The sequence below is a fragment of the Genypterus blacodes genome, unplaced genomic scaffold, assembly GCF_046128005.1.
Source record: "Genypterus blacodes isolate CSIRO-AG114 ecotype Tasmania unplaced genomic scaffold, CSIRO-AGI_Gbla_v1 ptg000010l_1, whole genome shotgun sequence".
NCBI classification, from domain to species: Eukaryota; Metazoa; Chordata; class Actinopteri; order Ophidiiformes; family Ophidiidae; genus Genypterus; species Genypterus blacodes.
Genome location: NW_027466824.1, coordinates 73,007 through 217,185, shown reverse-complemented (window position 1 = coordinate 217,185; position 144,179 = coordinate 73,007). Strand labels below are relative to the sequence as shown.

The 144,179-nt window shown below is 46.5% G+C and overlaps 1 protein-coding gene across 1 annotated transcript; it reads left to right on the top strand.

The window, feature by feature from the left end:
• Positions 1-54,607: 54,607 nt before the first annotated feature.
• On the top strand, positions 54,608-119,835 carry LOC143007662 (glutamate receptor ionotropic, delta-1-like). Its single transcript, XM_076159083.1, has 14 exons — positions 54,608-54,881; positions 62,614-62,918; positions 85,298-85,351; positions 93,152-93,325; positions 96,255-96,416; positions 97,266-97,385; positions 105,258-105,359; positions 106,548-106,745; positions 107,908-108,238; positions 110,357-110,495; positions 113,090-113,285; positions 114,522-114,688; positions 116,666-116,906; positions 118,934-119,835. The coding sequence occupies exons 1-14, from the start codon at positions 54,608-54,610 to the stop codon at positions 119,363-119,365; spliced, it is 2,895 nt and encodes a 964-aa protein (XP_076015198.1). The 3' UTR covers positions 119,366-119,835.
• The last annotated feature ends 24,344 nt before the right edge of the window (positions 119,836-144,179 follow it).

Sequence of the window (144,179 nt, the reverse complement as noted above, 5' to 3'; positions counted from 1 at the left end):
TGGTGAAACATGGATGCTCTTTGTAGCCGTGGTCTCTGCAGGGGACTGATGGGGATCGCTTGGCCTTTGTCAGCGTGTTCGTCCAATTTTCTATTCTCCCATACGAGAGATCTTTGAAATCCGTCCCTTCCATCTTTGCTCTCTGAACCTCCAAAGCTCCACAGCGACAGAGAAAAAGGTAGACGACTCCAAACTGCAGACTCCAGTGATCAGAAACACATTTTCCCTTCTCCCTAAGCAGCTCTGGATCTCTCTCTCCCCTGCACACTGCCCTGCTCCTTCCAAATGGAGAGCAGGCACGTGGCCGTCTAGTCGCAGGCTTACGATTGGCTGACCCCTGCTGGCTCGCTCGCCAGTAGAGTTGAATGCCAAGCCCCACTCAGTTGTTCAGCCAGCTACATCAAAGAAGCCCTCACAAATTAAACTGTCACGGGTTAAACTATTGAAGCGCCCTGCACAGCACTTTAGCAGATCAACTTGTTTGGTAAATTAATTTTCCGGTTTTTCTCTGGCAGAGTGGAGCCGTAGAGCTGCAGGCCTCTCACGGCCGCCGCAGCCTTCTTTTGTAAAGCTTCAGCCTTGGTGGCGTTTGAGGCTTTCTTGCTTGTTATTCAAGTGTAATGATGCCCAATGCCAGATGTAAAGCTGCATATTTATGTTTTGGAGTTGAAGGATCATTCCAGTAAACAGTGTCACAAACAGCACAGTTTGCTTCTTCTTTCATTAAATTACCTCCTTGTTTTTACTTGAGCAAGCAATTAAGATAACTGTTAAGCATAAGGCGTAAAGACTTTTAAGCACACTAAAGGAAAAATCTAACAAGCAAAGCAAAAGTGGAAACTGCAGGGGGGGGGGTTCTTCTCTGTTTTCTTTGTGGTCGCCGCCTCAGACCAGATAAAAAAATCTTGCAGTATCTTTTAAAACAACAATCTGGAGTCATTTCTTTGTTTGCTGGTGGAATCCTCTTATCCTCTTTGGCTCCGGCTCTCCAAGTGGCTTTATTGAAGACGCCTTCAGCAGCTCATATTGACTTTACTATGAGACTCTCCAAACGTGGAGTTAGAGTTGACATGTAGATGATGTTGCCTCATAAACCGTCCATGCTGGGCTTCATGGCAGTGGAAGCAAAACAGAAATCTTTACTCAGGGAGAACTTTTTTTTTATCACCGAACAAACTTTAGACAATCAGCACGAGCTTTAGAAACCGAGTCTGGGATGTGAAAACAGACAGATGTGCGGGGAACCATTTGTTCCACAGAGATCCATTTGCGCTCTCCTCTCTGAACATAAACATATGCAGGAGGCAGAGGAAGGTTCTCTTAAACGCCCTGACTGCTCCACAGCAGCAGCAGTGCTTCTCAGCATACATATGCCGCTTATTTTATTCCATTTTCTCAAATTAAACAAGTTGAAGGGTGAGAATAAAGTGAATTAACCCTTAAACTCCTCGCCACCATTCAGAAATCATGAAAATTGATGTTTTACATTTCGCTCTGACAAGGAAATTGAACTTATCAAAAGGTTTCTGTTAATTGGCAGTGATTATAAAAACAGGGTCGCTGCTGTAACAGTCTAACAGAAGTCAAGTTTAATTTGATCGGATTAATGTCAAAGATCTGTAAAGACTCATTACCACAAAAGCAGCAGATACTCGGTCAGGAAGATCACATCAGCTGTAATGCTCACTTCTGATATGCTCTCATAACAAACTGCTTATCTGAGTTTAATAAGTGTATAATCTGCATTCTGAATAAACCCTTTAACCTGAGATGGATAGCAATCATGTGTTGTTATCCAAATGTGTGTGCAGCCAACATGGACGTGCAGATTGATTGCTAAGAAGATTTCATGGTTCCTGATTCTACAAAATGACGATCAATGCGAGCTGAATGAGACGGGAAACAACCTGGGAGTGTGTGTGTGTGTGTCCAAGCTGTGTGTTTACGGACATTTACTGGAGGCATTGCTCATGTCTGTATTTATGTGGGCGTGCATATGCATTTTTATGCATCCGTGCAGGTGGCTGCATGTGTCTGCTTGAGATTAATCTGACGGTGGGAACTTCAATCAGAGCCTGCTGTTGATTCCACCCTGTGCAGATCCATCAGCAGAGCGGGGGGACATTTACACAGCAGCAGTGAGGGGAGGTTTTTTTCTGCTTTCTGTTTAATAGCACCAGACAAAGGGGAGGGGGAACACGCGGCCCACTCTGGACTCATTACCCCAAGCCTCCATTTGTGCAGGCGTGGTGCTGTGAGCGGAAAAACGACAAAGTTAACCAAAAAGGGTGAAAGTCGGCGCAGATCCGTGTGAAATAATGCATGTCATTTATTCATAGCGTTCCCCCGGCTTTAGTCATACTTTGGTCATGGCAAATTAAATAGGCCTCCCTCTCACCGTCATGTGGCATTTTCCCTCTCTCCACGCTGCTTCCTCCTGATTTTCTCTCCTCTCTTTGGGAGATGGATTGTCCCAAGGAAGGGAGGTTTAAGTCTAAAGTGCAAGCTGACGTCTTCATAATGTTCACTTTATGGTTTAAAGAAAAAAATAGAACTCGTACAAACTGAACCTGTCTGCTTTCTATCAACCCAAAGTGGTATTTATACCACCAGGGGACAGAAAGTGAGGACAGATATGAGGACAACAGGTTTAAATTGAGCACAATGATGTAAAAGGTCTAGGGAGCAAAAATGTAATGTCCACATACGAGGACACAGGGTCTCGTGAGGGAAAGTAGTAAAATGTGTCCTCATTTGTCACATTGATTATTTTTCATTTTGCCTTTGTGTACAATTCTAAGCCATGGCTAAATTGCGCTGCTGTGTCACCTTGGAATATTTGTGAAGCACTTACAACAAATAAGGTTGAATGCTCTTGACTCACTAGAAATACCGGCTAACTTACATATGATTGTTTACCTCAGCAGCAAGTGTGCTTAAGGATTAGAGCACTTAGTGTGAGGCATCATGCAGTGTGAGATGGAAATGAGTGACGGCGCCTGCATGCTGATCCATACTTCCTCTCTAAAGGTCTCTGGTCGGGCACCTGGCGTGCGAGCGGTAGCGCCATACGCCGCAACATTAGGTCTGTTTCTATTTCCATTCGTTTTTGATAATGGAGACCCGCCGTAAATGCCCCGCTCTCGTGATGGAGTGCACTTTCTTTTTATAGGCGCATGTTTAAAATGTGCTTGACATTGGAGTGGGAGCTACTAAAAGCAACTGCAGAACACACAGTGGGAGAAAAGGTCTTCTGTCACTGTTTGCGTTCTGTTTGATGTAGTGTTTGCCTTTCTACTCACGTTTTACACTCTCGGATCATTTGATTGTGTAAACAAGAATAAGGCTGAATTGTGTGTGTGTGTGTGTGTGTGTCTTTATGTGTGTGAATGTGGCAGCAGAGCCATCAGTGTAACCGTTACTCGTTCATCACAGTAGTAAGGACATATTTATACCAAACTGTGCTCCAAAACTTCAGTACACCAAATGCCACTTTAGTCATTACCATCCATCACCCTGCTTCACATACCTCATCTGCTTCTTAAGGCGCTCGCCACTCTCTTTCACTTCCCCTTCCTCTTCATTTCTGGGAGACTTTACTGTACAAGAGGCGGAACAGCGTGGAGCAATCGGGTGATCTTTGGTCGTGTCCCAGCCAGAGATAATTAGCCTGCCTGTCAAGCGGGTGCGAGTAGATGAACAAGCGACCCTCTCCAAATGAAATGGAAGTGTAGCCATGGATAGAGTTCTATGAAATTAACGTCGCGGCCAATCAGTCAGCCCTGCTTCCATGGCGCCGCCGCCTGGCTGAGGGATGGCCTGCCAGGGGGCACGCCGGCCCAAATACAAGAGGCACAATTAAATGTGCGTGTCCCTGCTATGAACGATGCTCCTCCATCCATCTGCAGCACGCATGGAAAGAGTAAACAAACCATTTTGGAAGTACATTGATTTCTGCATCAAAACTTGGCCTGATCTTCATCCCTCTGGTCTGCCCAAACAAATGGCGCCCAAACCATTTGCCCTAACCCTGCTTCTCCTAACTTCATGATAATCCTTCACAGATGGAAACAAACATGACAACCTTGTAGCTCCATGGTAGAACATTCTGCTCAGGCCGTTCATCTTTACTGCAGGCATGAGAAGCCCTCGTCAGGTCAAACATCTGCTTCTCTAACGTCAAGGCCTGGACACACAAAACACAAACTCCTTCTTTCCTTCTTTTTAAAGCATTTTTGTTGGTTTAAATCAGTTGAACCACATTTTATGAGCATTATCTCAATTGTGTAAATCTAAATATTGACCATTTTAATCTCTGGAGATGTTTTGGATTTGCTTGGAGGAGGCTTTGAGTTGGCTGATATGCCGAATGCAGGGTGCATGAAAGTCAAGCGCCCTGCTAAAGAAGCTATTCTCAAACTAATATCCCTTTGGGTTCATTTATTCCCTCCAGAGTGCTGTGATTTCCTTGCCAGTTTATGCGATCAATCCAAATGCACAGATGCAGCCAAAGCATCCGGAGTCACGAGCGCAATCCAGCTCGTGTTTATGTAAATGCAGCCTCCTCCAAAAGATTATGTAAATGAGGTGGTTTAAATCTGCACTACTTCTGTGGACACTATTGTTCAACTGGAGGAGGAAAGTAATTAAATTATAAAGTGTGTGTGGAATCGTGAAGCCATGGAGAATCATTCCAGTGTGTTGGTGTGTGGGAATGGTGCCCAAGTGAGTCGGTGGTTAGGAGGTGGAGATGGAAGACTCAAACACCTTCGCTCTCATGACCTTTCACTCTGCTGTGCGTTGGATCTGAGGGTTTTAAGGGAACAGAGTGAGAAGTTTCATCTGTAAATCTTTGAAAAGGAATTGAGCTTCCAGTATATTCTTGAATTCTATGATGTCTGAAATCTCCTACCCCAATTACTTTGCCCCCCTCTGTTGGCCAAGCATGAAAGCGTAGCTGTGTTGTTCTGAGACATGTTTCTGTGAGTTTTACTGGAAGGACTGAGCAGCACAGTCACACCGAGCTGGACGGCTCACAAAGACACTCCGTCTCTGGAGGGGAACCGTCCCCATATCCTCCTGGGTGAGACGCAGGGCAGCGAGCAGCAGGCCCGGCTTTAATTAAGGAATCAGTTTGATGGAGGAATGGTGGCATTGGCGATAGAAGGAGTGGGGGAGGTGGGGGTTCCACTCCAGTCTCTCTCCAGGCATTTGTGTTGTGACTGAAATAACCAATCATGTCCTTATTTCAGAGACATATTGGATGTTTTATCTCAGTACAGTAATCATCTTGTCAAGAGAAGAGTTTAAAAAGTTTTAATAAGCTTCCAATATCTCCCTCATTGATCTTCCCTAATTCCAGGTGGCCTTTTAATTCCGCTGACCTTAAGAGTGCAGCTGGTGGCAGCGTTAATGGACTAACTCACTGGAAACTTTTCTTTGTTATGCTCCATTGCTCTTTTGCTTAAGCATCAGGTTGTAGTTGGCAGCAGTGCGTCAACTCAGTCCATCAAATCCAGTGCAAAATTTAAGATATTGTATTGTTGTTGTCTGTATTTGTAGTAGGCGAGACACAGGACCTGCAGTACTGGAGATCTCCAGCAGGGGTTTTTAAATCACTGTTCTCTCTGCTGAGTCCTCCTGAGTGAAACCATGAGACTGAACATGAAGCTCGGTCTGAACTTAGTTTGTGCTGTTTATTAGCTGCTCTTATGTATGAAGTTTTGGGTCATTTTCTCTGTTCTTGTCTCTGTTTTAGAAACTGTACAAGAGAACATTCTTATCTCTCTCTAGCCCAAAGGTCAGCAAAGATCAGGGAAGCTTAAAGTAAGTTCATATTGAGCCCAGGCCTCTCTGCCTTCTCTCCTCAAGAATAAAGCAGAGTGTGATTGCTGTCCAGTGAGAGGCCTGTAGACCGTGTGTGTGCCAAAATCTGCTCACTTGAGTGTGTGTGGGCACTTAAAGGTCAGTCTGATTCCCACATCTGCAAGGGTCAATCTACAGTTGAGGTCCCTTTTTTAGATAACCCTATCAGAGTGGGTGGCATCTCTCACACACAGGATCAGAAGCCTCGGCTCCGACTGTCCTTATGCTAAACCTCCTGCAGAGGATTCAGCCCTACTTTCTGAATGTATGCAGCTTTTAATCAAATCAGTGGAGGTCTGAAGCTGAAGCCAGGTGAAGCTCATGTTTTGCAATTGCGAGAACACGATTTGAATGTGCAAGCAGAGAGCTGAGTTATGCTGTGACTGCTCCTGCTTCCTTAGCTTTAGCCTGTGAACGTCTTCATCCATCCAGAACACAACAGATAAAGCCACACAAAAACTGTGCACTGATTCTGGAGGACTCTGAAGTAGAAGCTGTAGTAACACAGTTGTGGGTTATCTCCCTGGGAGCAGAGGGGATTGTTAGCTGCTGTTAGTCTGTCAACAGCTGGCCAGGAGAGCCGTGTCACCGGTGTGAGAACCACAAACACGTCCGCCTGACAGCTCCTGTCAAACTCACAGCAGACAGGTACAGCTCCTCCTCCACCTGCTCACACTGTGCACCTCCTGTAATACGTGTCATCCAGGAGATCAGATCTCAGGCATGTTACCACTGGCTGAGGACTTGTTGGGAGCTGTCATCTTCCGAAATTGTCGGCTATCTTAGCATCACAGCATCAGAGTCCCGACTCCAGAGCTCCCTTCTCCACAGTGAAGTGTCGACCCACAGCGCCTCACGTCTGACTTAAAGCTGTCGCCGTTCCTGTTTTAGTAGCAGACTGCAGAGTTATAAAAGAAAATGGGGCCGTGAAGTATTGTTGCAAATCACAATCCTATTCATTAGATTTATCCACTCAACACAGCAGTACGGAGGCAGAGCACGTATCACTCTTGATTTGTTACCAGCTGCGTCTCAACGGGATTGCAGGTTTTTTTTTTTTTTGAATCGTCTGTCGCAGCCTGGCAGCAGCTCAGGAGTGTGTTCTTCCATCCCTCTCACTCATTTCGCGTCCGAGCCCTTTCCCCCTCTGTTCTGGACTCATCTAGCCTGACAGAGTGGATCTAACTTTACACAAACCTGACAGCCATTTTGCTAATGACCTCTGCTCAGTCACTGCCATGCTGTATGATGATGAAGATGTGTGTAGGCATCATCGCGTGGATGCGAGCGAGACGGGGAGAGACCTTCATGAGGAGCAACAGCTGGGAGACGGACGGCTTTCAACTCTGTCTCTCATCTTTCATTCCACGTTTACGTCAGTCACGCTAACCTACAGTGGATGTACAGGATTCCCAATCTGTCCAGCATGATGCGTCCTTTTTACTTCTACGCCTGACGAATCCATTATTGAGAATGACATTGAGGCAGTAGAATAAATGCACATTTAAAGAGTAAATGTGGTATTCAGCCTTTGCAGGGTTATCCTCTCTCCTTTGGCTGTCGATCTTCAAACGATTGCAGGGTTTTTTTTGTTTGTTTCTTTCCTGGCACACAGCTCTCCCTCCTTCCACAGGGGCTTGAGTAGGTGGATTACCAGCACAGAAAAACAAACCCTCCCTGTCACACCACACACACACACACTCACACACACACACGCACACACACACACACACACACTGGTGCTCCCACTGTTCAGGAGGCATTTATAAAGTCAACCTCTCGTGGCTCTGCAGTGAAACGTTGAGATACTGTATAATATATAAACAAGGTGTTAAAGGAGCTGTTTATAGAAGAACCCTCAAAGGAATAATCATAATAATTTACTGGATACAGCAGCTGAGAAGCTTCCCCTTATACTCTGGCAACTGTTTAGGTGATAGTTTGACTCTAATGAAGGAGGGAAGCCATGTTTAGCATCGGTCTGACATCACTAATTACTGGTAGACACTATTTTTTACCAAGATTGCAATGCAGGAACCAGCGTGTGACACAACAGCTGCTTGATCAAAATGTTTTATGTCTCCCAAGAATGTCCAACTTGCCAACAGGAAACTATAAAATAAGCTGGTGATCAATCGTCCAATCAGCTAATTAAGAGTCTCATTACGGGGATGAGACCCACCGGACATGAGATCCTGCTCATTATACAGTATGAGCTTAGCATCTGTATAATGAAGTGGTAGGCAGAGAGAAGGAGTAACCTGTGAAGAGGAGATACGGTGAGAGGAGCTGCATCACTTTCTCTCCTCCGTCAGAAACCACAAGAGCTGCAAAACAAATCCTCCTCTCTTTGTCCGTGAATGTTTGCTTGCTGGAATTTTGTTTTCTGTGTCTTTTGTCCACAAATAGCAAACACATTGGCAGAACACAAAGAATTTCTGTGTAGAGCTGGGAGTGTGTATGTCAGTGTGTCAGTGTGTGTGTACACGACAGCTCAGATTGATTTAAACTTGAGTTTAAAACTTACCAGGAAGTTGTTGCAGTGAAGAGGAGCAGGTTTCTATCTTGGTGTGAATGTGGCAAATACAAAACCCGGGAAGGATTGACAGAGGAGCAGTGAATGTTGATGATGATGACGATGAAGAATTTTCATTTTCTCAATTTAGATAATGGGCTGTTTGTATAGAACATTTAACCTTGGAAAAAGAAAAGCCTTGCATTTTAGAATATTCTTACCAATATTCTCTAGACGCCACCTTTGTAATGTATGAAAGGGTAGTTAGAGGTGTGAGCGACGCTTTCACCATTTCCTCCCTCTCGTGACCGCTGAGGTTTTTTTTCCTTTTTGATAAAGAGAGGCCGAAAGAAAGTGAGGGGAGGTAATGCAGCCGCACCATCAAGACACTGAAGTGCATTGGAGAACCTCTCAGGCGTGTGTGTGTGTGTGTGTGTGTGTGTGTGTGTGTGCGTGTGTGTGTGTGTGTGTGTGTGTGTGCCCACTGTATCTATGGGTTTATGCCTTTTGAAATGAAGCATTTTACGATTAGAGGTAATTGATGGAAGTGTAAACTGGTGGAAGAATTTGCTTGTAAATTCCAGCGTGTCTCCACAGCAGAGTGTAAGAATCCATGTTTCATTTGAACACGTTCTGCCATGCGTTGCGTGCCAGAGTTATGTGTGAGGCATAAGTGCAATTAAGGCGTGATTAAGGCGGCGAAGCAAGGAGTGCAAGAGCCCACACAGCCACCACAGTCTGATAGGGATAATGTGATTAAGATTTAAATTGAAGTTAACATAATGGCAGTAATACAGAGGCTAGTTTGAATTGGATCACATTTAAAGATAATGCTGAAGATGTGTTTGGATCTTAATGGCATGTTTACAGTTAAGTGTTGCATTCTGTCCGGCTCTCTGATCGCCTTTCTATTGATCACTGCAGAATTACATAAGACTCGTCCAGTGTTGCTCCTTAAACACTTTGTACAATCAAAACCATGCTCTCTTATTAGAGTAGGCACACAACGATGGCTGCTTTTGCCCCTTTAGTAACTTTACAAAGCATCCAGTCTACAGCAGAGCAGTCGGCAGTGAGCCTGCAGGAGCCCAGGTGCTAATATGAGGCCCATGCATGTGGACACAGTGGAACATATTCATAAAGGTTGATGGTAAATACGTTGAGCCGCTCCGTCTCAGCCACGGTAATCTCACCTCATTCATAAAGTCTGCATGCTTTTGATTAGCGCACCGGAATCCCATTAGCGCCGCGTTATCTGCGGCCGCGTCGCAGGTGACAGCCAATTACAAAGAGCGTTTAACGAGGTAATGCATGTTCAAGCCTTAACTAAAGCGTGGAATGCCTCGTAGTTTCATGGTGTGGAATAACGCAGCAACGGGAAAACAAAGAGAAGGGCTTTGGGAAGCAGCAGCAGAAGGAGAACGTGAACCTTCACAGAGGCACTGGACGCTGTAGCTCACAACCGCCGCTGTGTTGTAAAGATCTCTATCTATCTTGTATCTTTTTTTGACAGATAAAGCACTGGTTTACTTGCAGCAGTTGTTTCCTAGGGCTTTTTTAGTATTGCCTGAAGCGCTGCTGTTTGTCATTGTAATAGGTATGTGGCGGTGAAGCTCACAGACGTGGCTGTAGGCTAATGGTTTAATTCAAATGCACTCTGCTATTGTGACATGAAGGCATTGCCTTCACTGCAATGTCACACTTTGACAATTTCCGTGTGGAGAATGGAGACACAAACACGTTCGGTCTAGCAAACATGGCTGTTGTGCAGCGTTGCCAGCAGATGCAATCAGGTAAATTGCTTTATGAGACCAAATGGCAGAGGTGATGGCGGTGATTGTTGTGTATATGTAAACATGAGCTTTGTAGAGGGCCCTGTTAATTTGCAGTAGTAAATTTTATGGGCAACCTAAGACTATAAGTAATAAGTAATTGAGTAGATCTGGTTTTAATGCTTCTCCAGGGTCCAGTTGGCTCCCTGATTTAACTTTCACTTGGATTCATATGAGCCAAGGCAGAGTTCAGAGCCTATAGTCATTAATGCAACATTATTTTGGCCATCCTGTGTCGTTAGAACACATTTCACATCCAGATAAATTAATCACAGTTTGGCAGAAAGTGATCCGACTCCTCCAGGTTTATTAGATTAAAGTCTGTTCCATCAGAAATCTGTCACTCTGGCCTCTCTGTTCACACCGAGCTGCTCTGCGCTACATTCTGTGATGAACACGTCTGTGAGCTGTTGCCCGGTCATGTCAGGATGTTTTCCAGTGTGACGGTTTGGTGTCGGTCCCTCAGCGACTGCAGGGTAACCCTGCATTTGACATTTGTAAAGGAGTAAAGCTAAGTCCCTTAACTCACTTCACTTCAAAACATTCATTGGTTTGCGTGATGGAGAGCAGCAGAGCCTTCGGAGACGGATATTCCTTCTTGTCTGCGGTTGCCATTTACACAATTTTAGATAGATTTGATGAGATTTGCTTTGACATTTAAGCCGTCCCATAGCAGATTTAAGTTAATGAGTACACACACACATTCTGTCACACACTCCTGCAGACTCCTGGCTAAATGGCACTGTTATATGTTTCTGAATGTCACTGAATCATGTCGTTTACAATGGATTTACTAATGGAAAAATGCTTTACTACTTTACTGGTGCAGCCGCTTTGTTCTGCTGAGACGTTTCTCTGCTTTTATTTATATTGAAACATTTTTGAAGGTTGACATTTTGCCAGTTTTGGGTTTCATTTATCTGGTGTGTGTGTGTGTGTGTGTGTGTGTGTGTGTGTGTGTGTGTGTTTTGGAGGGCAATGACGAGGCCAAAACTTTCACACTTTAAGTTTTACTTTTTTCACTCTCTTTACTTTTTCAAGGTAAATGACAGAACTTCTCTCACTTTTGTGAATACGTCACAATAAGACTGTGTTGTCTTGAGTAAAGCAGACAGTTGCTAGATGCTTCTTTCCTACACAAAGCCCACAGGGAGCCTTTAATACCTTTGATACTGGTCATGATGAACACATCGAGGCATCTCTGGCTAGTCGAGTCCCAACACCTACTCCATCTCTCCCTCGTGTATTAAAGTTATGACCGTTATGTTTGCGGCTACAATTAGTAAAGCTCTGGGTTAGGGATTCTCTTCTGTTGGCAAATGAAGAAAGCCAGAGATGGTTTCTCACCGGCTGACTGCAGAGAATAGAATCAAGAGTCAGACTTTGTTTATGATCTCGAAACCAAATAGCATCAGGAAGACAATAGAGAAGTGGAGTCCCAGGAGGGCGACATCAAGAAGGCAACATGAAGGGAGTGGAGATGAGAAGAGGGAAGACGGATCAGCCAGAGCAGCAGGCGGGCTGGGAGGGTGAGGGAGAGAATGAGGGGCTGGGAAAGGGAACTGAAGTGATGCTGATGGAGGAAACGATGCTGATGAAGGGACAGAAATGAATATATTGATCAGGTCATAGTGGATCTAGTCGACCATAACCAACCTCCCAATAATCTGACAGAGATAAAGAGCCTGCAGTCCTTCTGGTTGCATTTATTACATCATAGACCCAGCATTGCTCTAGTTTCACATGAATACATCACAATTAGACTAACTTCATGTGTTTTTTGTTAACATAGGCGAGAGCTTAGCGAGATCGATGGCGAAGACGTGAGCTCAAACTCCACGGGGGACCTTTCATACTGGTCTGAGTAAACACATCTCTCCTGCCTCCCCCACCTCCCCCACTGCTATCACCACCCACTCCATTTCTATCTTGTCTACCGTAAAGTATGAGCATCGTGTTGTGGCTGCAATTAGTGAACCTCTGGGTTGTGGATTTGCTTCTGCCGGCAAATGAAGAAAGAGAGAAACGATTCCTCCCTGCACAAACGGAATCAAACTGCCAGAATTAGTTTATGATCTCTTTAACTGTTTCATTCAAACCCAGGATTCATTTGTTTTCCTCCGTGTTGTCACTCGGGCCTCGTTTCTTCATTAGTTTGACTCTACCTGGCCTAAATGAGGCTTAAAGTGTTTTGTGGATCAAAGGCTGTAGACAGACGACGGTGCTCATGTGTCAGGAGGTTGAAGGTCACACACGAGTGATCGCAGAGAGGGTATCAAAGGTTGGCAGCCTGTATGGAGCACTTGCAGCCTCAAACCCACTCTAATCGCCGTACCCAGAGCGGAGCAACACACACTCCTGCACACAGGTGTTCACACATTACTAACACTTAATTGTGATGAATTAATGGGGCGAGCTTTTCGAAACACACGCACGTACACCGGGATGTGTTTGCGTGTATATCTAAGGACAGCGGCTCGTCAGGCTAGACGGGTAGCAATGGAAGGTCACAGTCAAGGTGATCGGAAGCGCCTGAAGCAAAAGGCTAAAAAGGGGGCCTGATCGGAGTCCCACTGGGCCTAATTGAGCGCTGAGATGACAGGGCGGCGAATAACGAAGGGAGCAAAGTGTATTTACTCTGTGGCTGCTCCATTTTAGAAAGGGCTGTGATCAGACGGGCTGATAAGAGCAAACAGAATAGTCTGGGTCCAAATTGGCAGAGCATCTTATCAGCCAGAGAGGGAGAGAGAGGGGGAAGAATTCAGCTCAACTCATCTTTTATTATCCAGCCAGGGGAAATTTGGCCCCGGCCCGTGTTTACCACAGGAGCACAACTGAAACACACGGCGCATCTATTCATACAGCGTACGAGTGCAAATAGACCTCATAGATCTTCTTTATCATACAGGGGAGTCAAAACAAAAACGCAGGCGGGTGAGTTAGCATGGTCTTAGGTGTGTAAGAGAGCATTTAGATTGCTTCTTTACTGGCGTTTGTTTGAGTTCAGTCACTGTGATGCAGCAAACCTCCAGGCTCGGCCATTTGCATTTAATTTCAGATGCGTCCTTTGCCTGCGCCGCCGCCGCCGCCGCGTTGAGTCAACGTGTGCCATGGAGAGAAGACAGATTTTCAATGTTCTTTTTACTTAGGGGTCATTTTGAGACCTGTGGTGTTTAAATGCAGGGGGAAAAAGAGAGAGAGATAAAGATCAACTCCTGTCCCCTGCTGCAGCTTAGGTGTGTGTAGGCAGCGTCTCATCAAAGTGTCCTGCCAGTGAATATCAAACTTCAAACTAACCTCACCTTCCTGTTTGACCACACACACACACACACACACACACACACACACACACACACACACACACACACACACACACACACACACACACATACACACACATACACATACACACACGTCCCCTGCATGTAATTCACTCAAACTCCAAAAGAGCTTCTGTTTGTCCTCAAACTTCGCGATAGCTTGCTCTTGATAACTACTGCGAATTTAAGATCAATCAATCATTCACTGTCATCCGTCAAGCTCTTGACTGACAGGCCTTAATCTCAACTTGTCGCCTTTGATCAATACAATTAACAGACGAGGGCCTTGAAAGAAAGAGCCGTTAGCTTGTGATTCGTCTGTGATGGTCTCGTCCTCTTCTCCTTCCCGCTAACTCATTCTGTAGATTCCTCTGTAATTACTGCAGGGTCGGTGTAGAGGGTTGGAGAATGTGTAAACACTGCGGCTGTGTTTCCAGTGAACTGTGGCTCTTAAGCTCTCCTGCACCCACACAGCACAGAGCACCTATAGAGGCTCTGCCCGGCTCCTGAGTGCATTATTAGCTACGGGCGTAAATAAATCACAGGCTAATTATGCACAGATTGCAACCACAGATGCAATTAAAGGTGTAACACAAAATTGCACTATGCCTCCATATATTACGGTGGGTAACCAGGGCGGTTAAAGCGCCGTTCACAGAGGTACGGGTTGTCCACCTGGTTGACCTTCTCCCACTCCCTGCTGCTGTTAATGCTGCGGCTCAGGCGGCCACACCAGGCAGCAGCAGCAGGATAGGTCAGAGAGATCCACGGCCACCACACTGACACAAAGTTTCATTTCTCTCCTCTGAGACTATCTCATGCGTTAACCCTTTGCCTTCAAAGCATCAACTATCTCCCACTCTCCAGCTTTTCCAGCCTTTTAGGAAACAGACTCTCATTCTGTTGGAGTATTTTCAGTTTTTGCTGTATTAAAGTAAACAAACATTATTCAAAGGACCCTTAAGTCTCCTAACTCTTTGTTTCTAATGGATGTTTATGAGGAAGGAGAAGTTCAACAAAGTCTTGGTTGAATTTGCAGTCGATCATTTAAATCCATCTGTACTGCATGCCCTTATAGAATGTATTCAGACTGTGTGTGTGTTTGTGTGCGACACCACTTAGTCAACATGAATATGCATCATACCGCACAGATTGCATCGCATTATTATGCTGAAATATTCATCTGGACATTCTGCACCGGCGATGCCAGGGACACTGGAACTCTACGGCACCCGGCTGGACTGACTGAACCACCGAAAGGCTCACATATCCGTGGAGATTGACAATCACTCCTGAGCTACTTAAAGGAAAATGAACGGTTATACTTCGGCTAAAAAGGCCCCGACAATGAGGTCATAGAAGTGTTTTCATCCAAGTTGCCTGGCAGCGTGAGATTACTCTGGGGTTTCATCCAGGTAGTCCATGCCAATTACAATCAAGGTTTATGACGAGCATGTGCCATTATGGCCCGCACGGCTCTCAACGCTGTGATTAATGGCTGCTCACATGCGGACATGGGAGCGGTGACATTGATAGATGTCACTGTGCCACTGAGGCTTTTAATTCAGGGCCTGGATGGATTTGGTTGTGTTGCATGACTAACGCTGCGTCCTTGTTTTCTCTCCCTTTCCTCTCTCCACTCCATCCTTCACCGTTCCTCTCTGTTGCGGCCTCCTGGATATCGTCTACACCAGGTAAGACACGTTTTCATATCAAACTACCCTCTAACGTTTGGTTTATAAGACAGAGCTTCTGCAGAAAATATGTCTCTCCAAACACAACCACCCACCAGACGCCACTGCTGTCTTCTCTGCTGATGCGCCTTTGAAAACTGAAAACCCCACAATAAACCATGACACTCTGGGGCTGGGAGGCTCTGCCAGTGTGTGCACGTAATCACATATTTTTCAAGGCCTAAAAGGCGATATTGGGTGTTTTCTCTGTTTACAATTAGATGCCTCAGCCTGGGGAACAGGAGGGATTTGGAAAACAGATGCGTGTGTATATTACAGAGGTTAGAGAAATGCCTGTATGAGTGAGGAGCGTACCCCTGGTGATACAGCCGGCAGCGCCTCAGACAGCTCCGACGCGGAAATCGAAGTGATTTAGTTCTGAGGCTTGGCTCACTGTGGCTTCGGGGGCCGTGCGGGGAGCGCCAACATAATTGCTGGAAGCTGTGATCCAACCACAAATAGCTGAGGATGCTTGTGTAAAAGATTCAGGGGCCGCAGCCTGATCTGACCCTTTGTTGGCGCGTTATGATATATTTAATGAATGGACGTAGCTGGATGCTTAGCCACTGGTTTGAGAAGAAGTTGATGGTCTGTCACTTAAGTGCACAGCAGCAGCAGCAGCGGCCGGCGCCACTGGGGCTACAACTTAAGCCCATATTAAAAGGAACATGTTCAGTGGGTCATGTTGCTCCTCACCATGGATTACAAGCTCACTGACTGAGACACAGACACTTAATTGACAAAGCTTGAGGGACTCCTAAGTCCTGCTTAAGCTAACAAGCATTTAGAGAGAGTAGGGAATGAAGGAAATGAGGTGGATGAAGGAGACGGGCTGTCAGACGTGGAAGAATCGGCGGATTACATGAAGTGGCATTTAGCACAGAGAAATATTGACTGGGAAGTGAAACGTTAGGAGAGGATTCTGAGGGAGAATGAATGAAATCAAGAAGTGATAGAGGGAGGCCGGAGGAGGACGGGACGGATCAGAGCGAGGCGGGAGACGGAGGTGGAGAGAGGGGCAGATAGAGCGATAGAAGCTAGTGGAGTGTGAAGACTGTGGATTTCTCCATCAGTATTCTGTCTGAGTGACTGAGCTTCGGGGCCTTTGAGCCTCCATGTTCTCCAGTCTGCTCGCCGTCTCTTTAACATAGACGTGTGCAGACGACACACGGGCGCCCGCAAATACGCCCGCCAAAGGGTCCCCAGAAACTCACTCCCACCCACACATACACACACACACACACACACACACACACACACACACTAAATGAACACGTTCTTCATCTCCTTGTTTTTCCTCTTTTAAAGCTCAAAAGTAAAAGTCAGGGGAAATGTTAAGACATAAAGTGAAAACTTCCAAAGAAAGTTGGAGTTTGTGTTTAGGATTAAGCCAAGCCAGGCTGCTGGCTACACTGATAGATGAATGCACAGAGCAAACATGGATTATATGGAAATATGGAAATAGTGTTTTGATTTAAATGTGTGTATTCATGGGAGAAAGGCTTCAGTGTTTGGCTTCACAATATGAAACTCCTCAGAGCGCTTAGGAGAGCAGAAATGGAGGTTTTAGAATTCAGGAGTTCAGTTTCAAGCGTTGGTAGGAGAAGTCCAGAGATTACAGGCGGCCTTGAGCTGCATGCTGACTAAACACAAGTGAACACACACAAGTGATTCTCACAGCAGAGGGCAAAGTGATTGAATCTAATAAAACTCTATCGATTAGAAATGATCCATTCTTCCCTTTGAAGGAAACTAAAGTTGAAGTTTGGGTTTTTATATTTGGCCACATTCTCTTGCCTCTGCTTTGCCTCGACTATGAAACACAGAGAACCCTTCAAGCTGAGTCCGCTCATCAATCTCTCCAGCTGTAAATTCATCCATTCATTGATTTACGGCGGTGAGGTCGCCTCTCTGCCCTGTGTGTGTGTGTGTGTGTGTGTGTGTGTGTGTGTGTGTGTGTGAGGGCTGCAGGTCTGCTTCAGCCCCACACATATCGCCTGCATGTATTATATGCAGTAGAAGAAGAGAGGAGATGCACACCAGAGCCGTTTTTAAGCCGTTCTCCTCACAGACCAGAGCAGTTTGTATTTGGCATTGAGCAAGTTTACACGCGTGTCAGACTGAGACTAAGGGGAGAAGCAGAGGAACGCCATCCAACTCTACTTAGCAAATACACTATTTATTAATAGGAACTTAGTTGCTAAGGGGACGGGGCGGATGGGACACACACACACACACACTATTGGTGCACTATTTTGCAGGGAGTTCTATCATCTGCGCCATATGTTGTTAATTCCAGACAGACGGCCTAGAGGAGCACTTGAGTCTAGCTTCAAATAACTCCTAATGATGACGCTGCAGGGGAGCAAAGGAGACGAAACACTGCTGAGGCGCCCCCACGAAGGCTTCACACACCGCAAACCGCCTGACCCAGACCCCAACTCGCGTCTTTCTTGAGTAAATCCACACCTACCCTGTGGTGACCTATGAAAGAAAACACTGCTGAGGCGCCGTCACGAGTGCTTCACACACCACAAACCACCTGACCCAGACCCCAGCACAGAGACCACCAGCTCACGCCCCTTCCTGAGTAAATCCACGCCTACCCCGTGGTAACCTATGAAAGAAAACACTCTACCACTCTGTTTTAATGTTGCCTATAAGTAAGGCACGATAAAAGAGGGAAAGTTAAATCAGCTAAAGGTTCCTGGCCTTTATCACTAATTAAAGATCTGCTCCTCTGTAGGATTACTTCATTCTGCTGACTCACCGACTCACCTTTGACCTCAATGCTACCTGTGCCTGACCTCTTTCTCACTTCTTAAGGGCTGATTTGGCTCCCGGCTCTTTTCTCTTATCTGCACGCCTGTCGCTTCAACATTTGTGTTAATAAAACCAAGGTCTGAGCCACACACACACACACACACACACAAACAGAGACAGATGGCAAAAATGGAAAATGTGAATTCAGGTGTTTCCAAATGTGAAAAGAAATGAAGAAACTCTGCCACTGTGTGTGTGTGTGTGTGTGTGTGTGTGTGTGTGTGTGTGTTTATCCTCCAGAGCTCCTGTAATGTGAATTAGCTGCAGATGACACTGGGATATGTCCCACTCTCTCTCTCTCTCTCTCTCTCTCTCTCTCTCTCTCCCTCTCCTTTTGTTTTTCATTTGTATTCTGCGCTGCCAAAGCATAAACAAGTGTGTCTGTTCAATATTATTCCCATTACACACTCCAGTGCGGCAGAGATTAGATTCCCACTCCGTACGTCCTAATTTGATTTCTAATATTCCGCCAATCGTGAGAAGACAACACAATGTTTCCCCGTTTGTCACTTTGCATTATGGGAGCAGTAACGTTCTGATCCTCCGGCCCGTCTGCAGCTCCGTGGGTCCGTACAGTTATCAGGTTTGGGCCCGAGTCTGAGCAGACTAGATACCCGCGGAAGATCCGTCTAATGGATTCCTGCTTTGTCATCAAACCGGCTCTTTATGGACGCCGCAAATGGAATGAGAGAGCGTAATGGATGAGATAAGGAGGCCGTATCTCCATGGGTTACCTGGTTCAGTTAGTTTGCCGTTAAATCAGCCAGTGTGTACTTTTCATACATCTTCCTCTGTGCCGTCTCCATATTTCCCAGTGAGGACGCGGTGTTCCTGTTTTACATAAAGCTGTCGTTTACAGCGCGCGCTCTTTTGTGCATTAAGGTCGATTTTCGATCGTCCAGTACAAAGCAGCAGGAGAAGAAGAAGCAGCAGCAGCAGCAGCAGCAGAATTTCACTTCCTTTAACCATTAAGCTCTCACATTACTTCCCCCTCTTCCTGCGGCCGCCGTACGTAAATATTCATGTTGCTTATTCTGCCGGTGACACCGACCTGTGCGGTTAAATGAGGCGTGAAGACGGGGGCGCCGCTCGCTCGCTGGCTGCCACCGCGCCATCAGGGATGAGTTGACTTCAAGGTGCGTTGATGGCGACATTGGTTTAATGCCGTGTGTGTGTGTGTGTGTCTGTGTGTTCGCATGTGTTTTCTTGTTTACCCAAGCCTCTGAGTGGTTCAGGGTGGCTTTTTTATTTATTTATTTATTTATTTATTAATGTTTCTATGCACCACTGTCCTCTCCGCCTCATTTGCGGCGAGTCCTGCTCTCATTTAAGAGGCAGGGCGGCTCCATTAGCTCAGTGTGATGGAGCACCGTCACTACCAGGATGAGCCGGACGCACACTGCTGCCAGAGACGCACAGACGCCAGTGTGTGTGTGTGTGTGTGTGTGTGTGTGTGTGTGTGTGCGAAGTGGAGAGCATGTTTGACAGTTTCCCCAGTGTCCCGGTGAGTTTGTGTCCATTCACACATGTTCTGCTCCCTGCCGCAGGTGTAACCTTCCTGCTCGGCTGGCTAGCTTTTTAATGGTGCCACAAACTCACACACAGACACACACAGTATGCTTATAATGGCTAGAGCTCACCGCTGCGTGCCACAGGGACTCGGTGGACTGTGTGTGTGTGTGTGTGTGTCTGTGTGTGTGTGTGTCGTGGCCTCGGCTGTAAAGATGTTAGTTTTCAGGGACTTTTTGCTGTTTTTTCCTTTTATCACCTTGCCAGTATTTCACAGGGAGCAGCAGGGTCAGGAGTGCAGACGGGCTTTGGTTCAAGCAGAAGCAGACAAGCTAGGAATGACTGCAGATCAAAGTTGTGACCTTCTGTGCTCCCTTCTCTGTGCAGACTCCTCATTTCACTGTCAGATGTTCGACTCGTCTTCTCCCTCATGCCCTGTCTGTCTCTTCCCGTGTTGATTGTGTCTCCTAAACACGCATACAGTTCCGTGTTCAAAGACGCTGCTCCGGTAGTAGAACCTCTGACTGCACCTGTTACTGCGCACGGATGACTTTTTAGACTTCAAAGCCTCGAGTGCTTCAGCAAAACGGCAAATGAAGAAAAGAGGAAATGAAGCTTAATACGTCCAAAGAAAGAGAGGAAAGAGTCTGAGCTCTGTTCGCACATCTGCTGTGTAACATCACAGACAAAGAGACGTCAGGCAGAATGTGCTGAGCTCGTCTTTGTCGCCATTGTTACGGAAAAGCTCAAGTGTAAGAAGGAGGAAGGAAGTGGCATCCGTGCCACAGAAAGTCCAATCAAAGAGCTGCATTCTGTGAAAATCTGTTTTTGTTTTTTGCCGCTTTGACGCATTGAAACGCAGCGGTGGCTATTTTGATTTCTCTGCACTTCTCTGCTGACACTTCACTTTGACGCAAGCCTCCCTCATCCTCCACACACACACACACACACAGGCTTTGATTTTCCTGGAGCCTCACAATCTGACTGGGCCCTCCTCAGATGCAGCCATGGTGCCTCAGATGTGTGTGTGTGTGTGTTATGTGCCTGACGTATCGATCGGGACGACTCCACCTCTCTGCACGCCGCTCTGTGCCCATCTTGATCTTATATATTTCTGCAGGCATTCTTCAGCAGCTCAGTTTGGATCAGATGAGCTTGTTTGCAGTGGTTGGTTGATCTTTATTGGTTCTTTTCTGCCTTAGCCGCACACAGACGCTCACTTTTTCCTGACCTTTTTCCTCCAGACTCATTTGGGATTGGTTAAATTGTGTTCTCAGCGTCTTCGGAGAGCATTTCTGTTGTGTGTAATGAGAAGCGTGAGCAGCTAATGTATGGAAGCGCTGGCGGGAGAATCCATCACCTGGACCAGCATCGCTCACAAAACAGAGATCCAGCGATGGCGTCTGCGTCGTGCAAAGATTACATTTCCTTAAATGTAATTACTCATCATTGTAGTGTTTAATGAGCACAGCCTAATTCATTTGTGTTTGCACGTAGCAGAGATAAGTGTGAGTGAAGCCGTGTCCTCCTTTATAACAAAGAGAAACACACACACACACACACACTCCTCCAACTCAACTCTTGATTATCTTCTTTGTTGGTTTATTAAACGCGTCGACGCATAATGATTGCCTTGTTGTTCATTAGCCCTGAGGACTGTGAAGTGAAGTGAAGTGAAGTGAAGTGAAGTGAAGTGAAGTGTCCCTGTAAAGGTCCTATAGGATACAACACCGGTTTGCCTTGCACTCCTGCACAAAGGTGACTCATCCCTGTCTGGAACAACACAGAAAGAGCATAATGATAAAAGTTCAGGGACCCTTCAGGCCCCTCCCCTCACTTTTCCCGAGTCATTATCTTAAACACGGCGCGGGCGTTGGACGGGGGCGGCCGAACTCACCGAGCTGTAGCTGCTACATTTTTAATGGCGACGCTCCCAAAGACGAGGCTGAACGAGACGGCTCCTCAATCAGTGTCACTGTGTGTGAGCGGAGCACGGAGTATAAACAAGTGTAACAGCAGAACAGTCATCGTCTTTGATCAATCATTCATCGCAGCACGCCTCTACTCGCTGCTCATCTGCTCGTCTGTGTTTGTTTTGGAATCGTCGTCTTCTTTGATACGGTTACCTGCTTCCCTAAGTGTGTGAGCTCCCTGCCGTCTTTAGAGAGACGGAGTGTGTGTGGATCCTCACTAACTGGAGCCGTGCCGGGTGGAAAATGAGGTCGCAGAGCCCGGCCTGACCATCCGGGGCCGCCGGGCGCTGAAGCTATTTGTCACATCCAGAGGCTTTAGCTGTACTGGGCTTCTTTCAACTGACCTCTGACCCCAGCGCCGCCGCAGGCTCAGAGGGGGCGTGTCCACTCATCTAAGTGCCTTGTGTGTGTGTGTGTGTGTGTGTGTGTGTGTGTGTGTGTGTGTGTGTGTTTGTGTCTGTGTGTGTGTGTGTTTCCAATGCAAGGTTCCACGTCTGCTCTCCGTCCGGTGACGACGACCTCGTAACTCCACATCTCGCGCACAAACATTGTCTCTGAATCATTTCTCTCTGAGCCGAGCGACGGGCCGATCCAGACAGACAAACGCTCGTCTCGTCTTGTACAAAGTGTTTCTGTTCCCGTCCAGGTTCTCAGGGCCGTCAGCATTCTGTGTGAGGTCCCTAAACCGTTCATAGCCTTCTGTCATGGCGAGGCTTTGCTGAGGATCGTACACAAAGACACAAAGACACCAGAGACGCACACACAGAGAAAGTTTTCTACCATTCTTTTTGATTTGAGCTGCTCCGCTGGGGGAGGAGATGATTTACTGACGTGCAGGCAGCAGAAGCTTTCCTCTGAGCTCTTCTTTTTTGGGGGGGGGGGGTGAATTGAGTTGTTGTGCTGTCCTTAAGTGGAGTGTTGCCGTGTAACACAGTGCAGTTAAGGTCAGTGTGAACAGTGATTCCACTCTGCTGCCACTTGGGTGTTAAAAGCTCTCGTTATTTCTGACTGCAGTTTGATTCAGCAGCTGCTCCTCTGCGCTGCCGCTGGAGTCTGGATTATTAATTATTATGCTTAAAGTGGTGTTGTGGAGAAACGTCTGGCTCTGTGTAGAGAGGAAGAGGAAGAGATCAGATAACGACTGGAGCTGCTGGGTGGAGATGGACAGACTCATTGATTGATCGATCGGAGTTGACAACCAGCATCTTTAATTAGACTTGTTTGGGGTTTTTGTGAACCTAATAAAACCAAGAAGATGTTGCAGTGGATTCTGTTACCTGGGCAACGTTGGCAACAACATCTTCATGTACTTCATGAACTTGAATTTAAGTTAAGTTTGCTCCAGGACCCGTGTGAGTGTGGTTGAGCAGCAAGATGCTGCAGATTCACTCTCCTCCTCCTCCTCCTCCGCCTCCTCCTGCTCCTGCTTCTGCTCCTGCTCCTGGCGGGCAGCTTTCCACGCACAAACAAGGCCGACGCCACGCTATTCATCTTTGCTAATTAAGTCGGACAACACGTTAGTCACAGCTCTGCCTGACTATCAATCATCTGGAGGGAGTGTGAAACTGCGGGGCGGATGGGAAACCACATGATGAACGATCCGTCCCGGGTGTCTTCTGGTTGGCCATATTTGTTGGCGCCTTTTATCTCCCTCTCTCTCTCTCTCTCTCTCGCCTACGTGGCACAGAGATGAACGCTCTCTGTTCCACGTTTACAAACTCTGCATCCTAAATCGCTGTAAAGAGTCTCTTCGACTGAGACGGAGATGCTGAAGTTTCTATTCTTCTCATATGAATATGCATGGACACGCACGCTCCCTCCTTCCTCACACACTCCTTTTCCACACGCATATTTTTAATAACCTAAATGCTTGAATGCCGCAGCCGAAGCGCCGTGGGACTCTGAATGAAATGGTTAAAGGTTACTTATTTGAGGCTTCACTGGATAAAAATTAGGATGGGGCGGGGGAAAAAAAAGCTCCCTTCGCCTTGACGTAAAGTGAATTTATTCCTACTCTGCATTTTTCTCTGTGCGCCTCTGCTCCGCCACCACAGCACTGCAGCTGGGACGCAAGAACAAATGAGAGCCATACTCTTATCTTAAGACCACGACGGGGGAACTGTAGCTCCTGGAGATCTGTGGTCTCTGTGGGACACCCCTGTCCCCCCTCTTCTCTCCACTGGGGGCTCCTGCATCCTCCCTTTCTGAGCCTCAGAGCCCTTCTCTTCTGTATTTACATTCTTTTTAAACCCACAAGCAAGACTCATTTTTCTTTCTCCCCACTTTGGTTCTTTGCTCTTCACACCGATTCCTGTTTGGATTTTCCATTCCGGCTTTTCTGTTCAACCCTTTTCCATTTTGTGCTTGAACATTTCCCTACCGTTTTTTTATTTGTTTGTTCCCAAAGCTTTTTTAATTTCACATTGTCCATTTGTCAACATCAGGTCTGCTTTCAAATTTCCTGTTTCTTTGAAAAAATAAAATAAAAGAATAATTGAAACTTAAATCCCCTTCCCATGTCTTTATCTCTGAGTGGAGAGAGAGAGAGAGAGAGAGAGAGAGAGAGAGAGAGAGAGCGATGCATTTATCTCTTTGTGCAAAACTTGTGAAGAGCTTACGATCCCATTTTTATAATAAAGCCGTAAAGCATTTAAAAATGGCTGCACCTTACTGAGGGGGGAGATAAAAACATCCTCTTTATTTGTTGTTCACACGGCTCCTGTTTGCTGTGAGAAACACTTGTTCTTTCACTGCAGTTAGAGCCGTAATGGAGCCTTTTAGCTTCTCAGCCATGTGCAATACAAATGTATCTCCTCGTAAAAAGCCGCCTCCCTCGGGCCGGCCGCTCCGCGTGGCCCCCGACACGCCCGCTGTCAGGAGCTCAACCCTTTGATATCTGTGTGTAACCTGTAGTCTTCTACCTTTTGATTCCAGCAGCTCTAAGGCATCTTTCACAGTAAATCAAGGAACGCTGTGTACCGGAATTTAAGGCAAACACTTAAATTCCTCCGCACTCTTTCCTTTGCAACGCTGTGCTACTGGCATTAGCATTGATGGCTGCTGCTGAATCTGCCGCCATGCAGAATAGATGAGCGGAGTTCACAGGAGACGGAGCCTGCAGATATCTGGTGCTGATTAAACCCTGACACTTACTTTGGCATGTAGAAGCAGCGTGTTTGATTCCATTAAAGAGCACAATACATCATTAATGGCTCCCACATCTTAAAGTGCTGCTGGAACACGAGCGCTGATGGGAAGGCACTGAAGTTTCTTCTTTTTAGAGAACATTACAGAGAGGCCTTAAGTGTGTGTGTGTGTGTATTCTCTCTCTCTCTCTCAACTTCTGCACATTCTCTCATCGCAACTTGAAACTCATCTGACAGTGAGCGAGAGAGCGAAAGCCCGCTGAGCCGCTGATGCTTCCTTTGAGTCCAGGATGGTGTGATTGCTCAGTATTGATTGCTTTTGACCAACTGTGGCCACGTGGACACACACACACACACACACACACACACACACACACACAACAGAGTAGACAATGGAAGCTGATGTCTGTTTGTGTTGTGATTCAATCGTATTCATGGAAGGAATGGACAGATTAATAGAATTCATTAGTTTGCAGCATAGACTTGACTCATAACTTGAATCAGCCAATCAAAGGAAAGGACAACATTGATTTAGGTGGATTTTGCTTTATTATGTAAAAGGTTAGATTTCTTAAATGGAGTAGTCTTTCTTTACATCGTCTTCCTCAGACATCATACAGAAACATGTGAGGATCATGTGACACATCTGACATGTAGACATATGGTGAATGGCGTTGGAGTTATTTGATGATTATAGTTATGTTCTAAACATTGATCACATTCAGCTAAATGAAGATCCTCTCTCACATGTTTGTTGAGGCTTCTCGCCGCATTGCAGCAGGAGTGTTGATGTATAACAGTGTGTGTGTGTGTGTCTGAGGGTATCAGTGTCCATCAGAACCTCTGCTGAGGTACTGAGGGGAAGATGTAGATTAAATTTTAAAGCCTGCTGCCAGGATCTGACGATGTCATTTAGGGGGAGAAGCTGGAAAATAAACCCAAACAGCACTTTGAGGGCTGGAGCCTCCCCGGGTTTAGATCACATCAGTGTATCAAAGAGTTCACACTGTACTTAAGATGAAGGTGAGGTAAACCATGCCGACTGCCCGGCGGCCTGCAGGGAGACGTCAGCACAGCCGCACACGGAGGTCAGACTAAACGTCATGCGTCTCTCTGCTTTCATGTTCCTCGTGTCTCCCCTTTGTGACCCTCCGCTTCCGTCAGAACAACAATCTTCTCCCGCTCCCGGCTGCAAGGTCAGCTCGGTCATCTGGGAGCTGCTAGCAAACAAGGGGAAGGGGAGACGGGGCAGTGAGGGAGGTGGGACAGGGAGGGAGACAGGACAGAGAGGGAGACAGGACAGGGAGGGAGACAGGACAGCAATAGGAGAGACGGAGCTGCGGTGAAACGACGCGGTGACATTGGTCGCCGTCTGATGTCATTTATTCTCCTTCGGTGCCTTTAAAATGTGATCAGCATGATTCGCTACATGGACCAAGGAGTAGGGAGGAGACCCTTGATGATGTGGCGTCATTGCTCAATCCAGCCCCTCCCACCGCACCGTCAGGCGGAGGGCACATCATAAAGGGACGGACCGGTCACTTCCATCCATCATAACTAAAAGGACTCTTAATATTTTCCTAATTAGGCTTCCTGAGTGCCGCCGCCATCATTCACGCCCGCTAAAGTGGGCAGGGGTTCAACAGGAAGTGTTAAGTGACATTGATTGCCCGACTGTAGTGAAGTTTCTATAATGGCCTTCAGCAGGTTTGCCCTTCTTCATGCCTGTCCTGCTGCGCTTGATGGAGAGGAGCATTAGTCTCCTACTTAATATGGAGTGGAGGTATTAGGTTTCAATCCCCTCCTCGTTTGATTCTGACCTTTGACCTCCTGGCGGTGACGTTGTGGATGGAAAGCGTCGGTTAAAGCAGAATTCCTGTATCCTTTGAGTTTTTGGGGATTTTTAATTGCTCTTCTTCCTTCCTTGGTTGATAAACTAAGAGCTTTTTGATGCTCAGAGCAGAAACGTGATCGCCCCTTAAAGCACCGAGACGCCGTGACTTTGTTATTGTTTCAGTCACTCAGGCTCTTTCACATGTTCACACGCAAATCCTCATCTGGCTGTCTCTTAGCCTTGACACAGAAAAAACACAAAAGCAGAGCAATTCCAAGATAATTCCATCTGGTCCCTAAGGTAAAGCGGCGGCGGCGGCAGTCGGAATGGAAACCGGCGTGACTGTGCCGTTAGGAGTGATTAGAAATTCATTGCATTTGGGATTGAAAGCGAGACAAATAAATAATCAAAAAACTCCCCGTCTACACGTCTGATTCCTCACTTTAACGACGCCGCTCTGTGTCGTTTCCACCGGCCTCTTCCTCTTCCTCTTCCTCTTCCTCTCCTCATCCCATTAAACTGCATTTTACCTCTAAATTTACAGTTTTCCCCCACATGACTCACTAATTTTTCTATGCAGCTGGTTATAAAATTCAAGGGTAAATGTGTTGAAAGAAATAAAAAAACGTTCCATTTCCATAAAAAAAACTGCTCAAGCTGTTCAGCATTTGTCTCTAAACCGGCCCATTTGTAACGTGGATGTAAGAATAAGTGTATTTCTATTTGGGCTTTAACAGATATGGCAGCTTGTGGCTCTGTTTCAGTCTGAAGTGAAGCCTGACAGCAGATTTGTGCCATTTTAGGAGAAAATAAAGGGAGGAGCAGACAATTGTTACAGTTTGACAAAGAGAAGGGGCCTGTGAATACATTTTTGAACGGCGCATCACTCCTCAACAACTGGAGTCTAATTAAAAGCGAGTCATTGGAGAGAGCTACTGTCTGCCGTAATTGGGAGACCTCTGATTCTGCTCTAATTATTGTGTCTTTGTAATTGGAATTACAGATAACCACTGGGCTCCTGTTGTCTTATTGGCCTGGATGAAAGGGAGTGGAAGGTAGAGAGAGAAGAATGGAGGGGGGGGAGAGGAGGTGGAGGAGGGGGGGTGGGGGGGGGGGGTGGAGATTAAAGATGGCGGGGGAGGGAGGGAGGAAGGAGGGAGATTAATCGCCTGTTGTCTTTAAGATTGGCTCTCTCAGCTCACAGATTCTGCTCGCACATTTCCCACGAGGCAGGAGAGTCACACTGATGAAATTAGGGCTCCAACTATAAGAAAGTAGGGAGGGGAGGAGGGGGGGGGGTGGCAGCGATATGGTGAGGGGCGAGATAGAGGCGCAAGAAAGTGAGGAAGAGCCGAAACAAAGCCGGAGCGCCGGAAATGAAAAGGATCAGAGCCTGGACAGGGTGAGAGGGAGGGAGGGAGGGAGGGAGTTTGTATCTCAGCTCGGTCCCTACTTGACCCTGATCAGTGAGGAAGACAAAAACAAAGACTTTGTGATCATACTATGAGCTGTGGTGTCGGTGCAGTTTGTAAACCCTTTGCCTCTAATCCCTTTAACTCTCCCTTAAAGTCGCGTAAATGCAAATCCCCACGTTTTCCTGGTTAAATCACTGTACTTCTGCGAGTGAAGAGGCATCCTGGGATCATAAAACCTCTCTCCAACACGCTGCAGAGTAAAATGGGCTGATTACACAACCACGCCTCTCTTTAAGCGTTAAGTACTTCCTAAACAAGTTCTCCCTCCCGTTTCCAGGCGACGTCATGGCCATTCTGTGGCCCGTACAAAGCTTCACACGCCGACCTCTCAGGAGGAAATCAGATCAGATTAAATCACTTTGTGCTCCTTGATGGTGGCATTCATCTGTTTTACCTGTGAGTTGACAACACAAAGACAGATTTACAACGACCCCTGAAGGCGACGCACATCAGCTCATTGGACCTTCTTCAATGCTGCCGCCGCCGCCGCTATCTCTCCTCAAGGGCGCTAAACAAATGAAACCAGCCTGGCAAATGCAGTTTCCGTTCAACAGTGTTAGCATGCATGGCTGCCCGCATCTGTGTGTGTGTGTGTGTTTGTGTGTGGAGTTTGGGGGCATCTAATCAGAACGCGGCTGTCATTCAAGCTTTGAATGGCGCCAACAGCAGCGTTAAGAATACCCAGAGGTGTGAGGGCTTCCCGTCCATTATGCTGAAAAATACGCCGGGTATTCAATTATGGCGGCGCACGCGGGTGTGAAGGGATTTGGGGGTGAAGCGCTCTCCAGGTGTTTAAACGGCGGCGGTAAGCTTTACGTTCCAGAGGTGAGGGGATGGAAATATTTAACGATAAGAGAATTAGAGATCAATGGCACGCATTCTTCCAACTTAACCTCCAGATTTCTTATTCATCCATTCAATGCTCGCCTCCTTCATCGCTCCACTGTAATCTGCTCTGATGTGAGACTGTGGAAGCCTCTCCCAGGATTCTGAGGGTTAGTTTCCCCCCACAAAAGTTCCTACTGGTTTTAGTGTGATAGTGTGTGGATGAAAGGCTCCCTGGGTGTCCTTTCATGTCCCGTCCTGCTCATTGATTGGAGAAAGGGGAGGGGCACTTCCCTCTCCGCTAATAGCCTGCGCTGATGTGTCTAAACGGGGGCCGGCCGACCTTTTCAAAGACACCCTTCCTCCTTCCCCTGCCACACACACACACACATCAGTCAAAGCAAACGGTGTGTCTCCAGGTTGTATGCGCTCACGATGCTATATGTTGCGTTATTCCGCCTCAAAGTCGTTCTTGTTGGGCCAAAGTGTCACTTTGTTAGCCGTAGCATCAGCTGGGAGCCGTGAGGTGGAGATGAGTTGGTTGATCACCTCTGATCACCTTTGCTAGGGGATGTTATGTATGCAGTTGTGTTTGTTTGTGTATTGGCTGGGTGTCAAAAAAAGTTATTGACAGATTTCAGCGAAACCTGCGGGCGCCTGGTTGGACGAGATCCAGTCAGGAAACAAGTTAACTCTGTCTCTGTTCAACCTGAAGGTGGCGCTTTAATAGCCAACTTTTTTGTACATTTGCATCCAACTCAATTGAATTTCTTGCAAGTGATTTTCTTGATGTTCTCCTACATTTTTACCTCAGTCGCCTCCTCAGCCTTCTCGTTGTTTGTTCTTATCTCATAAATGTAAAAATCCAACATTTGCTACGCTGGAGGCTCAGACTGTTCTTTGTTTGTGAGAGGTACACATGCCTTCCATTTGAGCTGATTAAATATGGTTCACATATCATAGAGCAGCAGGAATAATATGTACTGAGAGCCAACACAGTGTGCACGCATACTTACACAACACCACACCAACTACACTTCAGCTTTGTGCAGAGAAAACCCAAGAACGCACGCTAAGCCTCAGCTAACATGACATTTTCCTTGATTTAGGATAATAATAATAATCTCTCTACACCCTTTTCTTTCCTCACACCAGCATGAGACTGAAGCGTGTGTGTGTGTGTGTGCGGGCGTGAGGCAACATTAACAAAGCCAACATTGTTTACATTATTATTCTTTGATGCTCAGTGGCATTATTAGCTGTGTGTGTGTGTGCGTGTGTGTGTGTGTGTGTGTCTGTGTGTGTGTGTGTGTGTCGGTGTCTGTGTGTGTGTGTGTGTGTGTCAACATTAACAAAGCCAACATTGTTTACATTATTATCCTTTGATGCTCAGTGCCGTTATTAGCCGTCGCTGTGTGTGTGTGTGTGTGTGTGTGTGTGTGTGTGTGTGTGTGTGTGTGTGTGTGTGTGTGACACTGAGGCGCTCTCGTCTCTTTCATCTGACAAATAAAAGCTTTTATATGTTTAGCGACTCATAGGGTTAATGTTGAGGTTAACAATGTCCCAAAAACATGGAACCCTTCTCATTAAAGCATTTAAATAAGCAACAATATTGGGAATCGTAAATAAAGATGTTAAAACTTTTTAGCATTGGGTTTTGTTGTCTCATTGTGCTTCAGAGTGAAAGGATGAATGTTCATATCTGAGCTGGAGGAGTTGCAGAGCAGCGGGCAGAGATTCAGCCCTGGACTCGTCTGCCGGCTCGTTATCCTGTCAGTCGCTGCTGTGATTGGCCGTTTTTGAAGTCAACTCCACAACTCCATCTGCTGATACTCATCTCTCCTGCAAATGTGGCCGTCCCCCTTTTCTCGGTTTGAATCACATTCGGAATTGCACTTGTGACCAAAATGAGGTGGACAGACATCAGAGGGAGATTGAGGAAGATTCTGGAAACGTCCACACTATTCTACTGACACACACACACACACACACACACACACACACACACACACACACACACAGCAGAGACAGTATAGAAGAAATACATGAACTTTATATAGAAGCAGAAAAAAGTTTAGAAATCCATTTTTTCCTCTTTGACTTCATCAGTTCTTCATCATTTAAACGTCTCTTGCAGATCATCTGAATTTGTGTGCCGGCTGTAATTGTGTAGAAATGAAATGGCCTCACTTCATTTTCTCACAGAGCAGAGAGGATTCATGACTCCTTTCTTCCATCAGGAGAGAGTGAAACACTTTACATAAAGGCAAAGTCCAGCTCGCCATGGTAACAGTTAATGCATTAACTAACTGGGCTTGTTACCAGGACCCAGAGTGTTAGTTGAAGCGTGTTTGACATGTTCACATCAGGCTGAGGTGAACATGCTGTAGGGTGTGTGTTCTGTGTGAGTGAGTGTGTTTGACACAAGTTGGAGTGGATTCATGTAAAGTCTTAAACTGCTCAACACAAGAAAAACAAAGATCGCAGCCAACGTTGGATGAGGTGTCGGGATTGATCTATTTGATTCCTGTGTGTGTGTGTGTGTGTGTGTGTGTGTGTGTCCTACATAAATGTTCTGGCAAGCTAGTGAGTTAATAGCATCCAGTCTTTTTGGATTTTTGTGTTCTTTTGGATTTGATTTCTGCACTTTGCTTCTCAAAGTGTCCCTCTCCATTCCCACACACACACACACTTACACACTCCCGTTTTTTGGACCTGCTCTCCTGCCTTGCCTGAATGCCGGTGTAATTGAGTTCTGAGGGTTGCATCCTGGCTCTTCCTCCTCATGTGCAGCCTCCGCTCATTACAGAAGCCTAATTGGGATTAGCACAGCGTTATGTTTTGGCATCGCTAAACCAGGCCCGTGGCCGGTGCCAATATCTGGCTGCTTCGTCTCCCTCAACTGGAGAACAAGGGGCATTTTGTGCCCTCGCATGTCGACGAGGAGTATGTATTCCTCTGTGTGTGTATGTGTGTGTGTGTGTTACAGTAGTCTGCACCAATTTCACTTTCATTTCACTCCCACATGGGCGACTAATGAGGTAGGCGGGGTTGGGTGGTTTTCCGTGGAAGTGATTGCCCCCCTCTGTGCTGGTCAGCTTCATGAGAGGCCATCTTACAGGCGTTCCGTCTCATGCAGAGCAGGTTCACACACTTCAGCTGCAGGCAGTTCAGCGTGAGTGAAATGTCACAGAGGTGATTTTCTTCCACATAAGCCCGCACATGTTACTTATTCAGGAAATATTGAAATGGATGAGCAGCGTTTCCCCGGCTTGTGTTCTCCGGTGGTCTGGTCCTCCACCTTCACACACTCCAGAGCGGCGGGGCCTCAGCTGCTCTGGAGTGCTTTTATGAATGACAGCAACTCAAGTCAAAGCTCAGACCATCATTTGTGCTTGTTTTTGTTTTTTGTGTTACCTCACTTCAGATTTTCCCTTTGAACTGTGAAATCTATAATAGATAGATTTTTCAAAATGTAGGTTTTTCCTCTGCTTGGTCTTTTAATCATGTTGATGTTTGTGCAGCTTGAAGCCGGTTGAAATCCTGCGTCGCTCCATAACTATTGAAGGGAAACATTAAGATATCGGAGCGTGCCAGTCAACAGCTCCTTCAGTCGTTTATCAATTACAACCTTGGCTGGCAAAGCGTCAGGCTTTGGGGTTTAACGGAGATGAGGATCTTCTCGGCTGGATCGTTGCCCCTCAGCAATACGCTGCTGTGTAGGGATCAATTCTGTGCCGCTCAAGGGTTCTGATGGGGATCAATTTGCAATAATTAAAAAAAGCGGATCAGGCAGGCGCTTTTATTCAAACCTGACATCCTCTTCTTCTTCGACAATAGCAGGAGACAGATTATCGGCGTTGTGTGAATTTCTAAATTGTACTGTCTTTTCATGAGGCTCTGTGTTTGGGAGTTATCACTTCACGCTATTACAGTTTTAATCCTCACCAAAGGAGACGGGGATTCTATTCCATCTGTCTCCTTTTAAGTGTGTGTGTGTGTGTGTGTGTGTCTGTGTGTGAGAGCTCACCTTGCTGCGATGCTCCATGTCAGCGTGAACCAAATGAGGTTCTTAAAGCTCGCCGATGAGAGAGAGGAGAGAAGAAGAAGAAGAAGAAATAAGTCAAACCTCCTCATTACAGACGAACCTTGGCAGCCCGGGTCGACTTCAAAGACAGTTCCTAAATTGACCGGTTAATACCTTCTGAATCAAACGGCAGCGGGGCTCTCCGCTTGGCCTCGCTCCCCCGTAGTTTACACACACATAAAGTGCACAGGAATCTGAACCTCAACACCAAAACTTGATGTATTTCCTCTAAGTGATCATTGACATATTTGACTTCTGCCTTTTGAAAGAGCAAAAATGCTAATCCATGTTTTGCAAATACAATATTTTGGCAGTTATATATATTATAATGATTGGCTCCAGAATGCATTGTGAGTCAAATTGAAGCGCTGTCGTTTGTCTTCCTGTGCCACCTATAAATATCCATCTTCTCTTGTTAGCGACGCAGAGTTGTAATAACGGCACCTTATTGATCCTCTTTGCCTTTTTGTCGCCCCGATGAGATTTCTACAGATTTGTCACCGTACGACCTGCGTCTCTTCTTCTGTTGTCTTTTCTTACCGTGCATGCGGAGGTTCAGGATCTGTTTGTAGAACTCTAGGGCAGAATCCCCTTAAATCCTGTGCAGAATAAGTATTTCTTTACACACCTTAGTGAGAATGGAACCTGTCTTCAGCTGTTCCAAACCCATTCCTCGCACCGCTGCTGTTTGAGTTCTTCCATCCCTAAACTTGTCAGCAAGGAAGGTTTGGATCTCTGTTGTCCAGCTGTGTAAAGTGAGAGTGAAAATGCGAGAAGCTTAACTCGAGCGTGTGTCTTACAGCACTTAGTCCCGTCTCAAATCTGCTGCACGTACCTTAACTTGTTTGATGTGTTGACATGAAGGATCAAGGTTTGAGAGGAGATTCACCTGAGGATCACAAAGGCACCCTCACATATTTGGCAATGTTTACATGGCAATCAACAATCACTGCAAGGGAGAGGAGGTGAAATGAGGAGAGAGGATTTTCCAGATGGTTACAGGACCGTTTCTATCAAATCAGATCTGCTGCTGAGGAATCATTGCTCATTTTAAGCAGAGAGGAATAAGAAAATTCCTGTCCGTGTAAAGTGAGACATTAATCTGAGGCCTTTTGCATAAGTGATGGATGTCTGTGGAATACGGATAGAAAGCATGAATTAAAGCAGTTGGTTCTCTTTGGGGTCACTTGGGTTGAGTTCCTCAGCACCCTGCTTGAAAGGCATGAACAGAATTGTCTACATGTGGGATCCATGCTTGTTTATGTTGCACCTCTATCCGATGTTGAAGCCCAATGTGAACGCCTGCGTGCTTACAAACGACTATACGCATATTTTGTCTCCCGTGCTGGAGGGAAAGTTTGCCTGTTGGCAGGATTTGCAGCCGTTGGCGTTGGGATTCCTGCAGTTTAGTACACAACAACACCTCATCACACCGCTCTCACCGTGCGCTCATTACTGTGCTGTGCTCGCCGTCTACGGCCTCAGAATATAAGCAGCGCTCCTCTATCACAGCTTCTGCTACACATTTGTATGTCTAAGTTGTTGTCAGGGTGTTGTAGTGAATGCATTATGCTGCACTGTACGCTTGTTCTCTGTCCTGCCTATGCACACTGCAAAGCTATGGAATTTGTCAATATCCAATTATGGCAAACTTGCAAACAGTGGCTGAAAACAACTGACATTAAACTGTAACAATGGGAATATAACATACCCAAGGTCTGACAGCAGGCTGTGTAGTGTGTGTGTGTGTGTGTGTGTGCATGTGTATGTGTCCTATTCTCTGCATTGCCCACAAATATCACTATGGATATACTTAAGAATTATATGTACAAGTACTCTGTTTGAATTAGATTTAGTTGTTTTGTTAAATGAGTGTGTTTATGAAAAACCAAATAGAGAAAGACGGAGCATTTAAAGAGAACAAACAGAGGAAGAGGAGCAACATTTTCCTCTGGTAAAGTCCCTCTACTTCAAATTAATACGGGCCAGGTTTCACACATCTGACCCGGTTAATGCTGCTCGCTCCATCATAGGCAGGCCTGCAGTAATTAAACAGTCCATTCAGTGTTTTAGTTCATTAAAGTTTTTGGCTCATTACAAAGCCATGGCCATATGCAGCTGCAGTAGATTGATGTGCTGTGAACGGGTGTCGGGCTTCCCTCGCCTAGCGCCGTTCTCCAGAGCCCATTAGGTGTTGGCGGCCCAGCGGCAGAGAGCCTCGGCACGTTTGTTTTGACCCGGCAAATTAAAAAGTCTGCTTCTATCAGCGCCCTTGAGGGTGGAAGCAAGGGAGAAGTCGCAGTCCGTCCTCCGAGGCGCCCGTCTGTTTCCATCTCTCCAGGAACAAACAAACCAAAGCACTCTGCCCTCAGTGTGTGTGTGTGTGTGTGTGTGTGTGTGTGTGAGTGAGTGACTGAAACTGAGAGGACAGTGTTTACAACAGATTTGTTTTTCTTTGCCGATAGCAGCATCACAGTTTGTCCTTCATAAAATCCACAATTTTCTGTCCCCATCCACACGAAGAGGAGAAAGGACTAAACAGGCCTCTTCTCTTCTCTTCAGAGTGTCACAGGATTCACTCAGTCACCTTTGGGTGCGAGCTGAAACTCCAGCTCTGCACCAATTAGCGCTCTAAATTGAGAAACCAACCAAGATTAAGTGATTCGTAAATCGATTCACTCAAGCGCCTAAACTATCCATTACGCTATTATAAAAAGTGAATACTTCAGCCTGTGGGGGTGACTGTTGTCGCCAGGCCGGTGTCCTAATTACTCTTTATTCCAGAGAGAGTGTTGAACATGGGTGCCCCCCCATGAGGGAGAGCCTAGGACGCAGGGGACAGGGTAGAAGGAGAGCGCGCTTACCTCCAAGCAGACCTGACAGGCGGGTATGGAGGTATCAGGCCGTGATGGCGTCTGGACTTGATGCAGAATGGGGAAGCAGACGTGTCCATGGTTACCGGGGTTGTCCACTTAAACCAACGTATTCAGCCAATTATGGAACCCTATTAAGTTCATGTAGATGTGTGTGTATCCTCTGTATACCTCTGCATGTAAACATTGCCAGGCCTCTGGACTTTGTCTTTGTTTTCCTGTCCTGAGATTTGTCTCCGGTCAGAGCTGAACCAGGATCTGAAGCGGTGACTATTTTAGTTTGACCACACTCTGGCTGACACTGTGTTATTTTAAGCTCTATTCCTGTTGTTTGCTGGCAGCAGAGACGCATGCAAGCAGGCAAACCGGTTGATATTGCACAAGTGAGCCGTCCTCTTGTTCTTGTGTTCTGTATGTGGCTCTGCTGATGTATGTGCGGGGCAGCAGCAGGGTCTCTAATGAGGATGTATGGCCCGCGGTGATGACTGTCAACCTGCAGCACCACTGCAGAATCACACTAGTGGTTCTCTCTCTCTCTCTCTCTCTCGCTCTCTCTCTCTCTCCGTCTCTACCCCTCTCTCCATCTGCCACTCCCTCTGCTGGGTTTCTACCTCTCTCTCTCTTCTCTTTTAACCCTCCATGTCTGTCTTCTGTCCATTTGTCCCTCCTGACTCTGTTGCCTCTTCTCTTCTCTACATTATCTTTGAATCATGTAGAGGACATGTAGATTGGTAAATGTTTTCCCTGGTTGGTTAGCAGTCATTATGCATGTCAGCTGCCAGTGTTAGCGTCTCTGCGCAGGAAAAACAACTCATCTCTCTCCCGTCTGTTCATTCTGCTCATTTGGAGTCTTTTTAAAAACACCCATGTGTTCTTTCCACCTACTGACCACCTGTGGTGCAAGGCCATCTCCTCCTCTCCTCACACTTCATTCCACTGCCCATCATCTTCCTTTACATGCTGTCTCTGTGTGTCCAAACACGTCAGCTTGGCTCCCGAGCATTGTCGTCTAGCTAGCGCCTTGTTGGTGCGGTATTATCCTACTTGCCTTCTTTCCTTCTTTCTTTTTTTTCTCCGGGGATCGATTGTAACAAAATGCAGAGCTGGGCTTTTACCCCAGGGGGGGCGGCCATTTGACACATCCACTTCCTGTCAGCCCGGGCTGAACACAATAGGGCAGGGATGAAGGTAGATAGTCACTGACAGCTAACAAATAGGCCCAGGGGACTTGGCAGAATAAGATAAGTTCTACTCACATTTAGTACCTGATCTCCTCACCGATAGCAGATGAACCAAAGTGGCGATGAATGAAACAGATACGGGCCGGATAGAGGCGGTTGACGCACACCATTAAATGGAGAACAGCTTTTTGGCTTTTTACAGCCAAACTCTGAATATTTTTTCGTTTCAGGCATTATTGCGTTATTGTATCACACCAGCACTCGACGGAGAGTCTCATGAAAACCTGCAGCCATGAATGTTAACGTCAGGTAGGAGTTAAGAAAATGTCAAATAGAGCCTGAGGCCACAGACGAGACAAAGGCTGCAATACTTGTAATGTCGTCTCAGCAGTCGTCCACATGAGCAGAAACACATGCAGAAAGAATGCTTTTGGTCCACACTTCAGTAGATTTGAATGGATTGTGGACAATTGTGAAATCACTGTGGCTGTCAATGAGCAAATGCATGGTTTTGAATAAATATCTCCACCATAGAGTTTATTAATTCAGATATTTAAATGTTCTGTCTGTAGCCGCTGGGGAAACGCATTCAGCAACAATTAAGCCCACTGTTTTTTACCTTAATCAGTTGAGAAGATGAGGGGCAGGGGGGCTGCTGCATGTGGGAGATAAAGGCTAAGAGTCACATGTGAAGCTACTGACGTTTGCTGTTCCAGGAAAAAGTAAACAAACGACACAGGCAGGGCTGCAGGAGCGCCCTCATTTATTTAAGGTAACTTTGAGCCTCATTTTGTCAGACTACACGCCAGACTATAAAAACATCAGCTGTTTAAGCCGGCTTAGGCGCTTTATCCCTCTCAGAAAGGTTTGTGTGCACAGCTGGAAGCCGTCCCTCCTGCAAAGGCTGCTGGAATGTTCACTTATCAATCACAACTGAGAGGCGCATCTCCCGCCACTCAGCAAGAAAAGGAGCGAGATGGTAATTGAGATCTGGGCAATCTGGCTGAGGTCTCTGACAGGCAGCGGTCCAGTCAATCACTCTGCCAGCCATTAATGCTGCAGACAGAGTCCAGATCTTGCTTAGTATGACATCAGCACCTCACTGTTCCCCCTCTGCTACTGTTGCATCAAGACCTGCTACATTCTTTTATACTCTTTCAAATGAAGCAGACCTGGAAGCTGAGGCCCGTTCGTCCCTTAGCTGAGCTGTGTATCTGTTCCAATTTATTACCCTTAAGGTTGTTTTGAGAAATAGCGGAATGCTCTGTCAGCTGACTCTTCTCAACTCTGCTATTATGTAGAGTCGCGATGGCATCAAATGCTTTAACAGTTGAACTACTGGCACTGTCCTCGTACTGCATCCCCCCCGGGAGGCTTTGAGACCCTCTTTGTGGAGAAGACGGTGCTCAGTTTCATCATCAAAGGGTTAACAAGGCTCGGTGCCATCCACGTCAAGCCGCCGACACTCTGTGCGGGAGTTTCAGAGCAGAACTGGAGTGTGTGTGTGTGTGTGTGTGTGTGATCAGCCAATTAGTGACACAGGGCCCATATAAGAACAGAGCTGCAGGGTTGTAAATTAAATAAAGTGAACAGAGAAGAAGGTGAAGGAGAACGAGCGGGAGGTCATCTTTGATGGGGACGGCAGAAGAACCAACTTCTTTATGGTTATGATCCTGATCATCATTACAACTTGTTACCGTCTGAATTCCTCCGGAGAAGCGTCTCAGCAGCCGGCCCACCTGAGGCTAGACGCCCGGCCTTACATTATAATTTCCTTCTTTAATAAAACACACGTGCTATTCAGCCATACAGTGCGCCATGGCAACGAGAGCAGTAAGGATGAAATAAATGATACAAAGGCTTTATACATAAATGAAAGCAATTTTTCCATGGACGTCTACATATGAGGCATGAAATGTTAAAGACCTTTACTAGTTATGGATATTAATACTATATTATTAAACTGTATTTGCACATTACCACTGGATAAGTCGATAAGGAACTATAATATGGACTAACATGGATAATCGTCTCCCCTGATGGACGATTGAATGCAGTCGATTCCTGGTTCACGCTGTTCTCCAGTTCCTGCATCGACCGAATTAGATTCTTAAGGGAACATGGAAGGGCCAGTGGGTGGACGGCATGTTGGAGATTGCTCGACTAGCAGAGGGAAAGAGAATGAGGGATGAATACTTCAAGATTGAGTATAAGGAAGGACATAAAGGAGAATGACAGGCTGACGACATCAGCTGTCCAACCCACATACGAGATCTAGGAAACGTAGCGGTGGATAACGTCAAGCCGTGAAAGGTTTAGCTATTTTTCCAGGACGATGGTGTTTGCAGAGCTAATGAGAGATGATTTATCTGCTACAGTGCATTGTGGGTAGAGACGATTAAGCACTGTAAATGCGTGCCGCTGCCCAGAGATCAAATTGTAAGCGAGATAAATGAGGAAAAGCTTGCACACCGAGGAGGAGGAGGAGGAGGAGGAGGAGGAGGAGGATGGACGCCAAAGGGGATGGCAGGGTGGAGGAAGATCACAGGAGGAAAGTTTTCAGGATGTGAGGTGACACGGCGGCACTTCTGAAGCAGGTGGCAGCTCAGGTCTGCTGGGTCATCGGATACGTGCTCTGGAGAGAGCGGCACAAAGGACAGTGATTCAACAGAAAGCCACCTGTGTGTGTGTGTGTGTGTGTGTGTGTGTGTGTGTGTCAGTGTGTGTGTCACGGCCAGAAGAGGGAACAAAGTGAAGGAAATACATGCCTGAGAAAGACCAGACAATGGAAAATCGCTTGAAGGCAAACCATTGATTCAGGTTTGTGTCAACATACAGTACGAGGCTAGTTGCTTGTCTGTTTTCACTCAGTGTGCCCAGTGGGGTTGCAGCAGGAGAGATTGGAAGTGGATCATTGGATTTCTTTGGACATTAAGGTTACTAATAGGCCCCGACATGAAGTCGGACAGAGATCTGCCCGTGTTCCCTTAAACGCCGGACACAAATACAGGCCTACATACTCAAAAATGGAATTGTGAATGGAAAACATGATGACCACGGCGGCTGTGTGTGGATGTAGTAGTGTCAACATGATGGAGCTTCAGTGGGCGAGTGTGCACACGGACACACATGCTGTCCTCCCTTATGGTCACTGGAGTGCCAACAATACTGGAAGCACTGGCACTGTAGTATTCCAAAAGTCCTCAATCAAAACCAATCAACAGGACAAACCCCCAGGTCAACGTTTACAAGTTTGTCATTTGAATAATTCTACTTCTATCCTTTCAGCAGAGATCCTGCCTCCAGTAGAGCTTAATGGAAAACGTTTCATCCATGAAAAGCGACACAATCAATCAAATGTCATTGGATACTTCAAATGGCGGCGGAAAAACCTTCACTTTCTTCCCCTCAAAGGTCACCAGACGCAGAACGCAAAATCCAATTAGCAACAAAAGCTCTCCTCACAATGGAGCGTTTAGCTGCTTGGTCTGCTGCATCGTTGCGATACTCCAGCCGCTACGCCGCCCTCATGAACGCCAGCAGCACAGCTTCCTGACTGACTGACAACATAGGGAGAAGTCAGGAATGACTCGTAGAACTTTATAATTCCATCATTAAGTCTATACCGCAAAGCAATCACGCCGCGCTACCAATCGCTCTTTCAAAGCCTTTATTTGATTTTTTTTTTCTTTCCTCGCTTAAATCCACAAACTTTCAAGGACTTATAAAGGCCTTTTGGAGCCTTGATCACATCTGGCTGGAACAGAAAGAAAAGCACCATGGGTTCACACACTCAGGGGCTTAGTTCAGTCTGACAGATGAGTGAGACATGGCTCATCACACTCCACTTCTCATGAGCACCCAGAGCTGGGATCTGACCTCAAACCAGTCTAGATATTCTGACGCGTGTAGTTTCCACCGGCCCGTAGATCACAAACCACCACGGACGGGCAAACACAAAGGAGGAGGCGTGTTAAATGAATGGCGTGTGGAAGAATGGAAGGCTTGTGATTTTAATCAAAGTGAAACCGGCGCGGCTGAGGAGAGGAGACGCCTCGTGGGACCTGGTGCATTAGCTCACCCTGGACTGACACTCCAAATTGATGCTATCAACATGGTAATGGACCTGTTTTCGCCAGCTCCCCTCATGCATTATGGCCCGTGACAGCTTACTAAGGGACTACATAAACTAAATCATATTTCCACTCGATCCTCTGCCTGCTTACATTTACCCACCAGCATCCGCAGAGCAGATGGCCGGGCCACCGCACCGCACCAACCCAGCCCAACCATTCTATTATTGCCAGATAAAATATTGCGTCTCGTCGAGCAATATCTGCTAAAAATCCCACATTGGAATTTTATTGATCCCCTTGGGGCGGATTGCTTCATTGCGAGGGCAAAGTAACTGAATTTAACGCTGGCTTAGACTGAGTATAAGGCTGAGTATTAGGCTGAGTGTAAGACGGAGTATAAGGCTGAGTATAAGACTGAGTATAAGGAAGAGTATAAGGAAGAGTATAAGGCAGAGTATAAGGCTGAGTATAAGGAAGAGTATAAGGCTGAGTATAAGACTGAGTATAAGGCTAAGTATAAGGCTGAGTATAAGACTGAGTATAAGGCTGAGTATAAGACTGAGTATAAGGTTGAGTATAAGGCTGAGTATAAGGCTGAGTATAAGGCTGAGTATAAGCACTCTGGCAGACATCAGATGAGGCAATAAGACAATAAGCATCACAGATATTATTGAATTACACTTCCATTGTAAATATCCAGTGTCAAGTGAGTGTTAATGCATACTTAATGAGTAGTATGAAGAGATTTGTATAAGTAATACCAAGGTTATCATTACTGGCAGAATTTGAGATATTAATACACAATCAGAGCAATGGAATCCTGCATGATGTTCTCCTCTAAAGGAGATCACCAGCCTTTTATCTTCTGTATGTCCATGCTGTTCCACCGCAGGAAACAGGGCTCGTTCTTTTATTTATTTTTGATTTCCTCTCTTATGTAGAGAGCATAAATAAAGAGAGCACAAGGGTTAGATCAATACTGTGGAGCATCAAGAATGTATGATGGAGATTTTGAAACTGCTCGCAAAGGGACGGATGAGGAATGAAGCGCAGCCTTGGACTTTTGAATTAGGACCGAGCAAAGAACACACACACACACACACACACACACACACACAGGTTTTTTGGAACCTGGTTGTGTGATCTTTGCAGTTTGTCCTCATCGGTTGCTTTTGTCCACTAGATTTCAGTTTATCGCAAAAAATGTGAAAGAATGTGAATAGTCCGTTTCAAGTCACGTCTCTGCTCTCTATTATGTTCTGCATGTGGTGGTAAAGGTTTTTACACATATACAGAATACCTCAAATTCACACACACGCTTATCTTAAATGTCACGGTTGCCAGGGAAACGGCCGGAAGTTGTTGCCAGGGAGCGAGCACATGGTATAGACTGAGAGCTGAAGAGAGTATGAGAGGGTCTGTCTATATAGCGGAAGCTCATCAAACCCGCATGAGGCTGCAGAGGCTGCATGCGTGTTTGGAGAACGTGTCGGCTCGTGCAGGAGGGCCGAGCTAGTTTTCATTTCATGCATGAGGGCTCGCTCTGCCTCAATTTGTTTTCTTCCCTTTTCTTCCGTAGCTTTTTGTGGCAGTCAACTAGTTTTCATACTTCAACCTACAGACACTATTCAAACAATATTGGTGTTCATGCCTTTCATCTTCTGTTCTGTTGCACCTGCTGTTTATAAACAATCGGCAGCTTCAGATGATGTGAGCTTTAGCTGTCACTCAAACTGCTTGAAACTTCTTGATTGATTCAGGTACAAAAACCATGTAGACATTTTTCAGGCATTCAGGCTTCAATCTTTCAGCGATTGCAATCACAGCGCATTTGTCTACAGGAAATGCATCTGTAGTTTGTTTATTTTGCTTCCCAACGGAGGAAGTGGATTAAAGCTAGATTACAGAACCCAAAGGAACAATTGGATGGACTGACTGAAATTGGATTATAATTGATGCAATGGTTGGTGAATATAGAGATGAAACTGTCCCAGAATGACTGAAATGACCGGTGTGTGTGTGTGTGTGTGTGTGTGTGTGTGTGTGTGTGTGTGTGTGTGTGTGTGTGTGTGTGTGTTAGATTCGCCCCCGTACTCCTTGGCTCTCATTCAGCACATCACCTATTATAAGAGACATTACGTGAGAACATCATCTGGTTCACATATGAAGTGTGTGAGAGGGTGAAGAGGTTTGTCTGAATATGGCGGGACGCTGAGAGGACACGTGACTCACTGCGTGTGTGTGTGTCCTTGTGTAAGACTGACTCCAGCAGCAGTGACGCCTCACAGGCTCCAGTAGGAAGTGAGATTTATGGGATGTGATCAGCACACGATCCCTGCTTTCATGACACCGCTGAACTCTTAATTGTTAATTAAACGTCACCGGGGAGACGTCATTACGCCGCTAACATATGGCGCCTATATTTTCCAGCCGTTAATAAAGTCCCACATCACAAGCGTTCTTTGGACGCCTGAAACTAACTGGGACAGACGTTTTTTCTGCGTATATCTCCAGTGTGTTTGTTGTTGACAGCAGGATGAACGCTGCTCTGTCACCTTGGCATTTATCCGCTGAGGCTCAGACCAAACATTCAGATCCCGCCGCTCGCCGGGTGTTTTCTCCATCGGGGGAAGGACGTGCCGCCTTAATGGACTTGATAATGGGGATCTGTCGTGTGACGGCCATTACCGCCTGAGTTAAATGTGCACTCTCAAGGTAGCGTGTTGACATTTCCAGCGTGACACATCCAAAGGCTCAGCTCGTCACGTGTGCCGCTCCTGCATGCCCCCCCCCATCCCCCCTCAAGGATAATGAGCTCATTTGTTTTTCTACAGGACAGAGGTGACGTTAAGAAGCAGTGTATGGCGGTGTGTGTGTGTGTGTGTGTGTGTGAGGGGGGGGTCGGATGCTTTTCCCACTGCAAACAAAGAGAACCCTCACCTCACCTTAACGTAACACCTAATTGTTTGAAATGCCGCTGCTTTGTGTTGAACTTCAAGGACATTTGTGTTTAGTTAATAAGGCCTCAGCACTCTGTGTGATCTTTGGGAAGCATTAGCTCATCATGTGGTAGAACACAGTAATGTGAGAGAGCACACACACACAGCTTATTATATCACATACAAAGGCTCCGACCGAGGACCAAAGCAGCATTTACATCTGCAGCAGTTCTCCCATCAGCTTACATCCCCGTGCTCCATCATTACAGGAGAAGCTGGGGAAAGATATTGTGTTTTTAAATATAAAACCCACCCTGTGGTTGACGGGTTAAAGGTAGAAGTTCTTAATCAGGTTGTCCACTTGGCAAAGCAGGCAGATGAGGGAGCAGAGATGCTTGTTGATTGCTCGTCTAACCTCATTTGGAGAGAGTTGTTTTTTGGAGTGAAACCCGATGTAGTGTTTGTATAATTCAGCCAAGGACGATTCTGCCGCTTTAAAACGCTGCTGACGACAGGAAATGAATACAAATGATCTTTCCATGGACGGGAGGTGCCAGAGAGGGGAAGTCTGGCATCATTTGTATCAATAAATTGGTCGATTTACTTAAAGCATTCAGAATATGCCCAAACTCCCTGTTGAGTCTGGCCCGACTAAAATGGGAAACCAATTTAAATGAATAAACTGATGTGCGGCTCAGTGCTGCTTGTTTACGTCTGCCACGCCATTACCCAAACCTTCTCAAGTGCTTACTCTCCTTAATTGCAAATTCATTCATGTTCGTCCCCTTTAAAAAATGGTCGCCGCCGCTCGACCCGTCCGACTCGGCCAATCGGTCTCCATCTCTGTTGTTCCAGCGCCCTGATGCGTGTATTGAACTCGTCTGATCACTTTATTGGGAACACCTGCACACCTGATGCAATTATCCAATCAGCCAAACACGTGGCAGCAGCTCCGTGCAGAGAAACCTGACTTTAACGTAGCTTTGGGCGCCAGATGGGCTCGTCTGAGTGTTTAAAAGTTGCCGATCTCCTGGGACGTTCACACACTACAAGTTCAGAAGGCGACTGTTATCCAGACAAGTGTTTCTTTTACACAGGCGGTGAGCAGAAAAGCATCTCAGAACGTTAAAATGTGGGCTGGTCTTGATGACCCCTGGTTTCTGTTGCCACATGCAGATGGTTTGGTCAGAGTTTGGCTTCAACAACGTGAATCTCTGGACCCAACCTGCTCTGTGACGACGGCTCAGGCTGCTGGTGGTGATGATGTAATGGTGTGGACTGTGATATCGATCGAGCGTGGTTTGAGTGCCACAGCCTGTCCTTGTACACACAGCGTGTTGTGTACATGTTATTGTATTCATGAGTAGTTCAGGGTTGGACAGGAAGGATTGTCAGGTTGTAGACAAGCAAGAACACCGAGTTCAAGTTGAACATAAGGAAAATGTTTCTGTTATGGATTTGTTTTTCCAGTTCTTCACTCTGTTATTGTTTTTGAGGCTCTACTTGATTTTCTCTCCTTCTTGTGCCTTTAGCTACATTACGCCAATACAATTGTCTTCCACTCGCCTGTTGACATTTGATACTTAGCTTAAGCCATCAAGAGGATTAAGCTCTTAAGTAGTAGGTTATTTCTTTTTATAAGTCTGGTCTCATCTGTGGATACGAGGTTTACAAATCTGTGAATCCACGTCTGTGAACACAAATCTGCCATTGAGCTTCTATGTGAACACATGTCGGACTTTGTTCAAGCTGTGGGAACAGGTGGCTGTGATCTTTGGTGCCAGAATGAGGCTCAGTTAAGCTGGTCGGTGTTTGAAAACTGGAGCCTGCTTGGGCCATAAAGCCAGAGAGACCAGCGCCCCACAAAGCATCCCATCCCCACAATCCAGCTCCATGGACCACAGTGAGGCTTAGTTACTGGAGATCATTCCTCTAGAGTGGAGCAGAAATACTCTACTCACAATAAGCCACACCTGTCAATCAAAATCCTGTTAGTTATGTGCATTTCTCTACATTTATTTCCAAGAATAGCTAAAGGTTACCAATGCTAATCTGCACATCATATCTTATAAAGGAGTCAATGAAGCAGAAAGTGCAGCTTGATGTGTTGCTCTCTCAAGGGGAACCTGTCTCCCCTCACAGAGCGCAGAGCGACATGTAGATGATGAAAGGACAGACGCTCTGACTTGAAGCCTCCGTGTTTTCAAAGTGTCACATCTGCAGGTTTTCTTGTGAGGGTGCAGTCGTTTGTCGACACGTCTGATCTTATCCAAACACTCCATACAGAGTTTAACATTATGTTTGCATGCCGGTTCTACAGTCTACATTTCTAGTACGGGTTAGGTTGTCACTTCCCATTCTGCTCCTGGCCATCTTCCAGTGGTCCAGTGCTGTCCGCCCCAGCATGCCTTGCCCTCCTGACGCCTCCTCTGTGTCCTGGCCAGATAACAGTGGGAGTTTGCTTGCCTCAGTCCTTCTCCTGGGAGATGCTTTGGCAACCCAGAGACATTTTTTGTTGTGCTTCTAGTTTGATGTCAAAGCGTTTTCACTCACCTCAGCAGGAGCATTTTTCCAGCCCTGCTGCATTTAAGGAACAGGTGCATACAAATAAATCCATAGGTTAGTTCGTTTGCTTGTCTTCTTTGTGTGGCACAAAGTGGTGAACAGACATTCCTTGGTAATTACATTCCGTCATCATGTCTCTCATCTACCCAATGATTGTTCCCGTTGTATCTCCCTCCCTTACTCCTCCTCCTCCATCTTCCCCTCAAAGCTCCATCAGAAAATGTCCTCAACCAGCGCCGCCATTTCTCCACTCAATTACACGTCTCCCCTAACAAAGCACTGATGTATAAACGCATTCTGTCACTCATTCCGCTGATGAGTCAAATAAAACACGAGCGTCTTTTGAACCGACAACCAGATGGCGTTCTGATATTGGTGTCTCCTTTCTGACAACCCGGGACCTTGGACTTGTCTGCAGCTACATCTGAGCAGCTGTTAATGGCGGCACTATACTGCTGAGAAGGAGAGGGAGGGTAGGAATTAGCTGCTGCAGACAGATTGAGGTGAATTAAGGTTTACCTAAAGAATGTGAGATGTCTGGGGAAAAGTTTGAAGTCACTCAGGCTCTCACACTCCTGCTCCTTTTACTGCTTCTCTACACTATTATCGCCTCAACCACATGTTTGCCCTGCCAGCGAAGTGGGAGGAACGGAGGAGGTTTTTACCCAATACAAAGTAAAAGCGATGCCACACTTTAGCACTTTAGCGGCACAGACTTGCACGCTGACACATTTCAGTCTCATTATTAAACGTGAGAAAGAGACGGCAGATGTTTGGGTGAGATGTGTGTCGCGTCAGGGAGGCAAATGTTTTAATAAGGCTCGGCTGAAAGAACGATATCTTCAGTGTAAGATAACGGAATGTGTGTGTGTGTGTGTGTGTGTGTGTGTTTGAGCTTAAAGAAATGTATTTATCTGGTGTGGTTGAGCTATTAATTCTACCATCAATCAAGGGAGAGACGTGTAGGTAGAAGCAAAGGCGACAACTGATGGGAGGAGTGATGAGATGAGACGGAAACGTATGAAGATATGGAGAGAGAGAGAGAGAGAGAGAGAGAGAGAGAGAGAGAGAGAGAGAGAGAGAGAGAGAGAGAGAGAGAGAGAGAGAGAGAGAGAGAGAGAGAGAGAGAGAGAGAGAGAGAGAGAGAGAGAGAGAGAGAGAACACAGCGTTATCAGAAGAGAAGAGAGCGGTGATATCGGAGCAAATGCCACATTACACAGACGGACGTGAGATGTTTTCTAATTCCAGCAGTGCCGCCTCCCAATGCAGGAATGAGTCACGCTGCCTGTCTGAAGAAGCTTCCCCGGCTTTTGCCCAGGAACGCCATCCAAATAAGTCGTCCCAATAAACCCCAAACAGGTGTCCCGCCATGTCAAAGTGAGGCTCCGTCTCAAAGCCCAGCCGAGGGACGCCAGAGTTGTGCCTCGGCTCAACAAGCGCCGCTGCCGCCGCATGTTAATTGCCAGACAGCTAATCAGCCACGTACAAGGAGTCGTTGCGAATGCAGAGGACGAAGCCGGGCTCCAATGGATTGACCATATTAGGCTTGAAAAGGAGCCCTGGAACAAATGGCGTCGCTGTGAATCGATGAGAGAGAGCGAGGCTGCCAAATGGAGAGATGGAAGCTGGAGTCTGAGAAAGGAAGAGAACGTGAAAGAAGAGGAACTCTGGATGGTGCAGTTGGTCAGAGTGTGACACTGATGGGAGCTGCGTCACAGATTGGGGTTGTTGTTGTTGTTGTTGTCTCAGCAGCAGGAGTGACTCAGCGTTTCCTCAGGCACTCGTGTGCTCTGGGAGTCTCTCCTATCAAACCGTTCCCTTTTCCTTATCTTCTGACACTATAACCTTGCTTACTCGAAGTTATGAACTGGAGTGGATTGTGCTGCGTTAGGTCATAGCCGTCTCCAGGCCCGCAGAGATTTAGACCGCAGGCGCGTCTGTCGGCGAGACGGCAGTCGACAAATATCCGAGAGCATAAATTTCATTGAGAACGTCGACTATCTCCCTTTGTCAGCCACTATGTCAGAAATAATGAGAAGCGGGCCTCAATAGCATATTTAACATGAGAGCGAAGGCGAGGAGATATGAACGCCTCTCTGAACGAGCTGGATCTCCCTGTCAGTCCACAAACCATTTTGATGTTCAATAAACTCCCCGCGCTTTGATTGATTGTGGCTTCTGCGGAAATGAACAAACAGCAGCAGCCTTAAATTAAAGCTTTAGACAAAGAGAGAAACCCCCAGTGCACTCTTTGTACCGTACTGTACCCGGGCTTCTGTAGGAAGAGAGAATCCATTTACTCGCTAGATACCGGCTCAGCCCGCACGGAGCAAAGCAGCGGCCGCAGCCTTTGAGCTCAGCTTCACAGACTGCTGAGGCCAGTGTGCATGGCTCAGGTCAGATAACAATTATAAATGTCCCAGTGAGCAAAGAATGGTTCCTTTTATATGCATGCTGTGAAAATGTCTGAGTTATTGTATAGTGTAGTATGAGATAACGGCCCAAACTCTCTCTCTCTTTGGAAATTGCTGGTGAATGCGATGCCTGCTGCTCCATCACACTATTAACTGGGCCGGTGAGAGGAACGGGAGGAAGTGAAGCGTGGTTTCAGACAAAGACAAAGACACAAGCCCGTACGTCGCACATTCGCACTGCGACGGAATTAATCACAAGGCGAGCCGAGACGGTTTGGCCATTAGAAATTTATAAAGCACTTAAGTCAACAATAAGTAGCTTTGCCTTCCAAGTCAAGAGCCATTAACCTGAGCCACCGGCCTCGCAGAGAAGACGCTTTGTGTTTGGAAGGCAGAGCGGTGAATGGACCATATTGTAATTCTATGTAGCATATAGTTACACAGACAGGATGTTAGGCAGAGGCCATCGCTCTCTTTGATTGCATTTCTCCTTTCCCTCATAGGTTCCTTTGTTTGGGTGGTTTTCTTGTCTTCCTTGTGAGCTCTGGGTCGGGTCAGGAACGTTCTGTTGGTGTTTAAAGCCCTTTGAGACATTCTACTGTACTATATGTGGGGCAAAAACAAACTTGACTTGGGTTTCAACTCTTCCAATGCACATCTGCAATAGGGTGCAGAACCTTTACAGAAGCAAATTCCTCCACCTCTGAATGAATTGAGCTGAGAAGGTGTCAGACGGGTTCTGATTCATCTCTGCACTGACTGATGGAGCGACCGCAGGCGCCGTCGTCGTCATTCGGTCCGTCCGCCTGGACCAAATGAATCTTCCCACAGCTGATATTTGTGGCAGCGGATGGCTCTGTGTTTTACGTCAGGCTCTGTTATCATATCTGCCTCCTCCCCCACATAGAGAGAGCCGCTCTGTTTTTGCCGTTCCACCTGTCCTGTTTTCCTGCAGGGTGTTATTTACGGCGGTGAAATTGTCCGTGGCAGTTTGGATGAGACGGGCAGCCTGAGCGTCGATAGTATTGACAGGGAAGGCGCCCTTATCTTAGTCTGACAGCAGGAGAGCACGCGTGGGGAAAAGTCCACGGATGTTTATCTTTGTCAGAAGGGAGAGAGGGGGAGAGAGAGAGAGAGAGAGAGGGATGTGAGACCATTCAATCATACTGGAGGTGTGATGTTCTATTACACTGATGGTACAGTTAAATATTGAACTAAGCGGTGCTCCAGTTACTGAGCAGTGATCTCTCTCTCTCTCTCTCTCTCTCTCTCTCTCTCTCTCTCTCTCTCTCTCTCTCTCTCTTTCTCTTTCAGTTTTACTTTCTCTCTCTCTTTTTCAGTTTTACTTTCTCTCTCTCTCTCGCTCTCTCTCTCACACTCAGTTTTTCTCTCTCTCCCTCCCTCTTTCGCTTTCTCTCTCAATCCATCTCTCTATCTTACACACACACTCTCTCTCCTTTCTCTTTCTCTCTCTCTCACACTTTCTTTTTTTCTCTCACACTCTCTCTCTCTGTCTCTCTCTCTCCTCTCCCTCTCTCTCACACACACATGTCCCCCCTTTGTGCTGCATGCTATTTATATAATAGGAAGCTGCCAAACCTGAGTGTAGCGGCCCATTCATGCTGTCTTAGCTGTAATCAGTAACCATGCAATCATTCCCGACAAATGTTTCCTCCGTTGAAGTCAAAGAACAATGACGCAGCTTTGATACAACACGTACAAATCCGTATAAGTCAAAGCTCTGTACGTCTTCATTCCCCTTCGCTCTCATCGCCTTGACACCTGAGTGAGGAATCGGTTTGGCGCCGATCCAGCGGCGGTTCCTTTCTGGGCCGGCTGCAGTCAGACGTAAAGTGATTGGTTATTATCCCGTCCTAACCTCTGTTATTTGATCATATTCAAAGCGCTCGCCGGGGGGAAATGACTCGCTTTGAGAATTCTAACAGACGTCAGGAGGGGAAAAAGCAGAAATAGCGGTGATCCTTTGACATCGCCTCTGATTAACACAGAGAGATAACGTCACGATCTGGGCCTGCGCCTTCCCAGCCGTCACAGTGAGATCAGAGAGCCTCCCCGTCGCCTCTGCTGGGTGGAATCACGTCAAAGGCGGTTGCGGCGTTTATCTCCCCGGGTGTGAGTCTGCAGCACAAATCCCCGGATTGCGCTGTGGAGCCGGAGCAAACTTGATGAGACTGTCTAATTTGGAGTGTGAAATGGCAGAGACAGACTCAATTCATGCAATATCCACGCCGACGACAGCGCTTTTGTTTCACCTTAAAATAAGAGCATTGATGACATCCTGTTGTCATGGCCTTGCAGATTCCTGGGCTCAAATTTGGGAATGATCATTTTCCCTGCATTACTGAACTGTTTGGTTGAAGACGAGTGAAACAACCTGACCGTGCTCCAAGAAGAAAGAAGAAGAAATCACCCACTAACACATGATCTCATTGTCATGGTAATCACGTCAGGGTTTTAAAAGTATGCAGCGGTGATTAGGTGCATTTAAAAATTCATCCACCTCCACCGAGTTCATCATCTGTCCGTCAGCCGAGCCATAGGCGCCGTGCCTCTGCAAGGGGCTGTGATTGATTAGCAAAGCCTCCTATTCAAACATCCATCTGTTCCCAACAATGCACACGGCACAACGCGGCGCCCATACCTGAACCCAATTTGTCCCAGCCGCCACACAAAACACACCTCGGGATTATGAAGAGAACATGTGGGTGTGGAGTTTGTGGAGTTTGTGGATTGGTTTGTTCCAGCTCCTCCTCTGAGATGCATGTGAGCTTTTTTGCCGTTTGACGTCAGATGGCGAGCAGGAAATGAATGATGACCTCTGCTCACTTCAGAGGGAACACTTAGGAGTCATTATTCCTTCATTATCATTTTTTCCAATGACCGTCGAGTCCCTCCCTCTTGTCGGTGGGCTGTCTGCTGCATAATGGGCCCGCCGTGTCCATTATGCAGGCGGTATGGGGCGAGGATGCGCTCGGCGCCGCAGCCTTTGGTCTCCAACCGCCGTTTCTTCAGTACAAATGAAGGCGGCGACATTGAGGGTTTCATGCGTCGGGCAGATGGCGGAACAAGCGAAGCGCTCGCACCGCCAATATTATTATCCTCTTCATCACAGAAAGAGAGGAAGCTGTGGTGGAAGGGGGAGGGGCCATAAGTGAGCGCTCCATCACAAAGTCGCACTAATGTTATTGTGACAAACTGAAAGTCAGAATGTGAAATCAAGGAGCATTCTGGGTATTTTCAGTTCATTCCTTTCTGACTTTATGGTTTTGTGGGACATATTTATTTGATCCTCTGAGTGATGAGGATCCTACGTTTCCAGAATCTACGTGCTTATTTAGAAAGTGTGCGTCCTCTCGTTCCCTACCAGGGATTGACGTCACTCAAGCTCTTAAAAATACTTTGGCAGCTGAGGCGGCGTGTTATCACTGAGACACGACTCTTCATCCTAATGTGCAGTGTGGAGGCGAGATGACATCATCATCATCATCATCAGCCCTGGATACCGTTGAAACAATTGTCCGACATCGTCTGTGTGTGTCGAGTCCTGGAGTTTTTGGAGTCTTTGCGAGTTCCACTTTAGCATTCCCTGAACTACAGGATATTTGCCGACGTGCTCTGTCACACTCTCTCTCTCTCGCTCTCTCTCTCTCTCTCTCTCTCTCTCTCTCTCTCTATAGCTTTAACTCTCCTGTGCATTGATCCAAAAAAAGCTCCAAATAATCCCCTCATCACTCTTCGTTTCACCCCCCTCTATCTCTCCCTCCACCCCCCCTCCTCAGCTTTTCAGGGGATTCCTATTTCCTCTCTCCTCCTCAGTGTGTTATTTAGTCGCCCCTGTGCTGCTGATGTACAATGACTTAATGTAGTCCTGTGCTTACAGTCAGCGGATGAAACTGTCATTTGTCACATTAATAGTCCCCTCTCTCTATCTCGCTCTCTCTATACACACACACATAACACACACACACACACACACACACACACACACACACACACACACACACACACACACACACACACACCTTTTCCCAGTATGAGCCCATTAACAGAAATGCCTGAGCTCATCGTGCTTCTCTTTATTCCCCCTCCTGCTTGTCCCACTCATGCCTTTTCCCCGGACAGCCTCTCCCTCCCTCACTCAGCCTCTCCCTCCCTCAGCCTCTCTGTCTCCTCAGCCTCTCTCTCTCCCTCCCTCAGCCTCTCCCTCTCCTCAGCCTCTCTGTCTCCTCAGCCTCTCTCTCCCTCAGCCTCTCTCCCTCTCCTCAGCCTCTCTCTCTCCCTCTCCTCAGCCTATCTCTCTCTCTCTCCTCAGCCTCTCTCTCTCCCTCTTCTCAACCCCTCTCTCTCTCTCTCCCTCTCCTCAGCCTCTCTCTCTCCCTCTCTTCAGCCTCTCTCTCCCCCTTTCCTTAGCCTCTCTCTCTCCCTCTCCTCAGCCTCCCCCCTTCATACGCCGCTGCTCACCACGCTGGATCAAAATGATGAATATGACCTCTGCTGCGTTCACTTAATGATCTGGTCCCTGTTTGTGTTGCCCACAGTGATCAATATCAGGCCTTAGTACTGTAAGAGCTCAGCCATTGTTTCATGCTACGTTTCCTTCCTTCAGGTAGTGAGTTTATGCTTACATAATGCAGTAAGAGAACATTTAGTTACTGTTTAATGCAGTTTGCCCGACTGTTTATGCTAAAATTATTAGAGCCCTGCTGTGCGAGGAGGAATGACTGGAATATTAAAGATGCTGTTTATAGTTTCCTGTCCTATGTCAGATGCTAATTTGAACAATCCCCGCATGTAGAAGATAATTATTCATCTCATAAGGAAGATGCAGGGTGAAAGCACATGCTAATGCAGTATTCTTCCTCTAATCTGTTGCTGGTTTGTCTTCATATCAGTGTTTCCTTCTTTACTAATTGCTCTTTCTCACTATTTCCCACCATGTAACCTGACAATCTGTTTACCCGTATGGCTTATACCCTCCAGAATGAGGTCAAAGTGAATAAGTGTATGGGGTCAACAGTTATAAATATGCATGGCTCCTCTAAGAGAGAAGAAGAAGCTGCGTCCACAGAGAGGATCTGGATCTGGAGCTGTCTCCTGGTTTAGTAGTTTCTTGTTTTAGTTTGTTTCAGTCTTTGTGCTGGATGTGAGTCAGCGATCGAGATCTTTAGAAACTCTCACGCAATCTCACATTTCCCTTTCTAACCCTCCGCCTGCTCTTTGTCTCTGGGCTGGTGGATTAGCGCCCTGCTGCAGCTGCAGCGCTCTCGTCTACACGTTCTAATGCAGCTTAATACCTCTGACTGATTCTGTCCAGACTGCAGAAGCTCTGACTTAACTTTACATAAGGAGCCATGTTCTGTACAAAACCTTGAGTATAATTTGAACTTCTCTTCTCTTCTTCTCTCCTCTCATCCTCTCCCTGTTGTTATCCTCACGGCTCTTCCTCTTTTCTGTCTCTTATGTTTGGTCCTTTATTCTCGTCTCGTCTCAATTCTCGCCTCTTTCTTTCTTTCCAAACCTTCTCCTTCCATCTGCTCCCCCCCCCCCCCCCCCCCCCACTCACATCTTCTCGCTCCTCCTTCTCTACAGCCTGTGAGCTGATGAACCAGGGGATCCTCGCTTTGGTCACGTCCACAGGCTGCGCGGCCGCCAGCGCCCTCCAGTCTCTGACGGACGCCATGCACATCCCTCACCTCTTCATCCAGAGGAACGGAGACGGCACGCCCCGCACCGCCTGCCACCTGAACCCAAGCCCAGACGGCGAGAGCTACACCTTGGCTGCCCGTCCGCCCGTCCGGATCAATGACGTCCTGCTCACCCTCGTCTCAGAGCTGCGTTGGCAGAAGTTCATCGTCTTCTACGAGAGCGACTATGGTGAGTGTTGTGAGGAATACTGATTGAACGTTAACGGCCAAATATTATTCCTTAACCTTTATAAACATTTGCACCAATGAAAATGTTCCTCAATGTCAAATGTTACACCAGGACATCTGTGGTACTAACACGATGTGGCTAGACCCATTCTGGGCACCAGAGGGCACTAGAGGGCACTAGAGGTCACTAGAGGTCACCTTTACCTGATTTATTCAAACGGCCTGTAAGTGTTTTCTGGAGGAGCACGACCTCGGTCACTCTGGCTGTTATCCAGATGCGTTCAGATGAAACTTCCCAATCGTCCACAACAACATTGGCTCAAACTTTATCGCTGTCCAACTGAAACGGTATCATCAAATATATAACCAACCTCCACAGGAAATCCTCCGGCGTCACAGAAGCAGGGGAACAAAAACGTTTGGGGCGTTTGTTTATCTCTCAATTCTGTGTTTTTACATTCAGATTAGTGCCGCGTGTCGCAAACGGCGCACAAGTGATCGGCAGCCAATTACGTGTTGCCTAGCAACAGCAATATACCTCTTTATAGTCAAATTCGCATCCATGTGATGGGGATCGGCGCTGCGGGGCGGCGGCTAAATGTGTCGGCTCAGACGGTCTGGAGGTGCTGGGAAGGAAGCAATAAGATGGAGAGAAGAAGAAGAATTTAAGATCTTCTATACACACACACACACACACACACACACACACACATATGCATGAAAATAAACCAAACCCAGATCGAGATCTCACTGCTGCATTCATTAGTCCGGCTCTCATGGACGGAGCAGTCTTGGCCTAATTGGCTCATTTGTGGCACCAGAGAGTGCAGACGGCACTTTGTGTATTCTCAGATGTTCTCCATTTCTGTTTCATTAGTCTGGCCACAGAGTCCCAGCGGAGGAGACCTTCCTCGACCCGCATTTGGCAAAAGGCAAAGGAGCGTTGATTGAGCAATGATTGGCAATGCAGGGAAATGAAGAGAGTGGAATTCTCTGTTGGGATTCCTTAGATCATTCTCTCGCCACTGCTTTCTGATCTTCTTAAGGGAGCGTTACCCTGTTTCTTCTTTTTAATCAGGAGATGTACAGTATATACCCCGTCCCGGGGTTCCCATGCCCGCCTTCTGAATTCCAGCTTGCAGTAACAGGGGCGGTGACAGCGTCTTAAGGCGTCTTCTCCGTTGGGACTCACGGGCTGTGACAGGTCGGCCCGCGTTTATACACTTCTGTTCTTGGACTTCCTGACGCCGTGCTCCGAGCGACTGCAAACTCAGCGTTGAGACGGCGGTCGATTGAAGTCCCACGGCGCCGCGGGATGATGTTTTTTCCCCTTCTGCAGAATATGGCGATCTCGTCTCAACACAATTCTCCCATTAGGACCTTTTTTTCTTTTCCCTTTCACACGGCGTCTCCCTGCAGCACAGCGGACTTACAGCCCTAAATTGCATGGCGAGTCCCCTGTGAGAGGAAACCTACATCTAACGCATGAAGGCCCAGTTTAACAAGCCGCAGCTAGTGAGGAATAATGGATGGATACTAGTTCTAACAAAGTCGAGCCCTTACCTCCTTTCTCTCCCCAGTCTGGTAAATTAGCCAGAGTGGATTCGGCCCCGTTGACATTTGTGACTGGTGCTACATTGTTTAACTCAGCACTCGTTTAATTAAAGAATGTAGCGGCTAATGAGGGTCCTCATCGCAGAGCAGTCAGAATACCCATGATGCCTTGCTTTCAGCTGTTACATTGAACCCACACTGGAGAAAGAGCTCTGTTTGCACAAAGTGTAATGGCATAAGACCCTGAAGGCCTCAGGGTCCTAAAGGGTCCAGCCCTCCTTTTCATTTGTCACTGTCAATGTATAGATCGATCTATTGGAATGACCCTCTAACTCATCTGCTTCAGTCTCCTCCTAAGCAACTAAATAGAGTCGATCAGATTATCTCAAATGGCTCGAGTCAAACTGAAGCGTAGACAAAAGGTCGACCTTTTGTCCATCAATGGCCAACGATTCTAGATGTGACAATCTTCTGACAACAACGCAGCCGAGCATGAAGCTTCAGTAGAACATCTGAAGGGCCTTCAACATTAACTTCAATGTCTGGAAGTAAAAGAATGTTTTCATACCTTTATGTGAGCCGGAGCTTTAATCACATGGAGTCAAAACAAAGCTTTTATTTTGAATTTCTGAACTGAAGCGTTTACTTCCCAGGGACGTGTTTCAGCTTATTGCCGTTTCCTGTGAATCCTTGGTGTCTCAGGGCTGCTGAGGCGGAAGATGAGTCTGATATCAGAGGATGAAACCTGATCTCAACTGATTTATCTGGGGTGGTGAGGTGCTAACAGCCCGGTAATGAGCTGGTTAGCTGCACAGATGTGTGACAACAGCAGGATAAAGATGGGGAAAGTGAGCTTCAATCAAAACAAAGTACAAATATTTGAATAATCGAGAGTTACGTGACTTTTTTCCATTTTTGAATATCCCTCTCCTCACTCTAGTTTCCTCACTTAAGTCTTCTCACTCTAGTTTCCTCACTTTCCTCTCCTCACTTTTGTCTCCTCACTTTCATCTTCTCACTCTAGTTTCATCACTAAAGTCTCCTCACTTTCCTCTCCTCACTTCCGTCTCCTCTCCTTCTCCCCTTGACATTTCACATGATGGCTCATATCTGAGAGCTCATCTGGTTTTAGCCCACATTCTTCCATTAACACATTATTGGCCGTGTGAATGTTCCCGTCTTCGAGGCGGTGGATTGGTGAGTGTACCAAAGCGTGGCTGCCCACCTCGTATGAGTCAATACCGTCACTTTTAGCAAGACCGTGAATAAAACCCATAATCCAGGAATATCATCAGAATCCAACACTGCACGCCTTCAACTTTCATAAGATGTGAGGCTGGAGGAATGTTTGTTTGGCTCTTCTGTTTGTACAGTATTACTCTTCATCAACGTGAAATATTAATGTCACACTTTGTCCGAAACAAATCCTCATCATCAATTTGCTGATTGGGCTTGACTTCCTGTGGAAGCGGAGGGAGCAGATGTTTGGTAAAGCAGGAGCAGCTGCTTCCAGGCCCTGGGCACCAAACTGTAGTATTACCTACAAGGAATCATCCAACACTTCATTACCTTTGCGACACTTATCTGCACACTTATTCCTCTTAAATACTTCCTTCTTGGCTGTTTGAGCGTCTGAAGTGGAGGACAGAGTGTTTCCTTCTGTGTTTCATCACAGCTCAAACAAGCCTCTCCTCTGACCTCGGGGCCAAAGTGCAGCTAAGTGAAACCAAGTGCGTCTCCAGCGTCAGACCCAACGCACACACACAAACACACACACACACACAGATGCACATATTGCGTCTGCAGCGTCACCTCCCCTGGTTTCCATTTGTCATTTCTCATACTCGACACGTAATTTGATTCGCTGCTCGAGAGAGAGATTTCTTCCACTGTAATAATCTCTTTGTTGTTGTGCTACTGTAGCGCCACAGGAAGCAGGCAGACGCCACGTTATGACTGCCTGCCTGTCTGCCTGTCTGCCTGCCTGTCTGCCTGCCTGCTTGCCTGCCTCCGGGCCAGTAAGAGGGGCCACAGAAACAGAACATCATCCTGTCCATTGTCAGGCAGGATGCAGCTTCTTCTTTCATTTGGTTTGGTTAGATGCATTAGACTCTTCCTCTCTGTCCTTCCCTCTGTCAGCTCATGTTGATGAAGTCCGATCTGATCTGTGGTTGAGCTCTTTGATGTTAGCTTGATTCATCTTAGCCCCATCAGCTTTCACAGCAAAGAAACTTTAATGCATTAACAACTTTTCCTTGGCCGTGGAATGGAACGACCTAGTTTCTATCGTGTGGGTTGAGATCCCTGGGTGACTGAAGTTGTTATGTACATACATCATGCGTGTGTGTGTGTGTGAGTGTGCTTATAGAGGTTGGGGAAAGAGCTCAGGCACAGTTACAGTTGTATGAAAATGGAAGCTTGGAGTTCTTGGAGTTCCTGTGTTGAGTTTGGCCGTGAACTCCGTGTTCCGCCGCCCGCCCACCACATCCTGCTTTGCCGCTGAACATAAATGAGATCAACCCAGAATGTCGAGGCTTCCTAAAGAATGGAATTGTAGTGCGTTCAGTGGAGCATAGGGCAAATGAAACAGGCTAGCACTTTTTAACGCTCTGGCTCTCCTGTTTCAGACTCAAACTCTTCTTTCACTCCTTAAATCCATCAGGAATTAGCGCTCCTGCTAACCTGGAACAAAAGGAGCGAGATCACGTCAACTCCTTTGTAGAAGTTGTTTTTCTCAGCTTACGCAACACTCAAAGTTGGGCGCATGTAAAAGCAGAGCCAGCTATCGATTCTGTGTGGGCGCCTGGAAACAAAAGCTTCAGTGAAATTGCGATGTCATTTCAGCACAACGAGGCGAGCGGACGAGGCAACGAGGCCGCCGCTCTGCCAGAGCGGGAAGGAATTAGACCGGGATTAGGTGCCAGATTGATCGGGGCTGTTTTGGGTCCCAAGTAGGGGGCGGCTCCCGGTGCAGAAAGAGCATTTAGAACACAGGAAGGGGCTGAACACAGACAAACACACAGGCCAGCTACTGGGGAGTGTGCGGGGAGGAAGTGGAGTGGCAGCGTAATGAGAGGGGCAGACGCATGTGTGTATGTGTGTGTGTGTGTGTGTGTAAGGGGAGGGAAAGTCAAAGAGGGAAAAGGGCGGCGAGCAGAACGGAATCAGAGAAACCAGAACGAGGACGCTTATGTGCCATCTATCACTTTTACACCGGTGTGTGTGTGTCTGTGTGTGTCTGTGTGTGTGTGTGTGTGTGTGTCTTAACTTCATCTCAATTAGTGCAACGTGTGGAGCGGAAAGTCTGCTCACAATCACAGCAACAGAACATACGGATGACCTTCAGATAATTGGCTTTATATAGAAATAGCAGGAGAGTGAGAGAGAGAGAGGGAGAGAGAGAGAGAGAGGCAGGAGAGGAATGTAAGTTTAATGTCACACACCATGCAGGAACATAAAGCTTCTGTCTGCTCTGCTCCTATAGAATGAGTCAGAACATGTCAGTCTCTTGTACCAACAGAAGCACAGAAGAAGTAAATCTGAAGGAGACTTCCGTTCTTTAGGCCACGCTGATGAACGCATGCAAATGAATTTGCTCACACTTCTGCCTGCGGAGGATAATCAGTGATCCTGGATGCACACACACACATTCAGCAATCAAGTAGATGGAAAGTAGACAGAAAACCATTTATAGAGCTCATCTGTAGTCTGCTGTCAGCCAGCGCCTCCTTCTGTTCCCCAATAGGCTCCAATTTCACCTTATTGGTTTGTCACGTTCCCGGCACAGCGTCATGACCTATATAGAGAGAGGAGGAGGAGGAGGAGGAGGAGGAGGAGGAGGCGGCCCATTAACCGCTCCGGTTTGGAACTCCGCTCGGACCTTCTGGTCTTGGATGCCAAAAACCAACCTGCCTAAACTCGTTTACTGTGTGTGTGTGTGTGTGTGTGTGTGTGTGTGTGTGTGTGTGTCATATGCATACAGGTGCAGTCTGAATATGCATGCACTCACACACCCGGATGCTCCCTGGTCTCCGTGGCATTAAACGTGTCCTCTGATCATACGTGTGGTCACAGAGGAGGCCCTAAACGTGTTGAGGCAGACATGACACGTGACTGACAGGAGCGATGCTGTCATCACGGTGTTTTATTCAATACAGCAACACCACCTTAAGGAGAAGAATGGGACCTGAGGATTGGTGTGAAGTTGGTGAAGGAGCCAAGGCTCTCTCTCTCTCACTCTCTTTCGCTCTCTCTCTCTCTTTCGCTGTCTCTCTTTCGCTCTCTCTCTCTCTCTCTCTCTCTCTCTCTCTCTCTCTCTCTCTCTCTCTCTCCCTTTCTCTTTTTCTCTCTCTCTCTCTTTCCCCCTCGCTAGCTCTCTATTTAGCTCTCGCTTGCTCGCTCTCTGGCTCTCTGGCTCTCTCTCTCTCTCTCTCTCTCTCTACTTTCTCTCGCGCGCTCTCGCTCGCTCTCTCTCTCTCGCTCTCTCTCTTTCTCTCTCTCTCTCTCTCTCTCTCTCTCTCTCTCGCTCTCTCTCTCTCACTCTCTCTCTTTCTCTCTCTCTCTCTCTCTCTCTCTCTCTCTCTCTCTCTCCTCTCTCTCTCTCTCTCTCTCTCTCTCTCTCTCTCACACACTCATTACCTGCAACATTTCAGATGTGTTATTGTAGGAAGAACAACACAGGTTTGCTCAGGCAGACTGGTCTCTTTGCCTGCAGGAAGCTCGGCCGCTCCTCAGGCTCTTCTGCAGGCTTGCGGCGCAGCGTGACGGCTCAGAGGAATGAATGAAGCCTTTGAGCCTTTGTGATCATGATACGCTCATTTCTGCGTCCGCTCCCAACCGCGACGGACCTCCGCTCCAGTTGTAAGCCGAGCGAGATGGGCCTCGCCTCGCCTCGCCTCGCCTCGCCCGCCACTCTCTCATATCTACAGATGGCAAAGGGAGAGGGAGAGCAAGAGGGGGAGAGAGAGGGAGACAGACAGAGAGGGAGAGAGAGAGAGAGAGAGAGAGAGAGAGAGAGAAAGAGAGAGAAGCTGGTTCTGGTTTTGGAATGATGCTGGAGTAAACGTCCAGAAATCAGAGGTTTAATTCCATCTAATCCTCTTACCTGCGTTCCAGTGCAGATGTGGTCGCCCAGTGGAACAGGCTGCTCTGGGTTTGGAACACACACACTCTGCAATCCACATGTGTGTGTGTGTGGGTGAGTACACACATAACTACAGTTATGTGTCTGTAGTTTGATACTAGAGTGTAATATTTTGTTTATTTGAGCAGGAATTCGTGGAGTTTTCATCCTTAGCCACTGGACTTCAAGCAGGATCAGCAAATAGTGAAAGAAGAACACAAGTTGTACAAACACAAAGTCGAGAAATTCAACTTTCGTCTAAAAACGGTCTCAAAAATAGCGAGGAAGGAAAAAAAAACATGATGAAATTGTGTTTGGTGCTCATTGTATTCAAAGTAAAACCACAGAGTAACAGCAGCGATTTACAGACAAAGGTGTGTGTGTGTGTGTGTGTGTGTGTGTGTGTGTGTGTGGGGGGGGGAAATGGAGTTTCAAAGAAGTTGGCGAGTTTGGCAAAGCTTCAAAATGATAAATGTTTTAATTTAATGCTTTTTTGCCCTTTGAGCGTTTTATTCAGAAGTGTGTCCCCATGGCAACTCTGAGTGTTTACATTACCCTGAAATAAATAGGAACAGAAGTCTTCTTGTATCTGGTTCCTCTGTGTGTGTTTACCCCGGGGTCGCACTTGCATCATCAGGGCCATGTAGTGCCTCGCCCCACAGCACAAACCAGGTCAAGGCCCATGTGTGTGTGTGTGTGAGGCAGTAGGCTACACACACACACACACACACGCTGGGCTGCTGGGATCGGCGTGTTTACTTGCGTCATCTGCAGGACGTAGGCTTCTCTTGTGTTTTTCTGTGTCGTGTGCACACAAACAAACAACCACACACACACACACACACACACACACACACACACACACACAGATCACCGGAGACAGAAACACCTGTCTGCAATTTGATATTCTCTCCAAACCCCAGAGAAGAAGAAGAAGGAGCATGCAGTCAGACAGACAGGAGCGCTTGTTTTGTCACACTTTACAGTCGATCACCGGCAAACAAATCCTGCTAGACGCCTTTGGCATGAAAGCGCTGTGTTATTTACTCTGAGGTTTGATGGAAATGCTCCGGTGTAACGTGGCTCTTCTCTCCCTCTCTCTCTCTCTCTCCCTCTCTCTCTCTCTCTCTCTCTCTCTCTCTCTCTCTCCCTCTAGATATCCGCGGCCTGCAGGCCTTCATGGACCAGTCGTCCCGGCTGGGCCTGGACGTGTCCCTGCAGCGTGTGGACAGGAACGTCAGCCGAGTCTTCACCGACCTCTTTAACACCATGCGCACAGAAGAGCTCAACCGCTACCGGGACACCCTGCGGCGGGCGGTGCTCCTCATGAGCCCTCGGGGGGCGCAGGTCTTCATCCACCAGGTAGGCAGAGTTACCGATGCATCATGGGACATTCTGTGATTGAGATTGAGACTTGTTTTGTTCAACATGCCCTTGAATGATTTTACAATATGTACGACCTGGAATCGTTCACATTTATCTCTCATACTATCAGACACTGCTTTGTTCTGTAATGCTGCTCTTAAAGTACATTAGCTGCCTCTCGTGGAGTACATCAGAGGAACATGCACCTTTCAATAGAACAAAGTATTACATTTCCCTGTGATGTGACAGAGGAGCAAACATCGTCCAAACTGCTGAATACAAACGGCAGAATTATCCCCGAGTAGCAGAGGAAGTGCATTGATTCCGTGGGAAGCAAACCACCGGCTCAGCCACCCGACGCTTGTTAATAACTGATGACATAAGATGTGACCGGCCAGTTGGCGCCCGGGTGTAACTTCAACAAAATCCCAAAAAGCAGTTGGCAGAGATTGAAGTGGAGAGTTTGTGTTTTACTCCCGACTAACGACCGGAGCCTTGGACCGGACATGAGCCGTGTAAACATCCAGCCTCTCACCCGTCCATCCAGTCCTCTTATAGGCACCATGCTGATCCTCTGCTGGGTCCTTTAGGGGGCTGGACACACACCTAACATGCGTGTTTTTGAAACCATAGCAACCAGAGGACACCTGTGGAACACTTAAAGCACAAACTCCATTGAGGAAGTCCAGATTTGTGATCAAAACAAGGACGTATGTGTAGGAAATGGAAGGAATGCAAACGTTCCTTTGCACAGTGCTACACTCATTTATTATTTAGACAACAGCTGATGAAAGAAGTAGTTTACTCGGCCAAGCAGCGGCACTAAGAATAACAAAATCCAACGGGGGAGACAACAGGCAGCAGGACGCAATGCTGCTGCTGCCTCTGCTTCTTCTTCTTCTTCTTCTTCTAAAGCTAAATTCCATTCGCTCCCCTCAGCGTTGTGATTCCTCATTATAGCGACAGGGCAGCGGGGGGGAAGTGGTGACTTAATGCGTCCATTCCTCTTCCATCTCATCTCGCTTAGTTTCAAATTGCTAGGACCCCCAACACACACACACACACACACACACACACACACACACACACACACACACACACACACACACACACACACACAGTTTATAATAGATGAGTTGCCTCGGCCATAAATAGCTGAAATACCAGCGAGTCGACCAAAAAGTGATTTAGGTGTTGAAAAGTGAAGAATGTGCTTCGTTTCCTTCCCCGTCCTCTTCACCAGAGGAGGAAGATCTCTGCTTCCCTCTCCACGGCGGTTTAGATGAGGAGATCACAGCTCTGTCACACACTGATGGACAGCTGATAACATTAAACCATTCATACTGCCGATATTTAAAGAATGTTTATAAATATTCAGCTTGCCGGCTTCTGGAGAGTGAATTTAGAGGAACAGAGTGAAGGCAGAATCGTCTTTAAGAGTTCCCTGCAGCGTCTGAATGTTTGTTATTGAATCTCTGGTTTAATTCAAATCTTAGTGTTTCGCATTTCAGCAAATTACACTTTAACACTTAAAGACTTTGCTTCTATTCTCAGGCAGGGCTGAGTTAAAGGGCATCTAAGGCATGAAAACATTGCGCAACTCTTGACCCTTTTAATCCACGAGCAAATTTAAGACACAGCAGCAACAATATTATATTAAATTTATAAAGAAAGAACGTTTCCCACATCACTTCCTGCTTCCCTCTCTGCTGCCTTCACATGAGTTAGTTTCCTGAATCCTGGATTCTACGGAAGCGGCCGACGGTGAATGAGCTGCATATTGATTTCTCTGACGTCTTCACTCTGGTTGATCTCCTCACAATGACCTCTAATGTCCCACACCTCATCTCTCCTGAAGGCAGGATGTGTTACCTTCATCCTCCCACACGTGATGAGTCAGGCTTTAAAGGCTGAAGGAGCTAAAAAGGGAAAGAAGTTCTTTACCCAAGCATGTTCTGACTCTATTATTGTATTTATTTGATGTAAATATCAGGGTTGTTGCTGTTTGGATGATATTTGAGACTCTCTCCGTATGTTCTGGCTCCTGAGAAGCTTCCTGCTCCCGATCGTCTCGTCTGCAGTCAGAGCTTCACACCTTTCATCTGATTTAATCTTTCCATTAATTTGAGCTAAACCCACAGAAAGAGGCTTTAACTTAACCAAACATAAGTGGAAAAACCTCGGCTGCATTCCAATTAGGGTTGTTGTTGTTTTTAACACCGCGTCTTTATGCTATAAATGAAGCACTCAGAAAAATACATTGGTGTTCTGAATACACCGAGGCTGTCAGGTTTCAAGGATGACACACAAACACACACACACACACACACACACACACATAGCTCACACTCCTTAAGCAACGCAGACGTCTTTTCTTTTTGCGACTCCCCGCCTCCCGGTTGCTCCTGTGAAATATGTAAATATAATAACAGCTTGAGATTTGTTAATTTATTAAAGCTTCATTAATAGCTTAGTAACTGTAGTCAGGGACCGCCCCGACTGTAAATGTGCTAATGTATGAATGGAGATGGGCGGTGTTGATGATGCACCAGAGAGTTAAACAAAGTGAGGGGGGGGGCAGTAAGGTATAAAGTTGCCATGGTGACAGGAATTTGTGAGAACGTTGGAATCAAAAATGAATCCAAGGTGAGGAGTCTGAGCTGATGAGGTCGGGAGGTGTGTGTGTAATCAGAGGCATTAGAGGTTAAAGTCGTCGTGATGATTTGTCTGTAACAGTGTGTTTGTGTTGTGACATCAATCCGCTTTAGCCATGTCCCTCACGCTTTCTTCTTCATATTTGCTCTTTTCTTATTTTCTCTCTCCCTTTCTCCTTCACTAAAAACAGATTTCCTCCAGTTATTATTCGTATTTTTAAACATACACAGAGCAGCATTGCTTCCTGAGGGTCTGGCCTTCAGAAAAAAAGTTTAGCTCTTTGCGCACACACACACACACACACACACACACACACACACACACACACACACACACACACACACACACACAGCGTATGTAATCCTGATGCCTCTGTCCAGTGATTTTGCAGAGGATTTCAAATGGATTCTTCACATTTAGCTCAGAGGCCTTGTGCGGTTCTGACCCGGCCCCGGCCTGCAGACATGTCTCTGACATTGTCTGTGTTCTCTGCTACAGTGGGCATCTCCATTTTAAAATGTCACCATTCTAAAATAGTGTGTCTGACATTATGCCACATTTTCTATACGGGGCGTAATCCTCTTCAAGGTCACAGAGGCTGAGGAAGAGCAGCACCTTTGTCAGCCCACCTGATAGACGCACAGGTAGAACTCTGGGTAATAAGGTTTCCTAATCCTCCTGACTTGCATGAAATGACTCAGAGTCACAGTTGCGTGTCTTCTATTCTATTCATTGTCTATCCATGTATTTATACTCTGGCTCCATGCCCAACACACCCCAGCCTCACTCCCTCCCTCCCTCCCTCCCTCCCTGCTGCCTCTCCTCACAGCACTAAACACTAAACTTAACTCATGTAGAAACCTTTCACACACCGGACGCGGCGGCTCAAAGTGCTTTTTGCATTCGAGAGAAAAGTGCGGTGGAAGAATCTCCAGCTCTTCACACTGAGGACTGAAAAGCAGTTTAATTGATAACGATGATTCACAAGACGATGCATGGATTAGAAACGGCTACTTTGAAACGAAAGCAAGAAAGAAACGGCCTAGAAATGTTGAAGTTATAAATCAGGGGTGAGCGTCTGTGTCTTCTTGCTTCTATTGGACTCCTTTGAGCACTTTAGATCGGAGACACTCTGCTATGTAAGCTGGTCCTTGTCACTTCCTGTCCCACGTGCGCCCCTGTAGACGATGTAGAGTTTCCAATTAAGCAGAAGGAAAAGCACACAGACAGCAAGAAACTCTGAGAACATAAAGAAGTCCTCAGAGTTTAGGTCTTTCTTCTGTTCTGTTCTAATGAAACCGTACCGTTTGTCTCCTCCTCCTCCTCCTCCTCCTCCTCCTCTTTGTCCTCTCGGGCCACAGTCATTCCTCATCCTCAGAACAGGACCGCGTCTGTCATTGACGCCGCTGCTCCTCCTCCGACAGTCTCATCTCTCCTTTCCTTCACTTTGGCGTGTCAGAGTTTTCCCGTCAGCTCGGCGCCGCCTCCCTCCTGACACCCAGCCACCCAGCCAGACCTTTAAAGTGCAATAAATTGGAGTTTCCAGCTTTTATCCGTCTTGTTGGCTTCTGCTAATTCACTCTCATAAGATGATGCACAATCAGGTTGCGTCTCCAAAGTCACTCTGCTGTTAAATGGAGGTGGCAGAAATCCAAGCTGTGTTTTATAGACACACAAATGAGAGTTTGAGCTTTTTGATAGTCTGGACTCTGATTGAAAGGCTGTCAGCTGTGTGTTGTGTGTTCAGACAGGTGTGCCTTTTCAGAAACTCAAACGTGTCAAGTTAAGGTGTGAGTCTACTGTATGTTTGTCTCTGGGCTCTAGAAGTTTCTGTCTTTAGTGTGGAATTGAGTGCTTTGAGTGGTTTTGGTGCAGAAGGAGACATTTCTCTCCTGGATGCTGCTTCTCCCCCACGCGCTTCCGGAACAGCGGCCGTCTCACAGACGTAGATGTGAGAGGAAACGGAATGGATGGTGTCAGCTGGCACGGCGGCGCGGCGGGGCCAGTTGATGGATGAAGGCGAGCGGCCGGGTGAGGTCGGCCTCCCGGTGCGGCGGCTTCAGCAGGCAGCCAGAGTGACAAGCACTGCTGAGACGCTGCCAGGCAACATGAGAGGGAGGAAGAGGCAGGGAAGAAGGGCGAAGGGAAGAAGGGCAGAGACGGTGGATGAGAGAGAGATTAAGAGAGAGAGAGCCACAGAGGGGAGAAGGGAGCGTGATGGATGCAGGGAGGAAGGGTCAAAGATGAGGGAGGAGAGAGGGAAGAGAGGCAGCAAGGAGAGAGGAGAGGACCGGGCCAACGTTATGTCCCCTCTGTGTAAAGCACGGGGGGGGGCAGCTAGTGAGGGGAACAATGGATTCAACACTGCGGGCTTAAAATGGAGGATGGGCTCGGTGTTGACAAATGATGGTCATTCTCTTAAGGGACCACTTCGGATTGGAAGAACAAAAGTTTGAATTTGAAACTTGTTTTAAGTGTTTGTTGTGTGTTATTGTCACCATGGGAGTTAAAAGGACCACACACACACACACACACACACACACACACACACACACACACACACACACACACCTCCTGGTTTTCTGGAATTTAACTCAACGCTTTGTTTCCCCCGCTTGTCATCCAGCGAACACAAACCTCGTCCCTGATTCTTTTTCTTTTAAACGTGGATGAAAGCCAGTTGAAGGCTGACTGAAGGAATATACTGACACATCCCGACAGAGACGCTCATCACAGCGGCTCTGGCAGCTCTGGCAGCTCTCCCGCATCACGCTCATTTAAACTCATTAGTTTCACTTTGTTTCCCGCACGTTCCTCTCAGAAAAGAGAACGTGACGCTCGAGAGGTGGAGGAGAAATGATTTGTAACAGCTGAAGACGGAAAAATCCACTTTTTATAGATTTATGTTGTCAAACTGAGTACAATTAACAGTAAAGACGTATCGTACGCTACATTCAGACTGACAGCACTCCGTTTAAATAAGGTGCCTAATCAACTTAAAGGCTCAGATGTCATTCTTATTGGTTACCAACATGAGGCAGACACACTTACATACAGTTAGGGTCAGGGTTTAGTTGACTCTGCACATTTCCCTCTTGTTGTGTCTTAATGGTTGATTAGTTACCGGTTTAGTTCCTTGCTCGTACACTTAAGTGTCCTGGTGTCGTCTCCTTTTGCCCGACAAATCTGCTTTTTATTTTAACACCCGCTTCATGCCCAAACCTTAGGAGCAGTGAGTGTGTGATCCCTCCTGTCAGCAGAAGACGGCTTATTGCCCGGCAGCACAAAGGGGCTTTAACGTTGTGTCTGGGCGACTGTCTTACTGTGTGGCAGATGAGCTTCTATTGTTGGAAACAGATCCACCCGTCAAGACGTGAGACCGTGAATCAGTGATTAAATATGGCCCCTTCCTGACACTTGTGCCTGTGACTTGTAATAAACACGTTTGCCCTTGACAGGAATGTGTTTTGATGCCAAGGTCTCTTTCCGTCTTATTGTCACTAACGCTTGGTGGATGGTGATTTAAATGCAGCTCAAGCTGACACGCTATTATTGGGTGCTTCAGAGAGAGACGTAGATGAAAGCTTTTCCTGTTGCTGGAATTCGACGCACACACACACACACACACACACACGCACACACACACACACACACACACACACACACACACACGCGAGCATGATTCGGGGCTTGTCTCACGTACACTTCACGTCTTCTTGACATGAAAGTCAAAGATGCTGATCTTGACACTAAGCTCTCACTCCTAAACACTTTGTCCTTCCGCTTTGTTTTGTCAAATTCAAAGGTGGACAGCCTATAATATGATACCAGATCAAAGAAGTCCACTCCACTGTGAGGCTAACAGGGTTTATGTCGTACTCCAGCGGTTCTCAAACTCTGAGCCAGCCAACCTGCCAAGAACAAGCATCAGAAGCTTGAAGGCTGTTCGAGACAAACATCTCAAATCAGAGTCCTTCATGTGTTCAGAGGAGAGTTTGGGCCATTTGAACAAAAAAGAAAAGGAAAAAAATCATAAAAGTTGAATACTTATGAAACTCTAATCTAGTTTTTTAATCTCACAGTTTGAGAACCACAGCTGTAGACATTATTAGTGCTCCAAAAAGACTTTAGACTTAGACTAAGTGGAAAAGTTGTATAACATTTTGAAACATTGTCAGTGTTTAAGAGCTAAATGATGTTCCTTTATTATCCCAGCAGCTTAAAGTTGATATCTCTGCTTGTTAGTGGTCGTCGTGGTGATGCTGCAATTTGTAGTCAGAATCCCAGTTTCCTTTTTTTTCTCCCCCCGATATCCCAGCATGCATCACAGTTGTGTCTTGGCAGCTGAACTTCCTTTTCCCTCAGAAGGAGTAAAAGTGGCCGTGACCTGGAAGTGTTTATCCCAGCACGACTCATTAACCTGACACGCTGAGCACGGTGTCGGTGCAGGCGAGCGGAGTGTTGGCACAAACAACAGCCTTTAGGCTCGCACACACACACACACACAGTCTCTCACACACACACACAGGCTCACACACACACACACACACACACACACAAACAGGTATGTGCAAAGATGGCCCGAACACGTGTGCACATTCACTCCATCATGCCTTATTCTGTCCTCCGATCCATCACTGCCAGCTCAGGCTCCGCCCCCTCCCTCAGTGTTAATGAGGGAGGCCAGGTGTAATTAAAAAGCTCCTACAGAGGTTCACACACTGAAAGTTTGTAAAGGGCTTAGAAAAACACGTTTGCGGCCTCTCAGAAGATTCAATTACACGGGTTTGGAACGCAAATGAAGGCCGATGCTGTTTAATGGCTGAGGGACTCTCTGCTTATGGAGGTCACACACACTGCCACACACTCATACCGCCCGGCGCTTTGCACTTTTTGAATAATGCAACACGACCGTTCTCCATTACTGCACTGTATAAAAGCAAAACGAATGCCGTCTAGGGATTGAATAATTACTCATTAAGCTTTCTGTGAGTCCGTCGCTAACGTCCAGACCAGACTAAACTCTTTAAACAACACAACCGGCATGAATAATCATTTTGTAATGTGTCCATTTGTGTTCAGGGTCCACTCTGGTTGAACTTTGTGTTGTGTTGTTGTGCGGATAATGCAGCTTTGTGTTTCTGACATGAACGATCCTCACGTCTGCCGTCTGAGTCTAAACTTCTCTGCACTCTCACCTCCGCTCTGAATAAGTGTGCTGGTAACCATAGCAACGGAACTTAGAAGCTACTCAGAAAAAGACCTGTTAATGAAATATGTGTAGATCAAAAACACGCAAAGAAGTTTGAGTTATTCTGACTATAAGCCAATCAGAGTCTTCCTCTTGGAGTCTTTGCTTGGTTGGAGTCTTTACTGGAGACTCCAACTGCAGTGACTCCCAGGGTCAAACAAGGACCTGGGCTCAGGTGGATCCCAGGACGCTGGTTACTCTTTACTGAGATGAAGTCGTCTTCCGCTCTGCAACCTCAGTGATTATCTGTCAGAGGCCAGCAGTGAGGAGGAGGAGGAAGAGGAGGAGGAGGAGGAGTGTGGAGTTTATCCAGCGTTTACTGTCCCGCTCCCTCCTGGCTTAGCGCTCCCACCCCCGGACCCCCTGTCCTCTCCCCGCTGACCCTCACGCCCGCTCCTCTGTTCCACTTTCCTCCCCCAATAACGGCGTGACAAATTGAGCCTGCCAGAAAACGATCCATCATTGTCCTGCGTCTTCATCCCCGTCTGCCCTCTGTCCCCTCCTCTTCTCTCTCTCTCTCTCTCACTCTCTCTCTCTCTCTCTCTCTCTGTGTTACAGGACGTTCACCCATTTCCTCTTGGTGTTTCTCCCCCTCTTAATGGTTTCATGTTTCTCTCAGCCCTGGCACTTTATCTTTCTGCCCTTGCTGTTTTTGCTCCTCCTCACCTCCTCCCCCTTTCTGTCTCCTCCTCTCCTCTCCTCTCATTGGGCCGTATACCTTTTGTCTATATCTCCATCTCGTTGCCCTCGCTTCCGCTTTATTCGCCTTCACCCTCTCCACATCATTCCCTCCATTTACGCTGCCATCCCTCATTTTCCCACTTAGAGAGACTCTTTACTGCATCCCCATCCCTTCTTCATTCCTTATTAGCTGCCTTTGTTCCCCTGTCGTTATTGTGTTTCCAGGGGTTACTCACCTTGTAGCTACTTTACACACAACGCTGTAGTCTCTGATTGTGTGATCAATCCTTTTATTCCCCGTCAAATACTTCCACATCCATTTCCTGGCCCGCATCCTTAGAATTCACTTTGTTATGATGAAATTCAGCAACTTAGGAGATTTCCCTCGGTTTTATCCCAGATGTTGTTACCATGGCGCAGGGAGGGAGGGAGGACCTGTAGCCTGTGGTGCGTTCAGAGACAAAGTCAATATCATTTGGTAATGGATCAATCCTCAAATTTGACAGGTAGATTATAGATTGCTCCCTCTCTGTACCTAATCAATGATGTGGACGTGTGCGGGGCTCGGAGGAACGTCGTAGCAGTGACAGTGAAATATTTATGAGCTCTTTGATACAATAGGCTACCTCAAACAGCACAGCACTCTGTAACAAAGTAGTTTCCTCCGGCAGGAAGTCTCTATAAGAGCAACCACCTCCTCTGGTGGGGGCGGAATAATCAAGAGAAATGATTGTGTATCCAAACTCCCGTATTAAAATGGAAACCGGGGCAGTTGGCAAGCTCTCCAAGGTGACAGATTGTTATTACCCGCGCAAGAATGAATCATTTGCTAAAGTTAAAGAGGTTTTCATAAATAATTTGCTTTTTCATAAGTAATGCTGGGGAATTAAAAGCGCGGTGTGTTTGAGGCGGTGGCGTCTCTGTTCACATTCATCACGGTCACAGGAAACGTTTAAAGAATGACAAAACAGCCTTTAGATGCTAAATAACTCCAGCATTGAGAGGATGATGATGATGATGATGATGAGGATGATGGTGGTAGCGCGTCACAGTTCACAGCCTTCCATCCGTTGCGTTGCTCTGCCAGGGGGAACGGGAGCGTCGGGATGCGTTCAGGTGCATGAAGCCCAAACTCTCTTCTTCTGCATTTCAGCGTCGGCACCCGAAACCCATTCTGCTCTTTGACAGAGTGGTGATAAAGTTTGATTGATGCCTGTGATCACCAGACACGCTTGGCGTTATTGAAACAGTAAAACCTCTTGGGGCAATTTTTATTTCTTCAGGATTGAAAATGGTTAATGTCGTAAAAAAAAAAAAAAAAAAAGCAAGGGGGTGAAGTCTTTCTCATTTATCTGCTGATCTCCAGAGTGCCACATACGTGTCAGGACCGCTCTCAGTGGCTGAGCTGCTCCCTCACAAAGTCCTCACACTGTTCTAGAACATCAACCGACGCAGGGCGCGAGCTGCACGGCCGTGTTGAGGCTTGGATCTGAGGCTTAGGTTGATGAATGAACAGAATGTATGAGATGGAGCTGGATAAAGACAGATCCTGTGTGTTTGGCTCTGTTAGGGTTGATGGCTCCATCGCTCTGCCCGCCTCCAGCCAAACACTAATAACTATGAGATGCAATTATACCAAAAACTCTATAATATTGTTGTCAGATTTTCCGCTCTCTGAAATTGTTGCTCTGGGCTCAGGATGATTGCCCGGCTCCCAAGCGGCCCCTCTCAAACTACAGTAAGAGTTATAAGGGTAATCGCAAAGCCAACCACTTGGAAAACAAGCGGTGTATTGGTAGGCAACAGGCAACCAATCACAGAGCTCCGGGGAAACCTTCAGTTAAAGCCCGGCCCAGGCAGAGAGACTGTCCGTACGGCGTCCACCTGTCCACGGGTCAGGTGTCCTCCTCCCCTCTGTCCTTTCCTTGCTTCCTTTGTGGCAGACACTCATGAGTAGGTGTTGGACCTGCATATTCACATGTTCCTTTGATGTCATGTTCAGGTCCGTGTTAACGCCTCTCAGAGATCTGGACCTGAACCTCATTGGTGCAGAATTGGTGCTTTGCAGAATGATGACACACTGTAGGTGATGTCAATTCCAAAATGTGGAAAAATGTGTAGCTTCACACGACCTGGATCAGTGGTTCTCAATCCTGAGGCAGCCCAGTGGTTCCTGTCCCTCATGTCTGCTCACACACACCTGAAACTCTAACTCTGGGCTGATCATCGGTTTGTTTCAGGTGTGTCTGTTGTCAGCGTGATAACTCCCTATAGAGGTCAAAGGAACCCAAAAACAATCAAACATAGAAGCCAGATCACTCAAACCTCCTCCTAATGAAGCTGTCACTCACTAAATTAAACTCTCTATAATCTGTAGAGGTGTAAACTTGGATCCCTGTCCGGCCCACGGGATTCAGAAGGTTTCCGCGTCTTCTCACCTGTAAATCGTTCATTCCGGGGAAGGAACGCATAACGGATTATAGATCCCCAGATATCCATATTCATGGCGGCGATGGATTCTACCCCGGCCTTTTAATAAAGCCGTTATTCTTACAACAGGTCATCAATCCTTCGGCGCCAAAAAGCGCCTGTTCTGAGCGTTTCATCGGGGCGGTGGGTGTGTGTGTGTTCCAGGCCGACGCGTGAGGGGGATTTGTAGAGTGTTTAATGAAATCCTTAACTGATGTTGGTGTGAGAACCCTGCACCCCAGCAGCTCTCTGGAGGGATTCACTGTAAATGCTAATGTGTCAATGAGCACAGAGGGAAATATTTGGAAGTCGGATTTCACGCTCTGCCAAGGATGTCGCTCGTCTGAATGAGCCCAACATGTAGCCTTGATCTGCTAATTAGAACGCACCCCGGCCCTGAAATATGTGGAGCGGCGGCGGCGGCGGCGGCGTCATCTCTCTCAGCGTGCTCTTCATCACGCTGCTCTTCATCACGCTGAGAGATGGGGATTTGGTTTTTTGGTTGGAAACATCTTCTCCCCCCCCCCTGCTGCTCGACCCGGTTCTTGCTCTCTCCTTTACCTCTCTCCTCTGGGTGATACCTGCAGCGTTATCTTAAGCACTCCAGCTTACTGCCTCTCCCCTGCGTTCACAGCTTCAGACAAACGCGTTCACACACTCGCATACACACACACACACACACACACACACACCGTGGCACTACTTAGTGCGACAGGACAGGCTTCTGCGGTGCTGTGAGCTTGAGACCCGGGGCTTCTGCGGACGATGGCTTTGTTGTCTAACCCCTGAGCAGATAAGGAGAGGGAGAGCTCTCAGGCACACACACACACACACACACACACAGAGGCAGATCCTCACCGTCTCTTTGTGGTCATAATAAGAAGCGCCCCCCCCCCTGCTGAGCTCAAAATATCATCACATTTACAGCAGAGGGGGAGTGAGAGTGAGACTCAGGTGTTCACAGACTGGGTGGCATTTAAAAACTACAGAAGAAAAGAAAATGTAGCTTTTCCTGCTTTTTGTTCTCAGAGGAAGAGTTTGCATACGACATTCAAACTCAATACTCTCTCTCTCTCTCTCCCCCCCTGTAGCTCTGCGTCTGCATTTCCTGGCGCCGCTAGTGAGCTCATTAGTAAACGTCCGAGTGACTGACGGATCGGCCGCTCATCTCTTATCTGTCAGCAGCTGGAAACACATCCAGACGAGGACACACAGGCTTTTTATTGTCTCAATAATGTCTTTTATGAAGTTCATCCCAGGTCACAACCAAATGAAAAAGTCTGGCCGCGTCCTCCCTTTTAAATCAATCACCGCTTCTCCTTGAGGGCCTCTGACTCTGTTTATCCTTCACACTGATCTGCTTTATTGGAATACACAGTTTTGGATTCATTTGCAATATCCAGTCCAATATTTAGACAATATTAACGGGCCTTTGATGTTTAAATACGCCTGTGATGGATCGCCCATTACAGACGCAGTGTGAGAGAATGTGTGTGTGTGTGTGTGTGTGTGGCTTCCTTTGTGGTGTGTGTCGGGTGGTGTAATTAGTTCCAGCCAATTAAGGTGGACTGGATTTCAAAGCTTTGGAGTTAAATGTCATCACATTTGGAAATGTGGCATCTTTGTATCTAAGCGCTCAGAGCTTTGCAACAACATTGTTTCCATTCACGCTGCCCGCCAGTGTTTCACAGCAGGGACCATATTAATGTAAATGTGAACGATACAGTAAATATGCACGGGGCCGACACTTTAAATGAATAAAGAAGGCTTTGACGGAGCCGAGCTGAGCCATGAAAGTGATCCCCACGCAAACGGCCAAAGATGCGGCGGTTGCATATTAATCATAATTTCTCCCGCTGCTCCCCCAGCTTAGGAAGGGAAGGGCCCAGTCAGGCGTGCCACCCAAGTCTGATGAGAGGGAGAGCGAGGAGGGGGAAAGGGTCGGGGCGCGGCGTGGCACTTCAGGGTGTGTGGCAGCAGAGGCGAGAGATGGATGAAGAGGAGGGCGTCCGCTGTCCGGGATGCCCTGTAGAATCTCCTCCAGATCCTTCTCTCAAACAGGCCTTTCAGCCCCCTATTCAAAAAGCAGTAATTGCATCATTTTTCAAGCCCCTTGCCTCTGTCTCACTGCGAGCCTGGCCCCATTAATCAAACTAATGGAGAAGTAAGTGATTTCAAAATATAGGCTTTGATCATGCACCCCTCTATCCTCCCCCGGACTCCTCCTCCTCTTCCTCTTCCTCTTCCTCTCGCTCAGCTCTGGGAACTCTTCCTCTTCCTCTCTTTCACATGATCCTGATTTCACTTTAGGCACATAGAGGAAAAGGAGAAAGTATTTCCCTACCATTCCCTTTCAGCTTCTGTGTTAATGTTCTGTAAGAGCTTCTCCCTCCTCTCCTCCTCTCCTCCTCTCCTCCTCTCTCCCCTCCGGCTTGATTGGAGTTGATTGGCGGCGCGGCAGAGGAGCGGCTGCATATGTGAGCCTGTGTAAAAACGCTCACTCTAAAATCATTGTGGCCTATTAATGGGCAGTATGTCCCAAGGAGTCACAGTTCAGACACATTTATTGATCCTGATGAGACGGATTAAATTAAAGTGCTCCTCAGGTGTATTGGAAAGCTTTGTGCCGGCTATAAAGCAGTGTGTAACACATTACTGCAGGCCGCTACCCCGGCACAGCCGCAAATTAGATTCCTTCCAAGCAAGCATTAAAAGCACCGCTCAAAGAAAAACTCTCTTTGTGTGTCCGTGACTCTGCGGCGGCCTGGAGGGAATTTGAAAAGCAAAAAAAAAAAAAAGATCCAACAAAAGCTTTATTCAAATTGTGCAGATTTAGTGTCCGGCCCAGCTTCGTCCCTCTGCCTTCCAACGGCCCCAAGTACCGTCCATTAATCCTGTGGAAATGTAATCATGGCCTGGAACAAACAACACGCATGTGGACGAACACGGCAGCGCCAAGCCTCGGCTGCAGATCAAGCAAACTATTCACAATAATCACCTATAAATACATTTCTAGGTGATTGCTAAGTGGTGCCACCTTTCGCTCGACGCTCCCGTTCTCCGCCCCAACTCCCCCCTCTTCCCTGAGTGTTGGAAGGAGTCGCCTCTCACCCAATTAGGACGGGATTCATGTTGGTCTCTGGCCCCGGCTCACCTCCCACACTTCCCTCTCTTGCTTTCTCACTCCTCCGGTTGTTATTCGGCCGCCCGGCTCATCTCGCACGCCGGTGTCTTATCAGGCGCGGGTTTGGGGCGTGGAGTTCCTCTGACCCGTGATGCTCAGCGCACTAAGTGGCCCAGGATTTCTCAGATGAGGGGAGAGGCAGCATTAATGCATCAGGCACACGCTGGTGTTTTATGAAAGGGCTCTATAGGGCTGTAATGTACCTTTCAGGGGGAAAACAAAGCATCGGGCTCTGCTCCTGATGTTCCTGATGTACCTGTGTGCTTGTGATGGCCTCTGACCCTGCGTCCACATCCTTCTCTATGTGCTTTTGTTGCCATTTTCTCGTCTCAACCTCCCCTGAAGTCCAGAAGCAGTGGCGGCTGGAGAAAGACGCTCACGTGTCGAAGAACGTTTTCATTAATTCACCATTTGGCCCTTTGTTTTTAAAGCTGGACCAGAGCAATCAGGCCTCACAGTATGAGTTCGGTCTTTACCTCCCCTGTAGTTCCCTTTGCATTTGTTTTTCTTCGGCAAATCAGAAGCGCCAAGCCTCCAACTTGTCAAGCTTTGCTGTGTGAAATGAGCGTAGCTACGTGTGTTTGCATGGGAATGAGACGGAGGAGGTGCAACATGTGCAGACACAGGAAATGCGACGACTTAGGGAGCCCAAATAATGATAGTGCAGCAGAATGTGACATGGTAATCCAGTAACAGCTCGGGATAATGAAGGGCTGAGACAGTAAAACACCTCCTTACTCCTGATTCATGAGATTTGATTTGATTTTTACATTCAGAGCTTCTGCACCTTCTCTGTTTTGCTGTAAGTGTCACATTCTCAGAGGAAGCCGTACGCCTCTCTCCTACACTCCTGCAACTTCCGCACATTTATTTCCTCTCTCCTATTCTCCAAGTTTGGAATAAAGGAAAGAATCAACAACAGAGTGGAGGGCTTGGATGATGCCGACACACTCTTCCCATCCAAACTAAGCTCTCGTATCTTAATTCCGCCTCCGTTCTCCACCAGGTTTCCCCCCCCAAGTTCACGTTTGTTTGCTGACTTTGAGGCTGCTGCAAGCTGAGTGAAGGTGTGATGGTGCAGCCTCAAGCGGGGATTATAGTAGGAGTGTGTGTCTGCTGCACGTCTCTCTCTCTCTCTCTCTCTCTCTCTCTCTCTCTCTCTCTCTCTTACCTGGTGGGCTATGTGGAAAACAAGTCCTGCATCACATGAAAGAGGATGATAGACTTCAATAGCTGTGAGTGTCTGGCAAGGACGCTGCATTGTTGAGGACTTTAGGGAGAAGGAAAGGAAACACATCGAGGAAACTCCAGCAACACGAGCCAAAGAGGGCAGATTACTTTCTGCGGCGTCTTTCAGAAGAGTAGAATTAGCTCTTTCAGGCTGGATGTAAGAGTATGAGAGGAAATTCATCATTATCTTTGACCTCTTCACAGAAAGCGGCGACTTCCTTTCTTTGCTCTTTAGTAAGAAGCAAAGCAGCGATGAGCTAAATGATTCATGTTTCCAGATAAGGAAGGATCACTCTGCTCTCTGTTCAGACGTGTGTTTGTGAGGTGTTCAGGTTCCAGAGTGAAGGGAAAGTTCAGTCATTCATTATTCTAAGATAATGGCCTCCGAGCGCCTTTATGGGGAACACTTATTGTATTTCACTCATCTCAAACGGTCGGACTAATGTTGGGTAATGATCACACACATTACTGAGTCGCACTGCACATAACTTTTTCGCACTCGCACTCATTGTCAACGATTCCACCGCTGGATCCACGACGGCTTCAACAAAGACCCACAAATCAGAGAATAAGAATAAAGTGTTTTACGGCTCCTCACACTTCAACTTGGACTTGAGATTGAAGCTGTCGTTTCTCACTTAGTGGAATATTCTAGAAGAAGAAACTTTATGGGGTCAAATATCATGTGAACAACGCAGGGCAGCCATGATACGGCGCCCCCGGAGCAGTTTTAGGGGTTCAGTGCCTTGCTCAAGGGCACCTCGGCAGCGCCCCGGAGTCAAACTGGCAACTCTCCTTGAGCTACTTCCGCCCCATAGAAACAAAGCCCCCAAATTTGCCAAAACCTGTAAACTGGAGACAACCTGCTGGATGTGACCTCATCATGTGGCGCTTCACATTGGTGATCAATAAGAGCAAAGGGCGCCTGGCAGCCTCTAATCTAAAGCCCCTGTGTTCTGTACATTTACTGTCTTTGTTGTCCACATCATAAACGCAGCAGATAACAGCGTGCAGAGGCAGACGTGTCGTCCTTTAACGCAGCGATATCATGTAGCATCATAAAACGCCACATTTGCCTCTCTGTTGTTTTACTGCTGGAGGTCTTTGCCTCCACGCTGCAGCGCCTCCACACCAGTTTGCCCTTCTGTTGTTACTGTAGTCACAGATGAATAAAATATGTTTCGGTGAAGTCATCACTTTCCTTTCTGTTAATTACCCCGGATTGTTGCATCCATCACTCCTGCAATAAAATTTCAATTGCAAATCTCAAAGATGCACAACATAAATCGGGCCGCAGGTGTGAGGGTTTATGTTGGGTGCCCACCCAAGGGCACCCTGCAAGAGGCACGGCTATTTGTCTCCCCGTAAGACGGATCGCTCCTCATGCCTCTCCTGCCTTGTTAAGATGCTAAATGTGACTCTGCACACACACACACACACACACACACACACACGCCTCAATTTCAAATCCCCCATCACTCACAATACTCACAATAAACTCACATAGATTTTAACCCCCCTCTTAAAATATCTGAACAATTCAGGCGAGGCCATCAAATCATGTAACCATGGTAACCTGGTCCGTATCTTTTTGGCAAGGTGAATATTCTGTGTTCGATAGGAACGCATGAATTGGGGTTTTTTAAGTATAAAAAGTGAAATCAAGCCTGTTGAAAGCGACGTAACGTTCTTCTGTAGTCTGAATGTGTTAGAAGCTTCACACACACACTCACAAGGACGTTTACACACGGACTACAAAAACTATTTAAGTTGGCAAAAGCTTTCAATCCATGGGAATGTTTGATTAAAGCTTTGTAAAGCTTTAGAACACAGTGGAGCAGCTGTTGGTTGTTGTACACACAGCTTTACTCCATCCATGTAAGTAAGCGGCGGTGTTACTCACTGACATCCACACCGTCCAAGTTCACTGCTGCCTTTTCCTCCGCCTGAAGGTCCTTACAGATTGGCTGAGTGCCTGCGGTGAGGAGGTTACTCTCACACTCCTGAACTCTTCACCCTGCTGTGGAATGTTTAAAATGTTACACTTAGCTTTAATCCCTTTAGCGATTCACCTTGCAAGCGTTGAAGCTCAGAAATACACGCAGAGGCGATACGGCACAGCTGCTCTGTGTGTGTGTGTGTGTGTGTGTGTGTGTGTGTGTGTGTGTGTGTGTGTGTGTGTGTGTGTGTGTGTGTGTGTGTGTGTGTGTGTGTGTACATCCAGTCTGTGCATGTCTTCCTGTTTGGACAGACTTCAAACCTAGGTGATGTAAAGTGAATGTAAACCAGCCTGGTTGCCGTGGTTGGGGCCCCCACGTGGCCCCCCCTTGTGCCAAGATGTGGCCATTGCACTAGACGGCGAGCTCACCTATTGGTTGAGTCTTAGTAACGCATCTCATCCCACATGAACTCCTCTTATCACCTCATGTCAAGCCAAGATGTGATAAACCTGTAAAATATCAACTTTATCATCTCTGTTCTTTTTCTTCTTCTTCTTCTTCTTCTTCTTCTTCTTCTTCTCCCCCTGCATTAATAATTCATGCCGTGTGCTTGGATTCAGTTATCTTTTATTTGCCGGGACGCACCTTTCATAAACCCGGCCGCTGTAAACAAGGAGGCGAGTTGGAATCGAGCGCGGCAGTAAATTAGCTGTAATGTTAGCGTATACATGATGAGGCTAATACGCCAACTGGCCGGTGTTGGAGTGGGAGCGTTAGATATTCCACTCACTCATTCCAAGCACGGCGCCGCCCCACTCTCACGGCAGATGGGAGTGGTGATCTGTTTTTTAACGCGCCGCCCGTGTGCCGTCTTCCTGGGAGGGCCACCTGCTCCGGCCGGCTTGCCCGCTCTCCCGCTGTGAGAGGTTATGAGCGATGTGTTCAGTTGCCGGACCGTAATTAAAAAGTCTGAATCAGCGGCGTGACGGACAGGAGCTTCCCACGCCGTAGCATCAATAATTGGATCGTTTGATGAATAAGCGTGGAGCCACGGCGGGATGACAGATGAATGAATGTAGAAACTCTGCCGGGCGGCTACATTGATATATTCATGTATCGGCTTATTTACTTTTAGTTTTTGGATGAAGCGAGCGCGAGGCGGCCTGGAGAAGCCCCGTCTCGAGGCTGTTGGCACCTTTGTGTTCATCGCTGTGCCGACGGAGCAGATTAAGTGGTCTAAAGGTCTTGTTTCCACAGCAACGGTGGTAAGGCTGTGGCTCTTGAGGTGCTATTGTGAATCTTTTATGACAGACCTCATTACTTCTGCCTGGCTCCTTTTTGTGGAAGGTGTGAAGCAACCCAAACCTTTCTCTCTCTGGCCGCTCTCCTCCTCCTCCTCCTCGTCACGCGGCCGAGCACTGCGACGATGTGGGAAAGGCAGACAGACAGACAGACGGACGGACGGTTGCTGCACAACGCACGCCTGTGTTTGCTTTGCACCCGCAGGTGACTTTAACGCTGCGCTGCGTTTCTTAAAATAAGACTGAAAAACAGAGAAAGCGAGGACAGAAGAAGCAGCGGCAGCAGAGACACAGAGAGAGAGAGAAAGGTTGGGAGATGCAGTAATAAGTACGTGTCTCCAGATAAGGGAGGACAAAGGTGAGGGAGAGCTCTTAATCACTACGCTGAGCACAGATCTGGATCCAGATGGATGGAGACAAATCAGCCGACGACAAAGTAAACAAATACCTTATCGCCGAGGAATCAGAGTCTTTACTGGGTCCACATGGTGATAGTTTGTTAGCTGTTTGCAGATACTGTCAATCTAAATCATAAGCTCAACCTGAATCTGCGGGGGGGGGAGAGATTTGTTTCACTTTCGCCCGCATCAAACAAACGCTGCAATGCGAGCCAAAGACAAAGTTATGATCACAGGGATGAATAATTTGTGCCTGTTGTCTGTGTACAAAGCCTTTTTATTGTCTTCTGTTGTGGGTGAACGATGCAAGGACAAAGCCGTTTGCAGCTAAAAGGGGGAAGAGCAGCAGGTTGAAGGAATAATGGCCGCCCAGAACAAAACAGCCCCGTCAGGACAAAAACACAACTCCTGTATCAATCTGAAGCTCAATAGAAGCCGTGTCTCATTTATTGATTGATTGATTGATTAATTAAGCCAAGTAATGTGACGGTGGGCTCCTGAGCGGTGAGAGGAGCAGTGAGGGAGTGCAGTGCTGATTGAATTAGAGCCGCTGATTAATTTGGGATCTCTACAAATGCAACAGATGTGATTACCGTTTGCTATTATTCCTCTAATGAGACCAACAATCCATTAGTGCGGTGTGTGGAATGACACTGAAGCATACCTGTGAAGAAGACGAGCTGTCAGTGTGTGTGTGTGTGTGTGTGTGTGTGTGAGAGATCCAAGAACACCATCATGTGGACTACAGTAAAGTGTATACAAGCTTTTCTGCCTGTAAAGTGATAGAAGCCGACCTTTATGACATCACAAAGGTTAGTTCCCTCTGAGGGCCATGTGGCAGATTGGTGCAGTTCCCTTTAAAAGCGGCTTTTAGTGGTTTGAGCTCTACAGGCTATCATCAGCTTCTCCCATTTAACCGTGACCACAGTCTGCCCTCAGGCATGTTGCTGCTCTACCAGACATAACCAAGCAACAGTGAACATTTAGCAGACGTTGTACCTTCAGTTAACATTCAGCAGAGATGTTCCACAGTCCATATTTCCTAAACGGCATTTTCCAGATGCAGCATGTTCCTTTGTTCAGTGAGTCCATGCATTGCTAATTAAGGATGCGTTCCAACTGGCAACAAGCGTTTGGCTCGCACTCTTCCTCTTCTTCAGTGGTTTGAAGCCGGCCCAAACCTCCTCCTCCAGTTTTCACATGTGCTTCACATTCTCCAGACTGCAATTCCTCTCAATCCCCGTTCAGCTGTCACGATTTTAAAATGGGAGACGGGCTGTGAGCGGCTGCCTTTGTGGCGTTGCTACTGTACGGTATGAGAACATGCCTGGGGTCTTCTGCCTCAGTGATTAGAGATCTTAGCGTCGTCGGGCCTTGGCTCCATCAGCGGTGGAGAATATTCCTCAAATGTCACTCCAGGCTGTCTGCGCCTCCTTCTCCAAACATCACATCAGTCTCCAGAGTCTCACCGTTACATCATCCGCTCAGATGAATGGAAAGGAGAAAACCCACAAATGCACACAGCTGAAATTACTCTGCCAGTTTGTCGATAGCATTTCAGGTCCCAGAAGGATTTGGAGGCTTGTGTGATTATTTTACAGGCAGAGGAGAAAGCCTGGGTTTAGCTCTCCTGTACACTGTGCATTTAGCAAAGCTTTTTAAAGCAAACTAATGTTGGAATCATAGTGGGAAGCAGCATGTTTATGTAATGAAGCCCTCACTGTGACCGTGTTCCATCCAGCACATCTCTCTATATGTATTAGGGCTCTATTATGAAATAGAAGCCGACGCATCCACTCCTCCTTGCTGCAGCATCACCGTGGACACTGAGTGAGCACGTGCCTCTGAAGCTGCTGTCTCATCGAGGGCCCCTCCTGCTTTCTCTAGCTTAAAATGTTTTATGTGTTGATGTTTGGAAAGTAAAGCAAACGGAGCTTCAGGAGGTCAAAGCTCCTCATGACCTCCGAGCCAGAACAATGTTCAACATAAACCTAACACATGACACCGTAAAAGTGAAGAACAATTACAAAACACATAAAGGAAGCGGAGTGGAGGGGGAGACGGTCAGATATCAAAGGTGGCCACCGACTCCTTGCCACTCCATTATTGCTTCTATTGATCCCATCGCGTCGTCTCGACCCTTTAGCTCACCGTCGCCTACGGTGATCAATACAGAACCTACTGTAGATTGAGCACTCTGTGTGTGTGTGTGTGTGTGTGTGTGTGTGTGTGTGTGTGTGTGTGTGTGTGTGTGTGTGTGTGTGTGTGTGTGTGATGGTTGTTGGCACATTTGTCACAGTGTCACATAATGTACGTAATATGGCCCTCAGCTGTCCACACTGTTGACCAAGCAGACATTTAAAGGGACAGGCGCCTTGATTAAAGACATTCAGCGTAAATGAGAAATGACACCGGTTGACTTGTTTCTAAGAGTTAATTGATAATGTTTACCGACTCCATCCATCCAGTATGTGTGTGTGCATGTCCTGCTCTCCTTCCAGGCTGTAGACTGCCACGCCTCCTTTCCTCCCCGTACAGCATCCATCTGAAGTGGGTCAGTAAGTCCAGCTGCTGTTTAGTATTTCAAAATGTTCGCCCATCGATTTCAATGTTTTAAAACATATGGGCCTCCTCCTTAATTCCCCGGCAGAGACGGGGCCCGTGAAGCGTGCAGGTAAATATTGCTCCTGCTCCGCTGCGGGCCTCTCGCCTTTTGATGAGATCAATCTGAGGGGCATTAAAATGAAATCACGACTCTTCCAAGGTTACAAGATCGATTGGCAGCTTTCGGCGCTGCTGCAACACGGCGGCCATTATTGATGAGCGCCGTGCCCCGTCGAGTTAAAACTGCAGCCGAGGCTCCGCGGCTTCAGGTCTATACGTTAGGACGCCATAGAGTTATCAGTCTTCATCGCTCGCTGTGAAAGGGATTCATTTAGACACTAATGATAGCAATTTGCAGGAGAGGGCACGCATTGAGACGTTAAGCATGACAGATGTCAAATGTGTGCAGTCCCGTGACAGGTGGAAGATCTCAGTAATGAAACGGTTGGTTTAACTCCAAGGTAGGTTATTTTCATCTGTGCCGAGAGGCGCGCGGTCACCGCTACTGGGAGGAACTGACGCTGCCTGTCGGAACATCTCAAAGGAATCTCAACCGCTGGGTCTTATAATCCTCTCTCTCTCTCTCTCTCTCTCCCCTGCCCCTCCCCCCTTCTCTTTCTCCCTCCCCCCTCCCCGCTCTCTCTTTCTCTCTCTCCCCTCCAGGCTGTGGAAACCAACCTGGCATCCAAGGACAGTCACTGGGTCTACGCCAATGAGGTGAGGACGAGCTTAAACGCACCCCAATGAATTCAGAGCCTGGGCTGTCACCAGAGAGCAGAGGTGTAGTCGGGTGTATAATAGGGCTGTAAAGCAAAGAGACTCTGCCTCTCTGCATCTGTAAGTTCAACATAATATCTGTGTCTGCATCTTATTTGCCCGGAGAGGCAATCTGGAAGTGGACGGGCCTGAATGGAGACATCTCAGAGTGCCTGCTTTCTGTATACAAGTTTTGATTGATATATTCTGAGCCTGAGAGGTAAGAAGATTGATATGAACTTGCAGAGGTACACAGAATGGACACACTGTGATTTCTGCACATGCTGCCTGAATGCCTTCCAACTGGTCCGGCACCCGGCACACCGCCGCACTATAAGATGCCGTATCAGCGCAGGAGGATTTTTTAAAAGCCCAGAAAAGGACTTATGTGAAACTGGAGTCAAATCCCTCCAGCATTGTTGGCTGAAGCATGCAGAGCTGGGAGGAGATTATCCATCCATGCATCCTCTCTCTATACCTGCTTATCCTGTGAAGGGTTGTGAAGGGGCGAGAGCCTGCGCCAGCATTCACTGGGCGAGAGGCAGCGTACACACACACACACACACACACACACACATAAACACACCGTCTGGAGTGGAACGTTGTCATGGTGTTGGATTGTGTGGCAGTGCAGCTAATAAACAGGTAACTCCATCCTGGTGACCACTCCAATCAATTGGCGTGGATTTATGCTACACCCACTTTTTCTTCAAACCTCAGCACTTGCAGAAGCTCTCATGCTGCCAAGCCACACAGGGACAGAGATAAACCCTCCGCTGCTGTCACTGCTTTATGTTTGCTTATATCCGCCCGCACATCGTCGCTTTTTACGTCGCCCTTCCTGTCTGAGGTCAACGGGCGCTCACTCGGCGTTGTTTCATTGCCGACCATTAATTGCTGATGTTATTTTGACTTTTTCCCACATCTGTCCATGCATTCTGAGCGGCTGACTTTGACCCAAACGGCCTTTTAAAGTGGCTGTAGCAGCACAAAAATCCATGTGCGCCGCGTGAATACAGATCAGCTTGAGTCTCTCTCTCTTCCCTCCGTGGCCTCGATGCTGCATTTGCATTGATTCAAGGTGATTTGGAGATAAGGAGGGAACATCAGAAATGGCCCCGGATGAAAGAGGAAAGATAAAAGGTTGCTCCCAAATGGTTTACTGGGGATATTAGATTTGCTGTGCTTAATAGGACTGATCTTAGTCTCTCTCTCTCTCTCTCTCTCTCTGTGTCTCTCTCTGTGTCTCTCTCTCACATGTGTTTATACTCCAGTGCCCATGCGTCTTCATGAAATATCCCCACCTGACACGTGGGATCGTCTCTCCACAACCTCAGCCCAGCACGGGAAACATGAAACGGATCGATCCTGTTATAATCCACACCGCCGTGTTTCATGAGGACACGCGGGCGGTGTTTAGGCGGCGTTCTGTAGCGATTACGGCGGCTCGGGGAAGGAATGCTTCTAAATATGAACACATACTTACAATTAAATGGCAACTAATAGAAGTGTTAGCATTCATATTCCAGTAAATACATCATGGAAGCTGCAAATGAAGGCCCTAAACACAGCAGCCGAGTCGCTAATGAGGCCCTATGTGTTTAAAATTTGCTCGACAGCTTAAATTACCTCGTCGTAGCCTGCAAAGCGCTCTTTCAACATAATTGCATGTATGTTTGAAACGAGGTGTCATTCAGCATTACAGCATCTTTGACACGGCGCAGTAATGATTTACCGCAGCTAATTACACCCCCGCTTCTCTTAAACTTTGCCGTTTTCCCGCGTAAATCGGCCTAATTTCATTTAAATGTTCCCAAACATTTCAGAATAGGCTTTTGTAGCGTCAGACGAGACGATGCGGTCGCAACTGCAGTTTTTAATTTGAAGTCGATCTTGGATACAAACTGGTTGCATGCCTTTCACTCAATTACCACAAACCGCAACCGAGACATTAGTGTTAATAGCAGCCGACTCGGGGAGAAGTATGAGCTAATGGCATGTTAATCTCTGAGCTGCTCCCTTAATGGCCGATGTGGCGAGGCACGCTGTAGCGTTATGGCCCCCGGTACACTGTTTAGGTGGGGATAATGTGTGTGTTTGGTTCTGTGGACTATGAAATACGTCCCCATCTCACTCTGTGCATAGTTTTGTTTTTTCTCGCCCAATTCAAATGAGGAGGAAGAAAAAGAGATGAATCCTTTTTTCCACCTTTGCCTCTCGCTGCTGTAATTCTCGGCGCCTTCTCTATTTTTCATCTCTCTCTCTCTCTCTCTCTCTCTCTCTCTCTCTCTCTCTCTCTCTCTCTCTCTCTCTCTCTCGCTCCCTCGGCAAAGTTCTCACCTTGAATGGAGAATAACACAAACATCTTGAAAAGGCTATCAAGAGAATGCGATTGCTCATGAAAGTTTTTGTGTCAAGTTTGGCCTTCAGATAGAAATTTTTTAAAAAAGATAGAAAAAACTAATCAACCTTCTCCTGAATCCATTTTCTGACACAATCCCTTTCAGAAGCCTTGTATTATAAGCGTGTACTTGAGTATCATGTCAAACTGAATCCCCAGCTTGTATTTAACTGCTAATCATGCGGTGCTCCTCTCTAAATGGCAAAGAGATGTGTGGGTAGGTGCAGGGCTGCTTTGTTTTCATTAGCTTCTGATTTGATTCTAAAGAAGCTCTCCAACAGTACGAGCGACATATGATGAGTATATGTTTCTACAGTATAGTTCAGATTTCAGTTTAGAACCAGCAGCAGGCGAACATTCTGTTAATAGTAGGCTGACTAAACCAAATGGCTCAGTCGACTCAAGCTGTAACCCAAACTCCTGCGGGGGAACAAACTCCTCTCCTGTTTGCTTTTGTCCCCGTCTGGACCGGCAGTCCCCTGCGGATGGCTGCTCTGTTTCAGCTGCTGGGATGTGAGTGAGGCTCATGGGTTGTGACAGTCATTTTAACCAGGTGATGTTAAGGCCCCACTGTTGCCAGCTCGCCCTGTCAGTTCCCTCCAGGCTCCTGCCAGCTTTTTAGACCGCACACTGCAAAACACAGGTCTGCTGTCTCATTCAACAGCCGTGACAAGCAGCCATGCTAATCTACCGCCGCCGGCAACTTATGGCACGACGGATGTAGACGCCGACATAGACATCATGCCGATAAGAGGATAGAGTGAGACGGACGGAGAAGGGGAGTGTAAGTGTAAATGACTTCCAGAAAAATCCATAGAATAGAAATGCTATTCAAACAGTCAGCGGTGACAGACGCACCAGGCTGAGATCCTAGTCTAAATGTCAACACTCTGAAATAACTTCATGATAAGACATCTGTAAAAGACTTGCGGTTGTTCTGTGCTGTTGTTGATCAAACACAGACAACATATTGAGCTCCGAACCTTCCACAGATAACCAGCAAGTATTGAAGAATATCACAGAAATATGAGGTTAAACCAAAGATTCATCAACCTTTTGTCGAGTAATACCAACAGCAGAACAACAGTAACAACGTAGAAGGTGACATGGCAGAAAGTTTGGAGGAAAACTTTGTCAATTTCCTTGATTGTTGCCATCTTTGTTTACACTGTTGGGCAAACTGGGAGGTCTTGTCTGGTTTCTGGTGCCAAACAAAGAATGATTCGTGGATGTATTTAATCCTCTGGATCCAATTAGAATACACAAGTCTGTCTGCTACAAACGCCCGCGGAGCAACATTGGGCCAAAACGTGGGTGTGTTGTCAAAATCAAGTACAATCCCAGCCTAATAGTGCAGGAGGAGCTGATGTAAGCAGCGTGGAGGGCATAGAGATGACAGACAGCCCTCTCCCTAAATCATCGCTAAGGCCGTTTCCCGCCGCTGCAGCTAGCATGCAAACAGGCGTCTGCATCTTGACACTGTCGAGTGGACGTAGATGGATGGCACAGCCCAGGAAGATTTGTTGTTGGGGTTTTTTTCCCCTTCTCTCAATGACGAGTAGGTGACACCTCAGAACGTTTGATGGATGATGTGGCCGTGTGTTCTGTGACAGAGGGAGGCGGGGCGGTTAGCCATGATATGACTGATGCCTCGGGTAACTGCCTATCAAGCCACCGAGATGGAAAGCCCGTTCTGCTGCCGCTATCTCCGCCACACCAGCCTTGGCGATTTGAAAGTAGATTACAAAGGTGGGCAAAATATTAAAGCAAGACGTATGAAACTTTGTAATTAGCTGTGAGCGGTAGATTGATCATTGATCCTAGAATCAAATGGGTTTTGATGTTCTGATCCTTTGAACCAGGATGCGCTTTCATTTAGAAATCCAATACAGGTGTCAAGGGATGATGTACTAACCCACAAACGGTGACCGCAGAATACTTCAGACATCACTGTCATAAATCTAAAAGACCTCCGACAGGCTGCAGCCTTCACTAACCACCTTATCTAAATGTTACAGCGCTTACAGTAAGAGTCATTTTAAGTCGGTGGGGTTATTAAACAGGCACTTCAGCTCACAGACAGCAGATCCAGGCTTAACATGAAGCTTTGTCACAGTGATTCAACCTCGCTCAAAGCCAAAGGCAGGTGCAGATACCTCGCCCACCCTCATGGCGGCGTTATGTTCTCAATGCTTAACAATTATTTAGCCTCAACAGCAGCGAGGCGATGGGTTGGGTCACACTTCTCGCTGGAAACAACCCTCAAAGCACTTTGGGGACTGAATTATATAAACAATTAGAGGCAGACCGGACAGCCAAGGTGAAAACGTCCCACTCAGCAGTTCAGAAGCCAAAATCAAAAGACGTGTCCTGACAAAAGTGACGGAGGCGCCTCTGCTTAGGGATGTGATTGATATCGTCTTTGGCAGGAGGTCACAAGGGTCGATATGGTGGAGATTATTGATGAGGGTTTTGTTGATTGGTGTTTTTTGTCTGTTTCTTGTTGCTCTTTAATGAAAGTTGAGTCCTGCACCACACTCGACAATACAAACAAGTTTTAATAAAAAAGGAATTGGATTATTTACACGCCATTCAACCAGAGCCTCTTTTTATCCCCGTTAACTCAATGGTTCTTGATATTACATATTTAGCCGTCTGTGAAAATAGAATATCCATTTGATCCATTTAATCACGTGTAAACAGCTTGTTCACTTTGTAGGCTTGGAGCGTTGCTATTCTTGCTCGTATTTGGTAGCGAAGCACCAAACACATTCTCGTAGATGGAGAAATTGATTGATAGATTGATTTGACACCCATCTGTGTAATTGCCTGGAGCTTCACAAAGCATCTTAACTCCTACGATAACTGGTACATTTCCATTTATTCATTTGGCAAAAGCTTTTCTCCACACAGACGTACACAGGAGATGTAAATACAACACAAGCAAGGATATAGTCAGGATCCATATATAGATGATAGAGCACGGTACTTTATATGGAGAGATAGGGACTTTGTTACACTCCAGGCCCAAGCAGACTTTGTTGGACTGATTGGCGGTTGTATAAGGGCATTGGCTGCATTGACAAGGAGCTCAGTCTTTGGTAAATTCAGCTGAAGGTGCCGTTCTTTCATGCATGCTGAGATATTTGTGAAGCATGCTGATACCGGTGCAGAGGCGGTACAGTTCTCACCGTGTCATCAGGAATGGTACGGAAAGCTGTATGGCAGTGAGTCGGTGTATATTGAAAAGAGCAGGGATCCCAGCACTGAGCCTTGTGGTACCCTCTATAACATCCCCCTGAGAGGTTTGAGTCAAACCAGCGCAGAGCAGACCCTGAGAGACCAAGCTCAGATGAGGAGTTGATAAAGCAGCCGATACGTGGAGCAGAATCCTTTCCCCTACAGACGAGAGGAAAGTCTGAGTGGAGTGACCTCGCTCGAAACCAGACTGGTACATTCGTCATTACTTCTGATGAAAGATTAATCAAGTTGACTGAACAGCACAAAGAGAATAATTTAACCTTTCTGTCGACCGGGTTTGATTTATTATTTGAGTAATGTATTTAGCTGTTTGCATGTCATTGAAACATGGCTCGGCTCTACTTGCTGTTGCTAGCAGGAGGCAGGAAACATCTCTAAGGAGCTTAGCACCGGAATTTACTTTGCAAATCCAATCATTTCTAAGGACTTTTCCGTCAGCATCATGATGTTATAGGTGGTGATGGTTTTTCGACATGTCAGTTGTGACAGTAGGATCTGGTCTCTGTAAAGCTTCTGTTTATTGTAATCTTTCTAATACCTAAGCTCTGCAATTTGATACAATGAATGCAAGCATGATTCATACGTCAACATGTAATCTGTTGCATTTTATAGGTCAATGAATTCCACAAGGAGATTAGAAGTGGCTTTACACTGTGAAATTAACAAGGTAGTCACACAATCAGGCCTATATATTGTCCTGTTCTATATATTCTATAAATACTAATGGATGATTGTGAGTGTAAGTAGTAGTACTGTTCAGATTTCTGTGTAATGGTCTATGCTTCCCTGTCAAACAAAGGCATGTGTGTGTTTTGAGCCTTAGGCCAGTGGTTAGCGTTCGCACAAGGTCAGCTGGCAACACAAATGTCACCTGTGACGCTGACGGAACACTTGCACTGGGTGGTGACTGGAAGTTATGCGTGTAGACGTGAGGTTACGGCTCTGTGAACCATGCAGCATTATTCATCTGATTAATGTTCATGGCGAGTGATGAATATTCATGATTAAGCTGTGTGACTCACAAGGGGACCGTCTGCTTTACTCCGGGTGTACACAGTTGAAAGATCACAGAACAGGAGAGGGAACTTGTTTAATCAATTCATTTCACTCACATTGACGCAGTTTCACAGTCTGTCAAATGGGCCATGGACCGTACATGTGAGGAAATCCATGATTCACTGGATATCTGGCTGTAATCAGGCAAGATAACTGGACTTTACCGCTTATTCTCCAATACATTTCATCACTTATCCAACTGGCTTCTGGGAAGAGTGAGAACCCCGTAGTTATTGTAGGAATATGAGAAGTGGTTATTGATGTATGCTTATTGAACACACAGATAATACCATCCCTACTTTCCCTGCAGCGCCTCTAGTGGTCAAATTGGTGCACCTTCTACTTTTCTTCATGAGCGGAAAAGCAGCCAGACTTGACAGGCAGCAGAATAAAGGCAGTGGCCCAGAGATGGATGGAAAGCGAGATAATGAGAGTAAATAATGGTGTGACAGAAATGAAGGGAGGGAGGTATTGTGTGAGACGGAGGAGCGTGGAGATCGGGAATACCAGCACAGTGGTCGACACAGGACACAGAGAGATCGAAATGTCAGATTAGGAAACAGCGGTGGAGGGCAGAGATTAGGGTTGCGTGAAGGATTATATCAACCCAGAACTTCTTCTTCAAGTTTGCCCCGACAGTAACCCAGCCGCTTTATTGTCAGACAATATATGACCCGGACATTTCCCAGGAGGCCGGCTGTCTGCTGCAGCGTTGACCATTGTCCTGCTCTGGAGGCTGTCTGGCAGCTCAATGTATCATGGCTATTGATTTGGCTCTTCACAGTTTAGACCGCCACACATGCACCCCCTACGGCAAAAGGTCAAGGGTCGGCTGTGTTAATACTCTGGAGGAAATACTTGAAATGCCATTTTTCCTGAAGTGTTTGCAATCCAATGAGCAATATAAAGAATATAGAGCGAATAAGAATGAAGAACTGAATTTATTATGTGGTAACATTTTAGACTGATATTTTCGTCCAGCGACAAATCAAGAGCGACTTCCACCTTAACTAACCTGTGCCTCTTGTGGTCTCCATCGTCAGGAGGTGAGCGATGCAGAGGTCATGGAGCTGGTCCACAGCTCTCTGGGCCGGATGACCATCATTCGTCAGATCTTCCCGCTGTGGAGGGACACCAATGTCCGCTGCGTGAGGAACAACCACCGCATCTCCTCGCTGCTCTGCGACCCGCAGGAAGGATATCTGCAGTCCCTGGAGGTAAAAGAACAGAGAAGTTATGATGGAATCACCAGAGACAGCCCTAACTATCACTGGTTGTTTACCTTCTTTCATGTGCCCTCATGACACATGAATTGAACATGAAATACTCAATTAAAGTGTTAAAGCGATGATGGATGCTCCTTTCTACCTTTCTGGCCAATGGCAAGGTTGCGTTTATTCCTTTCTCCTTTGTTTTTTTTCCTTTTCCTGGGAGTATTTATAGGACAGTGAGTTTGTGCTTTAGAAACAACCGACATGTTTCATCCACTTTATACAGCCAGCAGGACAGACACTTATTATCCCTGACAGCCTGCGTGACACAACCATAAAGCAAATATAGTGTGCTCCTCTTTGGTTCAGTGCATGATACCTGTACTGTAAAGGCTCACATAGGCACCTGTGCACCGAGCAGCCATGCAGGGGCTCCTTCAGCACCTTGTAAAGCGCTTCCTTGATGTTTATTTGGACAGTAAATAACGGCATTAGCCTATAGGCGAGAAAGATCAAATTAAATGTGAATAATTTATTGAATTTGCGGATCAATATGCCGGTTCTAACACAGGATTAAGTAGCAGCGCTGACAAATCAATTTGAATAATAAAGGTCATGAAGAGGAAATTAAAATCAGGATTGATTTGTCAATTTCAATTTAACAAGGTGCAGTAGGAGGAGAAGTTGTAGAAGAAGAAGAAGAAGAGTATGCAGTCTAGGAATAAGAAGCAGAAGCGGCAGAAGGAACGTGAAAAGTTTAGCAATCAAACATGCATCACTCTGCTTTCGGGTGTTCCCAGGCTAATCCCACACAGGTCCTGGCAGCTGGTGTTTGTTTACACACACAGCAGCTGCTATAGGCTACACAACAGATGCATGTATAACAGAATGATGTGTAATGAACACAATGAGAAGGGAGATGGCTTTTACGTTTAATGCTGACACTGGCTGACATCCTGGTAAACGGCTTACTCCGATGGTAATTCATTCAAATTCAGTCAATACATCTGTATTCATGTCAAATACATTTAAATCTCATCAAACTGCCAATCTCAGGTCACACTGGAAGTGCAGGCCAGAGAGGATGACTGCAGATAAGATAAACAGAGCACAGAAGCAGAGTAGGAGTAGGTAGTATTGGAATAAATGTTGCTTTACAGCTCCAGAAGCGTCTCCATGAGGGACTGGCTTTACTCAGGGAAGTCATGTGATCCATCAGGATTCAGGAGGTCGTCTGTGAGCGAAATCCTTTGCGAACATGCCAGAGCTGCAGTTCTGTGGAATAGAGAATCCTGCTTTCTAATGCACGCATGCGGTGAGGTTAGAGGGCGAAGCTGCAGGGGAAAATGGAAATAGACTATTTTGATGAATGCAGAGGGAAGGATGACACGCTGTTAGACCTCAAGTCACACATACTAATATCTACCATTACACATGTGTCAAGAGATGTATTTGTGTCTCGTTGGTCAAAGAGAGCTCTGTGGGCATATTAGCACATTTTTGGCCCCATGGGCTCATACATCATGTATGATAATGGACTTTCTACATAGGAAAAAAAAGGGAAAATCAACCCATGTACGAAATGCAAATTATGAATCTGTTATAAAATGATTACCAATTCCATATGCAACTGAAGATAGATAGAATATAGGATAATTCTGATCGACATGAATGGCCATGAATATAAATGACCTGAGCTCTGTCTGATTGAATAAATTGCAGAATTGAATAAAATTGCATTTAATTAAATTTGTCAAGGCAAATCGTAACAAAAAGCAGTACGGAGGTATGCTAGTGCTGATGAGCCTGTCAAAGGCCTCCATGCTATGTGCTATATGCTAACAGATTATGCTGTTTATGATTTGTATTCTGGATTAGTAAACCCGGTTTCCAGCCTAAGGTAAACTCAAGATGACTGAGAGCTCGAGTAAAGAAGCTGGACCCTTCATTACTGTCAGTCTTTGTAAAGTTGCTCTGCCTCCCGCTCCACCTTGTTTAGAAAGTAGTGAGCGTGTCTTAAAGTTTGCCATTCCACGATCCATCTGGAATATAATGACTGAGTCCCCTGTAGCTCTGCTGAAACGTTCAAATACCTTTTCATCCATACTCCAGACAGATGGCAAAACCATGTGGTGTGTGCACTCAAACATCTCAATAATTCACGTGAAAGAGGGTTAAATATCGGGTAATGGCAGCTAAAGCATTCATCAGCAACTGAACAACACAAGACATCGAAGAGTTTCCCTCTATTCACTTCCTCCACACTTGCCAAATGTGGCCTCACCTCTACAATCCAGGGCTTTCAGAGTGGATTTGACTTGGGTTTTCAGTTCAACTACTGAGGAAGCTAAAGGCAAGTGAAGCCCAAAGCGTATGAAGTCTCAATGCAAACAGTTCTAGCTCGTCTGGCTCTTCTGAACTTAACTTGAACTGTGTGCATGCTGTGGCTGACTCCTCTGCTCTAAAAACTATTGGCCTCAGCGTGACCCAGAGGACCCATCAAATCCAAAAAGTCAAACTAAAGACGGGAGGATCTGCATGTGATACCCGGCGGGGTGCAGCAGTGTTTGGATGGAAGCAGCAGGACGGAGGGCGAGTGCTGACATTGAAGGTTTCAGGCATATGATTGTGACTGGCTGTGTGTGGACACTGGGTGATAGTTAGGCAGATCAGCCTCCGTTCTTCGTCCCTCCAAGTGTGAATATGTCATTGAATGTGTCATGGGTGCATCTTGATGAGAAGCCAAAAGACCCAATTACACACAAAAGGTCCGGAGCTCTGCAGAGCGTGCATGCATGAGTAAGCAGCAGGAGTCGTACGCCTTCCTTCCCTCCTCCCAGCAGGGCAGTGTGTGTGGTGTCATACTTCAGTCTACTCTAGACTACAATCCAAATCAGGATTGTCTTATTGTAATCGTTTGTCTTCATCCCGACAGGTGTCCAACCTCTACCTGTACGACAGCGTTCTGATGCTGGCCAACGCCTTCTACAGGAAACTGGAGGACAGGAAGTGGCACAGCATGGCCAGCCTCAACTGCATGAGGAAGTCCACCAAGCCCTGGAACGGAGGATGGTCCATGCTGGACACGATACAGAAGGTATCTACTCACATGCCTGCTTCTGTCAGGACTCTGCCTTTGTATTCACAACACCAAGGCCACTGTGATGCATTAGCATTTCAAAATCTAATTTGTACTCTCAAAATACTCCTCAGGAAAGCTCATTGAACAACTATGACCCCTTTTTCACATTCACAGATCAATAATTAGAGAAGCATTTGATAATAACTGATTAGCTGATGATTATGTGCGATCTCCCTGTTTGAGCAGAGAATGGATTTGCCTCCGGTTCTGGGCACTGATCACACCGTGCTTGTGTTAGCGTGTCCGCTCATGCATTCAAATAAGGCCACACACACACACACACACACACACACACACACACACACACACACACACACACTGGAGAGGGTCTTAATTTAAGTCTGATTATGGAAATTTCAATCGCCTGCAGAGTAATGCTGTTTTAATCTCAAATGTGACCAGATGTCGACATCATTATCATATTTATCAATCATGCTGATTGGCTGGTGGTGGTCACGATTTTCTAAGAATATCTAATTCTTGCTCTCACATGTATAATTCTCCCGTCCCTGCAGCTCCACCTATAGATAAATGCTAATTCACAGCCATTTATAGGAAAATTAAATGGATGTTCTAATTGGCTCATGCTGCTAATCCACACACACACATGTATGGCAGCTGGTAGGAAGGAGAGAGCGCTCTAATATGGTATGGGTCAGAGTTCAGGAGCTAAAAGCTTCTAAATGGTCACATGGGGGTCGTGCTACAACTGCCTGACCGGTAATAACACAGTAACTGTCATCACTAACATTATTCCCATGGGACCACCTCATGTAGTAACTCCTCTGCTTGCTGTTGCCATAGGGACGGATCAGCGGCCTGACAGGGATGATGGACTTCCGGGCGGAGGGGTCTAATTCCCACGTGCAATTTGAGATTCTTGGAACCAGCTACAGCGAGACCTTTGGGAAAGACGTGAAACGGGTCAGTGCGGAGTACTTTGTGTATTTAACAGACACCTCATAGTTCATGCTCTCCTCCGTCCTGACGCAGCGCTGTGCCCGGCTGCTTCACCAAGGTGTAACTCCCAGCCTCACTAATGGTCTTTTGATGCTTTCAGTGTGTCAGAAAGAGCCAGGGAGCTGTGCTTTTTGTCAACCTAATGTTTTCCAGAGTGCTGCTGCCTCATATTTTATTCAACAAAAGGGAAACGACTGTTATCATGTCCTGAGTGTGTGTGTGTATGTGTGTGTTAGACCACAGATCCGTGATTAGAGCTTTGTGAGAACTCCATTTCAGAAGCTTTTGGCAGCATATTCATATTCAGGCCATTTGTCTGACATCAGCGATGAAAACTGCTTCTCTTAAAGTTTTTCCAACAACATACACGATGAAGAGAGAGCTAATTATAAAAGTAAACTCTTTTTCAGAGACCCGGCTAACCTCCAGCCACATTTCAGCGTCTGGCTCCAGCTTTTTCCAAGCCAAGTGACCTGCAGGTTTTGATTCCAGATGGATGTTACAAAGCTGCAGCTATGGCTCCACAAATCATCAGGGGGCAACAGATTGGGTGCCATTACCAATACCTGGGGATCCAATTGGTAGAATGCACCATAGCAACACACATAAACAGGGCTATTGGTCTTATTTGTATCAGGGCTTCCAGCTTGATCCTCAGGGTTCAGAACCCGGCTCTTTTATTTCAGCATTAAATGAGAGGAGCCCTGCTGTGTCAGATTGCTGGGTTTGGTAGAAAAAGCAGCTTTATTGTGAAGCAGCAGATTCAAGGCGAGACGTTGACACCTTACTGACATGTGTCAGCGGGCCGTCGGGTTTGATGCTGCTGCATTCTAAAGCTACTGGAGTAAAGCAGGAGTTCTCAATCCTGTTCTTAGTGACTAAAAGGTGCAGCAGACGTTCTACCCTTTACCCACACACACACACCTGATTTGATATAATCACCTGATCAAGAGTCCACACCTGTTAGATCTAGGTGTCTGCACAGCAACGGGATGAAAACGGACCAGGAGCCAGATTGAGAACCAGATCATTCAGAGACGAGTTCCTTTGGTGGAAATGTTGAGTTCAGGTTCATGATTCAGTGTGTTTGAGTCTGTGTGATGATTCCGCAGCACAGAGGTCTGCTGTACTCTGTGATGCTAATAGCCAGTGGGTAATGTGTCAGTGTGTGAGCCCTGAGTGTCGTAGAGTTGAGGTGAGGGACGGAGAGTGTTGTTTGTGTGCCCATAGGCTGTCATTTGTTTGTAGCTGTGGATGTCCTGATTCAGTCAGCGACTTCTTGGGGGAATGAAGAGAAATTGAGTTTCTTGGCAATCTTTGTGCAGCAGGACTGACCAGCAGCAGTAATGAAGATTTAATCACCACTTAGCCTAACTGATATCACAAAGCTCATCCATCATAATGTGGCCATTAGCAGTAAGCTAAGGAGTGACACACAAGGAGAACTGCCATGTGTTTGGTACACACATACACACACATACGCAAACATGTATACACTTGGACCAGCAGTGTCACCGCTTCAAACACTGCAACACACAAACACTCACTGGAGCCCCACATTGCATCCACACACACACAGACATATTGTACACGGTGTTTGTTGTCGCTCTCAGATAAGGGAAAGAGGCCAGGGAGCACGGGGAGGGAGTGTGTGGGTGCATGCATCTCAGAATCATTAGAGGTAGAAGGGGACAGAAAGGCCAGATAATGGGATGCCAAATGCATTCAGTTGCTGTTGTTCATTACCTGGCCTGTCTGTCTGCGTGTCTGCCTTCCACTTGGCAGAGCCATTTACTGGAGAGAGCAGCCGCACATTCATGGACCCTCCGCTCCCTTATAATAGGATGTCCATACACAGGCAGAGCATTGTGTGTTCCTGGCAGTGTCTAACATGTTTACTGTCAAAGCCGCGGCCTGGCCTATCACTGCTCTGCTCCGGGGGGAGGGGGGGGCGAGGATCAATGTAGCCCCGGACCCTCACTGTCCCAACAAATGAGATAACAACATGAAAGACTGGAAACGCTCCCCCGACCTGAATGGTTGGAGAGCTGAGGCTGAGGCTGATCCTCATCGGGACCTTGCTAGCCGCCGCCGCCGCCGCCGCCGCTCTCCACACTGGCTAACCTGGGGGCTTTGTGTGGATGAAACCGTGGTTACGGCTAAACGCTCAGACCGCTGACCTCTGAGTCGTATCTGACAGCAGCTCCACTCCAGGCCAGCACATAAAGAGGACGTCTGTAAAACCTCCATCTTTCCTTTTGTGCCACATATCCAGCGCCTCTCACCCTCACACCTTAACACCGCCCGCCTACACTGCTCCACCCCCCCACCCCGCCACCCCCTTCTGAGTTAAACACGTCCCTCTGGCTCCCCGCCGTGCCCCTCTCGAGCCTTGTGCCCCTCTCGAGCCTTGCGTTCCCTCTGCTCTGCTAGTTCCCTCCACCTCGCCCCAGATTGAACTCTGTGGGTGACAGTTTTTTTTTCATTCTTCCTCCTTGGTGCCATGACGACATTACCTCGCCTGACCTCTGTAGTGAGGCACATTCCCTCTCTTTATCTCTGTTATTTACCAGATTCTTCACTCATTTCCTGGCTTAATTCTGGTGCAGATTCCTTGACTTTTATGTTGGATTTGATCGTTGTGTTGTTTTTGTGTTGGGTAAAAATAAAATATCTCTTTATTCTTATTTTTCACATTTAAAAAGCAGCAGCAGCATTACGACGTTTCCACTGCAGCATAACGGCCTGGCCCTGTGTGTGTGTGTGTGTGTGTGTGTGTGTGTGTGCGTCCTCTGAGTGGACTCCTCACAGCGGGGACATGTCCCCTCCTCACATCTGAGCCTCTCCCTCCCTCCCCTCTCTCCCCTCTCTCCCCTTATCTTGTCCTCTCATCTCATCAGGCACCCTCCTTCTCCTCTTCCTCTTGTCTCCCCTCTTCACTTCTCCCCTCTCCTTCCTCTCCGTTTCTCCTCCACATCTCTCCCCTCCTCTCCGCCCGCTCTAGCTTCCACTCGCTCCATCATCGTTTATCTGCATTCAGTCCATTTTCTCCCCGGCCTGATGGCTCTTAGATGAGGTGGTTTTTTTGCTTTAGAAACTGTAATGAAGACTGAAATACTATTTCCTGGATGGCCACTGTGAGTTTTCTCCACCATCTAGTGCTGCTGCAGAGTGATCGATGCTGTTGTTGTTGTTTTGCTTTCCCAATTTGCTCTTATTGATGTGTCAGCTCGTCTCTAAGCAGATATTGCTAATGACTTCCAGCTTACATGAAGCTCCGTAGAGGAAAGTCGATTCATTTGAACGTAACTGCTGCTGCGGCACTTAGCTCACAATGTGTTCTTTAACATCGCATGTGTGTTTTGCTCATGAGCAGATGCCTTGGCCCCGCTCGGTTTCAATCCCATGCCCAGTGCAACATCTTATTCCATCTCTCTTCCCTGGCGGAGATCAACAACCGCATAAATCCACCGTGTCCGGTTGCCAGATCCTCAACGGGCTCGCCATGAAAAATGCGGCAGTTTTTCGCACAACTGCAGTCCAGTTCTTGGAACTAAATACCGGCACAAATTTGGCACAAATTCTGCTAACTGGATCGGGTTCGTCCCGGCGTAGACGGGCCCGAGCCTGGCAGCCGTAGATGAACTGGGTCTGACTTTGCAGTGTTTGATAACGGCTGTGGATCCGTTGAGTTTGGTGGCGGTGGAAGCTCTCGTTCCATCTGGTGCGCTGCCCTCACGTCCATCTGCCCGGAGATAAAGGACGGAGCGAGGGACCGGGTCGGACTTCAAACCAGGAGAAATGGAAGGTCGGTGTTGTAACACAGCTGATAGTGTGATTGATAAGTTCTCTCTGCACCTGTGGACCTGGAAACTTCTCCCTCGCTGATTAGTCGTACAAATAAATGATTGAAAACCCCTTTAATCATTACAGGTCTGCAATTTCTCCGACGGAAACACAGAATGAAAGTGTCTAGAAGTTCCTTTCCTGCAGATAATTGCACTTCTGTAATACTTTGTGTGGACCTGTAGCCGGGTGGGAATCGGAGCCGAGTGCACTAACAGGAAGCCATTAAAGGAGCAGAGGCTACTTCAGCTTGTTCTCACTGCGGCCCTGCCTGATCTAAATCCTCTCCACACCCTCTGGTAATTGGATGTAAAGTGCATGATGTATTTTCTCACCCGCACATCCCTTAATCTACCGCCTCATCCATCATGACAGCAGTACAGTAAAGAGAAGGAGACGTCACAAACCCTTAAAGCCGCTCGCTTCAGCCGGCGCGTTCGCTCCCATTCGTGATGAATGGAAAACCGGATTAGGAATTCACTCCTCTGTGCTGGAAATGTGTTTGAGTCAGATCTCTACTCGGCAGAGAGAGGAGGCCGGCAGCGTGAGTCGCTCTCAGGTTCTCACCTGATCTAAACACAGATCGCAGCTAGGAGCCATTAGCCTGAGATGTAGATAGAAGAGGCGTCGTCATTCAAGGTTCCCTTTGCATGGTTCGGCTCTCCTGCTGTGTTTTTCTTTGAGTGGTTCCCATTTCGATCATAATCTCATTTCTCTCCCTCTTCTCCCCCCCCCCCCCCCCCCCCCGCTTTAAGAGGATCAAATTACCAACGGGAGCCATCTCTGCTCTCCCCTGCTCGTCTCCAGATAACATGTCTGCTGTTTCCACGCTCAAATCAAAATCAAACGGCCGGTTTACTCATCACTATTTTCCAGGTGGATAGAGATAATAACACGGGCGCCATTCCAGCTTTACCCCCCTCTCAAGAAGCAAAAAGAGGCTTGATGGGGAAGCGAGATATGTAAAGTAAACACAGAGCTGTGCAGGTTGATCTCACATGCAGCAGGTGGAAGAATCGTGCAGGATTCTGTCGATCCGGCTGTGAGCCAGACAAAGAGCTGCGGCTCAATAAGAAGCTCGGTGGCATGATGGGCTCGTCGATTCGTAAGCGGCCAGAAGAACGAACAGGCGTCCAGTGAAAAGGAAGCAGGAGCGCCCGGCCCGACTCGCAGGGAATAATTGAGGGCCGCAGTGAATCCAAGGTTTGATCGCTCGGGCGTTTTTAAGAGGTCGTTGGCATTTACTCGCTCCCATTACAGGCCGTGGTTTTTAAGCTATTGTGCGTCATGAGCATTTGCTAAATTGCCGTGGCGCTTATTGTTGTGCGGCTTTGAAAAAAGGCACGCCGCACTCCAAAATGTCATTACCTCAATAATCATTGGAAAAAAGTTTATCAAAGGGGATCTGTGTGTGTGTGTGTGTGTGTGTGTGCGGCTTTGTGTCGTCTCTCTGGAGAGTTCTCCTCTGCAGCTGCTCTCTCTTGCCTTTGTGCATTGGAGGTGCAATCTGTGTCTGATTCCCCCGCGCGTGTTTACAGGAGAACAATCCAAAACGTTAAATCCTCGCAGCCGTGAAGAGAAGAAAGAGGCGAGGGAGGGGGGGGGGGGATGCTGGCGTCGGCGGCGTGTGTTTAGAATGTCCTCATGTGGCTGCAGGTGTCTAGTCTTTGTGGAAAAGGGAGGAATCTGAGTCGGATGCAGTGGACCGGTCTTGTGGAGCGATGTTGTGCATAATGAGCGAGTGAAGGAAATGAAACTGACCTCTATGACATCACAAAGTCCACTTCCTTCAGCGCTCTGGACAAAAAGCTGCAAATCTGAATGCCGTCGCCTCCGCTAGACCTTTTCAGTGAATTCAGCTCAGGCCCTCAGCAGCGCCGCATGGTTTAGTTTTCAAATCTGTCCTCACCACCGACAGGATGTTTTACCCCGGTGATGTCATAGAGGTCAGTTTCTCGTCTCTCTGCAGCTAAACAAGCTTTTTACTAACGAGTCAGCACAAGAACATCACATCAAGATGGAGAGTTAGAGCCTCCACAGAATACAATGTTCCCACTTAATGCCCACTGTGTTGGTGTGTGGTTGTTGCTATCTCATGTAGTGTGTGTGTATGTGTGTGTGTGACCTTCCCGCCGGGTGACTCGGTGTGCACAGCTCTGTGAAGTTGAAGTGTTCCTCAGCGGCGGCGCTGTTCAGTTTACAGAACACAGACTGCTCACTGTTTTCCACTAAGCATGGAACTGCTCAAGAGGAAAATAGCCCGGGCGAAGACAGCAACACAGCATGACATTTCGCCCGCCACACACACACACACACACACACACAGGACACAACACACACACACACACGCAGGTGACCCGCAGCGGCAGGCTCCCATACATCCACATGCACAGAGCAGACAAGCAAATACAATCACACTCTTTTCCCCTGTGGAAGATTGCAGAAATCTCCCACGTATGTTTGGAGCTCGAGTGCCGCAACATTACAATGAACACACTGAATACACTGATTGCCATATCACACACACACACACACACACACACACACACACACAGGTCTTCAGGCTCAGTGCATCTACGATAGAAACACATCCTCCTGTACACACACACACATGCATAGTGAGTGTTGTTTACATCAGTCACAGGCAGTTTGCAGTGGCAGCATAAAGGAGCAGAACATAAACAATGCAAACTAACAGCAGAGGCTAAAGTTTGCTGTTTTTCAAAGGTTCTGCTCACAATAACACAATGTGAATAAAACAAACCGCTGTCAGGCTCTCTGTCTGATGCCACCGCTGGCCTGTCCTCCCTTTCTGACGGCTCCATTCTTCTCACGGTCGTCACATCCACATAGTAATTACTGTTTACTCTTCCTCGAGTCATCTTCTGTCAGATCCAGTTGTGCCTGTGCAGTTTCCTAACTTCTGGGTGAGCCCTAGTCCCTTCCTTCCTTCCTTCCTTTCCTCCAGCTCCCCTCTCACCGTAAAGAACACAAGTATAGAAATTTGCAACCATGACAACAAGTGAATTAGAAATACACACACACACACACCAAATGTCTGCTGCTGATGTTTTTCAAACCCGAACCAAGGATCCCCACGTGAAATTAAAAGAGTGCAAAAGCCTCAATATTTGATGAATCTCCGCCTTCAAAGCCGAGCAGCAGGACCTGTGATGAAATCTTCAAGCTTCACAATTCAGCTCTGCACTCGTGTTCACCGGTTTTGATCGCGGTAACTTTTTTTCTCTCTCAATATTGAATGAAACGTCCGCAGCCATCTTCTCTCAGGGGCCCGGCTTTCTTTTAACACTCCGACTGGACCGACTCTCACTGAATGCAGAGCGGTGTGTTTGTGTGTGTGTGTGTGTGTGTGTGTGTGTGTGTGAGAGAGAGCGACCTGCTGAGAGACGGGGCAGAGTGCAGAGATCCTCCGTGTCTCTACAACTCCAAACCCTGGGCCTCAGTGTGTTTGCTTCTAATTTAAGGTTTAGAATTCAGCTACAAACTCAGCTGTGTGTGTGTAAATGTGGACAATGACCCCTCTTCAAATGTTATTCTGCATTTTTCAGTGTCACTGCTTTATTTAACACCACCCGTGGTCTCCCTTGCCCTCCCTCTTGTTACCATCATCATCATCTTCATCACCACCACCTTCTTCATCTTCATCACCACCACCTCCCCCCCTCTGGGTAAAGTATACTCTGCCTTGCTTACAAAACATTGGCTAGAAGCGCATCCCTGCAGCATTCAGGTTGAATGGAATTGTTGTTGTCTTGGTAACCAACTCAGGTGTTTAAACAGACGCTGCATAGTCGATGTTAAGTGTCGCCAAATATCGGAGAGGACGGTCGGCTTCATCCCAGCTCGCTGCCTCTGTTTGGCCCTCAGAACGCCATTTTAGATTTGTTTCTCGCCCCACATCTTCCTCTCACGCCTTCTTCCTCTCTCTCTCTCTCTCTCTCTCTCTCTCTCTCTCTTTCTCCCCGTTAGCTGGCATCGTGGGATTCCACCCGCGGTCTGAACGGAAGCCTGAAGGAGAACCGGATCGAGAGCGGCATGCATGGAGTGACACTGAAGATCGTAACGCTGCTGGTGAGTCGGTGGGAGGGCAGTGAATGTGTTAACACGCGACCTGAGTAGGCAAATATCTGACTCAGTTACCAAACCAGCAGAGTTTAAAGGCAATTATAGCAACACACACACACACACACACACACACAGGTTCAGCCCTGCTTTGTGTTCCCGAGAATTAATCGCCCACGCAAAACAAGGATGAACTCTAAGAAGAAGCAGCCTGGAGACGTTTGTTTACATGGAGTTTCTTAATGCGTCTCTCCGTTGATCCGTCGTCGTCGTGGGCGATATCCTGGAAATCTGCAGGCCGAGCTTAGCCCAGGTGAGCCGAGTCCTAACGGAGAGGGCCGGACCTCCTCCTAATCCACTTTACCCCGCTTTGTCACAGTCACAGGCCATTTCTCTCCCCGCTCGAAGAAGGATTTGTAAGGTCCTCGTCTTCATCCCGCCCGGCGGATCGGCAGCATCACAAAGCCGTTAAATTCGACCCCGACAAAGCGGCGGTTTATCCCCCAACTTACCAGCCCTCACTTTACTTCCGCTCCTCTTCTTCACGCATGATTTACCTGCACCGTATTTATTCACATAAGTTCCACTCAGTTCGCTCCTGGCGGCGTCGCTTAATCAAGTCATTTGCGCGACGCCTCCCTCTCCATTTCTGTCCCTCGCCTCCTCCTTCCTCCGCTCTCTCTCGCTTTCCTCCCCCTCCTCCTCCTCCTCCTTCTTTCCCACCCATTTAATTCTACCCTGACACTTTGAGAAAACCATAAAGAAGAACCATTGGTTGGATGCTATAAATTTAAAATGGCAATTTCTGGCTGATGAACCGTCGTAGTTGCCATGGCGCCACGTGTTCCAGGTCAACAGTTGCGCAGGAAACTCTATTATTAAGATGAAGTTTAATCCGGATGACTTTAGAAGCTCTTCATAAAGGTGTCACCGCCAACTTCTAAAGATGACTGAATGTGTCCTCGCCATGGCTGCCAGGTCGGTCGCCGCGGAGATTAGGAAGCATCTTGATAAATGACACGCCTATGATTAAGCACACATATGCTCTTCTCTTTTCCAGGGCGCCGGGATAAATGGCGGGCGTGGAGACAAAACACACACGCGTTCACATAGCTCAGCATTAGCGCCCAGACAGTAATGCATTTTCCAGAAACAGAAAAGTACCCTAACATGGCCGTGCAATATCCTTGTGAACAGGAAGAGCCATTTGTTATGGTGGCAGAGAACATTCTGGGCCAGCCCAAGAGATACAAAGGCTTCTCCATCGACGTCCTGGACGCCCTCGCCAAGATCCTGGGCTTCAAGTACGATATCTACCAAGTCGGAGACGGCAAGTACGGCTCGGCGCTGCCAAACGGATCCTGGAATGGCATGATTGGCGAACTCATTGGCAAGGTTTGTTGCTTTATCTAAGTCAATACATTGTCAGATTCTGGTCCAAATGGTTTTCCGGGGAGGAAGGCCACATTGTTTTGTTTGGGAACGGGAGCCAGAATTGGAGGCTGAGTCAAAGTGGGAACAAGCGAGCGGCCCGACAGAGTCTGTGTCCACAATTCAGTGTGCTTGAGTTGGCAGGAAGAGGAGATAAACAGCGTCTGATTGCAGCCTCGCCAATGCAAAAATGTTTGTATTGCCAAGCGCAAGAGATCAGGCGTGACCTCAGGTGACCTCATCACCGCCGCCCCACAATATGAAACGCTCCCATCTCCTGAGAGTTCTGCAGGGCATTCAAAGAAAAAAAGTGTTTGTGATTACAGTCTGTGACGAACAATGCCACCTCAGCAATGGCAGCAATGATTTGTGTGTGATTAAGTTTGTGTCGATAAGCGGCGTAGCATCTCAGCTGAATGGAGTTTGAAAGAACTGTAGCGCCAGATTGAACAGGATTCTGGGAAGTCTGAGGAAAAAGCTCGATACTTTGATTTCAACATAACAATGGAGAGATAATGTCGTCTATCAGGGACAAGGCGGCAACGTGGACAATAGAGTCATAGATAGATGACACAAATAAAGTTTCTTCTGGTGTTGCTATAAAGGTCAAAGGTCACCGGGTTCCTCCTCCCTCAGGCATGAAGGTGAATGTGCACAGCAGAACTTCTTGGAGGAGTTGGTAGATGTTAGTTTGGATTAGAAAAGTACTTGTCATCACCAAAACCCCACAGTGTTCCTCCTGCTGATTGTTGATTGTTGTTCGATGATTGTTCTCCTCCAATTTCCAGCCAAATCACAGGTTTGGTCTGTTGTGTCACCAAAATGGCCTCAGTGGAAATCAGGAGATCCGTAAATCAAAGGGATCCTTCTGCAGGAGCGTGAATGTGTGTGTTCTGTAACAAAGACTCACTCTACACATAAGGTGACATCATAATGGTGTCAAACTTCTGGTATTTCATCAGAGAATGAACCACATTTTAATGCCGATAATGTAAAAATATAAACAATCCAACGGCCTAAACAAGTACAAACGGAACAAATCCTGAAGATGAAACTCTGCACTCAGGTTCAGCTTCTTTCATCCTAACTCTACGTGTAAATGACTCATGTGCCTCTGTGTCCCCAGAGGGCAGATTTGGCCATATCAGCCATCACCATCACGCCGGACAGGGAGAGCGTGGTGGACTTCAGCAAACGCTACCTGGACTACTCTGTGGGAATCCTGATGCGCAAGTCTGAGGAGAAGATCAACATTTTCTCCTTGCTGGCGCCGTTTGACTTGGCAGTGTGGGCGTGCATCGCGGCGGCCATTCCTGTGGTGGGCATCATGATCTTCCTGCTCAGGCGCATCCAGGCGGTGCGTTGCCAGAACAACGCGGGGGGACATCCTCCACCTTCTGCCTCCAACTCGCTTCAGAGCGCCATCTGGATCGTCTACGGGGCTTTTGTGCAACAAGGTGCGTGACACGGCTAGTTTAACCACCGAGGCTCGCAATCACACGTTGGGTTGGGGGAGGATTTCATTCCGGCCAAACTAGACAACAATAGAGACCTCTTAGGAGTCACCCACTCAGCTGCCAGTCACCATAGTAACACGGGAACTGGCCTGTAGATCCTCCAGGCGTCCAATCAAGAACAGGACAATAATAGCTTTAGAACATGCCGGGAACTATCTAAAGTGTAAGTTTACTCGGACTTTTATTCTTACGGGGAAGTTAATTATCTGCCAAAGGCCTAAAAGGAGCCGATCTCTAAGACGCGCAAGTATAATTTTACATCACTTAAAGATAAGCGATACACTTTAAATTGACCTTTAGTCCTTTTCAGACAAAGATAATAGACGACACTTTAAGGACAAAAATACATATTATTCTATATCAGAAGTAGAGGTGACGTCTGTGTGGAAGGAGAACCTGCCACCTTCAGCCCTTTGTGATTGGAAGGACTTGAGAAAGTGTTCTAAGACGGTGAGATGAAGAATTGGAATTTTTAAATGACAGAACAAAGTGAAGTGGTTTTTAAAATCATGGACGGGCCATTAGAATGAGAAGTTCAGTCTTTGTGAGCGTGGAGGCTGATTCAGCAGTGATGCGGTCTGAGGCACGGCGCCTGAGCGTGGCGTCTCCTGAAGGTGCCCTTGTCAGGGAGATGCTCCCGTCGTTAGGTTCTGGTGGAGGTCCAGCTACGGCCCGTTTGGATAAATGACCACTCCAGCAAACCGATGTTAAGAGCCTGAACTGCATTTGTCAACGTCTGGCCGCGTGCCTGTGAGCCTTTTTAAGTCCAACACCCACCATATTTCAGCAGGAGCAGAATCCCGTGTCTCTTCCCTTTTTTCTCCCTCTTTTTTCTTCCCTTTCCTGGCTCGCATTCCAACTTCCTACATTTGTTCTCGTCAAGGGCGCCGCGTTTTTTCTCCCTTTTCTCTGGGTTGACGTAGGTGACTTTGATACGGATCTGACCGCTGATGCATCATGTGCCATTCTGTGTGTGTGTGTGTGTGTGTGTGTGTGAGAGAGTAAACTTGGCAGCCGCGTCTCCCCCGATGATTTGGTGATGATATTCAAAACACTTGGCTGTGTTTGGCGGCATGTTCACGTGGAGGAAACCGAGCGCACACAAACCTTCTGACATTCCTCCCCGGCTGTTCAGGCAGAACGGCGATCGGCCTTCCTCCTCCCTCCCTCCCTCCCTCCCTCCCTTCTTCCCTCCCTTCCTCCCATAAAGACAGACAGAGATGATGAAAGTAACACTTTGTTATGATCAGAGATTTTAATCAATTCTCTTTTCCCGAGATGAAGGAGATAAAGGAGACGGCAGCACAGCGGCTTTGACCTTTGCGGCGTGCTAAGGTCAACGTTCACTCTCAAGCTGGGTGACTCACATTCCATGACATTAACAAATCAGTCAGAGCCATATGTAATAAAGATGACTGATGCCGGACTGCTATGCATCTGACAAGGCTTCCATCTTGGCCCCGGCTGCCCTGAATGTGCGGCCGCGTCGCTCCTGACGCGCTCAGACAAATATGTTTTCATTACTTTTCAGGTGACATTTCCACGGCTTTACTCTTCAAATTTAGGATGTATTCTGACATTTCTTCTCTGGCACCGTCTCGCGCGCTCCCCGTGGATACGCGGAGGGCGACCGCGGCGTCTGACGGGAGCGCCAAAGATTGAGACGCTAAGCTAACGTGACACGGCGAACTTTCTCACAGAGACGGAACCTAAATAGCAAATTATGTAAGATGTAAGTGATGAGGGAGAGAATGTTGAAAAGGCCGAGCGAGAGGGAATAAGGTGAAAGAATGGCAGCTTAAATGTGACCTTACATGTTTGTATGTGTTGTGTTAGGCGAGCAGTACTCAGAGCCGGGACCCGGGGCTGATTTATGTGAGGCACTGGGGGTCACTCTGGTTTTATGGCCGTATTATTGGTTCTCCTTTTTGTTTGATGAAGTGTGTGAACGGAGTGCCGGAGCAATTTACAAGGACACAGGAAACGCAGGGTACAAGATAATAAAGCCGACTCCTGTTTCTGTATCACGTCTGTGTTCGTCCGTTCGTCCGTCCTTAGGTAACGACTCCATCCTGGGATCGGTGGCCCTGCGGATCGTCATGGGCAGCTGGTGGCTCTTCACCCTCATCGTGTGCTCGTCCTACACGGCAAACCTGGCCGCCTACCTCACCGTGTCACGTATGGACAACGCCGTCAGGTAAGGACACTAAGGAACGCTCCTGTAAAAGGTCTCAGTATGTGGCAGGGGACTCTCAATGTAAACGTATGGAATCTGCTCTAACTCACAGATTAAACAGCAGTGAACTTGCACACACACATTATTCCTCAGCGATGTGTTCTGCTGCTTGTTTACATCCGTAGTGTTTGTGAACAACAGGCCTTCACTTTCAATTAGGATTCATTAACAAAGCAAACAAATGATGTCTTTTAGTAATTACTCGTTAATATTGATGTGAATGTGGCTCAAACCTTCTTGGCAAACTAAATCATTAGGATGGGGGTTTGTGTTGCAGTGCAGTGCAGACCGATAACCTCCATGGCTGCCTGCTCCTCTAGGATTCACAGTGTCAACCTCTGACTGTTTGGTCTGTTCTGCTGACACACTTTATTCCCAGACGCTGTCGTTGCAGTCGTGTTTTTCCAGACGTAGCAGTGCGTCTGTGGACATTAAAGCGCGGTGAACTAATGGTGCTGTTCACTTCTTCAGACTGGAGCTTTATCTGCGTGTGTTTAGTGTGCTGCTCTGTAATGTCTGACCCGCTGCCTAACAACTCGCCTGTCCTCAGGCCAAACCTCATTTGTCACTGAATCCAATTTGGTGTGCTCGCTCTCCCAAAAGAGCGACCACAGAGGCTTTGATTGCATCGAGTCTGTCCGGGACAAATGGCCACATGTGGGGAGAGGGAGGGAATGCTAAGAATGTGTGTGTGTGTGTGTGTGTGTGTGTGTGTGTGTGTGTGTGTGTGTGTGTGTGTGTGTGTGTGTATTGATTTGTTTTCATGAGTGCACTTATCAAGCTTGTATTAAAATGCTTTGGCCACTAAAGCTTTCTTGAAACGCTGTGCAGCTCTTCCTCTCTTTGTAAATAAGCCTTTAAATAAAGCTGACGCTCTGGGAAATGGAGGTGAAAAACAAAGTCCCATATTTACAACTTACCTTAAAGTGAGATATAGATCCAGATACTTTATCTAAATTAGGGATAAAGAAAAAACTACAAACTAACAAGAATACATGTGAGCCTGCCTGTGTGTGTGTGTGGTGCTCTGTAGTTCTGTCCTCCTCCTCCTCCTCCTCTTCTTCTTCTCTGTCTGATCTGATCCATTAAAGCTAATGAAGAGGTCTCTGGGTCTGGACCTTGCTCTATTGATCTCGTCTTTGTTGCTCTGCTATGAGTAAAAATAAATAAATAAAGAAGAAGCAAATAAGACAGAATTACGTGACAGATGTCTTCAGTCGGCCCTGGACGTCAGACGGCGCCGGTGCTGTAAACGCACCAATACCATCGAATCTGAGTGGTTTCCATTTGATAAAGTGGGACACCATCTGTCTGTGTGTGTGTGTGTGTGTGTGTGTGTGTGTGTGTGTGTGTGTGTGTGTGTGTGTGTGTGTGTGTGTGTGTGTGGTTTTCCTCTCCTTTCATTTATTCCATCCACCCCAGCTGGTGAAACATATTTACACTGATTTATTTACCTTGAGTCCACCGTCCAGTACACACACACACACATCACAATGTAGTTACATACAATTATGCGGCGTGACAATCAAATCTGAACATTCAGCACAGCAGACTCACCCACGTCTGTCTTTACAGTATGAGCTTGTTTCTCTCTCTCTCTTTCTCTCTCCCCGCCCAACCGTCCCTCATCTGGTCCAGCTGGGTGGCTAATTAAAGCTGAATTAGCCCGACGTCAGCACCTGCAGATAAACAATCACGTTCTCTCACCTTTTTAAGGGAAAATAATTAGAGACTGCTTCTGCTGCGGCGTGTCAATGTTCTAAAGAAGTATGGCGAATGTGCCTGCGTGTCAAACATATCATTCTAACAGCAGTCAAGGAAGGAGCTAATCTGGCTGCTAGATTGCATTGGAAGCGAACGCTAATTACAGGGGCGATGCTATTGAGCAAATAAGATGCTGTACAAAACTGGCAATTATCGGAACACTTTCAGATCCAGCTGTGACACGGAGGAGAAGGCTTTCTTCTTTGCTCCCACACAACATCTGCATAATAAGCATTTAAATCAGGGGAGACTCGTTTACAGATATAAAAGGGAGATTAGATTAGGGCTAGCAGACGCCGTGTGGGGATTCGTACCCAATTAGGAGAATGAACCCCATAACCGGTCAGCAAATGAATCCCCCAAGTTTGTTATCATGGCCCGGGATCAGGATGAGCTCAGGACGGCGGTGGTGTTAAGGTGGCGGTGATGGTGGCAGAAGCAGCAGGCCGCGCTCTGCAGTGGCTGCTAATTGGCTTAATAAAGAGCACGCTGATTGGTGATTGGCCCCTGAGTGCCGGCGAGAGAAGTGGTAGTTACACACTAGCTGGTTCCGTGCAGCGAGTTTTAAAGAGCGGGGAAAGACGCAGACCGGCGGGTCAGGAAATGGTTTAAAGCTGGAAACAGGATAGTAATGATGGCACACCTGCTCCTTATAGAGTGGAACCTTGGACAGGATGTGACCTGGGGCACTAGTTTGGCTTTTTGATGCGTTCCTCATATGGAAGGATCATTTGTGAACTAATTGACTCTGATGCTGTGAGCTCACTGCCTAACTGTAACCACGACTACAGGTCTCTCCAGGACCTGTCCAAGCAGGCGGACCTGGTCTACGGGACCGTGAAGGACTCAGCTGTGTACGAGTATTTCCAGAATAAAGGCACCAACCCGCTGGAGCAGGACAGCACGTTCGCCGAGCTCTGGAAGACCATCAACAAGAACAACGGCTTCGACAACTCTGTCTCCAGTCCACCTGAGGGCATCAAGAAGGTGAGGATGAGTCGCTTGGGTCCCGTTTCAAATGAGGAGGGAGGGATTGAACATCTAATCATCTGTGATTAAAGGGGAATGAAGTTCTTCATGTTGTAATATAGTAGAATACTGCTTCAGGTAATAACAAAAGAGACAGTGTGGCCTTAAAGTGACAGTACCTCAAATGAACTCTGTCTCTTTAACAACAACATCAACAACAGCTTCCTCTTATAATGAAACACTGAGAGAGAACATCGGTTATTAATTAATTAATTAACATACTTTCACCTGAGAGGTAATATGACCTCATCCTTGATCCTCATTTTTACTGTCACATAATCAGATTAAACTCAGACTAATTAACGGTGTTATTAGAGGGAAATCACATTTTTAATTTGTGAGACTTACAAGAAAAGAAGAGTGCTACTGAAAGGAATATTATGCACCCGTTTACTACCCACACACACACACACACACACACACACACACACACACACACACACACACAGCACAGCACATTGAGGCATAATCAGTGAACATGAGACATATGCACTTGTCACTGGCTCCCCATCTTAATTAGCACTTAATTGCATTTGGTGTAGTCGGGCCAGTTGGCACTGCACAGCTCCATGAATGAAAACAAGTCTGTGTGTTTTAATCAACATACAAACACAACACAAAGCATTTTATTCACAACTGAAAATGAGTTACTTCATGACACGACACCATGTGGAGAGCAAAGCAGAAACTCCAGCCTGTCGCTCTTTCTGTCGTCAGGTAGATTGTCACAGAAAGTCTCTGATGTGTGTTTGTGCAGCCGTGTGTGTGTGTTTACTACGTTTGGTTTGAGTTTCTTCAAGCATTTCTGCGGCTTTGATGCATAAATGTTAGAACCTAATGTAGTCCAAATGAGATGTGAGATTAAAAGGTCGTCTAAAGAGAGACACCAGGCCAGGGGGACGACCAGGAGCACCAGGACCCAAATCCATAATGGCCGACACATTTTTATAAAGTATTCACTCTGTGTTATTGAGCAGAGAGGAGCTGCATGCAGAGAAATGCAAATCAGAGCCGAAAGAGAACGCAGCAATCATCTCTGTAAGGAAATCCAGCTATTCTGTTCTGTTCTCATGGGTAGCCAAACGTAAATACTTTTGATGAGGTTCACACACACACACACTAGCGCACACACACATTCTCTCTCTCTCTCTGAATTCCTGCCTGTACGTGACAATTTCTTTTGGCAATCTCCAGGCAAAGCGAGAGTCGTACGCCTTCCTGTGGGACATGGCGGTGGTGGAGTACGCCGCCCTGACAGACGACGACTGCACGCTGACCGTGTCGGGGAACAGCCTGAGCACCAGAGGCTACGGCGTGGCCCTGCAGCACGGCAGCCCCTACAGAGACCTCTTCTCTCAGAAGTACGTGGGCAGGCTTTTCATTGATTGAAGCTTGTCTGGGCTTCACATAAGCAATCACACCCAAATCTGAGTTCACCGTCCTCCAATGGAAGCCGGACTCTATATCTTTAAATCCAATTCAATTCATGTTCACAAATTCTAGAGATTGAGGACAGATTTTTTCCTTGACTTTTATGCAAAGAAGAGATAGAAAACAACACAAACACAGGAGTGTATGTTGTCTGTGTAGAGAATTGAAGCACAAAGCCATCTCACTCTGCTTAATAGATGATTGCAAACACAACATTAGCACTAAGTGATGTATGATTGGCTGACAGGTGGAAGGGGCGGCGGCTTCTCCCGCCCAGACAAACAGCAACACGTCGCTCTCATTGTTTCTAGTGTGACTTTTACAAAATTGATAGAAATCGGGGCCAACGAAATCCATCTCCCTTCTGGCCGAGCATCAGTGAGACATTGAAGGAGCGATTAGCCTATAAAGCACAAACATCGCCTCGGTAACAGATCTCAGATTCATCACAGGCCTGGCAGAAAAGAAGCGGCCAACGTTTGTGGGCAGACGGGCGCGTGATGTTTCATGAGTATAAATGTGTGTAAATAAATGCACGTCAAAAGTTGTGGCAGCTGTGTGTGCATCAGTGTGTGTGTGTGTGTGTGTGTGTGTGTTTTTTGCCGTGAATGAACACACAGTCTTGTTCCAGTGTGTGTGTGTGTATGTGCCAGTCACTGTTGAAGAGGTTGAGTAATGACTGTGCAGAAAGCTAAGCGCTCCTGTGGGACAGACTCACTGTCTCGCCTGTGCTTCTACTCAGCCGTCATCATTCTCCTCCTCCACCGCGTCCATCCATCCTTCTCTCCTCCCGCTCTCCCGCTCTCTCTGCACATTAACTAATCGACTGAATGCGGCATTTGATCATTTTTTGCTTTGAAGCTTATACATCTTGATACAAAAGGTAATTCATCTCCACGCTGCTATTGTTCTTCTTCTTCTTCCCTCCGCTTACTCAGAGCTGCTCTTAAAGCTCTTGTTAGGTTTTAGTAATTGCTTCAACAATGAGTCAATATCCCAGCGTTTCCCCCTGCTGCTATAGAACTGCAGCTTTTAATAGCATCCCACCATCTGTGGGGGGCTTTAATGAGCTAAGAATCAATGTTAACATATTAACAGAGAGTATTTCTGCTGGGTGAAGCTTTGTTATTCATTCTATTCCACAGGCAACACATTATTGTCACAGTAGCCTAACAACGTGAAGGTTTCCATTCTCCGCTCCTCCTCCTCCTCCTCCTCCTCTCCATGCTCTGTGTTATTATTATAATCTGAATTGATGCTTTTGTTTTGTTTGATTGAATATTTTATCCAGTCTCCTGTGTCGTTATCACCTCTGCCAAGGAGATGGTGTGTGTGTGTGTGTGTGTGTGTGTGTGTGTGTGTGTGTGTGTGTGTGCTGCTGTGTCTGTCAGACGGATTTCAATGAGATATTGTAGGCAGGTGGGACACGGGTCAAGGAACAGTTGATGAGATTTAGAGGCAGATTCAGACTGCAGATACCAAAACCCTGTTTGGTTTCATATTGCAGTACAGGAGTGTAAAACAATGCTAATGTGAGGATTCAGGCAAATGGATCCTCTGATAGATTACTGACAGCTGAAATGTAAATCAATCAATATGCTTGGACAGGGGTATATTACACACACACACACACACACACACACACACACACACACACACACACACACACACTGGTGGACATTAGCAACCAAGGCAACATGCAGCTAACAGCATGAGAAGCTGTGATTCAGCTACATGAAATATTTAGAGCAGTTAGAGATGAAGATGATGTTCATAACACCGCTGCTCAGGGAGTCTGCATGATGAATCCTATTTCAATGTAAATGCTAGACTGCTGCAAGAAAAAACTAATTCCTACTCCTTGATATTGTGCAGTTATTTGAAATAATGGAATTTGTTCTTTGTAGGATATTGGAGCTTCAGGAAAAAGGAGACCTGGACATCCTCAAGCAGAAGTGGTGGCCAAAGAAAGGCCGCTGTGACCTGCAGAGCCACGCAGACGCCCAGCCAGAGGGACGGGCTCTGCGCCTCCACAGCTTTGCCGGCGTCTTCTGCATCCTGGCCGCAGGTCTCCTGTTGGCCCTCCTGGTTGCTGCTCTGGAGACTTGGTGGAACAGCAACCACTGCCGGAGAGAGCAGCCCAAAGAGGTGACCACCGACAACCCGTCGGCCCAGGGCCCGGGCCCTGGTTTGCTAATCCAGACCAGGGCCGTGTTGGCGACCACGGGTCCCCCAGCCCCGCCAAGGCCGCGGTCGAGACCCAGACCCCCGGGCCCCCCAGTCCTGCCCAGGGATGCCACTGCCACACTCTACTTTATGGATCCAGCAGGCGCCGATGCCAGCCCCGATTTAGTCGAGCTTCAGTACACCCAGTTATAGGTGCGCCCCTGCGCCCTGATGAGTCACATCATGTGATCTGTTGATTCCTTCTCATGTTGGGAGAGGTCTGGGTGCTTGTTACAGACTTCTCTCAGGTTTCTGCGCCAAAGTCCACGCTGTGTTTCTCTCTCCTGCGTTGTTATAAAATATGAATTCCTGGCCTTCTCTTTGTCAGAACAAACCCATGGACTCATTATCAGAGTCACCTGCAATGTGAGAGAGGCACAGCTTTGGAATGACAGTAACAGATATCGTGTTTCATCACTGGAAATTCACAAGTGTCTACTGAAGTTACGCTTCTGAGTCAATAAGTGCTTCAGCTCTTTGTCTAATCCATTCAAGTCTTAAATGCTTTAGAATTGTGACTTAACCGTGCTGCAGTGGGCCGGACAGCCCCTCTGCCTGAGGCATGTCCACAACTAAGGCTTGACATGGATCCCTAAACTAAAGTGTGAGCAAAAGCAGACGCGGCATAATCGAAGCCTTCACACACCCCTGCCTTTGTTAGACGCGACGGTCCCGGCGGTGCAGTAAGGAGAGACACGCCCATATAAGGCCCAGCCCTGTCCTGACAACACAGCAGACTCCATCCATGCCATGAGAGTTTAAGTTCATCAGCGCTGAATGTAAGGTTCAGTCTTTTGCATGCAGCTGCACTCATAACGACACACACACTCTCACACACACCCAGCAGTGTGAGTGTGACACATATTCATGCTTGTGTCCCACGGTGACAGTTTAACCATATGTGAGCATTAAGATGGATATTTCAAATGAAATCCAATATTGATCAGCCATTTAGTCTTGGTGACAAGTTGCCATGGTTATATAGTATGTCAGTGTCTGGAGTACCAGGTCTCTATAGGTGAGCATCCATCACTGCCTGTGAGTATCGGCAGCTGAGGAGGGATTACAGTCTGAGAAGAGGTTCTGCTCCGTTGACGTGTAATGACATACGGGCCGACACGGTGGAAGACGATTGGCTGTAGCTGAAGGGAAGGGGCGGGCATGTGGGTAGGACAGAGGGGTACATTTCAGGCACTTCATCTGTCATCTCACCCCATTGTCCCCCCCTGTTATTTGTCTTCTTTGTCTCGTCTGTCTCCAGTGTGGCTGGACTTTAAATGGGTGCGTGGAGATAGAGTGAGGCGCCGTCGCAGCATGGAGGGAAGTGGGAAGCCAAGAATCTCTTCTTTTCTATTCGGCTGATAAACAACTCTGTGCTTTCTACTTGGCATTCTCTCTCTCTCTCCTCTGGCACATTTGTGTCGCCCCACTGATGACTATAAACGTCTTTAATTAACCCACTTTAATGACTGTTTCGCCGTCCGTCTGAACTTATTGTCTCATGAAGACCGCTTATTTGGATTTGTGCGTCTTAGTCTGTATGTTACCGATGCTTTTCACGAGCCGCCCACACATTGACATGTAATTGTGGTGAGAACAAGACTTCCTGTCGTTCGTCATCACAGTTTAGCTCCAGTCTCGGTAATTAAGAGTGATTTAGGGAATTGGCTCAACATTTCTTGATGTTCACTTGTTCGGGTTTGATGAATGCAGCTAAAATTCACTATAATTTTAGCTGCATTCAAACTGACAATGTAATGAGTAGGGGCGTTAGGTTAGAGGCTTAGACAGCGCTGACTTCTTATGTCTGCATGTGGTTAAGATGATGAAATAACCGTGTTCTCTTCTGTTGTCCTTTACTCGATCTCTCCATTTCATCATAAATCTTTCCTCATTCACTTCTCTCTCCATCGCCTCCGCGTCTCTCTTGCTCCCCCGCCCGTCTCCAGGACAAAGAAGTGAACCTTGAGCAGGTCCACCAGCGTTTGAACAGCCTCCTGGACGAGGACCTGGCCCACAAGCAGCTACCGGGCCAGTCCATCGAGATCTCTGCTCTGGACATTGGCAGCATGCAGCCCAGCCAGTCCTTGGAGGCCTTGTCTGTGCGGGACTACCCTTCCCATCGGGGGCCGCCGCCACTCTCAGTGACCAGCTTCCTCCACGAGAGTCACGGAAGGACACTGGGCGGAGCCGTCGGCAGGACCTTGCCCCTGCCCCTCAGCAGTGCCACCATGCCCTCGATCCGCTGCAAACACAGGGCACCCAATGGGGGGCTCTTCAGGCAGAGTCCAGTCAAGACGCCCATGCCAATGTCCTACCAGCCAGTGCCAGGAGGACACATCCCAGAAGTCACCGAGCCCAGCCACGGGACATCCATCTGAGCACGCAGAACATTGGCTGAGACTCACAGAGGGATGGAGAGGAACACGGAGTGCTCACAGGATGGAGGATATACCGTCAACAAAACATAGACGGAAGCAGATTTTTATTAACAGAGAAGAAGAAGAGTCAGCGGGACGATGCAGGACGGGACACTGCTGAGATTTTAATGTACATATTTGTAAGTACAGAGAGAAAGAAGCAACATTAAAAAAAGTGTATTTTGAATATTCAACAGTTGAGTTTAAAAAACAGACAAAAGTATAAAAAAAAAAAAAAATGACTGTTTGAATGGCTTTGTAAATTTTGTTCTAAATGAATAAAGGTGACAATTCTTTGTTGTTGTTTTCTAAGTGCCAAGTTCAAAGATGTATTCTTTCAGATGAACATTAACTGAATGTACTATAAGAACTCGTGATAAAAGACATTTCACACTTCAAAGACGCTGGAAGAATTGAATTGTTTCGTATGAAAAAAAATAAAATTGATAGAAAAACACTGAGACTGTGTGTCTGAGAAGTGCTGTGTGTGTCTGTGACTCTGGCTTTGTGTTAGGAGCCCCACAGACTACAGGAAGTGTGTGTGTGTGTGTGTGGGGGGGGGCTTTTGGGGGGAGTAGGGGGAGATTTGAGCGTCTGCTTGGTAAGTCTGGAAGTTGCATCTTTGCAATTAATCAATTTGGAAGTTTGATTGCAAAGAAGCATCTGTTCAAACTGGAGACAGTGAAGTACCAAAAGTTATCGGATCAATGAATATTGATGCCAGATTGCTATTGGTATCTCACAACTTAAACCACTGAAGTGGTGTAGAGAAATAATGCATAGTGAATAAAAGCTTCAAGGCACACTGCTGCTACAATACAGCATGGTGTCATTTGAAGCGGCTGCCAAAGCACTTGACCAAGGCACTAGAATGAATCTAGAGTTGGACCTTGGGCTCGGGACAATACAATACAATGACTATAAAATATGTCTTTCTCTTCTAAAGCCATTATAATACATAGCACACAGGAAACTATGAAATGTGAATGTGGAGTGCTGCCTTGGATTTCTTCTTCTTTGCATTTCCTTTATTGCCCCCCTCCGCTTGAGGAAGCAGTATAGCTTACGTGGGTGTTTTTTTAATATCTTTGTATTGCTGGAACTGTGGGTCATAGCTATGCGTTGCACCTCAGTTACAACTTCCTCCTCATCCTCCGTGAACAAACCACAGAAGATGATTTGTTATGACAAGAGAAGTCGGAGAAAAAGCTGCTTCTCTGGGGTGTGGACACTAAAAACCCAGAGCTGTGTTCTGTTGTTGTTTGCACGTCCACCAGCATCAATGAGCATCTTCCTGCTGTTGGTGTGTGAGTCCACATAGAAAATAATAAGGGTGATTTTGGTGTGTGTGCCCTTTGGTTGTAGTGGATCTCAGCACTCTCACTGCCTGCATGTATGAATGCCAGCAAGTCTGCTTTCTGATCATGGCTGAGCAGTTTTTAAGTGACGTTGTGTTCGAAAAGTTTCAAAGTCTCAAACTTTTGATTGGAACCGTCCAGAAGTCCTTCATTCTGCTCTGAAGTTGTGAGTGAGAGCGTGCAGGTGGCCACACTGGAGTTGGGAGAGCCGTCTGTGTCTCTGCGTGTGTGGGGATTGTTGCTGTGCTCTTGTCACTTCCCCTGTCCTGTGGCCCTGCCTGTCAGTGGTAGAAGGGGTGCCAGGAGGCGTTTCCACCCAAAGGAACCAGCGACCTTGTTGTTGAGCTGAATCCTGTCAGGAGAGTGCTTCCTGTTTCACCTGTCTACATTTTGCCACTGGCACCTTTTTCAGGCCGGGAATAAGCCTCAGATTTCCTTTATTTATTTACCTCAACCAGCACAGGATTCATGTGGCACCACCATGCATGCAGGTACGTGTTTACATAACCGTGGCCCATGTCTGCGTTCATCTTCTAACATGGCTCTCTCTCTTCACCTCCGCCTCATCAGTGCCGACGCTGCAGACGCTGTGCCCACATTTGCACGCTTGAAAAATTCCAATTCCCCCGTAGAGCTGCGGAGATTACTTTTGTCCAAAGTGATTACTGAAGAGGTCATCTTTAAAGACAAGTGAATTCTAAACCCTCGCTTTTGATGCAGGACTGAGCGAATGCAGGCGTTGTGTCAAATGTAGGCATGTACTGCAGATCATTCACTGTATGTGGAGGAAAATCCCAGAATAGACTTGTGCTACGTGTAAAACTACAATCTCTCTTATTGCACATCATCACTGGAACAGGGACTTTGTAATTATACAACTGTGCCGTACAAGACTCGCATGAATGGCCGGTGTAATTAGCTCGTGTGGGCAGTGCGGCAATCTGGTGTAAAATAACTTTTGTTTCCCCTCAGGGAGATTGCGGACCGTCTGTCCACTTTTGCCTCTGCAGACCTTTATTATCCGTCTCTCATCCTCTGCACCTGAGCTTCACGCAGACCTGTAAGCCCTCTTGGCCGGAGGCGGCGATGTGTTTCACGTTCGCCTCGTCTTAATCCTCTCCATGTTTGTGTTGAGAATTACTTGGCACAGGAACAGTAGATGTTTTGATTCATCACCTTTAAACCGTAAACCTAGACGCTTCTGACCTTGTTGGAAATTGTGCCAGACTCAATCTAGTGTTCCAGCCCACACCGAGTGCTCCCTGCCAAGTATCCCGCTTTGGCAGCATCCGCCTCAAAGTAGAGACAGGTTCGGCTCCGGCTACTCGCTTCCACCTGCTGCACCTCTCTGACGTCTACTTCAGGTTGTGTTCAGTTGATTGAAGGGCAAAATCAAGTGTTGTTAGCAGAAATCTGACAGTTATCCAGCCCCATGCAAAGTTTTTCTGTCATGCAGTTCTGATTCAATGTCGTATTCTCTTCTTCCGATGTTTCAGTTCGCAACATTTCTTGCAGGTTAGCCAAAACCGTTAAGAACCGTTCCAGCTCTCTTTGCCCATTCTAAAGTAACTCATCACACGTTCACTTCTACTTCCCTGCCAGGCTTATCCTGGAAATGTATACCTCAACACTCCTCATCCCCACAGATGGATCACAGAAAGGGAAGCGTCTGGCGGTAGTTCTGCCAGGAGAACTCCGATTAAATTGGTCTCCTTCTCCGTCACGCTCCATTCATTACTTCTTCTTCAGTTCCGGTCTGCGTCTGCCTGTTAACTAACAAAGTTACCGTTCATTCACTCACCAACTCTGCTGCTTCCAGGCGCAGAATCTTCCAGATATTATATTCCACTTATTTGAACGGAATTTTAAGTCACCTGTCCTGTACAGCCTTAAAAAACGCGGAGGAAATGCTCATCCTGCTATTTTGGGTAAAAGGACTCATTAATTAGCTTTTTGGCTAATTAAGCAAAACCTCTCCAGTCCAGCGATTTCCTAATTTGGAGAGAAGGCAGCAGATCTCACTGCAACACCAACACACATGCTTTCCTGAGGATTACAGGGATTATAGATTTCAATATCAAATCCATAAATGACATCACACTCTTATTCAGTACTTATCAAAGCGCCAATTTTATTTGAAGTACTTTGTCCTGGATCAGGTTTTCCCTTATTTAAAAAACACCATTCTCCCTCTTAAGTACGAGAATGAGAACGAAATATAATCACAAAATCAGAGTGTCATCGATTTCAGTGCCTCCTTCAGAATGTGCTGAAGCCATTAAACACCTACACCAGCCATCACACAGGAATCCCACGCTCGGGTAATCACACAACATTCAGCCCTTCATCTGTGCATCGCTGTCCTTATTGCGTAAGAGAGATTTGATACTTTTGGCTGTACTTTTTTTCCCCTTAACTGAACTCTCAGTCCATTTCACACATCAGCAGCATCTGCTCTCCTGAAGCGCCGGTCCCTGGAGCGTGGTTGTGCTTTTCTGTGGACATCGTTGGGCTGTGGGTGGCTAAATTGTGATGGAGTCCTCCAGAACACATTTGGCAAAGTTGCTTCTGTGAAAAACCTCTTTGCTCTCAATTTCAAGGTGCTATATACTTGCAGATGTTTGTCGGTGGATATTTCCAGTGTTAGACTCTAAACTGCACGGAACCGTTTCAATTTGTCTTTCAATAAATATCAGTAAATCCAATAACGGCGTAACTAAATGTTTCACATTGACAAGTCGGTGGAAATGAATTGCGAGCGAGCGAGTTCTAACGCTGTTAATCACTGTGATGGCAGAAGTTATTATACTGCGAGTGTGTTTACACGCTCACACTTTAATAACCATGTTAATGTTAGGAAGTGCAAGGTTAAATAAAAACACAGTTTCAGTTTGATTAGCACACACAAACACACAAATAAGAACCTACAAGTGCTTAATTACTTTTCCAGTGTGTGAGGGTCAGAGGTGTGTGTGTGAGTGCAGCATCAGTGGGAGTGTGTGAATATCAGCCCCGGGCCTTTTCATCCACTTTCTGCTTCCTTAGGTAAATAGCAGACTAGCAATTCTCCTGAAGTTCATGATTCTCCACTTGGGTGTGAAAATAAACTTGACAGAACGAAGGAAACAGAGGGAAACTGTACTTCATCGCACAACAATAAACAGTAGTTTAGAGAGTGTTGCATTTTTTATGAAGCTGAAGCCACAACAGGCCGAGCAAAGGTGTTACACAATGTTGTTTCAAATCAGTAAAGGTGAATAAGTGCTCTGCTGTTGAATAATGTATATATTTCTGTGCTTGTTAAACTATTTAGTGGTCTACCTCCATGTTTCGCTGTCTGACCTACATGAATTACAAAACCGTGAACAAAAGTTATGGCCTAAGTTTTCTGGGGAGGAGGAAAAAACTACTTTAACAAACATCGACTCTGAAAGTTTAGTGCTGCAAAGCCCTCAGAAGCTTTTGTGCTGTGTTCCTGGAAGAAGCAGTGTTTGGCTGCAACGTAGGAGAAACAAGAAAGGAGAAATTCATTAGGTCTTACTTGTTTAGCAGACACAGAGCTACATTAAGCAACTCATTAGAATGGCGTTTCCAATCCACCTGATGAATTTAAATCCAAATAATTCTCGGCTCGTATCCAATGATTGTAAATTCAAAACAACAAGCAACAAGCTGTTTAAATCTCTGCAGACAGTTTCTGATGGGTGTCATGGAAACAAGATCAATGTCAACTCCCCGTTATACCAAAAGCGGCGAAATTCCCAAAAACAATATTGCGGTGAACTTTCTCAGAGGGCAGTTTCCTGATTGACCCACCTGTTAATCTCCTCTGGTGGATTATCTGGTGTGGCCTTTGGCAGCGAGCACTGCAGCAGCCTCTGGCTCGCCCAACACCTCTCTCTCTCTCTCCCTACATCAGGCGCTGACCTGCTCATGGCTTGTAATGCAGTTAATTAGGACGAGGTAATGACTTTGTTGTGAAGCCAAAACAATGCCCTCAATGCTCAACGGGGTCAATTACCAGCGACCCATCATAAGCTCAACACATACTGCTTTTGAGCGGCTGTCTAGACCGCTCGTCTTATTCCTCCGGGTCGGTCTGGGTTTTTGGCAGCGGCACACTGGCCGTGGTGTTTTTATTGTTTTGTACCAATGTTGTTGTCTTTTAGCTGGGATGAATCACGACGTTGCACCAAATCCATCCCGGGTAATATCCTCATTAAATCATTTATAAGAGCCATGTTTTCTGGACAACATCAGAGGCAGGAGGAGTTCTCTAGTGCACAGCACTCCGCTCACTTCACGCCGAGGTCAAACCAGTGTGGCACATTAATTTCTCTCCCTTCCGTGTTGCAGGAGAGCAGATTAATATGCGTTATGAGGCAGGATATATGTGTGCTTGTCTGGATTCCTACCTGAGCAGAGCAGTATTAGTAGCATGATAAACAACTTCTCAACATTTGATAAATAATCCAGGAGAAACACACAGCATCCCGACAGAGCTATGAAAGTTTTATGTCTTGTGCTGCATTCTCTCCCTCTCTCTCCCCCTCCCTCCCTCCCTCCCTCTCTTTCTCTGTGAATACCAGACAAGACTCAGAGCTCGGCTGTATCCAAATATCTCTCCCTGCCTTCCTCTATTCTCCAAATATGCTTAAAACGCCTCCGTCTGTGCCCAGTTTGGTGCTCAGTGTTTGTATTGTGTTTCTCTCTGCGTCTGTCTTCGCTGCTCTTCCACAGGTCGGAGTGCGGCTACGTGCCAGACTTTCCCTTCTCTTTCAACCATTTGGTCAATTTATTTACAAAGCATCACACGGTCGGCGAAAATCATTTCGATCTCACTCAAAACGTCTCACATTTTCATGTTTTTGTAACTCTTATAAACAATTAAGCCACAGCAACAACAGCAAGGCACCTTCAACAACCTGCAGAAGAGGACAGGCTGTGTACGCAGACACATTGTATTTATAAGATGTTCTACTTGTAGCGTCGCTGCAGCGCAATCATGCACACCGGGTGAAAACGGACTATTTCAGCTCTGTTCTCTTCACTTATTTCTGAGCTTTGAACATTCGCAGGCTGAAAACAGCAGCCAGAACACAGAGTAGACGTATAGATCAAAGCCTTCAGGGAAGATCTATGGATCTGGCTGGATGCGTTGCTTCGGTCAAAGTGACAACATATAGTTAACATTCCCTGCTATATTGCGTTATGAAACTGCAGGGAAAATAACATACAGCCTGAAATGTAGACTTATAAAGAATGTGGTCTTATTCAAAGTAGTTCTTAAAGTTGTACTTAGGGCCAAACTCCTTAAATGAGTGATAGTTGACTTGGTTTGATTGTTGCATTCACACCTTTCATAGATTTCTCATTCCCGTGGTCGCCTCGTCTGTTTAGCATTAAAATGACATTGATGGAAGCCATTTAAAGTGGCGTGACTCATGTATTCAACCACTAACAGGCCCATTTAACTAACCACAACACAATCAACTGACGGGACCTTTGATAATCTAAATAGCTGTGAAGTCTTAACAATTAGGGCTGTGCTAATTTGGCATATTTTTCCAATCAAGGAAACCTATTGAAGTGCATTAAGTAAACATGTCTCATTTAAAGTTCCCTCATTGGCGCCCGTCCTTGAGCAAACAGGGCTTCACTCTGCTGCTGTTTACGTCTGTGCTCTTGTTGTTTATGTTGTTTAGCTACTTAGATTTACTGACTTATTAAATTTCATGGACGTGGCACGTGCTTTATGTATCTTTCTGTCAGGCCGTAAAATGAAGGCATATAGGATTTTGGGGACTGAAAGGTGAAAACATTAACTGTCAGAGGTGTAAACATTAAAATGCCCTTGTTGTGGAAAATGGTTTCACTGTTGAGGAGAAAATTGCGGACGCTGTCTGTTTTACTCTTTAGGTCTATTTTTATCACTCTGCCAGACAGCAGGCAGGACGAGAATGCGGGAGAGCAAAGAAACCACAGGATGCATTCTCATTTTTCAATTTGGTATCCTTCCCTTCCTCCTCTCATTGTGTCTCACCGACTCAGCGCTCAGCTATTATCCTCCAGTCTTCACTATCATCTGAGTGGTTGTTAGTTATGTGAATTTAATATGATGATTTGACTCACTGAGTGGTCACAAAAGAAATGACTAAAGCAAAATTCCCATTCAGATGCAGATTTCTGTCTAAATACCTCTCATTTTACCTGAACAACACTTTTCACAGAGGAAGCAGAAGTGTAAACAACTGGCAGTGTGTGTTTGAATTTTTATCTTATTTTTTCACATTTCTGTCATGACAAGAATGTAAACCAATAGTTTGTGAGTGACTGCTCAGTGTGCACAGTGCTGCTGGTTTATTATGCATCGTAGCACTGAGACGGTTTCAAAGAGATTCCTAAATAAAATAAGTCAATTTAATGCAAGACTTTCCGCATCGTTACCTTGAAATCAGACGTGTAAAACGATTAGCAGGCAAATTCATTGAACATTGATATCCCAGACATTGTGTGGCATCTGTGGCATCATACCAGATCTTCACCAATATACAAGTCTGAGCCAAGATCCACCTGTTGTTTGTCTATGGTGACCTGTAAAAACTCTGGATCCAAACACAGATCTGCCACATTTGGTGATCTTAGACCCGCGTCCCATTTAACATCAATCAAATCCATCACATAATGGGTATGGAATGAAAGCGTAACCTCTTATAGATAAAGGTCCTGCTCGCTCACACAGGTGGTTTCACAAAGCTAATGATTGGTAAATGTCATCAGTGAATAGACCAGACGCCCCCTCTATAGTTCATGGCACTGACTTGAGTTTTCTAACACTGAACACAGGACAGTGAAGGCATTCTGCTGCTGTAAAGCCAGGATTATAGGCCTCACTTATGCAGATGGGAGAAACATTTTTCACAATTTGCTGGCTTTATGTGCTATTTTAGGCAACCAATTGGATAAGACGGCAACTTAAATTCTCCAAATCCATGGACGTTTATTTGGAGATGGATATAGATGTAACGCCGATAAAGCAACAATTTGTTCCACTTGCTTGTTTAATCCCAGCGTGCAGTGCATACACACTGCAGCGCCTTCAGAAAGACGTCCTTGTCAGACTTATTAACATATCAACCTTCAGCAGCCTCCTTTGACTTTCTCAATCGCTGCTTTCTGCAGAGGAGAGAAAGTGAGACTGACATTTTAACACATTTCAAACCAAAACTTGCACAAAAATGCACAAATGTGTAACCATTGGTTTAACTCTGAAAATAAAAATGAATGATCCTTATGTTGCCTCATCTGAACTGGCGGACAAAATATGATTTGTATTTGTTATCGCCTCATGTCAGCTGGCCATCTTCTCCTGAACCCTCTGAGCCATGATACTAATCCCTGAGCCATGTGTAGTGTAAGGAGCAGCTGCTGCTCACCCAGAGGCCACCAGCAGCACTCTGGAAACAGAAGAGATTTCCACATCTGAATGGATAAGCAGTACATGCAAAGTAACTTGAGCTCTCACTTTTTCACGCACAGCTGCAGAAGTCATTAATCAGCTGAAGGTAAAGATGCAGCCTTTGAGACATTTTTAATTAAAACGAGAGAATTCTCTGTGAGTCATGAGAAGATCTCTGTTGTGTTGTCAAGACAATGAGACAGGGACTGGATTATAATTGAAATTGGTTAAGCGACATTCATCCAAACAACCACAGTTGCTGACAGGTGAAAATTTGACTTCTAACTGCATTGTTAATTTGTTAATTGTTAATGAAACCCTACAAATGAGTCATTTAAATATAAAGGGAAAATAATCAAATTCAGCGTAAAATAAAATTGAATTGTTTCTTTGAATTGCTTCCACTCACACACACACACACACACACACACACACACAAACACACACACAGACACCTCAGCCTCTAGACAGCCAGAGTCTGAGTCACAGGCAAATAATACCAATGAGGCCAAAAGCAATTTATTTAAACAATGAAACTTTTTTTCTGCAGTATATCACACTAAACATAGAAAAGACAAATAAAGGAAGGTCAATATGAAACCTTCAAGACCGTCACCACGGCCCTGATGCTGCCATGTCACTCTTAAAGGTAAACAATAGGCCCATGGGACCGGGCTGTGGACTGAAAGGGGAACATTGTCCCAAGATGGAAGAGGAAGAATGGTTGAATGGGGAAAAGGACCAAGGAACAACACATCCAAGCCGAACTCCAAGGTGAAGCTGAAACAGTTTCAAGTGGTGCCATCTGTCACAGAGAGAGAGACCTTTAGAAAGGCCTGACCTGGAGTTTATATGTGGAGGAGTCACAGTCCTTTGGGAAGAATGCCAACTCTGTTTACTGGGAAAAAAACGATATGTCTCCATCGGTCTTGTGAAATGTTTTGGGCTTGTAATGTTTTGTGATTGCTTTTGCTGCCTGTGGCACCAGTAGCACTTTTGCACAGCGGCTGGCGCCGGCACTGAAGCTACATCAGAGACCATTCAGAGCGTTTACACTGCAACAACACGTTCTGCTCAGCTGGAATCAAATAGTTCTCATGCAATTTTGTTTGGCCGCAGACGTTTGCTGGTCTGGAACAACTGATGTGAACCAGGCAGAAGATGTGTGTGAGGTGGTGTTTATGTTTAAAAAAAAGGCATAACACCAGCATATCAGCGCAGCAGAGCCTGGATCATACACAGCATCTGTGAGGGAGCCTCTCTCCAAACCTCACTTGCTCCCAATTCGGAACTTTCCAAAGCAATAACCGAAGCCATCGGTTGTTTCATTTGCAAGAACGCTCGGCCTCACAGTTCAGCACTGCAGGAGCAGAAGAGGAAAGAGCTGAATCCTGCTGACGCCAATGAGGAACCAGGATAAGAACTGATCTCTGTTACTGTTGAGGGCTTTTGTTTACAATACCAATAACTACCATATTGACTACGGTATTTATAATCACAACCTAAACTAAGTGCACTTCAATACAGGCAACATTGAACTAAATGACTGGGAATTGTTGCTAAATCTAACAATCTCAAACTCTTGATTGTCTTGAGAGGTACTTGGAAATATTTTCCTGTTGTTGTCATGGTGGTGACTGAGCACAGGAGGGGGCGCTGTTTCCTTCCTTAGCAGTGACCCACCACTGCTCTATCCAACCAATATTAGACAAACAATTAACGTCATTCTCTTTATGTGTTAGTGATGAGGCAGGAAGCAGTGCCCAGTCAGCACAAAGCCAAACCTGCTGATTGTTTAAGTGCACGGTGTCTTACATCACTGGATCGAGCATCACCAGCACTGGACCTGTGTTGGTGGAAACAAGGTATCGGTGCCATGAATCAGAAGTGCAGCCTTGTATCAGAAAGACAGAGCTCAGTTTCAGGTCAGGGATCCCACAGCAGGACGAAGACTGGAGACACACCCCTGAAAACACCGAGAAAGTACGAGAACACCAAAGCCGTACCGTTACAATGCTCTAAAGTGGCCTGATGCTGAGTTTACATCATGCATTACAAACAAAGATTGTGTCGTGTCGAGCATCACACAAACAATTATGGATACCGAATAGAAAATTGGCCAACAACAGAGAGAACAGAGGCAGAAAGGTTTCAATGTTTTTGTATCTCTCATGTGTTCTCCTGTTCAAGAGACCTCTTCCATATTCATGAGGTATTTTCACATATTAGAGCTAAGTAGTACTTGACAGGGCCGGGGACTGTTGAAAAATCTATTACACACAGTCAGAACTAATATTTGTCTTTGAGGGACCGTAGTTCATTTGATGGATTGTTTTTGTGGCGATAGTCGTTGTTGACATGGTTGAAATGCTCTGGGTTGCGGCGTCAGGACTCGTAGTGCAAACTGCTGTGTGTGGCTGCAGCATGAATAATGGCCTGAGGCAGAAAGCCTCACAGCTTGAATTTAAATTTTTCAAAAACTATGGCAGATGCGGTCAGTCTGCCAGAAGGACGGAACAGAAGTTGTGATTAGTTTCAAGAGACGGGAACGTTATACAAACAACAGACCTCCGTCCCCCCCACAGATAGAGCAAGAGACAAGCCGTCACACACACACACACACACACACACACGCAGACATTCTACATGTCTGAAGTTATCTGCATTTGAAGTGCATTCTGTCACCAAGTCACCCAGATACAAGGGTCGGGTGGTGGAGATAGTGTGTGTGTGTGTGGGGGGGTGTGGAGGTGTGTGTGTGAGTGTCGTAGCTGCTTGTACGGTTTGGTGCTTATAAATGAAGTGGCATGAGTTCTGTCAGCATGCAGGCGCTCTGCCAGAGGGACAGAATCAAACCGATGACAGCCTTAGTGAGTCTCATACCGACTGAACTTTAAAGTGGATTGAAGGTGAATGTATGAGAGTCAAACATGGATTACCATCACAGTTAATTTGTACTTGAAATTAGACAACATTTGGCATTGTGCGTCTTCTGCTTGATCATTAAATCTGTGTTTACAGTTCTGGCTTCCTGGTTTGTCTCTTTCTGCCAAAGCAAGCAGATGGAAAGATCTAAACAAACTAATTTAAACAACTATGGTGTTAGATTGTTTGTTCTTTGATACATTAGTGAAGGAAATCCATACTTCTTATTTCCAAAATCAAACTTGTTTAGCATGTAGCTGATCACAACATTGACCCTGGTCACATAAAGCATGAGGGCTGGAGCATTAAAGAGACCTTTGAGGTAGAACTCACACTGCCCAGAGTGCTTTTTGTTACAACAAGGACCACCGCTGTGAATTCAGCTCCCATGCTGGCTTCTATTTTCAGGGCTTTGTGCTTTGTGACAAAGAGCGGAGGAAGGTACGCCTGTTGCGCCGAGATGATTCTGGGTACAAGATGTCCTCCATGGGTGAGAGCCACACATGCTCCTCTTTAGGAATGGCATTCAGCCGCTCTGCTCTTTCCGTGGCTTACTCTGGAGCACCGGCCTCTCAGTGGGAACATCCATTCACTGGCTCTGTCGGGTCCCCAGAGCCTGAGATGTTAGTGTAATTGTTCCGTTGGTTATATACATGCAGTGAATTTCACTCCGTCTCTAAAGTACCTTCAGTACCAACTGTTGCCAAGGAGCTACATTCACATATTTCTGTGTTGACATGAGCCTTCACACTCTTCCACATCAGGCTAACATTTAGATGAATCCCTTCAGAGGAACTTCATCAATGCTTTTAAATCGTGTTCTTATCATGACACCATGTGTCACCTCAGGAGTAGTATGACATATTAATGTACTTGTTCCACATATAGGATACGTAGCTGTTCCACGCTGCCATGGCGACTTTGGAAGTTTTCGTTTCCGTCTGATCCGAGCTATTTGCATTTTAGATTATTGGATTGTGCACTTGTTGATGTTTTAGTTGTGGATAAAGACACGCTTCATCCACATCATCTTCAACCTGGCATTTTAAATGATCAACACTCAGCCTTAATAATTATTTGGCCTGCTCTTGTGTTACACTAGATGAATTCACTAATTAAACAATTTGCCCACAGTTCATAAAGAGCCAGGAGAGAGGTTGGTCACATCCCACTAAAGAGGGCCACACGCCAAAACATCTGGGCTCCAGCCTGCTCTGCTATCTATAAACCTGTTCAAAAAGGTTCTAGACCCAGGGAATCTTTGAGCGTGGACCTTGGTTTCCCATCTGCATCACGTGACTTGATTGATCCGTCTCAGCTAAGGACAGATCAGCACTCAAGCGAGGACAATGTATAGCCGAATGTCCCAGCGTGTCATGTATCTACACACACTCGGCTTGTTAAACATATCTGATGTTATGGGTGGCAAAGTCATGTTGAGTGGCACACACAGTGACGTTATGTTGTTGTATTTTATGTTATGACGTTATTTTTCTGTTGTGACGTGTGTGTCTGCGTGCACTATTTATACTGCGTGCATGCGCAAATAAACGCTCTTAAGTTCCCAGACGGTGTCGGTCTGTATTTGTTCTCCCGTGAATATTAGCCACAAGAGGGTGTGAGCTAACCGTTTTGTTGACTGCTATAACGATAGACAGCTGCGGACATGTCTCACGCTACAGGTTACGGGCCCAGTCATGCAGGAGAAAGATGGTTTAGACCTTTATTCGACGGTGATGAGAAAAATTACGAACTCTGGGAGACGAGGTTCCTCGCACACATGAAGTTACGCGGCCTCAGGGAAGTGATCAAGGACAAACCCCAGATAGACCGAGGCGACGAAGAAGAGGAACGAAGTTGGGACACAGTGGTCTTGGAAGACACCCAGATAGACCGAGACGACGAAGAAGAAGATCACGCGAAAGCTGAGGCGAAGAACAGCGAGGCATACGCAGAGCTAGTGCAATGTCTAGACGACAAAAGTTTGTCATTGATAATGACGGACGCGAAACGCGACGGAAGAAAAGCAATGGAGATTCTGCGCGAGCACTATGCGGGAAAGGACAGACGCCGCGTTCTGAGTTTGTATTTGAAACTTTCCTCCCTACGTAAGGCTAGGAATGAAACGATCACTGACTATATTATTCGAGCAGAGACTATCTTCACTTCATTGAGAAGCGCAGAGCAGCATATTAGCGATGAGTTTCAGATAGCCATGGTCGTAAAGGAGCTACCTGAGTTGTACAAGCCATTCGTCGTGCACATCACCCAGACAAACGACACCGTAACGTTCAGCGAGTTTAAAACCAAACTGCGAAGTTATGAGAGGATTGAAAAATATGGGAAGAGTGACGTAAATGTAGAAGAAGATAACGTCATGAAGATTAGCGGGGCAAAGCGAGGCAGAGGAAAGAGAATGTCGCTGGCTGATGTCGAGTGTTACACGTGTGGTAAAAAGGGACACATGGCCAGGACATGTCCAGGAGAGTTCCAGACGAGAAGAGAGGAAGGAGGATGGGACAACCCATAGAGAGGAAGGGGGCGCGGTCGAGGCCGAGGTCGTGACCAGGTGGAGACAGCTGACGGAGAGACGGAGGCAGAGCTGACATCTCTCTGTTTCTTCAGGGTGAGTGACTGTCCTACACAAAGAGGACACAAGAAATGTCTCATGGTCAACTGCGGCGCCACAACACACATGATCAACGACGCCACAAAGTTCAAAACAGTTGACAAGAGCTTCAGACCCCAGGACCACACGATTGAGCTTGCAGACGGAACAAAGATGAGCGGGATGGCGAAGATGAGGGGAGACGCCGAAGTCTACTTGCTGGACAGCGGGGGACGTCGGGTGAGAACGAGGCTCAGGCGAGCACTCTACATCCCAACGTTTCCACAAGACATATTTTCAGTCAAAGCAGCGACAGCCGACGGAGCCCAGATCCGCTTCAAGGACGGTGATGACTGGCTGGTCCACAAGGATGGTACCGAGTTCAGAATGGATGTGTATGGTAGGCTGTATTACCTCTGCACAGGAGAAGATGAACATGTCGATGAAGTGTATGGTTGTCATGACATTTAAACGTGGCATAGGATACTTGGTCATTGTAATTTTGATGATGTCGCAAAATTAGAAAAGGTGGTTAAAGGGATGTGGATAAAAGGGAAAAATGACAAGTCAAACCAAAACTGTGAAATATGCACACAGGGCAAATTTACACCAAGCAGAGACAGACAGGCAGACGCTTAAGCTACAACCGTATAAGAGCTAGTACACACAGACTTATGCGGCCCTATAGAACCAACACAACAAAAGCTACAGAAGAATTCATAGCAGATGTTGCTCCATATGGGAAGACAAAGTGCATTAGATCTAATAGGTGCAGAGTTGAGGAGATTGCTGAGGCAGGCCCGACCAAGACAGACAGTACTCAGAGAGAGCAGGGAGAAAGGAAGTATCCTATGAGACAGACAAAAGCTCCAGAATACTTAGAGTACCAGTGTAAAGCTGAGTGCAGTAATGACGAATGTGAAAATGTAGATTATTTCTACAGAGTATCTTATGATGTACCTAAAACATTTAGAGAGGCTGTGGACTCTTAAGAAGTCAGAAATGTGGGCTGATGCGATGCGAGAGGAGATGAACTCTTTGACAGAGAATGACACTTTCACTCGGACCCCACTGCCCCATGTGAGCAAAAGTTAAACTTTAGACAATGAGGCTGAAGTTATTGACTCAACAGGATATAGGGAGATAGTAGGTAGCTTAATCTATATTTTGACATGTACTAGACCTGACCTGAGCTGGCAAAACACCTAGTGAGGTACTTAAAGGGTACTATAGATCAAGAACTACATTACCAGAAGTGTGAAGAACGCCTACAGCTTGAGGGGTATAGCGATGCTGACTGGGCGGCCGATACAGACGATAGGAGGAGCACAATAAAAAATATCTATAGAGTACTGCTCTACTGCAAACATGGTAGCGGATGTCCTTACCAAGCCAGTGACAAAGGCTAAGTTTGAGAAGTTTAAGGAATATTTATTTGGGAAGTAAAGTGTACTGGCAGATGTAAATGTTTTGAAGTTCTTACAACACTGCAAGTATGCAAAATGTTTTATTTTGGAGTTATGTATTTTTCATTTTTGTTTACCATTATAGAAAGGGTTAAACATGTCTTTGAGTGGGAGTGTTAAACATATCTGAGGGTACCAGTGGCAAAGTCATGTTGAGTGGCACACACAGTGACGTTATGTTGTTGTATTTTATGTTATGACGTTATTTTTCTGTTGTGACGTGTGTGTCTGCGTGCACTATTTATACTGCGTGCATGCGCAAATAAACGCTCTTAAGTTCCCAGACGGTGTCGGTCTGTATTTGTTCTCGAGGGGAAATATTAGCCACAAGAGGGTGTGAGCTAACCGTTTTGTTGACTGCTATAACGATAGACTGCTGCGAAGATGTCTAACGCTACCTAAGCAGCCTCTACTCTTCGTCTTGCTGTGTTGGTGCCAACAGCAGAGCAGATGTCTGTTCATATGGACGGAGCCAAAGAGGAGACAACTTAGAGTTTATATGTCATTAGCAAAGAGCAACATTGGTTCATCAGCCCCCACATCATGGAGCGGCCTCAGGCTCTTCCTTCCAACCCACACAGGAGTTCTCTGACTGAATATGTGCAAAGCTTCTCTGCCTTTGTTCTTATTATGTGTTGTTTTTCATCAAATTGACAAAGTCATTCAGAGCTCCACTTATAAAACAGAAAGTTTCACATTGTTTACATGTCCGCCTCCTTATGCTGAAGCCTTTTCTGTGCATCTGTTGACCATATGTTCACAGTGATAAGACGCTGAGGCCTTTAACACGCGTATGAATGCGTACATGCCAGATGCAAAGGCTGGGTTCAGCTCTGTACAGTACACCCACCTCTGTCTGTGCTCATAATTGAGCGCTGATCATGATCATAATTTGTTTGGGTGGAATGAAAATGGTATTGAAGAGTATACAAGGTGTGAAATATATCAACAATCTGTGACTGAAGAGCTGTGATTTCCTGGCTAAAAACAGATGTATGTATGTGCGTGCTGAAGTTTGAATCCGGTCCATTGTGCATGTGCTCAGATGAATAGGAATGTTAACAGCCAATTTGCATACTTGCTCATGAACAGTGAATCAATTTACAAAGTAATTAAACGGACTGTATACATGTCAACATTCATCTAAATCTCCAGAGCATTCAACTCTACGTCTATGATTTGTTAGGATTCCTAATGGAATACAAAATATTCATCAAAGATGCAAATCCAATCCTTTCTGTCCACCGTTTATCAGGTCGGCCATTAGAATGCAGACGAGGAAAGGGACGGATACATAAAATGTAATTGGTTCATAAGTGCCTCCTCGGTTTTCCATTTTGATTCCATTCCCATAGATTATCCCGCTACTTATGAATTGATAACCGAGTCCTGAGGGAGAGGTTTCACCCAGCCATAAAAGCTGTTCCCATAGAAACCGTTCTCATTCTCCACTGTCACTAAATCAAGTCAGCATCAGCCGGTGTGATGTCTGACCAAGTGAGCGGAATGAAAAACAAAGTGAAATCTGAACAAGACAAAAGGGGCGTGGCCACTGCAGAAATAGGATTTGTACAAAGTGTCCTGTTTTAAAAGATGACCCGATATTTCCTTCTTATCTAATGAAGCACTATAGGCTGTCAATTAGAAGCCTCTTGTGGAAATAACGGTTTTGATTGCTCTCAGTAAGTCTGTTTCAGCTTGATGTGACAGGAAACATTTCAGAAACGTGGATTGGATTGTGAGTCACAGTACGGGAAGAGTAGAAGTGGATCAGTGTGTGTGGTTCTTTCCGTTCACATTGCAGTTTTCAAGATCAACCCTTTAATGAATATGTGTGTGTATGTATATGTATGACTAATATGGTTCATCGTCAGTTCGGAAGTTGGTGTCAAATGCAGAATAAGTCTGACATGAACATGGCAACAAGCCGGCAGAGGCTTTGCGAGCCAAAACAGGATTCCGAGATGTCTAACAGCATTCCGGCTCCTGCAGAAACCTAAGTGACTGTGATCCATGTGAGCTGTTTATCTTCAGTGTCCAATCAAAGTCGTACATCGATTCCTTCTCCCGCTCACTGTAGCCTTGGCAGCTCCAATCCGCCCGGATACTTTAACCAATCTAGCAGGAAAATCCAACTTGTCTCATTCCGTCAAAGAAAGTCTCCCACAGAAACGGGATTCATCCCAGATCAGCGGCAGCCTTATAGTTTTTGTTGTGATACCGAAGGTTTGTTTCATCCGGCGTTCTCTCAAAGACGTCACATGATTGTGTGTGAACGACTCCATTAGCTTTGACGCTAGACCAACTCGTCACTGCTGAAGCTGATGAATTCAACCCATTCATAATTAAAAAAAGACCGTCCACCTTCCACATTCAATCTTTTTCTCATTATGCAAAACCCAAGTAAAACATAATTACTTTTTGATGCATTCTGACGCATACAATGTTCTGATTAAAGGCAGCATTTGCCTGAACTTCAAACAAGGAATACGTCAACGTTCGTCCCGCAGTTATGACAAATCTGTTTAATTAGCTAAATGCAATTGAATGGCCTCATTGTGGATGAGGCACATGAGGGTTCCACACACAGGAATCTGAATGAATGTGGCATTTGGGATAAACTGCATGATCCCGAATTCGCCCGGAAACAGTGTGGCAAATATTGTGACAGAAGAAGAAGTAATCAAGGATATGGGTTGATGAAGTTTCCTGTGTTTGAAGCAGCAGAGATGAGACAGTCAAGAGTTCCATCACCATAGAGCCCATGATCCAGATTCATAAAGAGACAAAAGGCGGATTTTTCCCCCCCTGACAGCTCCAGTTGTTGTGTTATCACCATTGTCAGTAGAATGTGTGAAAATTATGAATCCTCCATCTGTCCCTGTCAGCCCAAGAGACGTTCAAGGCCAGAGTGACAATATGTTGCTCACAGTTTGAGGAGCGGTTAGTGTGGCACGTTTGAATCCCTTTTGTCTGTGTGTGATACCCAATATCATGTGATAAAGGTGAAGTGGTCCCATTCTTTAGTAACAAATGATGAGAATAGAAATGCTCAGAAGTATAAGCCGTCAACCGTTGTAACGGTATGACAAAGACAGACGTGCTTTGTTTGACATGTGCCATTTGTGATTGTTGGTCTGTCCTAGGTAAACAAAGTCCATACGGGTAGGAGCGCACTAATCTGGAGTGTTAGACCACAGGGGGGCGATGTGAGGCGCCCCTTGGCAGTGTTCATGCCTGCCAAACAACTTTCAATTTGGCTCAAATGTGTAAAAAAAAGACAACTTAACAGAGACGTCTCATGGTGCGGATCGTCTCTCAGCTTCTCCCCTCTCTCTCTCTCTCTCTGGGTAGAACGGTGGACACAGCGTTCAGGAGTCTAAACCAAGAAACCCTCTTCACTCGTGTGCCAAAAGTCATTTTCTGCATGTAGATGTTAAATGATGATGAGAGGGACTGTGCTAATACAACTCCCAGGCATTACGGGTATTATCAAATGATTACATTTACCATTTCAAATTCCATTAAACACACCACAGCGTGTCATTAGCTTTTCATTTATGTAATCTATGATGAATGAAAGTAATACCTTAACTGTGGATATGCTTCTTCCCTGAACCATATCCAATGTTAATGAGGTCTGTGGTGCGCACGTCTCTGCTGCTGTTGTTTGCAGTTAACTGCTTTAAAAAAATCAAACATGGTCGTGTAGCGATCTTAGTTTGGTCGCCCGTCACCTCCCTCAGTGCCATAATGTAAACAAAATGTTTTATTATGGCTGTTTCACACTGAAAGAGCCTCATTTGACAGCACTCTGACACAAATAAGCACGGCGACTCGGCCTGTAATAAATAAAATTAATGAAAAATAGGACAGCGTGGAGGACTAATCAGGAGAATGGAGAGGCCGTCCTTAGCATTGTGCTCAATTTCCAGGAAAAAAAAGCACTTTCAAGCTCTCTATTGACTGCTGAGCATCACCATGGCAACACAGTGTCTTTATTCTCTCTGTAACTACACGTCGTCTTGGTGAACACTTTCATTAGCCTGTATTCTTTCCAGCGCAGAGTGTTTTTAAATGACTTCAAATTAGCTCGCCTTTTTTTTAAGTTGTTTGTCGCTCAGCTCGGTTTTTGTTATTTTTCTGAAATCTGCAGTGTTGTGTGTCCGCCCACCGCTCACACAATGACAACAAAAGCGTGTTGTGCTGAGCGCTGCTGTCGATGCGACGCACCGACGAGCTAGGCGCTTTAATTATTTACCCAAAGAACCTGCTCGCTTAATTGGCAGCGCGTTTGCCTCGGGAACGATGAGTTCCACCTGCTGAGTCTGTGTGTGAAAGATGAACCGTGTTAAGAACGAGCCCCACCTCATATAACACAACATCACACCACACAATCACTCCAACCTTCTTTTCCAAAAGAACATATGGCAGCCTCCATCGATGTAACACCTGCCAATCACCTGGCCAAGGCGCTATCAATTAGCTGTCAGCGAGTGAGCTCACACCTGCAGCCTGGCTCATTAACAGACATCACAGCGTTCAATTACTCACAGATGCTGAGCGCTCAAATGGGTTTTCATCTCAAAAAGCTTTTAAGGTCTCATCATAAATCAGTAATAGTCAAATTTGAAAACTCATCTAAAGGGTAAATAGACACAAATGAGTGTGTGAAGGGTGATTGAAAAGTGATTGAGTCTTTATCTGAATCTTAAATTTCTGTCTTACAACCTTAGTAGTAGTAAACACATTAGAGATTTGCTGACTTTGACGTACTTAGAAGGTGTCTGGGGATAAACAGGCTCTTGATGCTCGCTCATGAAGAAACACACATTTCTCAATTTAGGAATCTCTCAGCAACTTAACCTAAAAGTACCGTCAAAATGTTTAAACATTTAAAATGCTCACCGAACTGCAGCTCACAAGCACTAACTAAACAAAATCTATAGTTTTTCCCTGAACTCTTAACATTAAGAATTCCTAAATTCCTCGGCTGACCTGTTATTGATTGAACCGCTGCTTCCTCAGTCAACATCCATTAAAGTAAGAGTCTGCAGCGCTGCTCCGACACAGAACGGCTACATGGAGTGCAAACCTCGATGGAGACTCTGTTGATATTGTGAGCTTCTTATATATCGAGGTGTGCAGTCATTTTCCTTCCTGTCTGTGTGCTGTTTGGGCAAATCTTCACTTCATTGGCTACATTGTACTTCACTGGCCACCGAAATGGGAGAGGGAAGCTTCAGATCGTGGCTCTGACTGACACGGTTGACAGCTTACATCTACCTGAAGCGTCTCTCGCTTCCCAATCAGCCAAGGATATATACAGAGGCTGCGGCGTTAAACCAATGTTTCAGACGCGGGAGCTGTGCAGTCTTGCAGCAATATGCATTCAGAAAGGTGTCAGGCAGATTCTGTCCTAAAGGGATGGATTCTATTTGTGGCAGATTCAATTAGATCAGTTTTCTCTTTAGAACGAAGGGTGAGAGTGCACACAGCCCAGACAAGTCTGAGAGCTCAAAGATTGATTCCAATGCATGGTGAGAGTTTGTGATGATGTAGTCTGTCGTCTTGTCATCAAAATACAAAATGACCTCTTCTGTATGGATTTCTGCCCCTTAGCCCCTGAAGCCAGGATGGCAAACAAACAGCGCGGATAGGAAATGCAAAAAAGCAGGTGGCGGCTGGAGAAATGATGGAAATGATGGCTGGTGAATTTCTATTAAATTCTAATGCCAAGGCCAGCTGCATAAAGGAATGTGAGGGGCGTGGCAGCAATCATTCAGGGGAGAACACACACACAAGCACACACACACACACACACAGCAGCCAGATAAAGAAGTTGCACTCAACACAACACATTCTTAAAGATCTCCAAAGCTGGCAAGAGGAAGTGGTCTGACCAATTATTATATTTTCCGTGACCTTTCTGAACTGTCACTGTTTGTTATTATTTGTTTGTTATTTGTAACTTACTTGCAGTAACTTTTAAGAACCAATCAACACCCTTTGGAAACAACAGAATGGGATCATAGGCAATGACTTCCTGCTGTGCATCTGCTTGTTATGATGTAAATGACACGTATGACTGAACTCGCAGCTCACAGCAGAGGGATGTAACCAAAAAGAAACGAGAAACTAATTTGAGTTCCTTTTCTGAATGTGTTTACTTTGTTTTTCTTCTCAGTTTGCTCTGAGGCAGTGACAGCAGCGTGTTTAAGAATGAGTCACCCTTTTCACACGGTCAAGACTCCATGGTGGCTCTATCTGCATGGACATCACACATTAATTATACATGGAAGCATTGGTTCAGCAGATGAGTGTGAATGAGATCTCATAACTCGCCATCTAAAGAGACATTCATCAAATAGACCTCGCCATCACCTCTGACTGCAGAGGGTAACCGTGTGAGAAACGTAACCATTATAGACTACAAAGACATATTACCCACAAATCCTCTTCATTAATCTCGGGGTCGTGCCGAGGGAAACCAGATTTGTGTCGATTTAGCTTCAGACCTTTCAGATCCATGTTTGTGCTGAAGCCAACGAGGTTTGTCCGGATCTCAATACAACCACACCGTGAAATAAAAATCAATTTCAACAGTCAAAACACAAAGAAGACGAAGAACTCTTCATATCCTGCTCACTTTATCATCCTAGTGATAAACAACACAAAGCTGCAGGACCACAGAAATATTTACTTTCTGATGCAGGCGACAGCAGAATACACCACCAATGGATGAGTGTGTGTGTGTGTGTGTGTGTGTGTGTGTGTGCGTGTGTGCGTGTGTGTGTGTGTGTGTGTGCGTGTGTGTGTGTGGTGCAGAACCTCGGCGTAGATGAAGCGCCGGCCTGTGACAAGAGGCGGTGTGTTATATTATAGATAATGTAACATGGTGACATTATGTGTGGCCCTGTATAGATGCTGCAGGCTGAGTGCAGTAAAGCATACAGAGCTGACACAGTTACCCAACCAGGACGGCTGCTTCTTCTTACTAATGAGTGAACGGCAGGAAGACAAATGTCATTTACAGGATGTGACCAGAATTTCACTTTTTATTTTTCCTGAGTTTGTATGGTGAATATCAATAGAATCGACTCCTGGCTGCCAACTTTACTTTCCCTAAATCTGATTTTTGCATGAGCCAACTGAAGTGCAAACGTCTGCAGAATGATGTCATCATCAGAGATCAGCTGATGGTCTTTTCTTTGTATGAACTCTGATGTGTTTGACCCTGCAGTGGTGACGGATATGAATCCACTTCAAACCAAAATATGTGCATACGTTCATTGATTAGCTGCTCAATGTTTACATGCCTCTTTATCAATACTATAGATTCTATAGTAATGGAGGCTTGCACATTTTAGAGGTTTTCGTAAATCCTAATTTAACTTTAATTAGATGTTCAGAAGGTCACGTTTAATGATGGCTATCTTGATCCGTGAGTGTTTTTATAAGTTAAAGCAGAGATCTTTACGCTTCATCCCACACACAGATGTATGGATTGCCTTGTGTCAATCAAAGTGTGAGTTGCGAGTCAATAATACTCCAGATTAACAAACTTGTAGGAAAATGAAAAAATAGCAATTGTACACCCTGCACAGTTACCAATAGCAACATTATCTAAATAAGTCTTTATACCACAGACGAGATAAATAATGGACTGACAGGCCGGCTGAGATTTCAATAAAAGCACAGAGCGCTGAGAACACGCTCTGTTTGATCACAGCCAGGTATCATGTGGGAAAGCATTCAGATCAACATATTGTGAAATGTCTTTTCAACAGGATGCATCTGTGTGGGCGGGCGCCTGAAGTTTAGAAACTGTTATGATAATCAACACTCACGCCCTCCCATTGTAATTTATCCAACACAATGAGATTTAAAAGTGGAAATTGTTGCTTTTAAGAATACTGTTTGACTTGTTTTGGAAACCTTTCTGTGCAGCAAAGTGGGAGAAGGTTCAGTGAGTAGCAAACGTGTGTAAAATGTAAAAATGTAAAATAGAGCTCTAAAGCCGCTCAAGAAACAGACACAAAGCGCAACTATAGTCATTATGAAGTCCATACCATAGTAATGCTATGGCAGACGCGCCTCACACACTAGTTTATGTACACACAGCAGGTCTGCGTTTATGTTTATGTTAGATATCACTCTCAGATGTCGGGCGGCTTTGAAAGCTCAACTCCATCTGACCTCATCTGATCTGATTCAATTCAATCTATACGTTCTTACTTTTGTTGCAGCTACCTTGGTCCAGTTTGGGTTCACAGAAGAAAGTTGTGGTCATCAGTCGGGCCGTTATAAAGCAGAACCATGCCAGCTGAATGTAAATGAGCTTCAAGACTCAAACTCTGTAAATTGCTTTAAAGCTGAACAGAGGAATGGAGGGCAGATTGATCCCACACAGTGTTATGCTAACCTTTAATGCTCTCATCCAAAGACATCAGGTGGAAGCTTGGCATGTTGACTGTCCACAGAATCCAGATAATCACAAAGAGCAATCAGACATGTAGTTTATCTATCGACCAGAGAGGGAAGAACATTTCCTCAAAAGGATGTGTTCGCTTTGGTCTGCACTTAAGAGCGATCGCTATACTCAGACATGTCGCCATGGTGACGCCCAAAGATGAGCTGCCAGTTCATTCCATACATGATGATCTGATCTGAACTCTGCTTCTGTAAACGTGGGCAAACATCTATGGAATATAGAAGACAAGACATTTACTCTTTTTAAGCATTTTTGAAAAGTATAATTAACAGGAAATGTCTTATATTATTTTGATACATTTTAATACATTTGAACCACTGGATGAGGAAATCTTGGATTAGCAGAAAGTATTTGCTTGGGCAGACAGAGGTGAAGCTTTCGGCAGCATAGCAACTGAGATATTTCAGTAAATTGCTTTCAAACAACAACAAATATTCAAACCTTAAGCCAAAGTGCTCCCAGAAA

What these genes read in the sequence shown, in the direction of transcription:
- LOC143007662 (XM_076159083.1), top strand. Translation starts at nt 54,608, where the DNA reads ATGAACCAGGGGATCCTCGCTTTGGTCACGTCCACAGGCTGCGCGGCC. An exon ending in CGCAGGTCTTCATCCACCAG is followed by an intron (nt 62,919 to 85,297) that starts GTAGGCAGAGTT and finishes TCTCCCCTCCAG; the next exon opens with GCTGTGGAAACCAACCTGGC. An exon ending in GATATCTGCAGTCCCTGGAG is followed by an intron (nt 93,326 to 96,254) that starts GTAAAAGAACAG and finishes TCATCCCGACAG; the next exon opens with GTGTCCAACCTCTACCTGTA.